This window comes from Xenopus laevis, chromosome 3S (assembly GCF_017654675.1).
Source record: "Xenopus laevis strain J_2021 chromosome 3S, Xenopus_laevis_v10.1, whole genome shotgun sequence".
Taxonomy (NCBI): Eukaryota; Metazoa; Chordata; class Amphibia; order Anura; family Pipidae; genus Xenopus; species Xenopus laevis.
Window position 1 is genome coordinate 78,705,195 of NC_054376.1, and position 144,179 is coordinate 78,849,373.

At 36.5% G+C, this 144,179-nt stretch overlaps 1 protein-coding gene across 5 annotated transcripts; it reads right to left on the reverse strand.

The window, feature by feature from the left end:
* Nucleotides 1–6,739: 6,739 nt before the first annotated feature.
* On the reverse strand, nt 6,740–116,919 carry ptprz1.S (protein tyrosine phosphatase, receptor type Z1 S homeolog). 5 transcript variants are annotated; one of them, XM_041587593.1, is made up of 32 exons: nt 116,626–116,916; nt 87,013–87,078; nt 72,987–73,166; nt 67,621–67,772; nt 66,789–66,884; nt 65,792–65,858; nt 65,383–65,540; nt 63,607–63,757; nt 59,721–59,905; nt 55,742–55,868; nt 53,353–53,399; nt 51,227–52,214; nt 48,776–49,450; nt 45,024–45,038; nt 33,386–33,530; nt 29,089–29,180; nt 23,670–23,755; nt 23,135–23,155; nt 22,254–22,350; nt 20,953–21,035; nt 20,451–20,585; nt 18,661–18,795; nt 16,834–16,991; nt 15,709–15,844; nt 13,868–14,014; nt 13,185–13,278; nt 12,476–12,549; nt 10,942–11,070; nt 10,529–10,675; nt 9,841–9,983; nt 8,868–9,003; nt 6,762–7,566 (listed from the first exon to the last, which is right to left on the reverse strand). In XM_041587593.1, exons 1-32 carry the CDS (start codon nt 116,681–116,683, stop codon nt 7,426–7,428), a joined length of 5,064 nt encoding a protein of 1,687 aa, XP_041443527.1. In that variant the 5' UTR covers nt 116,684–116,916; the 3' UTR covers nt 6,762–7,425.
* Between the last annotated feature and the right edge of the window lie 27,260 nt (nt 116,920–144,179).

Consider the following 144,179-nt stretch of genomic DNA (forward strand, 5'->3'; position numbering starts at 1 on the left):
AACCTACGCTGTATGCTGGCAAATACACCTGAGTTTGTCAGCTAAAATGGGAGACCTAGAATTAATTGCATGCTCTAAAAATTATGATATAATTGGTATCACTGAGACCTGGTGGGATGAAACATGTGACTGGATTGTGAATTTAAATGGTTACACCCTTTTAGGAGGGACAGAGGGATTAAAAAGGGTGGAGGAGTGTGTTTGTATGTAAAGCCTGAATTAAAGCCATGCGCTAAAGAAATAACAATAGCTGGCACTGGTGAGGGTGTAGAATCACTCTGGGTAGAGATTTTGACTGGGCAAAAGGTTACAAAGAGAATTATCATTGGTGTATGCTATAAACCACCTCGTATAAGTGTCGAGTATGAAGCCCAGCTACTCTTGCAGATACAAGCGGCTTCACAGTTGGGTCAAGTTGTTGCTATGGGGGACAATTATCCAGACATTGACTGGGGTAATGGGGTTGCTAAGACAGAAAAAGCTAGTAGGTTTGTAAATATGCTGAATGACAACTTTTTATTCCAGCTCGTTCAAGAACCTACTAGGAATAACTCTCTTTTGGACCTTGTAATAACTAACATTTGTGTGGGTGAGCATTTAGGGAATAGTGATCATAACATGGTCTCCTTTGAGATTCTGCTTTTCATCTCTCTAACTCTGAGCTAGTCAGTGACTTTAAGGGGGGCCACATGGTACATTTCTGTTCAGTGAGTTTGCAATTGATCCTCAGCATTCAGCTCAGATTCAAAAGCCCCCCCCCAAGTCTCTGATTGGTTACTGGCTTTAGCAGGAAGTAGTGTTCTGGATATTATGTCACACATACAGTCACTCCAGCCTTTATACATTACATTTTTGGCTAACTAACTATATTAAAAACATTTTTTATTTTGCACAGCCTATCTATTTACACAGTTTTTATTTTTACACTGAACAATTCCTTTAAGACCTGTGAGTGCGACTTCTTACAACTACTACTACTAAACTACTACTACCATAATTGATGTTGACACCCAGGCAAAATTAACAGTGCTATAGTGAGTGCTGGTTCTCAGTCTTCTATATATCTATGAAATTTTATTGTTATGTCCATAACCTATGTACCTAAAATAGAAAAATCTAAGTGTGAAATTCACATATAAACAAAGTGCGATACATCACTTTTTAAAAGGGGATGTTCACCTTTTTCAAAGTTGTAGAAAACAAATACATTTTATCATTTGAACAATATTTGCAATTTGGTTTAATTTGAAAAAAAGGAACCATTTCAATATGTCTACCTGGGAAGGTATTCATATATAAACCATTAGGTCTTTTCTTTTTGAGAGTTGGGGCCTCCCACGCACTCCATTTAGTAATCTTGCATAATATCAGAGGAAGACGCAGGTAATGCTCACTAGTGCGAATGAATGGGGCATGCACCGTAGAGATTAATACATGCACTTCTTCTGCTCTTCTGGTGTCAGCAGTCCCTTGGCCAGAAAGAAGAGCCCTAAGGATCTATACATTTATTTTTTAAATTAAACCAAATTGCAGATATTACTGAAATGACCAGATATATTTATTTTCCAAAACTCTTAAAAAGGCAAACATCCCTTTAAGGCTAATGGCACACAGGGCTGAGGCTTGGTTTCCTATTCAGGAATCTGAATTCAATTTTATTATTGGATGAGTTCCGGGATGGCCCTGTATGGAATAAAATCACCTTTCGTATGTTGTAGAGAGTGCTATTCTGAGAAAATTTGCATTTGGTCTTTGTTTTTTATGTTTTTTTTTTGATGATTTAGTATGAGATTTCAGCAGCTAACTGGTTCCCAATTGAAAGCTGGAAAGAAGGAGGAAGGGCAAATAATTCAAAAACTATAAATGAAAAATGAAGACCAATTAAAAAGCTGCTAATAATAGACCATTCTATAACATACTAAAAGTTGACGTGAGAGTGATCCACCCCTTTAAACCATTTTCCACAGCTTTATGAATAACCTGCATAGTTAATTGTGAAGTCATGCTGTGGTGATATAGAAATTATTTTTCTGTTTTTCTGTGTCAGCCACTTTTGCTCATTCTTCTTATAATAATCAACCCATATTTCATGTCTGTCTTAATTATGTAAATAATAATTGTATATCTGCCAGGACCCACTGCATACCTGCTTTATGTAGGTTGACCTGCCCTTGATTACATCCCTAGACACAGAGTCCCTGGTCTTTGTATCACTAAACCCCGATGTTCGCAAATTATTTTGCAACTATTAAACCTGAATGGTTAAAATTGCCAGAGATATGTGTAAAGTACAGCAATGACATCTCTTTAAAATTGGACAGACTTTTTATGCAGTGCAACATACTTTGAATGATTGAGTGCCGTTATTTGAATGCTTTATATTAGAAGAATAGAAGGATATTACTAGAAATACATTGTTACCCATATTTAAATGTTTATCCAATACTCAGATTGTTAATACCTGATTAGGGTAATTACATGAGGATCTACAAAAGTGTTTGCTGTGAATTCTGTGCACACACTGTCCCATTACTACTAATTTTAGTACACTTGTGTGTCTATTGCATTATTTTCATACATGACTGTATATTATTGACTTTTCCACTCGACTTCTATATTTCAGTGGTCAGAGAAAATGTACACCATGTGCTTTTAAGTTGCTTCTATTGCGGAAACATCCAAACTAAGCTATTACTTTCATTTTACTTGCTTTTTCATGATTTTAGTAAATTACGCTTTGGTAACAAAAGTACTATCACTTATATTTCTATCTATGCTTAGAGCAAAGGCACTTGCTCCCAATAAATTGTTATTTATGACTTGCTGTTGGCAATGTGATATGGTACCTTCATCCTGGATATGGTGTTCACTTCAGGGTTCCCATAGCAGGTTTCATAAATAATTGTCTAAGTCCATAATTAAATATCTACCCATTTTATCTTTATATATTTTTCCAATTTTCCTATTTAAAGCGGTACTTAACACAATCGCTACCCCTCTGGATTTTGACTTATAAAATGCTGTAGTTATGGAGCTAATCCACCGGTCTTGCATAGAGACTGTATCATGTTGACGCCAGTGAGTTTCCTGTAAAAAGGCTATGTGTGCTTTTTCTCGTTTAAGATAATCCATTACTTTACGTCTCTTAATAGGAGTATTTAGGCCCCCAGTATTCCATGAGATAATTGTAATATTTTCTAGATACTTATCAGATGTCGTTTCTGTATTATTGATTGTAAGAGCCATAGTGGCTTAACCTATACCCTTCTTACAGCGTACATGTATCTCAGTTCTTAGATATTTCCCAGTCTGGCTGTCCCATGAGAATGTATGGAAATACCTTTTGTTTAAAGAAAATTTGTCCTCCAAAAACCATAACATAGTAAACATAACAAGTGAAAACTATGCATAACTCAGAATATTGTGGCAGCATTCTCAGCTGTCACTATGAAGTCACACCCTTGAGCTTGCTATAATTAGTGATGGGTGAATTTATTCGCCAGGCGCGAATTCGCGGCGAATTTTGCGCGATTTGGCGGCCAGTGAATAAATTTGCGAAATTTGCCCGAAAAAAATTTGCCGGTGTCAAAAAATTTTTCGCCCGCGCCGAAAAAAAACGGACGCCAGCGTCAAAAACGCCCGCCAGCATAAAAAAACGGGCGCACCGTTTCGTGAATTTTTTGGCGTTTCACGAATTTCGCGAATTTTCCGGCAAAGCAAAACGGCGCAAATTCGCCCATCACTAGCTTTTAAAGAAAGTTTAACGAGATTAAACAAGTTATCTCAACTGGGTTGGAGATCTTTAGGTGGACCAATCCTGTGAAGTCTCTCAATTTTGAAACTTTGACATTCCTGAGGAAGACCAAGTTTAAGTGGAATTGTTTTAGAAATTAACGTGTTTAATGAGTCATTCTGAAAAGATTGAGGTATGTTTATGAATCTAAGATTGTTCCTCCTAGATCTATTTTTCATGTCATCAAGTTTCAACTTGAGTTCTTATAGCTTATAGCTGTAGAAAAAGATGGGTTATCCTTTGTATGATAAAAGCAGTTGTCACTAAGGTGGTGGTGATGTTAGCTAAGCAATTTCAGTCAACAGGTGTGAAATAATGAACAGTTATTGCCTCAGTGTCCCAGCATCTGAACCAGAGTCGCCATCTTGCCCCTTTTATTTATTAAGATAAATTCTGCCAAAAAGTATGGTTTCCACAGCAACAAATACGCACTTAATGTAATGACCTTCTTGTAAAATCATCACAGAAATGTAAATGGCCAGGAAAAACAAGATATCAAGCTGCTCTATGAGCGGTAGTACATAAGTAGGGCCCACAAGCTTGATTACTAAAATGTTGGGTGCTGAGGTACTTAGTTCCGATGTCGTAGTGAAATCAGCATAGGATGGAGCAGAGACACCTCTAACTACTGAATTAGGTAAGGGTGCGCTTAGCGACAACTCTTATCATGCCTATAACACTACTTGCGATGCCTTTTCTGTAATACCGAAACTAAAATTAGTCCCGCAGGCACGACATCTTAAGATGACGGGTGCTGAGGTAATTTATTAGAAAGCAACAATAGGGTTTGCGTTCGTCCGAGCACCACCAAAGCTGCTTCTCCTCTTCCACTTATCTACTCGCCAGTTCCACTGACCAGTAAGGACAAATTTTGGGAAGTGAACAGGTTTTATATGCTGATTCTAGACCCAAGTAGCAGCAGCTCTAACCCTGCATCTCCATCCCTGCGGGCGCCAAACCGGGACATGTTTTAACTTATTTATTTTCTTCATTTTCCAAAGTCACCCAAAGTTTCCTTGTGAGGCAATTGCGGGTGACTACGGAAAACGAAGCGCTCCGGGTGCCTGCGCCTGGCGACTAATCTCCCCGAATCTGCCCGTTTGGCCAAACCCTTAACATGTGCATTCAGATTTGGTGTTTACGTTAACCTGCACCAGAAGCACTGAAATGTTATATCATATACTGTACATTCTGTTTGGTTGTTACATTACTCAAACTTGAGAACACTCTGCTGAAGAACTAGACATTGTATCTGGCTGTCAATTCCAGGCTATTCAATATCCAAATTTACACATACTGTCTGAACAGATTTAAATTAATCTAAGCTTCTAAAACTAGCCGCACTCTGTATGAGAAAAGCAAAATAAAATATGTAAAGGTCAGTTTGAATAAAAAAAAAACTGTACTGTGACAAGACAGAAGTGTTACACCGAGAATCTTACCTGATACTCCCATTGCTTTATTCTGAGCTGCTGAGGAAAGACCTACCTATCCATCACCTATAGCTGAATACTGCCATCCAGAATAATCCCCCAATTAAATACAGCTGGTGCAGCACTGCACTTGCACTGCTCACAGTAACCAATTGCCAAACTACTCCAATTTACTACCAACTACCAATTTACTCCAGGACTCTGGAATTTATCCTTGGAAAGCCTTCTGAGGAAGCCATCTGGCTCTCTCTTACAATTTAATTCTTCCATTTAAAGAAAACAATTATGCCACAGTATAGGGGAAAATGAGAAGGAGGCCATAAGGCTCAGGCTAAACATAACATTCTTTGCTAAATTGAGGTCTGGTAACCCCACCCCACCAGGGCAACCCTGGGACTCCAAAACCAGGAGTGAATCACCATCACCCTAATGGGCTGGCCAGCTGAAACATCTGAACCTAATAGATTAACCTTAGCTCAGTCTCCCATCCATTAAAATCATAAGGGGTGTAGGGTCCACAAACACCACTAACACTAGACACTTTTCAGGACGGCCCGTAATGCACATGGATGGGGGAACTAGTACTTGCTGCTGGACAAGCAGGCCGGAGCGTACATGGATCAAGGACAAATAAGTGATATCAGACATAGCGATACAGTTTCTACCTGAGTATACTGAGGAATCCATACAAATTAGGTAATGTGCTTGGGGGATAAAATATCTGAAGGACCAAAAGCTCTTTTTTAATGCTTTCCCAATGCTAAAAAATAATTTTTTCTTACAGTAGGATTTAAAAAAATTAAGCAGATGGGCAAAAATATACTAGATTGAGAGTGGGTTGTTTTTAAAGCTTTGGGGAGGATCCTGCTGTTGGAATCAGTGGGGAGGGGCTATAACCAGTAAGCATGACTGTTGGATTGGGAGAGCTTCTATTCATCTTCCCTGTTAACACAGCTGGATAGTAGCCTGCATATAAGCAGAGTTACACTTTATGAAAGGCATGTAAAAGACAAGTCAACTGTGATCAACTGCAAGTTTGTTTAAATTACAGTCATACCAAACAGAGGGAAATAAATTGGTCCCTATGTATACTAGGACTATAGATCTAAATTAGAACAGTGTGGAAAAATACAAGCAGCAAGGTAAAAATCTATAGGAATTAATCTAGCAATTATGTGCAATTTTTTTGCATGCTTGGGGGATTTTGCCTAATTTTTTGATAAATGTTCTCTAACTATGGCAGGATGACTGATATAACCATGTTTTTAATATCTGTAATCTTGTTTGGTAATGGGATCCCTGATCAGATGTTAGATGCTAGACATGATTTCAACTCAAATGGCAGAAATTAATTGTAAACCGATTTAGTTAAGTAAACTTCCACATTTATTGTATAGGGATTTAATATCTCTAACCTTAAAGTTTATACTTCTGGGTGCATTGTGAATGTTGTCAAACTAATCTTACCTCCCTATATAACAGTAAAAAAAACTCATGTATTTACACATAAAAATTAAGATATTTTAAACAGTTTTAATTAAATGCAAGAACACAAATGCTATACATGCATAGATGCAATTCAATAGGTCAGAAATTTTGGTAAAATCAAATAACAAAGGTCATTAATATACCAACGCAGTTACAAATTACTAGAAAACAGACTCTGTAGTAAAATATAAAAATCTACAATTATAAATATAAATTTGGTCCATGGAGTCACTATAACAATATGTACATTATAGGAAGAGTTCGATTAATGTCCCCTATGTCGGCTGTCATTTTTGAAATGTTATAAAGAGAAAAATGTCATTTACATTCCAACAAAATATAGAAAAGTCAAAAGATAGCAAACGCAAGAAATCCTACCAAAGCGCAGTTCATTGTGACATTATAACTTTTCTTCCAAAGCAATAAAAGAAAACACATCTAGAAATATGTTAAAATCTCAACATAATAAACTAATACTGAAAAAACATATGACAATATATTTATAAAAACACTGCAAGTGGTCGTTAGTCTTGACATGACACATAGATTACAAGTTGTCCCCCAAAAGGCACAAGTTATTTACTGTAAAAGTTCAACAGTAACAAATCGGCGAAGGTATGCAAACCGATCACAGCTTCCACAGATTTTCCGATTTTATCGGTTCAGAAAGGCTGGGCAATGAAAATGCCTCTGCCATAAAATGCCACAGAATTATACTAGCGACTCCAAGCTTTCAGCTGTACTACCATCAGGTAGAGGTGCCCCATTAGTGTCCATAAATACCATTGAATCCTCTTCTTGTCGAGTGCTTACAAGACTGAGCATGGCTTTATACAGGAACTGATACTGCTCCTGTAGTATAAAACAAAGCACACACATAAAAACATAAGATTTTAAAAAAACAACCCTATATATGTGTATCTGAAAATAATTTTATGTTATTTGCATGGAATTCAGTAGTAGGTCACTGGCGAAATGATTATAATCACATACCTGATACCCCAGGCTGGTGCTCCTGTAGAAAACTGCCAAAGCCTGGGGTTCTTCTCAGCAAGCACCACAGAGCGTTGCTATTCTTTCTTTTTCAAAACCCCAGGACTGATGCATGCACAGATGATTGGAATAGGCAACTTTTTTGTTAAGTTTGACTTTTGCACATGCACACCCGTACAAAGAAAGAAGAAGCAGGAAGAGGATCGCTCTGTGGTGTTTGCTGAGAAAATCCTAGGCCTGGGACAGTTTTCTGGTAAGGAATCACTGAGGGATGCCTAATAGTGATGAATGAATTTATTCGCCAGTCATGGATTGACGGAGAAATTCCACACTTTGTCACCTGCAAATTTTCTTGCGAAACTGCAAGAAAATTTTTTATTGGCGTCAAAAAAGTCGCCATGACAAAATTGGCACAGAGACAAAAAAATGGCCATTGACATTAATGCATTTGCAATGAGAAAAATTGTCGCGTGCATAAAAAATTGTCATGCGTCAAAAAATGTTGATGCCCCTTGACTTCAATTTCGTGAATTTTTTGCCGAAGCAAAACAGGACAGATTCGCTCATCGCTAGTGCCTGAAATTTGTTTCCCCCAGTGATTGTTGCCTTCCCTTCTGATTTAAAGGAAACTATAAAAACATATTGTATAAAACAGCTCTTATGTAAAACCCTGCTTCACATATATAAACCATTTCTGTCCAGCGGAGTTCACTGCAGCCTTCTTCTCTTCTGTAATCTTCGGAATGAGACAAGAAACGCATGCGAAGTTGGAGCAATTTTATGTCTCGCGACAACTGTGAACAAGCTAAAAATGCAAAATTTGCCAAATCGCCGGTCTCATTCTGAAGATTACCGAAGCGGCTGAAGATGGCACCCATGAACTCTGCTGGACAGAATCTGCACGGAGGGGTAAGTAAAGAGTTAGGGGCATTTGCCTGGGGGGGGGGCAGCTAGGCTGGGGGGGAGGGGAGTCTATGTAGGGTAGGGTTATTTTTTATTAGGGGTTTGTTTGTCCTTTAAGTATTCATTTTAGGGGTATCAATCCTAACAACTGTCCCCAGTGGATCAAAATGCATAGGAGTATGAAGGAATAAAGATTGGTAGTTTTTTACATATTGTAGCCCTGAAAGTACATGTTCCTAAGGAAATAGTTTACTTACAATATCTGTGAAAATTCCTGGTCTCATCAGATTAATCATTTTAGCCACCTGGTAAACGTCTACCGCGTTTTCCTGTTCCAGCTGATGCATGAGGCTATATAAAGCACAAAATGTCCCTGCTGTCACGCCTCCATATCTGAAATGATATAACAATCCAGTAAATAAGTAGAAATTAAAAAAAATGTGCATACTGTAGTGCAGGTATTGGAGCTTTGGTACCAGATCTGGAATTTGTAAAGAACTGGAGCACAATGCTCAAATCTGTTTTAGTGTACAACTCGCCAAATATATACGTATGTTATAAGATTATGTACTTTCCTAATCCATTGCAGGGCAGCAATTGGCTGTAACAGTGTAGAGAGAAGCTGTAAACGTTAAACTATAGCCCATTTTAGGAATCATCTTGCATAATGTCAGTCTTACACTCTGGAGCACCAGATTACTATAAGGAGCCTAATTCATTATCAGTAACATTAACCTTTACAGCTGGGTCAAATAATTCTTAGAACAAATGACCCCAATGTATATAGAATGAAAGGAGTGGAGAAGGAGAAATAGCTGTTCTGTGGACAGTGAAAGCATGCCATTATAATAAATAATAGTTCAGGCATGAGATCTATTATCCAGAAAGCCCAAGACCTGAAGACTTTACTGTACTTAATTTGAATCATAATCCCTTAAACCTACTAAACAAATGGAAATACTGAATAAGATCAGTATGATTGGTTTGTCACAACAATGGATTTATGCAGCTAAGTTAGGATCAAGTATAAGAAGGAGTCTGTTTTATTATTACAAAAAAAAAAGAGGTAAAATAAAGTGTAATTATTTGCTAAAATAATTTGGAGATTTCTGGATATCCGGTTTCGGGTAGATGTTTGTGTCAGTATATTTGGGAAATAATAGGAACAGTGAAAGTTAAGTAATAGACAAATATTGTGATAGCAGTCCAACTAAACAGTTTAATTCTTACTCATCATGTACAATAATTGTCCCATTCTTATTTGCTGCCTCTTCTTTGATCAGATTTATAAGCTCAAATGTTTTGCTCATAGGGCTATCTGGATTTGGCCATTTTGGACACTGGAAATGTCTCACTTCAAGAACATAGTCGTCCTAGTTAGAAAAAAAGAGACTGCAATGTTACACCAACACAAATAACTAAGACTTATATATATAATACATATCATTATAGATTTGCAAATCCCTAAATAGAGTGAGCTCTAATACATCTTTTAGGCAAAAGCAGCCCCCCTATAAGATATATTGGATCATTCATCTGACACCCAACTGCTGCAAGAAACAGATGCTGAGAGAGGAATAATGAAGATAAACTTGACTATTTCAGAAACGGTACAGAATATTTAATTGATTGTATTCAGAAAATTACTTATTTCAGTATGCTAAAGCTATATAACATTTTCATTTTCGTGATAGTTCCCCTTTAAATTACATGAACATTTATGAAGATTTCACATTCAAAGTTCCCAATTTTCCACATTTTATAAGGAAATCTACTACTTGCACACAAATCTGTACAGAAATGCAGGACATAGTGCTTTACAGCATTGCTCATATCTGGGTAATTCAAATCTCATAGCAGCTGATTGTTTGTTGAATTGCCTCAGTCTCTGTTGCTTAATATAATGACATGGAATTACCTGTGTGGCTTCTAAAATAAAATCTTGGATTATCATTTCTTCTTCATTTGAGAGACACACGTGATCTTCTCCAACCAAGGTGACTGTAAAAGTGTCACACACAATAGGCTGGTCTTTATTTGGCCAGTAGACAAATTCATCTTCAGCCTACAAATAATGTTACAGAAAATCAAAATAGATTAATTAGCAGTTACTCAATATTTTAATATATGCACAGCTTCATTTTAAACGGTACAGAAAAAAAGACTAAATTTCTCCTTTCCAAATGCAGATATGGAAATGTGTTTTTTTTTAACCATTTTTATTGCTTTTGGATCATTCTGCACATTGCCTGACCAGTGAGGCTGCATAGGAATAAGGTAAAGCAGGTGTTTGTTATATGCTGAGTTTCTGCTAGTAGATACAATTCTTACCATATTCTGCATACCCGGAAGCATTACAATAAACTGGGAATTGTGGTCCCACATCATTCTCCAGAAATCTTTTATTGTGTGAAGCAAAGGATGTTGTGTGATTATAAATTGATTGCTTTCATGATAACCCTACAAACATAGAATATGTACATGAAATATATTGCACAGGCAGGCACTCAACAAAGCATTACTTTTATACTAAGTTTTTTTAATATATATATATATATATATATATATATATATATATATATATATATATATATATATATATATTTATATATATATATATATATATACATACTAACTTAATACTAAGTTCTTAGTATGCAAAACAAAATTTCTTATATTTTATATTTATTGTCATAAATCTGCAAAAGGGAGAGAATCAGGTGTGTATTTATTTAACTCAAATGTAATCAGGCCTATTGTAGACATACATTATCTTTTCAGATATCAGCCATCAGCTAACAATGTATTATTATATACATTATATATATATTACAGATATAAGGGAAATTCAGTTTATATAATTGGTGTTCGGTGCAAGTATGATACAATTCAGACTGACCAATAATGGAGGCAAAAAAACTAAAAAGCAGAGAGACAAAAAGAAAAAAAAAAAAAGATAAGCAGCGAGACAAAATTGCTGTACACAGAAGCAATAGAAAACACACAAAGGAGCAACATAAATGATTTCACGAAAATACCATCAACATTTTTATTTTAGTATTGACTGAACTTGCTTTTCAAGCTGATTTCCTTTGTATGGCACCCTTACATATAAACATATTTCTCCCTCGACACAGAACAATTGGCTCATTTCCCATCTGGTATGCCCTGAGATGGATGTTTTATATTAGTGCATATAATAGACAAGCTTGCATTTTTGATTGTGAATTGGTTTTTTTAGGATGTCACATGAAATTTTATTTTTTGTGTATATTCCTCCTCTCTGTGTTATTATGGATAAAAAGAAACAATGAAAAGATTTGAATTCATTTTCCTTTATAAAGACAGTGATTTCATTATATATGTATTATTAACATTCCCACTGTCATTTATATAAACAGAACAGAAACATACATAAAAGCAGAATTCCAATGCTCTGGTAGATCTGTATATGATCACTGAATGAACAGTTCATTTACTTTGCATTGTTAATGTCACTGTCATTTCTGAAGCCACATCTAGACCTGCTATTTCGATTATTTTTTTACTAAGTTATGCCAAGTGGATGTTATGTATACATTACAAATCATTTTTCTACGTTGCCAGGATTCCAGTATTATGACCTTCAATAAGCACTTCATATAAAGGGATATAATTATTCCTAACTTGAATAATAAAAAAAAAACATCGGTAAATTCCGAAGAATTGTTACATCAATTAGAAAGCAGCAGTGATCGTGTATCAAGGTTGTACAATGTCCTTCAAAAATTAAGCATTGGGTTATTTGATTCTCTGCCTTTTTGTCAAAATTATCTGGAAAACAAGATAAATCAGTCTTAATTTTCAAAACTGAAATTTGTCTTACCATTACATATGATGCATTAATGTAATCTGTTCCTTCTCCTGCCAAAGAGGAAAGGCCTACTCTTGATCTTTCAACTATAATTATATAAGAGAAATATAATGTTAGACTCCTTTTCAATATTTTCAGCTTGGCATAAAAATTACAAACACAAAATAAATCTACCATCTTTCCTACCATTAACCACTTTATACTGGCATTGCTATGGCTTTGTCTGCTGGGCAAAAGGCTGTATGGACTTCTCATTCTGATGAGGCTGCAAGCCACACACGCATTTTATGGAATGTGAGTAAAGCTCCTTCTGATTCTGTTTCAGGATCTGTTCATCCTGGATTCCATAGCACTGCAGACCTTAAATTCAATAGCTTCATTTTACCCTTGTTCTTTTCATCCTGGATATGAATATTCAGTGTGTATAATCCATCTATCTGGTATCCATATCATATGCATCTATCTATTTATCCATCTATCATCTATCTATCTCTCTCTCTCTCTCTCTCTCTCTCTCTCTCTCTCTCTCTCTCTCTATCTATCTCTATCTATCTATCTATCGTCTGTGTATATATATATCTCTGTATCTATACCTATGTATCTATTTCTATACCATTATACTGTATGCTATCCACATAATTGAATGTATACACTGAGAATAAATGAACATATTGTTTCTAAAAAGGCCTATAAATATATCCAAAGCAAAAACACAGAATACCTGGAATGACAGATGAAGTTCTGTTTTTGTCTTTGTTTTGTGGTTTTAATGCCGTTGAGTAATCGCACTGTAATAAGTTTGGCTCGCTTAATAACTGGAAGGACAAAAAGAAAAATCTTATACTTTTTTAATAACACAACACACATTTCCAAATGATTAAATATAATAAATATATATATTAAATATAGGAATTTTTCAATAACACAAAAAAGTAAATAAATGATTACAAATATGGCCTTCTGTTTCCCATATTAGACCATTAATATTAGACTAGTGTATCCTCAGCTTCATAAAATTGCTCCCAACTCCTCTGCTTTCAAGGGTTAAAGCATACAAGGATTTCTCCAGTATGATTTTCTCTCAGAACACCTTCCACTAATGAGCAGGAATGTGTCTCTCTTTTTTTTTCCATTTAGTCGGCATGAATGGAGAGTTATTGTGTACCCTGTGCCATTTTAACAGAATTCTGCCTATTATCTTGTTAAAGTACACATTACAATGTCCAGCACAGCATATATGATTAGTCCTTTTTACAAAGTTCAAGGCAAAAGCCATGGTAAAGATATATTATATAGTATATCTACAAGTTCATTTGCCCTCAAGTCAAATTTTCAGTCAGAAATAAAAGAATGAAAAAGTGCTATTGATTTGAGCGCTATTTGTTTGAATAGAATTTGGTTTACCTTGAACTGTGTCTCTAGTCTTGATTTTCCAGATGGGCCCGTTGTTAGGAGAGTATTAACATAGCCATGAATATGAGTCTCAGGGACCGCTGTCTCTCTGCTAAGAATAGCCTCCACCAAAGCATCATGGATGAAGATGTACTGCTCCTGGATGACAGCAACAATGTCTTTGTGTTTTTAAAATCCATTAATACATTACATTACTCAGCGCTTCTTAGCACGCCAATACCACTATTATTGGCTTGAATAGGAAATGTTTGTCTTAGGTGATAGCGACCTAGTCTTGGGTTGTACACAAAGGGGCACATTTACTAAGGGTCGAATTTTGAAGTGCTAAAACTTCGAAATTCGACCATCGAATTGAAAAAATTCGATAGTCAAAAAAAAAAATTTTGATAAAATTTAGCAGTTTTCTATCGAATTAAAATCGTTCGATCGATCGTAGAAATCTTTCGAAACAAGCGGTTCGAACGATTTAATTAATTGATCGAACGATGTTTTTAAAAAAAACAAAAAACCTTTAAAAACATAGCCAAATGTTGGCTATAGGTTCTAAGAGGTCCCCATAAGCTAACATAGCAATTCGGCAGGTTTAAGGTGGCGAAGTGTCAAAGTCGAAGTTTTTTAAAGAGACTTCGATTTTTGAAAGGTCGAATATTCAAAGTTTTTCCAATTCGAATCGAAGTCGAATTTGGCCTATTCGATGGTTGAAGTACCCAAAAATTACTTTGAAATTCAAGATTTTTGAATTCGAAAATTCACTTCGAACCTTAGTAAAATTGTCCTAAAGACTGGAATTACAGTATGCACTCAGTGGATGATAGGGACAGGTTAAAGGGCACTTCTTTAAATGGATCCTAAAAACCTAGGATCTAACATATCCTTCACTTATGCCTGTGTTTTAATCAACAAATTATCAAAATTGGGAAAATATTTTTTAAAAATTGAATGGAGTACTGAAAATGTTTTCTACAACAACTTTCCTATCTGCTTGTATTCCTAGATGTTTTAATCTGATCACATTTATCCACACTATCCTGGCTGTCTTTCAAGTCCATTATGAACTTACCAATTCAGCATAAATCTAAAATGCTCATAAATCTGTTTCTGTATTTCAAGTTGCTTGTTCATTTTTTACTATGACAGTCTAACAGGTTTACCTACATTGTTATAATATGATCAAGTGATTTGCAGTACAAAATAATCCACTGCTTTTATATTCACTGATTTTTATTAGCACTCAGATAAATGATGTGGGACTGATTGGTGCTGATATGCAGGCAAATATACATATAGGGGGTTATATATTAAAGGTCGAATTTTAGAGCTATGTGATTTTTTTTATAAGCTAATGTCAGGAAGGCTATTAACATCTTCAAATTGTTCAAATTCTTGTTTAGCACCTTTCTATATTTTGATCGAGGGTGGGGTTCTTGTGGACAATTGTTGTTGTTACCACTTGGCTAATTTTCATTTTCATTTGGTTTAATTATAACAGAGTTATTTTGCATGCCCTACATCAGGGGTCCCCAACCTTTTATGAGCTACATTAAAATAGAAAAATGTTAGGGATGCATAAAAAAAAGTACCAGGAGTGACAAAGAAGAGCTTTTGCCTTTTTGGTAGCCCCTGTGAGAACTGGCAGCCTACAGGAGGCTCTGTTTGGCAAACTTGCCTCCAAGCCAGGAATTAAAAAATAAGCACCTGCTTTGAGGTCAATGGGAGCAACATGTTCCTGCTCACAAGCCACTAGTTAAGGATCACTACCCTAGATGGATGTTTTGGTTAAGAGCACAGGAAAAACATCTACATTAAATATATTGAGTGGACTGCATTTTTACCTCGGTTTGAACTAAGTAATTTCTTTGAGAACGTATATGTTTCAGGAAACCAAAAATGTTCACAGTTCCTTCATGGTGAATTTGCTGTAACATGCTGTCGAGTACAATGTATGTACCAGTTCTTCCAACACCAGCACTGCAAAAAAAATACAGATTAACTGAGATTAAGTCATTATTCACTACAGTGTATCCCATTCTCAAATCTGGTACTGGATTTACCATACTTTAAATTCTGCTTCAAACCCTCTACATCAGGAAAAACAGACTGGAAAGCATTATAGGAACCACCAGCATATATTAAGGTTTTTTTCTGTGCAACTTTCATTTTTTACATGGAAAATATCTTTACTTCCCATTTACAGACTGATATTTTAATGCTTCTCCAGTACAGGAATTAATACAAAGACTCAAATGTTTTTCACATTTAGAAAATCTAGCCATTGGTGAACTTGTAAAACAGAACTGAATCCAAAGGCCGAATCGAATCCGAATTTGCATATGCAAATTAGGGGTGGGAAGGGGAAAACAGTTTTTACTTCCTTGTTTTGTGACAAAAAGTCAAGTGATTCCCCTCCCAGCCCCTAATTTGCATATGCAAATTAGGATTTGGATTCAGTTCGGCCTGGCAGAAGGATTCGGCCGAATCCGAATCCTGCTGAAAAAGGCCGAATCCCGAACCGAATCCTGGATTCGGTGCATCCCTATTTATAAGGATATAATTTAAAGGATATTCATGGCCCATGTGTATTATATTAAGTATAAACTACAGTTCATCACATCACTCTTTCAGTGTGTTCACTGTTCAGTTTTATAGTAAGATAACGTGCAGAGATTACTCTATTGGTATGCATATAATTCTATAGGCTACATCAATGTACAGACCTCCATTCCTTTATATAGTTATGGAACTCATCGGTCACTTCCAATATATATTCAGATATCTAACATATTTGACATTAAACAGGCTGCTATAAACACTGTTGCATAATGCTCTAAAACAAACAAAAAAATATGCTGAATATGCCGGCACTATATAAATAATGATAATAATATACCTGTAATAGTAATAACTGCAAATATAACATACAAGGAATTCATATATGAGCTTTGCAATGCAAAACGTACCTGCAGTGCACTACAACAGGACCATTACGCTTTGTAGCAGAGGCTTTTCTTACAAATGTTAGTACTGGAAGCGTATATTCAGGAACCCCCATGTCAGGCCACTGTGTATAGTGATATTGCACCACTGCCCGCTCATTTTGTCTGCCCTTTTGTGATCCCTGTTGGAAATGGTATTAAAATAATTACTGAAATACTATAAATTATTATTTATGCAAACAAATATGAGCAATACAGTCAATAAGCCTTTCTTACTACTGGTACCTCAGCAATTCCAGCACGCACCTATAGTCAGCAATATATAATAATGAAAACTATTTATTTGAATTAAGGGTCACCTAAATATATAACTATAGCTTTCACTGATGATGAATCACAAGTATAAATAATGCACACTTATTTAATAATGGTTTTATTGTAACATATAAAGGTTCATGAGCTCAACTCACTTATAGTGAATGCATGCATTCCATTCATGCACCCCTAATAAACAGCCCTTTTCTGCATTAGACTTCTCTCAAAAGCTGGTAATGGGAAAGAGACAGAAAGAAAAAATAGGAATCAAATGACAAAAAAGAAACAGAAAAGAGAAAGCAATTATATAAAAAAGAACAAAAAAAGAGTGGGAAAAATATAAGGGAAAAATAAACTGAACAGTAAAAAAAGAAGAGAAATAACAATATAGACCAAAAAAAATCCACGTCTGGTAGTATTACTACAAATAGTTCATTTATAGAAACAGATGCTCTCAGAAACATGTTTACAAAAACAAACCTTTCAAGAGACTTTCACACAAAGTAAAAAACTTCCTGCAAGGTCTGAAGCACTTGCACTGGAAGCAAAATGCATCAGTTGTGGCGAGAGCATAGTGAACCTGCTGTGAGCTAGAATGTGAGTGCTTTAGATTGTAAAAATGGTGGGCATTTAAGCAGTAATCCTTTTTCTTAGCTTCTTTTTGCAGGAGTTGGGTGTCATATATTCATTGACAAGTTAGATCCAATATTTCTTATAGGGGAGCTCCTTCTGCCTAGAAGATGTATTAGAGCTCACTCTATTAAAGTCACCAGACATCATATGTCTCTTTACATGCAGGATTTGTGTAAAAGGCAGTTATTTAGATTTTGTTTGCGCTGGAATCAGTTATGCGAGTGAGCTCTAATACATCTGCTAGCAAAGGAAGCCCCACCTATAAGATCTATTAGATCTAACTATCAATGACTATGTGACACCCAACTGCTGCATGAAGAGAGCATTACAATAAACAGATACTGAGAGAGGGATAGTGAACATAAACTTGATTATTTCAGAAACGGTACAGAATTATTTTAATTGATTGTATTTGGAAAGTTTCTTATTTCAGTATGATGAAGCTTATATTCAATTTTTAATTTTCGCGATAGTTCCCCTTAAAGGGGGGGGCCCTGGGACATAACTGTTCAGTGAGTTTTTCATTTGATCCTTAGCATGCAGCTCAGATTTAAAAGCAAACAGTTATGACCTATGTTCCCCCCCTCAAGTCACTGATTGGTTACTGCCTGGTAACCAATTAGTGGAAACCAAGGGGCAAATTTACTAAAGGGCGATAATGTATACATTACATTTTTGGCTAACTAACTATATTAGAATTTTTTTTTTTTTTTTGCACAGCCTAGTTTTTATCCAGTTTTTATTTTTACACTGAACAATACCTCTATGTTTACTGGCTGGCACAGAGCTAAATGGGATGTTTCCTCTATTTTCACCTCAAAGCATTTCAACTTCTATACTCTACAAAATCCTTTGTTATATGTTTTTTTATCTTTACATAATGTGGTAAGCATTGCTACTAACCTTCTTAATCTTATTGTTTCTCACAGTAAATGTCCGTACAGTGTAATAAGCCAGGACCTTTGTTTCCTTTTGAGTTATCAGATATGCACCATATTCTTCATTGCCATCACTAGGCCAATATTGGTCACATTTTCTCTAATAAATGAAAAATATTAATTTAGTAAATGCATCAATTAATATCATATGCAGATGTAATTTGAATGGAAATGACACCTTATTCTAAACTTTTTGATCTTTACTGTAGTTTTGTGTACTGTACTTTTAATCCTTTCTGTATTCTCATTCGATTTCATCTTCAAGCTTCAGGCATTCCCAAGCCACGTTCAGCTGGCTGACATGCACCAACCCATGCACACTTTCAGGTGCATGCTTGATGGAGGTGCAGGCTAACAGGATTGGGGATGATAAAAGTTGGAAGGATAGAGATTTGTAGAGAGCAGAGTCTAATTTTCAAGTGAACTGGTTTGTTAGTATATGTGAATGGGAAGATGTGTTCTATACTATTAACAGTTTAGAGGGATTTCTGGGTATGTTTTGATGGAGTGTGATTTGTCCTTAGCTAGGTTAATTGAGGAGAATGTATTTTGTCTATATCTGTGATGCCCTGCAGTAACCAGTAAATATAGATCTCCTTCCAATGAAATGTGTACCAGTATTCTTTATTCCATATGGACGGAGCCCTGCTTGAAATTTTTTTTAGGTAGACTGTAAAATTAGCAAAAATCAATAATTCAGCCCAACATAATACGTACCAATCTGCTAATCCATATAAATTACCAGGATCATCTTTTTGCCTCCCCATGGTGAGACATGGTTCTCATCTTGCCTCATTGCACAAACGCCCCTGATCTAATACTACAGTCAATCAGGTTTATTAAGTGGATATGCACACCGCATAGAGTATAAACTCTTCTAAAAATTACCATAAGAAGATAATGTTCCTCATATCTTATAACCTTTTCCTTCACATCATTTATACTCATATATGAATTAGTGTGGCTTTTTTTCCTGCCTAAAATAAAAATATATAAATTGGCCTGTATTTAAAATGTATTTCTAAATTCTGCCCCTATAAGATCAATCTGCACCCTACACAATTGAATTCAGTCTAATTTAGTTGCACCCCAACAAACGGCATAAGCAAAATTCAGTTTAAACTGTCAAAAGTACACAAGGATAACCATTCCCAAAACATGTCCATATTTGTTGCTATGATAACTGTATACTGCATAACATAGTAAATACTGGTGCACATAAAGGTCTTTTGAAATTTGTGCATGTTGTTTTGGAGCTGGGGAGCAAAATGGAAGCATTATATATATCTATTATTCAGGATATATTTAGGGTGTATTTATTATGCTGTTTAAAATTAATTTTGCTAAAAAACGGTGAAAAAGCTGTGTAAAATAAATTGTGAACTTATCAAGGTGTGTGTAAATTTAATGCGCCTGGTTTGACCCCATTTTTTTACATTGCAAAAGTCACTCTAAGAAAAAACGCATAAGAAATTTACACCATTTTTTACACAGCGAACCTGGTGATATATAATGTGTTATCCCTGGATTTTTTTTACAAAGCATGTTATATATGCTTCTAAATGTAATAAGTTACGTCAGTTATTTAATGCCATCATGGTGGAGCTACCATGAAACATGAGAATGAACACAAGAATTGTGCTGTTGTTTAAGAGGAAGGTAATATCAGACACCTATTACAAAACATGAATTTCAAATGGTATATGCAGATAACTCTTCCCATCTATTTTTATTCTAGGCAAAAGTAGAACTTACTCTGCCTTTTTCAACGAGGTTTGTAATCATTACAATGACCTCGACATTATGTTCCCATATCATTCTCCAGAAATCCTCTGCCGTTGATTTTAATGGCCCTTGAGCTGCTATGTAGGCTTTCTGTTTGTTGTAGCCCTGTTTTCAGATAAATTACAAATTATCAGCACAAACATTCATATAATCTTGCGAACAAAGGCAAACCACAGTACACCAAGAAAAGTATAGGCAATGCAAAGAAAATACAGGTAGACAGAGACCCAAATCAAACACTGTCACAGCAATGTTCAATTTACTTCTACATTTTTAATAAAGAGAGCATTTGAAATGAACCATTTTATACAAATTTGCAAAAAAAAATATCATATTTCTTTCCAAAATATCAGATAGTAATGTGCAATTATACAACTTATTTATATGGGTGGCTAGACAAGCATACAATCTCTATGTGTACTTTATTTTTACTATGCAAAATTCAAAAACAATCCTGCAAAAGACTACTTACATCAACAAAATTAGCATTAATATAATCAGTTGTTCTTCCATCCTTCTCTGCAAGCTGTGAGAGTTTAACTCTGCTGTGATCATCTGTAAGAAGAATAGCTATGATAAACCCTCATAGCTATTTGTTTTAGAATATTAAATTGCAAATGCACTAATGGAAGCTTAGCCTGATTCTATCTGTTAAATTAATTCAGCTAATGAAAGACTGCAAAGCCCATCATAAATGTGGTGATAGTCATAAATGTGGTTTTGATACTCAGGAAAGCTATGGAAGTGATTTCTAATTAAAGAGGTGACATTGACAGTACAGAAGAAAGAAGTTTCGCGGGAAATTCTCTAAATTCGTGGCGAAGTGAAACGGGACAAATCATACTTACTTTAAATCATACTATACACTGGCTTTTAAAAGAAGTACAAGTGAAAATGAACAACAAAGGAAGCAATTAAAATGGCATGTCTTAGAACAGTTTAGGATAAGTTGGGATAGGACAGGATTAATTTAGCATGAATTTCTTTGTAAGGAATGGAATGTTGCCCATGGAATCTCAAATTAGTTTGGACCACGCCCAGTAACCCATAGCAGCCAGCCAACAGCATTTCTGGTCACCTGCTTAAAAACGAATATATGACTGGTTGCTACTCTTGATTCCCCAATATTAGTTGCACCATTTATAGCATAATTTGTTGACTGCCCTTTAGTAGCTTTAGCTCTGCTATTAAGAAGAGCAGAACTTGAAAGGGTACTAATTCAGCGAGTGGCCAACACATTTGGGTGTTCTGTTTTTATGTAACAGTTTGAATAGCTGCCGTAACTTTTCTGAAGATATTCCAACTGAACCTGTGGCAATCCCAAATATAAACCCTGCAGACTGCTTTCTGTTATCTACTAAACAGCAAATTTTGTGTCATATTTACATTTTTTTTTTAACTGAGCTTCAGTACACTACATGAAAGTGACTATAATTTTCGAAGACAGAGCAGAGAAGCATTGTGGGAGACATCTCTTGAGCAAAATAGCTGTGAATTGATGTGCCCTTTTGTCTGTAAGAAAGCAACTGCCCCTGTTGCATACTAGAGTTTGCTAGAATCTAGATCATTCTAACTGTGCATCTGATATTTTAGCTAATTATACTTGCAGCTCTGTTTCTGAATGCTTCCTATTAAAACTTTATTCTCACCTACTGCACAAAATATCTAATACATTGATGTTGATTGTGATATAAAGTCACTATTTTTTTATTAATTCCCACTGCACAATTTAGATATACAGTATATAAACACTTCTAAGACACTACAACTTACAGGCAACAATGTTTACATATCTGTTCTTATTCTTGTTGTGTGGGTGGTTGGAGTTTTCAGATGTAATCCCTAAATCAGTTGTACAATTCTGAATCTCCTAGAAAAAATAAAGGCAAAGTTACTAAAGAATACTCATATTTAAAGATCAGCTGAAACATTATTTGTCCTTGCAACAGTATCATCCATTTATAACACCATGAGCAGATTTATCAAAGGTCGAGGTGAATTTTCGAATGAAAATAATTAGAATTTTGAGCTATTTTTTGTGCACTTCGACTAGGGAATAGTCCAAATTCGATTCAAATTTGAAAAAAATTTGAGAAATTTGAATATTGAAATTTATTTTGTACACTCTCTTTAAAAATTTGACTTCGACCATTCACCATCTAAAACCTGCTGAATTGCTGTTTTAGCCTATGGGGGACCTCCTAGAACCTATCTGAAGTCAATTGGTGGAAAAATTGAAGTTTTTTTGGGGGAAAAACTTTGAATCGAATTCAATCAAATGCACTATTACTTTGATTCGTATGATTCGAATTCGGCCGAATACGGACTTCAACTTTCATTTCGGTTGGTCTTTTTGAATTTGAATTTCGAAGTTTTTTCAATTTGAAATTCAACCCTTGATAAATATGCCCCCATGTGTTCTATTATATAAGTATCCATAAATAATTTAAATTAACCTTTGTAAGGACAGCGAGAAAGCACTGTGCATAAATTCAAGAGTGCAGAGGAATGTTCTAAGCATAAAATACCCTTATTCTGAACCATATTTTTAGAATATATTTCCCATTAAATAATTTGCTCACAAAGTATATGGATTAAACTGTCTATAAACTACAATAGCAGCTAAAATAAAAAGGTCAGTGATATATGCTTACCTGGTAGAACTCTTTCAGTTTCTAATGGGGAAGTGAATAAAAAAGCAAAATAAATTTCACAATGTAAACCAATGAGGATGCGGTTTTGAAAGCCTTCAACAAGTTAACATTATGATAGTGAAAAAAAACCACAAAACAAACACAGCAAAATATTCACATAATTATAAAAATCATAAACCATGAAACATAAGATTATGAAAGGACAAATGAGTCTGTATGAAAACATGGTAGGGGTTGTTATCAATTCTTCTCTTCTTGAGGGACAGTCTGATTTAATATGATGCCTATGGTGGAAATGCCCATATAGATATAGCCTGCAATTCAATTGAAATGCAATGCAAGAGACATCTAATATCTCCTTGTCTTTAATCTAAATATGCCCTGTTTTAATCTAAATATAATGTTAGATATTAAAACAATATAGTTTTATACTCATTCCATGGTGAAATACAGCCAGGAAGGCTTATGGGTATGAAACCAGCATAAAACAGACAACACTACTTTTTTCTTCAGTTACTATCAACAGGAACTGTACCTCAAATTCATCAGTAAATCCATTCCTTGAATGCAAATCTTCAACATGTTTAGGGAATTGCTTCAAGGGTACTGCTCCAACATCATCTATGGCATATAAGAAAATATATTTTGTAAATAGAACTGTAATTGGCATTTAGCTATCCTTGAAAATTCATGACAGGCAGAAGATTATTTTTTACAATTTTTTAACAAGGACCCTAATCTGTGTTTTTATATTGGCTGTGTGGCATATTCTATTGTGATAATACTGCTATGGCTTCAATTTTCTTGAATTTTCCAATAATTTGGAGTTGAAGGGCATGCATAGACAAATTTGAAACATTTTGTCCCCTTTCCACAGAGCTACAATATGCCTGGGCAATAAAAAACTAAAAATTGTCCCACATGCCATTATCAGGGAGTCCCATTTATAAAAATGTGTGTAATTGTGGATTTTTTTAAACCACATACAGTATAAACTAATTTTCTCTATAACCCCAAATTTTATCAAAAGATCTGAATGGAAAAAGCATGAACAAAAAAAAAAAGAAACAGAACGATCCGCTAAAAAATATCATAGCCTCCAAAACCCTCTACAAATTCTTTTGGGTAATTACTAGCAAGAATAAATACAGAAAACCTCTATAAGACCGAATGGATTAAAAATGGTACAAGTGGAGTGCCAGTCCCAGTGCCTTATATAGGACTTTGATTGCTTTTACTTACCTACATTTTGTATTCAATTTTTTTGTGGCTTTTTCCCTTTATAAATTTTACATTTTTAGAGATTTAGCGAATTTAATAAAAAACAATTTGGAGAAAAAAATAGAAATTTGAATGTAAGCATATATAGTAGGCCCCACTGAAAGAGGTAGTTAAATACTTCTGTTTCCTGCTGCAGTGACAGTTTAACATGACCCTGTCTCTTTTTTTTTTTCCGGGGAATTTTCGCAGCGGTTTTGTGAATTTATTCGCGGGAATTCGCTGCAAATTCGCATCTGGCGAATAAATTCGCACATCACTAACAATAGGAACTAATTCAAAGAATAACCCTTCTGAGTAAAAACAGTATAAGGAGAACATAAGGAGTAATAAGGATAGTATAAGCAGAACTCAGTTGTACTATCTAAAGCCTGCTTTGACAAACACAATCTCTACTTGGAAAGACCCAAGAGTATTAGAGAGCATAGTATATGCTTACTTTTTGCTATGTTGTTAACTCTTGGTCTGGGCAGGTAAATGTAGGAGGGTAATTATTTTTTTCAATTATTATCTGACGTATATTTTTAACATGACTTTTAAGGGGCCGATTCATGAAGCTCGAGTGAAGGATTCGAAGTAAAAAAACTTCGAATTTCGAAGTGTTTTTTGGGCTACTTCGACCATCGAATGGGCTACTTCGACCTTCGACTACGACTTCGAATCGAAGGATTCGAACTAAAAATCATTCGACTATTCGACCATTCGATAGTCGAAGTACTGCCTCTTTAAAAAAAACTTCGACCCCCTACTTCGGCAGCTAAAAGCTACCGAAGTCAATGTTAGCCTATGGGGAAGGTCCCCATAGGCTTGCCTAAGTTTTTTTGATCGAAGGATATTCCTTCGATCGTTGGATTAAAATCCTTCGAATCGTTCGATTCGAAGGATTTAATCGTTCGATCGAAGGAATAATCCTTCGATCGTTCGATCGCAGCATTTGCGCTAAATCCTTCGACTTCGATATTCGAAGTCGAAGGATTTTAGTTCCTAGTCGAATATCGAGGGTTAATTAACCCTCGATATTCGACTCTTGATGAATCGGCCCCTAACTGTTAATGTTAATTATTAATGTTTCAAAATACAATTACTTAAGCCTTAGGAAATAGTGTAACAGACAAGGAGAGTGCTATTAACTGGAGGCAAGTGATTTAATAAAAGTTGTTTGACTACAATGTTAGTAAGAGTAAGAAAGTTACCTCCCTGACCTCAGGTCATGTCTAAAAATATACTATAAGACCATTTGTAGAATATGCCATACAGAATCCTGAATGGCTCCAACTGCTGAGCAAACTGAGAATCTGTCTGTAGAGACAACTACTAGTACTCTGCTAGTGACAAACATTGCTCAAATGATATTCATGGCATACATAAATAATGAAAATTATTACAATATTATAGAAACTGCTGGACTGCAGATGCAATTAAAGGCAGTATGTACAAATACTAAAAAAATATTTTATTCCTTCACTATATTGCGTTTTTATAAATGCTTTTTGATTTGCATCTGTACTCTTCTTTTACCTTCCATGTTAAGAGTTACAGCTATAGCTAGGCCACATTTATTCACCCCATCTATCAGCTTCACTCTTGTTAGCAAAAATAAATAAATAAGTAACATTAATAATTTCCCTATTTTCCCTATATCCAAAGATACCAGATACTTTATCTGGATCTCCATCAGAACCTATTAAGCCTACTTCTTGCATTTAACTTCTAATATTAGCCATAACTCTTTAAATCAACAGATTTAAATGTGTTACAGTATGTTCTTTGTGTATTTGTTGGATGAAATACAATTTCATTGTATATAGATTAGTGAGCGCATTTTTTGAAAAGGAACTTTTATTTATATCAGCAGATGTTCATCATTTAGACTACCTAATAAATTAAGCTATGGTTAACAAGAATTTGTTGATATGATTTTATCATCCATCTGTTCTTTGTAAAAGATTAGTGAAAAATGAATACTAAAATTGAATTATCTCAGCAGCCTAGAATGGAGAATCCACGTATTTGCACCTTCGTACTTGCAAGACAACATCTGGCAGAAGGTGCATATATTATAATTAGCTGCACATAATGTATTTAAAAATAATAGTCAAGCAAACACAGAAACTGGCTTTCCAACTGAAACAGCAGTATCAAATATGAAAAAAAAAATGTAGAAAAATACTTGCTCATAATAAGGAGAAACAACAAGTGATAGACACTAGGGGGCAGATTTATCAAGGGTCGAATAATAATAATAAACCCTCGAATTCGACCCTCGAAGTAAAATCCTTCGAATTCGAATATCAAATTCGAAGGATTTTAGAGCACATACTTCGATCGAATGATAAAATCCTTCGAATCAAACGGTTTGAACGATTTTAATCGATCGATCAAAGGATTTTTTTGCTGGAGAAGGTCCCCATAGGCTAACATAGAACCTTGGTAGGTTTAAAGTGGCAAAGTATGTAGTCGAAGTATTTTTTAAAGAGACAGTACTTTGACTATTGAATGGTCTAACGATTTTTACTTCGAATCGTTCGAATCATTCGATTTGATCGAATTCGATCGAATTTGACCCATTTGATGATCGAAGTACCCAAAAAAATACTTTAAAATTCGAAAAAAATTTTAATTCGAATCCTTCACTCGAGCTTAGTAAATGTGCCCCTAGATATCTGAAATCAAAGTACCTTAGCTGCAGTTTAATGTTTAACATTAAAAAGGGATAATATAAATACTCATATTCAGTGTTCACAATGCTTGTATATATTAAGCATGGTGAGTAGGTTCTTAGCACTCACTACAAACAAATGTTTATGGTGAAGAAGACTCATTTTCTATCTTTGCCATAATTAAAAAGTACAAGGAGAAATAAATATTTTATTTGTTAGAAATCTCTTGCAGCTTTTGTTTGTAAAAAATCAAAACAAACAATTCTTCAGTCTCAAATATAGTACCACCCTATTATATAGCCACTCCTCTACCCAGCTAGTTATTTTGCAAATTGCTTTTTCAACTACGCATACACAGTGCCTAGGACAACTCCTTTTGACTTCTACATGACCTCTCTAGCTTTTAGATGGCACATTTTTGTTTGTTTTGCTTAATAAATACCAGACATTCACTTTTTTAAAATATAACTCGAATGTGTGAGTTTAGGCACAAAATTTTTTTTTTTAATCGTGGAAAAAAATCTAATTTGATTTTTGATAAATTTGTCACTTGGGGGCTGATTAAAATCTCACCAAGACTACTGCAACCTGAGGCCTCTCAAAATCTTAGACCTCACCTCTACACATTACAATCTATATTAAAGCCTGGTGATATAATCTTTTTGCTTTAGAAAAAACTCGGCCGTCCATTGCTGGGAACATTATCATGGGATCCCGTTAAGATAACTATAACTTGCACAATACTTAACTTTCAAAGTTCTTTTTGAATTACTTGATCTTTTCCACCCTAAACATAAGAGTGAAAACTCGAATAACTATGAATCTCTGTAATTGTTGCTCTTCCATTTGTTTAAGTTACCAACACACTAAGATAGTAAGCTCTGTGAAGCCAGAACCTCCTTCTTCCTGTGTTTCTTAACACTTGTAACTCGAGCTTTGACAAAAACTATTTTGAAAAATGGTCCAAAATACAGTAATGCTGTTCCCCATTGTGTCCTATTTTAAAAACATAATGTAATGTTTTTTTGATGGATTTTCTTTTCATCGGTCATTCAAATATGTAAGCTACAGAATGCCAGGGCCACTTGGTGCAGGGGGGCTGTGTATACTGCCATTTATAGGACGGCATTAACTACTTGCCTGGTTTTCTGTTTTTGCTTCAGACACAAGTACTCCCTAGAGCACATTTTTTGAGCACAATTTTGTGCCCCTTAGCATTGCAGCACTTCACTTGTGGCATTGATAAACTGACTTAGTACATTATTTGATGTAAAGCTAAAGTTCTATGTTTATAGAACAACAATTTAATTGAGGTTTTTATTTTGGTAGCCTTCACATTACAAAAAGACCCCAATATCAAAAATGTTTTGGATAACAAATTCCTATACACACATTCATTTATGGCTCCTAAAAACAAATGGCTAAAAATCATATAGGGGTGTTTTCCATCTAATTAGATTAATGCTAGGTTGGGTTAAATATGCTGACAATCACAAAGTGTTAAGATTTTATTACATAGAATAAACTGTCAACAATAAATAATTATTTGTTTAAATGGAACACTATGGGAAATGGAATTACTGTATTTTGGATTTTACAGGATAATATGTTTTTAGATTACAAATCTTATAACGATGGTGCGTGTCTTCTACCAGCTGCTAGCATCTTGTAAGATAAGAAATACAAGAACTGGACGGACAGTGTCATAACAGGGGCAAAAACTCACATGCTCAGTGGGCTCTGAGCAGCTGTTGAGAAGCTAAGCTTAGGGGTCCCAAATTATCTGTGCTGTCATGTAGTAATTATCTGTATTAATAACTAATCGGTCTTATATTGTGACATTTCTATTCTATGTGTACTGTATATTGTGAGTCAGTCCCTAAGTTCAGTAAGTGACAGTAGCATAGAGCATGTGCAGTGAATCAGCAGAAAAGAAGATGGTGAACTAATGGGGCATATTTGGAGACACAGATCTTTACTGCTAAAGGGCTGTGGTTGTGAAAAACAAAGTTTTACCTGCGACCGGAAATACTGGAATTGGTGGACCGGAAATCACCCTTGATGACGTTTTATCTTCTGGATAAAAATGTGCTGTCTGGAAGCAGTTTCTGAAATAACAAATTTCAGTTGATCTAATTGATAAAAGGTTGGTGCACATAACCACAAACGTAAAACAGCTATTCCCTCCTGCTTTATCTTTTATTACTAATATTCATAAATGCCCACAATATCCTGCAGACTATTCTTGGGCGCTGCAGTCTGTTCAGCTTTGTATAGCATGAATATGTATATGTTTATTTTTAGATTCCTGACAACTCTTCAGAAAAAGAAAAAGTAGCTGATTTCTTAAGAAGCATTTAAAAAACTACCATTTACACTTTGTATTTAATTCTAAGAAAATTCTGCTCCCATTCGGAGTGAACTTTTATAATACTTTTAAGTTTGCCTCTATGACGAAATTCAAAGGAAGTCCCGCCTGATCATTATTCCTACATTTTTCCTAACACAAAACAGAAAACCCAGCAATTTGGGAGCCACAAATCTACTCAACATCTATATGGACTTCATAGTGACAAATGTGTCCCAGATACAAACACCAGGTCTTTTACAGAAAGACAAACTGTAGAATAAATTTCAAATGTCACCCATGTAGGTATAGAGGAATATGGGTAGATAGAGCGGATATAATTAACCAAATGTGAGTTACAGCATAGTAAGGAGTGGGTCCTACATTATTAATGCACTGGATCTCACAGGCTACTAGTTACTTGCTATGCCTCTTACTTAATGGCAAAATGTTTTGGTTTTTTTTGCCAAATATATTAGCATCCATCAGTACATTTAAATAATTAAAATGTTGTATTGAACAAAAGCCTATCTTTCATTCTGCTTAAGAGGTGGATATCCATAAACTAGACACAAATGTGCACATATCATTTAATATACAGCCATTTGAATACCAAGTGCTCTGGGTTACATGAAACATAATATAGGTAAATCCGATGCAGTTTGCCATCTGTTTGGTGTGAAAGGTGAACAAACGGGCTGTCTATGTGCTAAGTGTAAAATAGGTGTACTAATTATCACAATTAGAAAGAATTATGAATGTTAACACCCATCTATCTATAACAGGAAAACATATATTTTTTCATGTAGATTAGCAAATATTAATATGTTGTTAAGAGCATTCCTGTTTTAAAGCACCTATGGAGTTGCAATATATAAAACTTTTGTGCACTGTGAGACATGAATAAAACCAGTCATTTGCAGCAGGGTGGAACTAAAGGGTAGGCCACAAAGGTCACATTTGTAAACTCTAAAAATAAGTCTATGATGGGTAGCGACAGCGAACACAGCATTGTTAGGTGAGTTGGATCACAGCTATAATCAAGAACCTAACATATAAATTTATTTGCAGATACTTTTAACTAATATCTGTTTATAGTGCTTTTGATTATGACCAGTGTCCAGGCAGTAAGTTGTTTTGATTTCTGTCCCTTGAATTTAGGACATAAATGACAACAATCTGTAAAACGTACGGCACCCATATTCACCCAGAATTATACGTCTGGTAACAGACCTACAATTTGTAATTAAACAGAAGTCCTGCACATAGTATAGCAATATGAATGTTTTAGTATAAAGCCAACATCATTTTTTTGCATGTCTTATTGTACTAATATGTCATTATTTCCTTCAAATATTTCCCCGTATGCATTTATAATGGGCATGTTCCTGGCAAGGCGCAGAGCTGTTAAAAGAAGCCGTTTTGTTGCATTATGTTTGTAAACTACTTTGCTGGCTTGTGTCCCAGTGCTTTGCAAACAGATGCCCATTTTGTACTCCATAACTTAATTTCTTGTTTAAGGTTCTAACAGATACAAATGTATATATTGAAAATGCTTGGCAATGGCATGATGTGCCAAACACCACGTATGCTTTTTTTGTTTTTTGCTAGTATCGCTTTATAATAGGTTAAACTTCTATTATCAGCTTGGGTCATATGTATATAAAATAGAGATGGAATAATGTTGGTTCAGTGTAGTTGAGCCATAGACGAAAATAGAAAATAAAAGAATGGCTTCCTTCTGCAGTTTTTGGTGCAATTGCTTGTACTATTCTTTAATATTTACCTGTTTTTTGCCACCACTCTCTAGATGCCTTAACATTTAGAGGCTCATTTATCAAAGTCTGAATTTATCTCAATATTATCTGAAAAAAACACTGACCAAATCCGTACGGGTTTTTTTATCTGTATTTATCAATACATTTTCCCGAAAAATTTTTTGCGGGAAAAGTCTGAATTTTACGCTTTGTTCGGAAATTTCCACCCGAAAACTCCTATTTTTTCAGATTTTTTTTGCCAGAAAACCCCAAAAACTTTGGATTATTGCACAAAACCCAGCGCAGTTCAAAAAAATCTTTAGGACTTCTCCCGTTTGACTTATGTGCAACCTCGGCAGGTCTGAGATGCCGGATTTTCGGATTCTGACTTTTTCCATCCTCGGGTATGGGTATAATAAATTTAGAAAAATTTGTGTTTTTTAAAAATTCAGATTTTATACTAAAAAAACCACACATTTTTTAGATTTTCTGCATTCGGAGTTTAGTAAATAACCCCCTTAGTATGTGAGCAGGTATTTAAAGGGGTAGGTTACCTTTAAATGTACTTCTAATACCATTCTTTGAATACCATCTATGTATATGTATGTCTGCATCATATTAATAGTTTATGTTCACAGCACACTACCCCAGTAATAATAATCTGCCTTTATAATGTCAGTACTGAGTGAGAATCTATAAAACAGAAAATTCTATATATGGGAATCACACAGTATTAATGAAAGATTATTGATAAAGAAGACATTTATTGCTAAGTTCAATTAGATATTTCAGTTTGCAGTGTAAAGCCTTCTGAAAACAGATATATTTACATGCCTCATGCTACACCCATAGCACAGCCTTCATACCAAAAATGAGACTCTCACATGCTGCATTATGGGTGGAGACATGCAGATTACTCCTTTATGCCCTGTGGCCAACTATGCATCCAGAACCGCTGGTTTATAGCACAGATACAGCCTAATAGTAAATAGGCCTATATATCCAAACTTGCAGAAAGCCTGTTTCAATCTTGTTAGATCTCATCAGTAAAGATATTGGAACATGGCTTCTGAATAGGTAGGACTAGCAGTGTAGCAAAGCAGAGAAACCAACCTGGTGAGGGTGAGACAAGGATAAAATGATGTATGTAAATACCTTCTGTTTTCAGAATTCTTTATACTGTATGTCTTGCATTGTAAAGGAATTTTTGGCTCATTTTAGCCCATCTCACCATACTCTAACCTTGTTGGTTTCTCTGTATTTTAGTTTGTGCGTGAAGCTCATTTCATATTTATAGTTTAGTGAATCCAGGTGAATGTAAACCTAATTTATAAATATAGTTGAATGCTAAAGTTAGGACATGCCTTGCTAAATTACACGTTTAGTTTATTTTTGCATTTCTGGTAAGCATTGCGGATGGATGCTGTGTTTATTTATAGCACAATATTTTGCTTCTTAACTTTGCCTTATAAGTATTATCTTTTTACTAGAGATATTTCATTTGGTTGGTTTGTCTTAAAACTAATACAAAACATACCTTTTTCAAATAGTGCATGATAAATAGTAACTTTATTTTGTTGCCATTTTCTATCCTTTATGTTTAATTTTTCTCTCGTTGCCAAAAATTTGCGAAACGTTGAAAAATCACCAAAATGCAATAAAGTCTATGGACGACCCATTGGAGTCTGCGGGCATCATTTTCGTGCAAGACTTTGAGAAAAATAACGCTTATCACTATATATAAGCTTTATAAGCTAGGTCGTCAATCTTCTAAACTGTTAGAATTTGAAATAAATTTCAGCGCATCAAGAGAATTGCCAGCATTTATACAGTTGTGCTTTTACAGACCCTAGTAAAGCTTGGTGGGAGATGCGCTTCTAATTCTGCTACCGAGCCACAAATCAACTAATGCATCAAATGTAATACTTTATAAAGTGCTCTTGTCCAAGCTCTTTTTTTATTTCCAGCCCTTGAACACCTGTTTTATTGTTTTCATGTGAAGCAAACATAATTAAATTTATCCTATATCCTTCAATGAGCTTGAATGATCCACTGATTTTTCATTTGCCCCTGCCATCTTTCATACATTTCTAGTTTATATACGTTTTGTAAAATGTAGGAAACAATTAAAAATACAAGATCATCTTTATATCATCTATATTTCTTCCAGAAATAGAAAATTATCCGTTTGTAAAACTTAAGAACTTACCGCCAATAGATCAGAATACCCACAAGCACCACAAGACAGATAAAGGTCAGGGATGACACGACAACAAGTGGGATTACTGTCTTCTCTTCTGACTCCAAACCTTCTGCTAGACCAACACGAGATTCATGGCTACTATTACTTGCCTCTGTAGTCAGACAAAATGAAAACCATCTATATTTACTTGTACAAGCAAAAGCACTTCATAACACAGCTAATTGCCTAATTACACCCAGCTCTATCAAATGGTAGGAGCATTTTTACTTTGGAAATTGTACTTTCTGTGGCAGTAATTATATTATATTTTGTTTCTACATAATACAAGTGGAAAGTATGGGGGTTAAATGCTTTATTAAAAGCACTGAAAAGGGAGAAAGAGCAATTTGGAGTGGGACAACAAAGCACTTGCATGTATTTATATTACTAATGTTATCTGGTCTTTTGCCAGATAATTTAATGATCCCAATAATAATTGTTGTACAAAGGATTTAATAGCACTATGTCATTTACTGTTATTTATACAGTATATACCTTTATGGCTTAACAATATAAGACCAATAGGTTTGAACTTTTGTAGATTTTTTGTGTGCTATGCCATACAGTATTATTATACTATATCTATTTTTATTTTCCCTTTATATTATGTCAGGTGGAAATATATAAAGTAACAGTTATTGGACATAATTTTCCCATTGCTTCCATTTTCTAGCTTCTATAATAGTATTATGGGCTTACCTTTAATTTCACTTAAAATAAGCCTCAGTTGTTGATAATTGTAGTTCCACAAACTTCTTTACCAGAAGTTTGAAAAGGCTATGGATTAGTGTAACTGTTTTTATGTAATTAAAGTTATGAACAGCAGCAATATGCATTTTAATAACCTTCTCCTCAACACCTCTTTGCATATACCCTTTCAAGACTGCTAGAACTTCCCCTTCTGTAAAATTCTTTTTCACATTCCATCAGATTTTCTCTCAATCTCTTTTTCTTTAAACAATTTCTCTCAATGTATTTTTAGAGAAGACTAACCTTATTCCAACCCAGTCTTCATGTATTTGTATCTCTGCATTATACACTATAAGCCATTGCCACCTGATCTGTGCAATACTCAGTGCCACATCTCTCACTCCTGCTTTTTGCTTAACCCCGTAACATGTCTCATGCCCTAATTTTTAGATTGTAAGCCCTACTGAGCAGGGCCCACTTTACCTCCTATTCCAGTCAGTACTTGTATCTATATGTATCTGTATGTTTGATGTGTAGCCTTTGGATATTAATAATAATAACCATATGTTTCAATCAGAGAAACAAAAGCTACCACCCTTTGTTTTATTATAACAATATCATATTATTTAATATTATTAATATTAAATAACATATTTTCCCTGTTCTTAGAACATTTCAAAGGAATTGGAGTATATTTTAAAGTCTTTCTCTATATCTTTTTGCCTGAATATGGCAATTCCTGCTCATTACATATATCTTTTAATTTTACACACTCTGTATCAATGAGCTGTGTCTCTACTTCTGCTGTTGAGCTGCTAGTCCCTACATCACATGACAGACTTACCAGGGGTTGCAGTTCAATAACAGTTGCAGAGACTAGAGAGATAATGTAGGGATTCTTGTTTGTATCAATATTAAAAAAAAATAACAAAAATATGTATTATATAGTATTGATAGATAACCATATATAAATATGTATCCATTACATATGTTATATATATTTACATATTTATATAATAATATATATAAATATGTAATGGTTACATTCAATATAAAAAAAAACAAATGTACTTAAGGTAGGATATTTAAGTCTTTCATGTAGAGTTTTTTTTTTCCTGACATTTTCACAGTTTTGTAATTAGGTGCTGATTTTTTTAATAGAATACATTCATATGATAATTGTGATATAGAACTAAAATATATTGTATTATGTTGTAATACTGTAAATCTTCTGTACAGTTCATAGGTTTTTATATTTGTTTTTAAGTGCGCATAAACAATTTGTGATTTTGAGTTCTTCCCCCACCAATTCCTGACTAAAATCAGTGATATTAAGCATAAACCATGAGTTTCCATTAAAGACAAAAAAAAAACACCACCATGCCATGCTGCTACAGTTAGATACATTTAGCAATTCAAATATCTGTAATAAATTCAAATATTTAGAGGCAATTCATGCACACATACATGGACCACAAGCGCACTAACACCAAACTATAAATATCTCCCTTTGCAGCAGTTCATGCAGTTCCTATCTTGCCACACAAACCAGAGAGTTGTCTGTGTACTGTGTACAGTCATGGCCTGCAGTTTTCTAATACACATCAATTTGGACATTTGACTTTTTTTATACTGTTCAGGGGAAAGTCGCTGACTTAAACAATGCCAAATTTTTAAAACCGAGCATATATATTCCTGTATAAGATTATATTTTGTTGCTATGTTTCCAAGGTATGGGTATGGATCTGTTATCCAAAAACTCTTTTGCCAGAAAGCTCTGAATTACAGAAAGGCCATCTCCCATAGGATCCATTTTAAGTAAATAATTTAAAAAAAAATTTTCTCTTTTCCTGTAATAATAAAATAGTAGCTTGTACTTGATGGTAACTAGGCTGCAAGAATCCACATTGGTGGCAAACAATCTTATTGCTTTTTTTTAATATTTAAATATTTTTCTTAGCAGCCTTAATGTATGATGATCCAAATAACAGAGGGACTCCTTATCCAGGAAACGCAAGCTCACAAGCATTGCAAATAATAGATCTTATACATTCTGTGGTGCCATTAGCATTAAATATTCTATTTTAGTTCTGTCTAAAACCACATGAAGACTTAAAATGTTGCACAATAAATATGACCCACTTCTGCTATTTGGTATATAAGAATTCAATACATTCAATACAATATACAATTAATACAATTCTGAAAAAAACATTTGCTCCCACAAATAAACGTGTATCTGGTACATTTCCTAAAAGTTGCATGTATGACTGGCATCGCATAAAGAGTACATTATAATGTCCTTCACTTGTTGGAGCTAGCCAGCTCATCTGCACAAGTGTATGTCACTATCCAGTGATTGATAGATTTTCTTTAACGGATAAGTAAACCTTTAAAGTGTCTGAATGTAAAAGTGCTCATGGTACTTTTCTAAGCACTTTTCTAATTTACATTACGGTAATTATTATTTTTTTGTTTCAGAGCTGTTTTATTAACTGCCAACATAATGATTTATTTAACAACAGCTTCACCTGTTCAGTTCCTATAACTATAAAGTCAAGGACAGCCAAAGAGACATCTTTCAGAAGGAAAACAGAGAAGTATTCTGATGTTTCTTTAGTCAAGAGAGAGATCAGAAGCCTTAGATGACCTTTCCCTTCTCCTTCCAAAGCAGAGCATATTCTGAACATTTCTCTGTTTTTGAGTCTGTTTGAGTCTCTCTGAGTCTTTTGTGAAGGTATCCACATATACAGTAGCACTTTATAACACCTGACCAAGGTGCATTCCTTAATATGCATGTGAAGTTGACTGAGTTATATAAATATGTGCCATAAGTTATATAAACATATTCCACATTACTATCTATCCATTGGGTTTAAAAAATATGAACTTGGAACTTTGTTAGAAGGGTGTTAATATATACTGTAACCTAAAGATGTAATTGGATCAATCTCTGTGTATTGCTGTCCACAGTAGTGCACAATACATTTTATCAGAAGTCGTTTTCTTGGTCTATAAATTTGTTCTCTAAAGAGATTAACTTTAACAATCCATTGAGATTAGAAGAAACGGTTTTATTTCAATATGCAAAAAAACTTTATTTTGCAATCAGAGCTATGGAATTGTCAGTCAGGTTAGACTGATACATTAAATAGTTTCAAAAGAGGGTTAAATGGCTTTTAAGAAAGTTATGACATTGCTGGCAAGTTTTTCTAAAATCCCATAAAAAGCAGAAATTGTTTAGAAAATGGGAGTAAATTAATAATTAATAAATCACTTGTTTCCTGACATCATTTTAACCAACATCAATGGATACTATTACTATTTTACTATATATTATATATATAGTTATGCTGCACTTTTCCAGATTGTTCCATAGAGAAGAAATGTAGCTTTCATCATGCTGTACATCGTCTGCTTTAATTTTTTTCTTTACTATATATACTATCCCTTTATCCTTTTAATGAAACACTAATATATATTTGTGTTTATTGGGAACCCAGAGTTTCTGCTCCATATTTTTTTACTGATGTCGCATGATCACCTGGTTTACATACTGCTTCTTCATGATCTTTTATGAATAATAGATAGTTTGGTGCTTCAAATCACATGCTTTCCGTTTAAGTGCAGGTAGCATTTTTTGCACGTGGCTAATTGCTGCCTGTGCAAGAGTTCCACTCAATCATCTGGCAGAAATTCCCTACATAAATTGGTAACTCAGTTTATAACTGCGCTTAGCAAACAAAGTAGTGTAGCGTCTAATTTTGGACAGTTTTCATCTTTATTTTTGGTCTGACAAATCAAATTGCTCTAAAATGGTTGGTGCCCTCCTAATGTATATCAGATTAGATTGTGCTACTTGCTTTATTAAGTATTGCATCTGTTATCTGGAAACCCATTGTCCAGAAAGTTCTAAATTATGGAAAGGCTGTCTACCATAGACTCCATTTTAACCAATGATTCCCTTTTTCTCTGTCTTAATAAAACAGTACCTTGTACTTGATCCAAACTAATATATAATTAATCCTTATTGGAAGCAAAACCAGTCTATTGGGTTCATTTCATGTTTAAATTATTTTCTATTAGACTTAAATTCACAAGCGTTCTGGATAATAGGTCCCATACCTGTAGCACTATGTGTATGCATGTTTGTTTAATGCTAAGATCACACTCAGGCTCCAGTTGTAGTTCTAGGCATCATATATGGAGGTTTATCTAAAATAAATAAAAAGGGACAGGATGCTGAGGACTTGCCAGCTGTTTCTCTATATATATTATCTGCCAATTTTTGTTCTGTTGCCAGGGTTGGACTGGAACCTTGAGGGCCCACAGGGCTGCAAAATGAAGGGGCCTCCTGGCGGTCCCTGGGGGAGGCCCCCTCCCAACCGCTAAACTCCTGCCACGCTCATGCACGAAAAATCGCCGCAAAGCATGCGTGAAAGACGCCACTATGCAGTACAGTAGCTGGTCAGCTCTGGGAGCAAGTCTGGGCTGGCAGGGGCCCACCGGGTTTTTTCCCAGTGTCCCACCTGCCCAGTCCGACCCTGTCTGTTGCCAATGCACAGGTGTGTAACTGTGCCAAATTTTGTAATACAGAGGCTTTACCGTTTATGGGATTCTTATTCTTTTGGAACATTATTCCTGTAGTGCAGATTATTATTCTCTGAGGTCCAGGATAGCTACAGATAGCACACGTTTTCAAATATAATTTCCAAATAACTAATTCCAGAATGAAAAACAAATTGCCTGGTGTGTTAACCCATGCTTGCAATTTGCATTGGAGATAAACAAGTAAGAAGTTGTTAGAGCTCAGCAATGCTGCTGAACACTAACACCCTAAAACACATCTGCATTGATAGATTTGTCAACCTGTTAAAATGTTCCTGACTGTCAGGAAACTGTCAGGAATGTATTTTATATTTGTGCTCTATGGATCCTAAAGGATTTTCAGATGTTCAATGCACCTGAACAAACTTTGTACCTTTCATTAAATATAGAGGTAAATACATACTGTTATTGTGAAAATCCTAAATCCTGAGCTGTTGTTATGGTCTGCAACAGTTGTTGAGTCTGCACTGCAAGTTTTTAGTTTATCCTTTTGCTAACCAGAAAAGCTTTGATTCTGTGGGCCCTGGAATCTGGAGCAGGTGCTGCTGTTAAACAGCACCTGGCACATAAAACTGTCTCCCCTGCCAAAGGTGTGAGTAAACAGAGCCCACATACTGGGGAAAACGAGTATTTTTTGAGAGCACCCTAGTGATTTCTTTACCCTCACACTAGGAGGTATTTCCCAATGCGAGTAATGGGTCACATACACAATGAGGGAGTGCCCCGGCACATTATACACATAAACGAACATAAAGATTGAGCTGGAAACTCTTTGAGGTCCCTTCTGGTGCTGGTTGCTTTTCAACAAAAAAAATCAATAATTATCATTTTGTTGTGTTAGCCCACATCTCCAGTGGGAAAAACTATTTTTATGTGATGGGTGCAGCAACACCTGCTACTGATGCCAGGGCTAAACTGGATCATAGTTTCTCTGGCGAGCAAAAATATAGTCAGTGCTGGGCTGCTTTTTCCACAGATGGTGCAGGCCATGGGCCTTCCAGCATCCACCAGAACTTTATAGCTTACATTGTGGCCATGTTCAATTCAGTAAGCCACTAGATACTTAGCTATTCAAGGATACTGTATACCCCTTAATGGGGGGTATAAAGTATATGTAAAGGGAACCGTCAAATAACCTCAAACTGGAGATTATTTAGCCTGTTTTAAAAAGATCCCCTTTATTGTGCAGTCAATCAAGTCTTCATGGTTTTGCAGACTGACGATATCCACTTGCTATGTTGTAGCATGAAGATGTGATTGTATGCATGAATGCAAAAGGGGTACTGCTGTTGACAGCAGTGTAAGCAGAGGTAAAAAGTACGTTAGGGAGCAGTGCTTGGGAATTAAAATTTGTAATGAAATGATAGTGGCCAAAATATGACATGAAATAATGGCGCTACACTGTGACGTGACCCCGAAACGTTGCACCTGCACTGCATTAAAAAATTGCAAGGGCTTGCCCTGCAGCTAAAAATCCTGTGTGCCAGTGAAAGTCTTTTCTATGGAATTTTGAGGTGGCCGAAGCCTCTATCGTTGTGCACCAGGTGACAAGTACAGGAAGGGTGGTGTTGGTGTGCGGTTAACCGAAATTTCTTCGCTACACTGTGAGTGTCATGAAATGCTAGGGGTTCACCCAACTGTGTTTAACATTTCAATACATTCTGGAGTAGGATATCCTAACCAACCCCTTTGATAAGATATAGAACACAGATGTAGGTGCGTAATCAGAGAACCATAAAGGGTTAAGGCCACATCATATAGCAGTGAGTTACCAAACTAGTTGTATCAAAATCATATTAATTCTTTATCATAGAGTGCTGATATATAAAAAGCAGGAGGAGCACCCAGTCATGTTTAACCTGCTTCTAACATCAAAATAAAACAAATATATATTATATAATATAAAAAAAGCATGAGAAATCCCAAACCCAAAATCTGGATTATGTAGGAATGCAGGTGATTGTGCAGCTATTTCATCTTCCATGATCCAGAAAGAATGAATATTAAGAATGAATATTTTGTTTCAACAAGTCTGGTCCCACGCTCCTACATGATGAGCTATGAACCCTTAAGTCTCTAAGTACCCACCTAACCATATGTGACCTATATCTCACTTAAAGGGGTTATTTTGGATATCCTTCTCCAGAATCTATGGGCAAGCATAGCTGGCTGAATTACATGTGTACTAATAGTACATGTCTTTGTTAGCATACGTACTACATTATATTCTTGGTTGCTCTTTCTCATAGACTTGGGTGCTGAAGTCGTTTGTCTATCATATTTGTTTGAGGAATGTTTGGGAGATCAACAACTTGGATGGTTTTGGTTTACAGTTATACTATATCCTCTGTGTGTTATGGGGGTCACAATGTTTCATATAACACTGGGGTCAAACTGGGGACCGCAATGTGTCTGCCTCAGTTTGCTGAGGGGTAGGAGAGTTCATAACACCTTGCCATGTGATGATTGATAGGTACTCAGACTTATATGAAAATTGAACTTTGATATACTACTCTTATGCAGATCCAGTAGGTAGAATCAGCTCTTCAATATAAATTGTGCAATAATAGTGCAAAGTGTAGGGTAGACTGTCAAGATTGGGTTGTTTTGTCTTAGGGATGCACCGAATCCACTATTTTGGATTCAGCCAAACCCCCGAATCCTTCACAAAAAATTTGTCTGAATACCGAACCAAATCCTAATTTGCATATACAAATTAGGGGTGGGAAGGTGAAAACATTTTTTGTATCCTTGTTTTTTAGACAAATAGCAGGGGACCTTTTTACCCATAAAGAGGATCACTGCACCAGAAGCCACCCCTTTAGACTAGAAGAATGAATTTGTATTTGAAGTAGTGTAGTTGGTTCTTTACATTGAGGACAGTGAGGTTGTGGAATGCACTGCCGGGTGATGTTGTGATGGCTGATTCTGTTAATGCTTCTAAGAGGGACATGGATTATTTCTTGGACAAGCATAATATCATAGCCTATTGTGATAATAAAATCTACAATTAGTATAGATATGGGTATGCACAATTTTTGTGAGTGTATGGAGGGTCAGTGTGTGTATGTATGGACACTGGGTTTCATTTGGAGGGGTTGAACTTGATGGACTTTGTTTTTTTTTTTCAACCTAACTTAACTATGTAACTATTTAACTAATAACATATTTATCCAGTTAAAAAAACACACACACATTTGAGTAGAACTATAATGCATATTGCATAAGTCTCCAACCATTCATTCCTAGCAATAGGAACCTCTGCAACATGCTTCCTAGTGGGGGCTCACCACAATGATATCACAGTCTGAAGCATTTAGTGTAGATGACTTACAGGCCTCTGAAGAAGACAAAACACTTCAGGCTGTGACATCCTCAGTGTGTGCTCCCAAAGAGAAGGTGAGCAGAGGGGGGGGGGGGGGAGCAGTGTCATGAAATGCTGGTGGGCAGACTGTATCATGAAATGATTGGGCTGCTGTGTCATGAAAGGATAGTGGTCAGGTTATGTCATGAAAGACTGTAGTGCCACACTGTAGGAAGCATGACATTCTGGGGCCACAATGTGTCTGTCATGAAATCATGAGGTCAATCCAGAAAGTGGCATAAAATGCTGAGGTCTAGACTATGCCATTAAATGGTGGGGCAGCTTATTACATTTGCTGGGAGGTAGACTGTGCCATGAAATGCTGTGGGCAATATTAGCAAACCAGCTGCTGGCTGAGGTCATTATGTACCTAATGTGTCATTAACAGGTGAGTTGCTGGTGTCACACCGTAAGGTTCATTCATTTCTAAAGGCAACAATGTATCTGTCATTACATGTTGGGGCCCTTCAGACAGTGTTATGACATACTGGGGGCCAAAATGTCACAAAATGATGAAACTGCTGTGTTATGTTGTGGCATCATTCCAACATTCCATATTAAATTCTGTTTAAATGTTTACTTTGCTTATAAAATAGTTGATAATGCTAATGGGAGTGTTGGTGGACATGCGAGTAAGTGGGCGTGACTTATTTTTAATGCGCACCACATACCACCATTATACCTTCTTTTTTTTTTTACCCACTTCAACCCCTGTGTATACTATAGGACATTACACAGTGTGGTTTGTTTTTCAAATGATATCATTGTTAAGGGGTAAAAAAAGATATAGTATATTTTATAAAAATGGTTCATATGAAATCATTTAAGCCCACCCTCTACTGCTGAGTTTGCCCTATGCAGTGCTGCAGATCTGTCAGTTATAAGTCCCAGTGCTTGATAGAATAGTCTGTGCTGATATGTACCCCTTGACCAACACATGGACCGCCCAGACCCTCCACAGAGTTTAGATGGGGATCTAGTTAGGCAGCTGACATTTTGACAGTTGAGCCAAGTTACTTGTAGATTAATGTAATAAAAGTTTGCTGCTGCTCTTGTAAACTATAGCACCAATGAGTAGGTAGCATTTACTGGTCAACTGTTAAAAACAAACATCCAATTAGTTACCATGGGTTTCTAGACCTGAGCAAACTTGAACACAAGGATATTGTGCACTAATGCTGCAAACTCGAGCAACTGCCGGGTGATGTTGTGATGGCTGATTCAGTTAATTCCTTTAAGAATGGCTTGGATGATTTTTTGGACAGACATAATATCAAAGGCTATTGTGATACTAAGCTCTATAGTTAGTATAGGTATGGGTATATAGAATTTAATTAAAAGTAGAGAGGGGTGTATGTATGGATGCTGGGTTTTCATTTGGAGGGGTTGAACTTGATGGACTTTGTCTTTTTTCAACCCAATTTAACTATGTAACTATGTAACCAACCAGCCAAGGGCTTTTGAAGCAAAAACCCAATGTCAAAAAATGAGCCCCAATCAATTTTAATTTCAACAATTTAATTTTACTGCTTCCATTTTCCTACAGGTTTTAAACTTGCCTTTACCTGTCTCCCTGATGCTATTTTTGTCCTGCTATTCTTATTTTACCCTCATCCCTCTGCATCGCTAGTTTTATCATGTCCTTTGGACAGTTACATAACAGCACCTGAGAGCATATCACCAATGGCCAGAACTACTTGCTTGACATATCATTAGTTCTATGTCTATCATTTTTCAAGATGTAACATCTGGCTGTATCAGTTTAGGTGTTTATTTATTCTGTATCAACTGATACTGATATTCTGTATTAACTGAAACTGAGGAGCAGGACTATGAGTTTTAATAGAACATGAAGGGTGCGAATCTGCTTCAGTTTATATAGAGTAGATAAACTTAAATTTTGGATTTTACATGCCTGTGTGAAGGATTGCTCATTGAGTGCCTGCTACTATACAATCGGTTGGTTCCGCTCCCCTATCTCAAGGTCCTGTGCCCCCCTTTCTCTGTGGTGAGTTTCAGGATTACAATTATTATGTTTTGATAAATTCTGGGTCACCTTTAAATGATTGCATTATATAAAGGGTCTGAGTTGATGTTATAAGATACAATATGTATCTCAGCAATAACTGTAGTTTTATTCTCATTAAGTTTGTATGCTATACACATACCCATTAAATTGATTTGAATGGAAACTATTACAATGGTTAAGCTGCCACAATGATGTGTTATTTTCAAACTTGAGGCCATGACTGTTATGGAGCCTTGTGGTTCTTCCTCCACATATTCAACAATAAAGAATATACACAGACTGACTCACTTCTACAGATTAAATGGCTCAGTGCTGATAATTGATAATGGCTGAAACACTGCTCATAACCAGTGGTGTAAGTCTAAGTTACTAGGGCCACAGAAAAATCTATTTAAAGGGATCCTGTCATAGGAAAACATGTTTTTTTCAAAACACATCAGTTAGTGCTACTCCAGCAGAATTTTTTATATTTAATTTTGAAATCTGACATGGGGCTAGACATTTTGTCAATTTTCCAGCTGCCCCCAGTCATGTGACTTTTGAGAAATGGATTTCAGTGCAGAATTCTGATGGAGCAGCACTATTAACGGATTCATTTTGAAAACATTTTTTTTTTCCATGACAGTATCCCTTTAAGTTGAATGGTAAATTGAGCTATTCTACCAAGATTTATTAAAATTGCTCATTAATTTGGGCTTATGGGGCCTTTACATTTCAAGGGCACCCTCTGCAGGGTCTGCTTCCTCTGTAGTTAAGCCCCTGCTAATGACATGAATGTTATTATTGCAGAAAAAAAACAAGCAATCTCCTTAAGTATCTGGCATACGACTCAACACAAACTGATTGCTTGAACATACGATACAGAACATGCAATCAGCACAGATTACAAACAGCAATATACGGTGGAGACCCACCTTGATTAGCAACATCTTCAATTCATCATAAATAGGAAAGGGAATCATTGGACATTCATCAGTGGGGAGAAAAAGCAGATCATAACTTATTTATTTAAGGGTAAGTGTTAATTGTGCATGCAGCCTAACAACATGCATAGGAGTTCCTCGGTGCATGCAGCAGTGTGGAACAAGGACAAGGCTTCAGTGCCCAGGTAAAATCCAAGTTATGTGTTATTATCATCTGAAATCGAATGCACCCAGAAGTCTTAGGAAATAGACTTTACTTTAAGGGATTTTATACACATTTTGAATGGTGTGCTATTATTTTTTGTCACATTAGATATTTACGTTTGATACATCCATGCATCTGTTTACTTTGCCTTAGCTATGCTTATTCCTTCTCCCTTTTACCCTCACTGTTAAATTAGCAACAACACTACAAAACTGCAGTGCAGTAAATTATAATAAGGCTTTGAGATACAGAGGGACTAATTTTGCCTTATTCTTGGTTGCATTGGTTCTGGTAGCATATATTGAACCCCTACAACAAAGCATAACTGGAGAAATAAAAATAATTACGAGTACTTGATATTGTATTTGATACTTTGTATTCTGACTGTTAATTGTCCACATTTCAGTAGACTACATGCCCTTTCTCAAGTATATTTTTGCATTCCAGCATAATTTATTTTATACTTCATATACTGTAGTTAAAGTAAAATAAGGAGAGATTAAGCGGGTTATTTATCAAAATCTAAATTTATCTCATTATTTTCTGACCAAATCCGCACACAGGTTATTTCCCCTTATTTATCAATACATTTTCCCAAAAATTTCCTGTGGGAAAAAAACAAAAAAATTGTGAAAAATTCAAATTTTTCGGATTTCTCAGAAAACTCAGATTTTTGAGAGGTCTGAGATGCCGGATTTTCGGATTTGAACTTTTTCCATCAGAATATAATAAATCCTGAAATTTTCGAGTTTTTGTCATTCAGACTTTAATAAATAACCCCCTAAGTGTTAGCTGATTTTTTTTTTTTTTAGCAAATATTCGTTTACAATATTTAAGTGACAGGAATTGCAAGATATGAATCTCACATGTACTGCTCCATACATGTAGGTATTTTTTATATAAATTCCAAGCCAAACAAAGCTGATTAGCTGAACCAGCAGGAATCTAGATTTCTCACATTTCCTATGTAATGAACTAAATGACAAATAATCGAAGCAATACCTCCTGCAGAGCTCCAGACGTTTGTTTTTGTTCTGAAATAATGATAATATGGAGGGGGTTGACTAACAATTAAGACGATATTTGTTACAAAAGTATAAACCAATGCTTCTTATACATGAAAATAAAAATATATAGATGTAATAGATAGACAACTACTTCATCTATTTAAAAATGTATTACACCCTTATTTGAAAAACAAAACAAATTGTAAATATATACTATAAATATAAATGAATAAATTATTAAATAAAAATATAAATTGTATATCTAAGATTCTGTCACAAGTTTTGTATGCATTTCTACACAATTACTTTTACTTTGTTTGTGGAAAATGCCCTCCGGTGTTTATTTTTAAGTACTGCAACATTTTATTTTTTGTTTCCCTATCCTTTTGTTACATTTCATTTACAAAGTCCATCCATGGAGCTAGAGAGTTCTCAAAACCCCAAAATATTAAAAAAAGTAAAAATAAATATCTAATAATTTTTGATGTCATATGAAGACAACAAGTGACAGAAGAACTAGCTAATGGTTATTCATACTATTTACATGTAAATTTACAAAATAGCCACATATAAATGTGAGAAGTACATTAAAATATGTATTGCACTGCAATATAATTTATACAGCTATACATTGTAATGAAATGTGTTTATAAAACTCAATAAATAAAACCATTAAACGAGACATATAGGATAAATGAAAAAAACACAAATTTTGTAGGCAATTATAAGTAATATATGGTGTTGCTTTTACATGGTGCTAAAAATGTACATTATCTTTAAAAATAGTCCCTTTATTGGAGCTCCCTATAGATGTTCTCTAGTCCCTGTCTATGTTTCAAATGAGGGGTGTGCGTGTCCCTGCCAGAAGTACAGTAGGAGGGGGACAGCCAATTACAGCCCTGTAGTCACACAAGCACAGACAGGCTTACAGTTCCCTATCAGGTCCTGCTAGCTGCTGATTGGTTCCTGTCCTGCAGTGCAGTTAGCTGAGTGCCGCCGGCTCCCCTGCACAGCCTGAGAATTCAGGGAGCAGGAAGTGGAAGGGAAGGGAGGGATTATTAGGGTTTTTGCAGAAATATTCATTAATCAGCCTGAAACACTACTTTTTTTAAGCACAATTCTTCTATATCTAAATGAGTATAATGCACTGGTACATGATTATTTTTTACTCAAAATGCCTCCTTTAAATAATAAAATAAAAAATAATGAAATAAAAAAAAACATTGTTTGGAATAAAATTTGTTTGTAACATCTGATACCTTTAACTCAAAATCATCCCACAGAGATTAATCAGAATCGACCCTAGTGTGTTAGTGTATTGTGTGACTGATAGGGATGTGTTCAGCTGGGGCAGGGACTGATATAACCTGGGTACAATGCCATGGGCTCCATCTCTGCTATTGTTACAAAACACATCTAGAACTAGCAGACCCCAAACATTAATTCTGTAAAATCTAGACTAGGTTGTTGTGCAGCAACAGTTTAATTTATTAGTATGCTAAAGCTCAAAGCTAAGAAAGGCATCTTCATCCCTTTAAAAAAACCTGCAGGGTCATTTCTGATGGGAGCAGTCCCCTAGCCTTATCAGTTCTTTTACATAAATGATAGCAATAATGAGTTGTGTCTAACTTATGAAGTAGCACATAATATAACATCACATATCTGAATGCCTACAAAAGACCTCCATTCAGATTTACAAGATCAAGCTAGTATGGCTTTTATAGCTTACCCATGTGCAATGAAGCCCTTGATGAAATGGTATATTTATTCTGATGGAACAATAAAATATATATATATATATAAATGATATTCTTATTTTTTTTAGCTACCCATGACATTTTTGGTAGTGAGCTGGGTCCTATGCAAAACTCACTTGTTCTAGTATAGTTCAATGCAAAGTGAAAAAAATGCCTTTAATATATAGTAACTAAAAGCAAACAGTATCTATTTCACAAAGTGACCATAGCATGCTGCATGCACCCGTATGTAACAATTGGTTGCATTCTTGTTACATTTTTCAATGCATTTACAGTAGTTGATTAATTGAGAAGCATAGGAAAACAAAGCAGGAAAGACCCCATCGCAAGGGCGAGACATTAACCAGTTTGATTAAAGGAAGCGCAAGCTATGTTAGAAATTAGTTTAGTTTCCATGTTTAATCACCATGTTTATTTTTGAGACATCAGTTACATTGAAAAAAAAATACTATCTAGCTCAAAACAATACTTAATTTAATGCCGTGCAGTCATATGAAATGAAGCAGACTTACCACTGACATGCCTAGTCTGCTGTTTTGAAAAAAAAAAATCATTATTTTTGTATTGTTGTATTCCAAAGGTGCAACAACCCTGGATGACATGAACTCTGTGATTTGATCTTGTCTCAAAACTTTTTTCTATATTCTATAACAATGTGGTAATACTACTATAAAGACCAAAACGAAAAAAAAATTGGAAATGTTTTACAAAAACATGAAATACTTTTGTTGAGAGCATCAAGAAATTGTACCCTTCTGGATATCCACCACTAACCTGCCTCAGACACGTTGACTACTGGTGAGCGTTCACTAGTAACAGATGGGGGTGATGTCATTTCAGATCCAGGAGTTAAATCTGCTTTACCTGGCTGAATTGCAACCTCATAGTCTTTGTCTCTGTCATTATTATCAGAAAAATTGAAATCTGTGGAGGTTTCATTATCACTAAGGCTATCTGATGTACTTGGACCAGAACCACTCTCTTCATCAGTAAGCACAGCCCAGGAGCTTGATTCAGATGTATTTTCCAGAAGGGTATTATGAGTCTGAACATGAGTTTCCAGTGCAGTGAACGGGATGTGCTTCTGTCCAGTGCTGCTCATTGGCATTGTTGTCGATAAATAGCTCCCTCCTTCCATATCAGAATCTATATTGTTGTCTACTGCAGCAGTTGAAAATGCACTTCCTTCTTCAGATTGCTCTGAAAGTTCACTTAAAGTTTGATTCTTCAGCATCACTCTGTGTACAGAACTGCTATCATCAGCTACCACATTTTCTTGGGCTTCTGTATGTGATGTGGAGTATGTGCTGGCTATGATAAAACCATCATCAACTACAGAAGGCCCCATTTTGGTGTCAAAGCTGACAGTAGGTAAGGTATCAGAGGATGTTTGGGATGTAGCTGTTAACATTGTTAATGTGCTAGGACTCTCACTGTTTGGAAAACCAGCTGGAACAGAAACATACACAGTTGGTAAAATAACAGAATTTACAGTTACATCTGTAGATAAGGAATACGTCACGTCCTTATATTTTCTTGAAGCAGCAGGAATGCCATGCGTAGCATAATGAGAGGAAGGCAAATGGTCATTTAAAGTAGTATCTTGTGTTAATGTATTGGTAGGAAGCACTGGGGTTGAAACTGCATGCAAAAAAGTAGGTTCGATATCTAAAGTTTGCTCTGCCTTTTCATTAGCATATGATGTACCAGAATTTACAGTAGCAGACAAATGAGGTGCAACATAATGGCTATGCAAGGCTAACACTGATTGTTGTAACACTGTGGACGCAACAGAATTTGGAGACAAATCATTACCAACAGGGGTTACATATGTAGAATGCAACAAAGACTGAATAGTGGTATCAGAAGGTGTAGGCAACAATGATGAATCAATATTAGAGGAAAAATTATAAGAACGGGGTGCATCATTCAATAGTTCAGCATGGGTCACTTTTGAGGAAACGCTAATATCACCTGAAGACTGTAAAACATTTTGGAAAAATAAATCACTAACTGGTTTATCTGACACTTCATAAAATAATTCCTGAGTTGGAGAGAGTAGCATATTAGAAGAAGAAGAGACAGTTGACACTTCAGGAAGCATAGCTTTCAGCGATATGTCAGCAGAGGTTGTAGGCAAAGTATTTATTTGCTCAACAGGTAGCAGATTTTCAGATGCTGCATTAATATCAGCATCAAGACTCCTTGGAGTGGAAAAGGACAATGGAGGGGTTTCTTGTGATGATTGTTGCACCTTAAATATATATTCCCTGGCATCTGATGAAGAAAGGCCTGCCACTTCTTCATTGCCTGCATGTAAAATCACTGGGCCATAAGCAGATACAGTCTGCAGTCCAGTGTTTGATTTACCTATATTATCACTTTTATTCACTGTCTCGTTTTCTATAAACTCATTTGTCTTAAACACATCCCCAACTGATGAAACAGATGACTGTTCAGTCAAATCATCTGTCCCATAGTTAAAAAACCCACTACCAGAGAAAGTATCAGATCTGTCCTCATTACTTAGTTTGGACTGTGTAGGCTGAAGTGAAATATCTTGGACACTTATTGAACTTGGTCTATACAATACTTCAGTGCCAAGGTATTTAATTATTGAACCCTGGTGCAATATGCCAACAGTATCACGTGCTGAAGAGTCATATGAAACAGCAAAGCTTTCTGAGGAAGCCATATCACTAGACAAAGGAGAGGTAAGTTCAGACACCATGGAAAGTGCATGCAACTTTAATTCAGTGTTGGGAGAATCAAGGTGAGTGATCAATTTTTTAGACTTAAAGGTGTGACCCCCATGATCAAATGTCAATGTCTCAGAAGCACCATAGATAGTCTGATGTGGCTTTACATCAGAATAATATGTGTGGCTTGGCTGAAGTAATGTATTGCTTTCAGTCAAAACCAAAGAATCATGCAAGGAGAGTGTATCTGTTGGAACTTGCGAAAACAATTCAGAGACTGTATACAGATGACGAGACACTTTACTAGCGGAAGCAGCTGAGGAGAATGCAAGCAAAGGTGTGCCATCATAGTAAGACAGGGAAGGTTCAACTGACACATCAACACTGGGAAATACAGGTGTGGCATGCAGGATCAGATCAATATCTGAAGAAGCAGGGGTGGCTTTCAGGAGCTTGGTGTCATAGAGCAGGGGGGTAACAAGAGGAAACACTTCACTAGTGAATGAGGGTTGAAGAGGTATCTCACCATTAGAAACTGGTTGAGTTGTCTGAGACAGTGTTGCCTGAGAGAGTACCTCACTCACAGATGATTCTGAGTCATGATTTCCAAACCCTGCAGAGACAGATTCAAGTAATACTTCTGGAGTGGAAAAAGTGGAATTTGGAACCAGCGGCATCTCTTGCCCAGGAAGTGTAGCTTTGTTCACGTCTTCCAAACTGGAAGCAGTAGCCTGCATCACTGTCGCCCCACTGGAAAACGATGTTGACAATAATTCATCCATAAGAAGATTGATGGAATTAGTTGGATGTTGGCCTTCAGTAACCACATTTGACTTAGAGGTAGAAATTGAAATAGTATATAAATCAAATTCAGTAACTGGGGCTGTGACTTTTGATATGTCCTCACTGGTTGAAGTAAAGGCATCATCTATGTCTGAATCAGGGATGTTTGAGGACACGATATTTCCCTGAGATGTAATCTCTGAAGAATATATTGCTGTAGCAGGAATAGAAACTGTAGAGTGATTGGAAACTGGCTTAGGACTCCTTGTTGGAATAAGAATTCTTCTCTTCCAATTTGTAGTTGTTTGTAGTTCGCTATCAGCGCTGGTTTGCTCATCTTCTTCTGCTATACTTTTAGTAGAGTCGGATATGTTAAGCATCCATATTTCAACTCTGCTTTTAAAATCCTTACTTAAATGAGTTGTAGCTTCAGATACAGACTGTGGCATTACAGCATCTTCCGCAGATTTTCCTGAATAATCAACAGTTGTATCGTGCATTGTTTTGGTTGTAGTTTGTAAAGTGGGATAGAGATAAGCTTTTAAAACATCGCGGTGCTCTTTTAACTTGTCGTCTGCTGTCTTTCCTGTAGTAAGATATGCATTTCCTTCAGAATAGCTTGAAGTGGTTGCTTGCCCTCCTTGCGCTTGTTTTTGGTTTGTATTACTAACAGTGCTTAAACTTTTTCTTGTGCTTTCATTTTCATTTTCCTCTTCTACCTCTTCACTGTCCTACAGAAAATAAAAAGTGGGGAATATGAAAGACCTGTGGCTATGGTCCTCTCTTATGGTTGCTTCCGTCCCTGCTACATTGTCACAAATACATTTCTTGTCACAATTTTCTTTACTAAAATTCAACAAATTTGCAGAAGAGTAAAAATTGGGTAAACACCAATGAAAGTAAGGTTTTCATAACAGGGCTGATAACATTGCCCACAACAGATACCTGCTACAGTACTCATTTAGCCCCATTCATTTTGCACCCCCTTTCTGAAACCCATCTCTCTTATATCTCTGGATGAGAAAACAGAAAGGCGGGCATTACTTGAAACAGTTTAAATAAACAGATTTACTGGTCAATAGATTTCCAAATGCACTGTATAACATTGACTAATATGTGCAGTTTTCATAGTAATACAAAGCGCTGATGGTGGAGCACACCGCAGCTCAGGCTGGTCGCTAGCTCTCGCGAGACTTCGGTAACTCGCCCGAAGATTCCAATAGTAAAAGCAAATAACTGGCGCGCAGACCAATTCAAACTGTGGGTGTGCAGAAAGATCCTACGCATTTCGTGCCCCTATACCAGGCACTTCCTTAGGCCTGAGGAAGTGCCTGGTATAGGGGCATGAAACTTGTAGGATCTTTCTGCACACCCACTGTTTGAATCACACTGTATGTAGAAATAATGCCACATTGATATTACAACTGGCGTCTTCGGCGTGAATTGGTCTGCGCTCCGAATGTGAGTTATTTGCTTTTAATAATGTATGCAGCTACCTGGATGATTCTGGCACTGCATTTTGTAAGAAATATTGGAGGTTATTTACCAAGATGGGCAAATATGCAAGAGCACTAAGAGGCACAAGAGCATGAACAGAGCACTGCCAAATGCAGGTAGCATTGTATTCATGGAAGTAGCTGCAAAACAAAAACCACATATCTGTAGAAATTCCTCAAGGGAGGAATGCAAAGAACATTTAACAACCTGCCTTCCTATTGCTAAATGAGCTCTCTTGGGTATCAGTTACCAAGCGTGGACACAATGCAGGTGAAAAGTGACATCTGCACAACATCTATCTATCTATCTATCTATCTATCTATCTATCTATCTATCTATATGCTTGAATCACTGAAAAATATAACTGAGTACCTGTATGTCTTCTTCAGTTTCTGTGAAATCATTAAATGGATCAGCTCCTACAAAGAGGGAAAATAAACATAGCTTTTTATTTTTATTATTTTTTAAGTAAATAATAAAATGTTTAAGATTTCAAAATGTACATGGCAAGCATGGTATATCATTCATAAACATTTCATGGTTCAGGAGATTTCTGAAATTCATTTTACAGGCATGTTGATAAATTTTGTCTTTATTAATGGCCCTTTATGACATATTATGCTGGTGCTCCATTGATTTGGGCAGCTATCTTTGTTTCCATGTTCATTTGTTTTAACTGACATGATTAGTAAATAAAATGCTAAATGAATTAAAATGAATCTGTTGGGAAAAAAAAGAAAGACATCTTACCTTTTTTTTCACAAATGATGATTGGTTTTCCACTCTTGATAATTGTACTGTATTTTGTTTTAAGTATTCTCATTAAATATTTACCGAAGACTATTTTATCATACGAAAAGGAAATTTTGCAAACTTGCTAAATTTTGTAAACTTCTTTATATATGTGCAATAAATTCCTAACGTATTATTTGTGTACTGTACACAGATTTATGGAGGCAACGTGTGAATAATAGCAGATAGAAAATTAAAGTTTGATGTAATCATCTGTAGAGAGCTGACATTGAAATCAAACAACACTGTAATAGTGTAAATGCATGCTTACTGCAACAGTCACAGTTCTTAATTTGCCATCTTACTTGGCTGCATTTATTGTACGTTTATACATAATTTGAAATAATTGCAATTAGTTAACAGTGTCGCTACCACTTGTTCTATACTGTATACCCCATATTTCGCTATACACTGTGGGGCACATTTACTTAGGGTCGAATATCGAGGGTTAATTAACCCTCGATATTTGACCGTCGAAGTAAGATCCTTCGTCTTCAAATATCAAAGCCGAAGGATTTACCACATTTCCTACGATCAAAGGAAAGATCGTTCGAACGATTAAATCCTTCGAATCGAACAATTCGAAGGATTTTAATCCATCGATCGAACGATTTTCCTTGGATCAGAAAATTGTTAGGAAAGCTTATGGGGACCTTCCCCATAGGCTAACATTGATGTTCGGTAGGTTTTAGGTGGCAAAGTACTTTGTCAAAGTTTTTTTTAAAGAGACAGTACTTCGACTATCGAATAGTCGAACGATTTTTATTTCGAATCGTTCGATTTGAAGTCGTAGTCGAAGTAGCCAATTCAATGGTCGAAGTAGCCAAAAAAAACATTCGAAATTCAAAGTATTTTTTCTTCTATTCCTTCACTCGAGCTAAGTAAATGTGCCCCACTGTGTATGTACTAATCTGCATATCTATATGCCACATGTTATTGTGCACAGCTCCATCATCTTCATCTTGCAAAATTGTGGTACAATCATAAGGTACAAGAAAATGCAAATGTTGTTACATGACACTTAAAAATCATGATGACTAAGAAAAGGCGTTTTAAATAATTATGTACACAAAATGAACAACACATTTACTGTATGTTTCCTTTTATCAGATTCCACTAAATGAAATGATACTACATTAAAAAAAACATACTGTTTAGTATGATATATTAGTATTACAGTACAATGGTATGACACATGTATGACAATTAGATGAGATAATAAAACACAATTCACTTTTGACAAGCCAGACAAAATAATGGTAGACAACATAACATTTCCAATGTAAACATGACATAAGCAGCATGCACAAATGCAATATGTTAAGGTGTGATGGTTACAATGTGATGCATGGTTTAGCCTCAGAAACAAGAAACAAACATATGTCAATATTAGAAAGTAGATGATAATAATGATATTTTCAAGCTATTTTGCAGAGAAACTAATGGCAGTTTTAAATAAAGTCTCAATGCCAAACGAATTAAGAAATATTAGTGTTTTTACCAAAGGTCCTACGCAATAAATAAAAATAAGAACATACATAAATTGACTTGTAATTTACATTGTATGATCTGGACTTCAGTCCAACATACATTTTGTAATTGGAAGCTATCAAAAATACATCAAAGTATATTTCTTTAATTGTGATTTGTAAAATAAAGCATTGGCTAAGGCCTTCACCAAATGTATGACTTTTAAAGGAACAAGAAATGAAACAGGAAATGTATCAGAATGAATGATTTCTAAAAGAAAACTATGCAACCAAATATGCCATTGCATTTTCTATATACGATATATGTGTTGACTTATTCTGCTGATGATGACAACAATAATGATGAGAGGAACGGCACAATTGCACACAAATTGAAATCATTTCTTGTGACACTAACTAGCATATCCAATCAAGCCAAAAAGGTAATGTTTTTAAACACTATATTGTGCTAATATAAAATACTTCTTACAGTCACATACCTTGGGGATCTAGTGTCATGTCAACAATGACTTGATCGCTTCGTTTCCCATAAAGGCCATTTGTGCATATTGCTAGTACTTGAAGAGCATAACTTGTGTTGGGCAGCAAATTGTATATTAAAGCACCCTAAAGGGAGAAAAAAAGTAAAAGCATGGTTACAATGTCTGTGTAGAGCAGAGGTACCTAAAACAGCTTCTCCTCATACTTCAACCTTAAATGAAAGGGCCAACTATGAGGACAGATGGGTGAAGTTGAAGCTGAATGTTATTTATATTTTCAAATACCTGAAGTTCTTATGTGAGCTTGACCAAAATGTTGATGGAGACATGAAAACCTCCATTTACATTTTACAGAACATTTCATTATTGCTATTTAGCAGTTTGTATATCTTGCAACATTCTTAAGCCACATTTATTTCAATATGCCAATGTAGTCCACTAGTGGTCAAGAAATAGGTCATGAGACGGTAAACAGTAAATCAACCTCCACTAGATCACCATTCTGAGTAACCCCCATAATTAATTTTTTGATTTGTCAATGTCATGAGAAGTGTGCATTTAATAATACATTCTGGGTGGATTTGTCAAAGGTTGAATTGTTTTTTCCACTTTTATGAAAACTTAGCCTAATTTTACCCCAAAGTCTATTTTTTCACATTCTGTGAAACTTTTCACAACTTGTTAAAGAAATGTAAATGATCTTCCTCATTTATCAAAATGCTTTCACAATGGGCATCTGGCCCATGCCCCCACCCTAAATGAAAATCTGCCTGTTTTGACTGGTTACTTTTTCAGAACTGAGATAAACTGGCCCTGCATTGTTTACACCTGTAAACCATGTTCACACCCCTAAAGCACTGTACCCTTCACTCCTTCAGACCCGGACTGAAAGTTCCCACATTGTTCACCTGTTCACTCCTCATACAAACCAGCATTGTGTCAATGTATGTAGCACAATATGAACTGTCCATCTGCTCCGATAGCTTTCCCTGTCTCCTGCTCTATTCTGCCTTCCCTATGCTCCCTGTGTGTGCCATAATCTGCCTGCTCTATGCTCCCTGTGTGTGCCATACTCTGCCTGTCCTATGCTCCCTATGTGTGCATATTCTGCTTTCCCTATGCTCCCTGTGTACCATACTCTGTCTGCCCTATGCTACTTGTGTGTGCCATACTCTGCCTGTCCTACTCTGTGTCCTGTGGGAGACCAATCATTGGTATTTTAGGTGTTTTACTACCGTTCATGTGTACATGGTCTTAAAAGTTCTTGAGATAACATGGGTGTGTTTTAAAATAGGGAGCGGCCAACACTGGCTTTCATTATCAGCCCTCCACCATGTAGGTCAGAAAAATTCCGGCCCTCGGTAACACAGAAGTTGTACAGCACTGCTATTGGCCAATAACTTGCAAATCTTCTTAAATCCCATCAGTCAGTAAAGGTGAAAAGAAACCTTTTCATGTTGTTATAATGCAGGAAAATTTTATTTGAATGCAAGTGTAACACCTATTTGGGCCACTCGGGGTTAATTCACCAGCTAGAACACTAGAGCATGGGTTACACGCGACTTACACCCAGGGCAGTGCCTTCGCTAAGTGGAAGTGTTCCCTCTATGGTGTAGTGCAACTACATCCCCCCCAGGCTACTGTGCACACAAAAACAACTTGGGCGCCAGGAGGTTCTTAACAATCAGGAACGGTTTATTATGCCAAAAAGGGCAAATGACCACAGGTTTCAGTACTCACACAGGAGTTGAGGAAAACAGCATATTGAGAGTTCACACAGATCAAAGGCAGGCTCACACAGAGAGTACACAGGCAAATGCAGTACAACCTTTCCCTCCTGGAAGTTGTCAGGAAAGCAGCTTCTACCCTACAGTCCCTCTTCACTGAGGTCCCTGACTGGAGGCAACACACAGAGCCTCTGGGAAGCTACTCCCTTACTGCAAATCCTTGTTGGAGCTTCAGCTGCTCTTTCTCTCTATCCTATCTGCCTTTCTCTCCTAGAGAGACTATGAAAAGTCTGCCCTAGTATATCTGTTCCTCATTCACGGGGTTACCTGGTCCCTGACTTGGACACATGCCTTCTTCTGGGCCTATTGCACTCAGTCCCCCTGAGCACACCCAGCTGGAATCACATCCAGAGGCAAAAGAGGAAGTGGCCACTCCCTGCACACACTATATAGGAGTGAGTCAGAGCAGTGTCATCAAATCTCTCAGCCTATCACTGTAAAGGTTATTTTGTAACAGGGATTCTACCCAATAACCCAAAGAAATGGTGAAAAGATTAACTCTATAGGGCCTGTATCCCTATGGGGCCCTACACAAGTATATGGATAATTCCGACAGCACAATTTGTTTTTATCAGAAAAGGATGACATTTTTTTCTTTCACTGGCTTTTTTGCACTTGACCTTTGATACATGTACCCCTTTGTATTTTGTAAGGTATTTAAGTTACATTTTCCAGATTAAAATGTTAGGTGGGAGGCCCTGTTCCAATAACATTAATGAAACACCATAAAGACACCACATTGGTAAAATAAGGGCACCCCAGTAAGAATTTTATTCTCTTCAAGTGGTAAGGAATAGCAGAATAATGCTTAATGTAAAAAAAAGAGGTATGGGACAGAAGGGGTGGCTGAGCCTTATATAGATCCTTATCTTAGTTCCATGACAGTCCGAAATCTCTCACTAAAATCATATTTCAGTGAAGGGATTAAATCTGCAATTTGTGAATTCTTCTTCTTCACTAATATTTAGCCAGTTTAAAGATGAATCAGCACTATAAAAACAGACTAAAATAAACCCAACATTATGGGTTAACACCACATTAGAGACTGGATTTATACAGAACAAAGTAGAGGAATCCAAAATATATGCCTCTGTTTTTGTGTGCACGGAACACACAAACAAACTCCTGTGAATATGAACACAATCATATAATTAAAGTTAACCATTAACCCTGAAATGCTAAACATAGACATGATATCAGAATTACAAAATATCAATATGGGGAATCCAGTTTTCAGCTTTTCAAATAAGTGCCAATTTGGCAGACTGAACTGACTGCTTTAATCAGCTAGATTGATGACTGTCCAATCCTATCCCTTTAAGAGCAAGCCAATTGTACCACCTGCCACTGGCAACATTTGGAACCTTGAATAAAGGTGGTATATACAGAGCAATGTAGTGGACAGTTTTTAGACTGTCAATGCAATCCCATCAGATCCCTGACAGATTTGTTGGATAACACAAAAAAAATCCTTTGCAACTGTTTGAGCCTTTCCATAATTAAATATATATATATATATATATATATATATATATAGCAAAAAAACGTTTCGGCTTACAAACTCAAGCCGTCCTGAAGACGGCTTGAGTTTGTAACGTTGAAATAAATCTACCAGCTTTTTTTCACTTATCAAGACCTATGTGTGCGGAAGTTTTTTTGCTTTATAGATATGAATTTTTGTTCCAGCACCTAGGCATCACCATGGCTATCTGAGTGCACCTATCTAATTACATGTCTATATATATATATATATATATATATATATATATATATATATATATATATATATATATATATATATATATATATATATATATATATATATATATATTTCTAGTCCTGAAGACGGCTCAAGTGAAAAGCCTAAACGTTGAATAAATATTTTTTCAAGACCTGATTGGTGCGGTCTTTTTATTGTGGCATATATATTGACGTAGTTGGCCAGCTTAAATATATTGCAATATATGGACAAACAATCCCTGTTTTGTTTAAAGGGTAAGGCATTTTTTAGTAGCAGTATGCACAAAATGTCTCTGTCTTAAATATATTGATAATGGGTTGAGTGCAGAGGACTCTTGTATTTGACTATATATATATATATATATATATATATATATATATATATACACACTGTATTGTAAAAATGGCATTATAACAATTATCTTATATTGAAAATTTACAATGCAATTTACCAGGTCTTGATAGCCATCAGTGAGATGTTCATGCTTAGTTTGATCTTCTCCTTCTAAATGTTGATAGAAAACCAGGTATCTCTCTATCACTGCATCATAAACAACCCTGGGTCTCCTCCATGTTATGAGAAGGCTTGTGTTATTCTGTGAATCAGCTCGGACGTCCTCTGGTTCAGAGCTGCAAACTAAGTGAGAAACATACACCGTTATAAGTAGGAAGGAATTGCTAATTAGGCCAAATAATGGGGTTAACTACATAAGAAATATCTTTAGACATAATTATCGTGTGTTGGACGTGAACTTTTTTTGTATACACTTTCAGGGATGTTGTGCATAATAAATATCTGGACACATAATTAGTGGGTTGGACTAGTTATAGTTATTGTGTTTGTATTATAAATGTTATGGATTATATAAAATGACAGAGCTTTAAACTAGCATTCTACAGTAGATGGAAACCCCACAAAATACCAAGGTAGATATATATCAGTCAATCAGGCCTCAATATAAAATGAAAGATTACACAGAAATCCCCTCTAAAGTTATGCTATACCTAGCTTACAAGAATAGTAAGCACAATTATAGTACAGGTATGCGACCTAATATCCAGAATGCTTGGGACCTATATTACTAAGTAACTAAAGGGGAATGTAATATGTTTCGCTAGCGCAAAAAACGTTCGCAAAGATGCTTGCTAATGTTGGGGACATTTTTGACTGATTTACGACGAAATATTTAACAAAACTGCAGAGCTGGTGTTAAAGGTTCGCAATGTCCAATTAAGATTCGCAATGCAATAAAAGCCTAAAGAAGAATTTAATTCGCAAAGTTTTTCTCTTTGTGAATGTTATTACTTTCCCCCCTAAGTAACTAAAAACAATTATAAAGTTAGAGTTAAGAGACTCAGATACAGAAACCAACATAGTCTATGGCTTTATGGTAAGAGTAAAATTTATATTTTTATGAATAAGGTAAGGTGCAGGTATTTGCATTTAAAAAAAAACTCATGGCCCAGCTAACTCATATTGCAGATGCAGAGGTGACACCTAGGAACCTATTTATTATTTTATATTGTAAAAACTAAATTTGCCAAAAATTAAAATGTGTAAAATAAATAGTTTATATATCAAGGTGTTTTATTTTATGCCATGCAAATGCCAGATTTTACACCACTTCAGACCTTTGTAAGTAGGTTCAGGGGAGAAGACATCCTTAGCAAAAACGCTTCTTACAAGGCAAAGCCTGGAGATTATGTCACTGTTTTATACACTGTATAATAAATCTGTCCCTTAGATCTCATTTCCACAGGACTACAATGCCTCTACAATCAATCCTGGCTTTCTGATGTATCAGTAATCCACCCATGCTATAAAAACATTGTAGGACAGAGTGGTTTTTACAATGAATATACCTGTAAGTTTCTTCAGCTACTCTCATATTCATCTGCCCTTGCTTACTTTTGCAAATGCATATACTTGTTGTACCCCATTAGTTTAAAATTGCTAGTCTACATCACTCATATCTCATAGTACAGTATATGCCTCGGACTAGACATCTTTTCTCGCCAACTATCTTCTGTCTGTTAATCCAGAATTGCAGGCACTTATAGTTTATGTGCTTGAAAATAAACCACTTAATGTGACAGGACCAGATCTGCACATGCCAGTTGCCTTTTTGTGTGGTCTTGAGCAAATCTGTGCATTGTATTTGGATTATCAGTAAGAACCTGTATTTCCTTTTAAGTACAAAGGAGCATCTTGGTCAACTGATAAAACTGGTTGTCTACAATTATTATCTTTCTTTGTGCACACAGAGGTGTGTGTCTTAGTATAAGAACAGGCATGGGATATTTTATCTTTAATGCTTGGGACCTGGGGTTTTCCGGAGGAGAGTTTTTTCATTAAATCGGATCACCATACCTTAAGTCTGCTAAAAATCATTTGATCATGTGGAATTATGCAGCTTCTTGCTACCATCAAGTACAAGATACTGTTTTATTATTACAGGGAAAATAAATAATTCTAATTTGCTTCAATGGACTCAGTGGGTGATGGCCCTCCCATAATCCAGAGCTTTCTGGATATCAGGTTTACAGGTAAGAGAGCCCATACCTGAGCATAAAAGCATGGTTTAAAGGGAACATTGAACTAGGGTAAGAATGATCCACGTGGTTATTTGTAAATCTGTAGACATGGTGAATAGCAGATCAATAGCCCCCAGTATAGAGTTAACAGGGCAGGCTTCTGAGAGAGTTACTACGTACCCACCCATCACACATTTTCCTTAAGACATACAACTGTAAAGATCTTCAACAAGGTTTAGTGATATTATTAAGGCAAAAAAACATTATAATATAATATATTTTAATTCAGCAGGAGTCTAGTACAAGTAAACACCGCAAACATTTGTATTTTGTCTGAAATATTTAGGTGCCCTTGATTTATATGATATATTATTATATAATTATAATATGTTGATAACCCAAATTAAATAATAAAAGTTAAATAATAAAAATATTCATTTTACATAACTCAAGACAGTTAACGGTATTACTTAAAATGTACAGAGGTACTGTAAATATCTTGTTCACAGAAGAAAACTATCTTATTTTGACTATGGATAATAAGGTATAATATACTGGCAAATACATGGTAATATTAACTACTATGAACAATAAACGGTACATGGAAAATATAACTTGTTGAAGTTTTCTGTTAAAACACAAGGGGGAGCTATAAACTAAACAACAACAGTCCAATGTTAGTATTAAATAGAAAAGAGTAAAGCAATATACTGATAATGTGTGTGCATTTGTGTACAGTTACTATGCTGATTTAATACAATATAAAAACACTATAGTAAGTGCAGTATGGAAATGAAAAGAAAGATCACCAGTAAATTTTCGCTAGGGACAAACAAACGCCAGCGCATCTTCGCTATGAAATACTCACGCTGCCGAAATAATGCTAGCAAAAAGTCACCAGCGTTCTGTGCCCAAGTTGAAACTTTGCATTTTAGTGAAATACCGTATTTATATTTCATTTGCGCCTGGTCAAGTGGTGCGATGTGTGCGAATCAGTCGCTGCCGACAATTCACCCTTTAGTAAATCTGCCCCTAAGTGGGTAATAACAATCTTGATTTTTCAATTTTCTAGGCGAGGAAAAAAATCAACATTGCAGTAAGGTGTGTTTAAAAGAAATACGTGATTGCCATACAGGCTGTCTTCTAAATAGTCAGAACATAACCATAGGAGCACTCTTGCTTGGCTGCTGGAAGATTCATGGGTGGCCATAGCTAATTGGACACTTGAGATGGAACTGCCCAGTAGCCCCTCCCTTCTCCCCTCTATAGTATAGCAGCACAGCAAGCATGAATGATTAGAGTTTAATTGCAATATATTAAATGGAAGTAGAATTAAGCATAGAGTTAAGATCTTGATATTTAGTTACTCAGTATAATTTCACATTTTATATTACATTGCCCTGTGACTCTAATTCATGGACCATTTTAAGACTGGAACACAAAGCACTGCCCTTATTCCTTTAACACAGATTTACTTCCCATAAATTTGCCAGTAGATATACATAACATTTTCAGTCTTGAACACAGTTCTAACATGTTGCTAAGCAATTTATTCTGAATGACAGATTGTTCCACTCACTAATTTTAAATCCGTGTGTGTTAATACCAGTCCAACCGATTAAAATCATTATGGAGCGTTGTAGTGCAGAATGAATCATAGATTATTTATAGTTAATACTCTTCACAAGAAAGCCATAAATGGTTAGCAAAAGAAGCTGTTTCATACATTTAAGGGATTAGCAAATAATATTTACTTTTTACTGCTAGGTGTATCATTATTAAAGAGAAGAAGCCAAGCATTACCAGGTTCCGGGATCTCCTCTGTGCCAGTATAAGATGAAAATACTTGTCCTGAGAACTCAAACTGCTGGTGTCTATAGTTGTTTTGCAAATAATCCATCACCATGACATACCCAGATTGCTGCATTGTAAGGATCTCACAAAACATTTCCAACTGCAAAAAACACAGTAGGTACAAGTTAAACTCATAGGCCTGTTCATAACAGCCCAAAATCTTTGGCAGGTATGTGACTGTTATCCAGAATTCTGGGGACCTGTGGTTTTCAGCATTATGGATCTTTACAAAATTTGGATGGTCATCACATAAACATTAAATAAACCCTATAGGCTGGTTTTGTTTGTATCAATTACAAGGTTGTATTCTAATATTACAGAGAAAAAACAAAATAATTAAAAAAAAAAAATTCGATTACTTCAAACTGGATTGTACGGGAGATGGTCTTTGCATAATTCTGAGCTTTCCAGATAACAGGTTTCTGGATCCCATAAGCATGTACATGTACCGATGATTACGTATCTCTAGATACGAAACACGTTAGGACCCATTGTTTTAGCAAATTGGAATAAAATCAAGTTTTATCTGCACTCCAGGAGTGCGTGTTCAATTCAGATTGTCGTTTGTATATATTTATGTTCCATTTTCAGCGTTCAGCAAAAACAACAACATCACATGGAAAAGGATAATCTCTATTATACAGTATAGTATTGTACTGTATCGTATAGTATTATAAGCTATATTGAGGGGAATTCACAAAAGTGGAAGAAGCATAAAAACGGAGAAGGACGTTTTTAACGACATTTTCTCCAGACATTTTTAAAATGGAGTAAAACTCAGTGTAACACTTCCACCTGTGTCATCTCTGCATTGTTTCACCCAATCTCCATTCAGTCCACTTTTAAGTGCAGTATTGGGAACTAATTAGCATATTCAGGGAGATTAGCAGCCTATTGTTAGGGTACAACTGTTTTCTGTGCAACCAGAAAAGATATATATATAGATAATCAGGAAGCCGGCACAGCACGTCAAAAAGTCATCGCTGCCTGGGTGCAATATGCCCAAAAATTAAGTAGAGAAGTGAAGAAGCTCGCAATCACAGGACTTATCAAAATCAAAAATGGTGTTTATTTCGATATAAGTAACTAACGTTTCGGCTTGCACTCAAGCCTTTCTCAAAGTGAGAGAAAGGCTTGAGTGCAAGCCAAAACGTTAGTTATAAACATCGAAATAAACACCATTTTTGATTTTGATAAGTCCTGTGAGTGCGAGCTTCTTTACTTCTCTCTCTCTCTCTCTCTCTCTCTCTCTCTCTATATATATATATGTGCATCTGAGAGGCACCTAATGACAGACTGACAGGTTTAGGATGAGCTAAAGACAAATTCAGTAACAATGTTGGTAAAATGTCATTTGAAATGTTGTGTAGAAGACAAAATCTGGAGACTGATAGAGGTTTGTGAATATGGAGGGAAATCTGTAAATTTTATCTCTATTTTTATTTTGTCTTAATATAATATAAGTGAATTCCCTCCATAGAATTGGTTTACAATATTTATGTTTTTTTTTTGGGGGTTAAATATAGTTTAGTTGTTTAAACTGATGTTGGAGTCTAATAAAGTGTGACACACTCAGGGGTAGGGTTGCCACCTTTTCTGGAAAACAATACCGGACTTCCTATATATTTATCTTTTTTCCCTATTAATAACATTGGGAACAGCCATCATTTCTACCGGCCAGGCCGGTAAAATACCCGCCAGGTGGCATCCCTACTCAGGGGTTACCTGGCTTTCTGAAATTGTAACTGTGTCCTTAAACACAATCCATTCCACTGTTTCTGAGCACGGAGGGGTTGTTAGTGAGCCATTATATGTATAATATTTGTCGGTGTAGTCAGGAAGAAGATTTGACAAGAAAAATGGCTCCAATGCAACTTTTGTACCTATAAGAGAAAGCCAAAATAGAATGCAATATCAGTAAGTAGGTCAGTGGATCATATTAATGGGGCAAAGGGAAAGAGAAATGCCATTGACAACTCGGTATATAAGGCTGATGGCACATGAGCACTGGTGTTTTTGGGCTGAAAAGCACAAGTTTCAGGGCTCTTACACATTTCCTGTTCAAGCATTAAAGCCTAACGTGTCAGGCACACAAAAAAAGATCTATTATTAAATAATAAAAGTCTAAACTCACCAAAACGATGTACATTATCTACTCCATCGATGATTGCATTATAACGCACGTTATCTTCCTGGCCAACCTGCAATGCAACATAAACAAATATTGATATTAAGCTGGAAAGCTGCCCACCATGAAAATGTGTGTGTGTGTGTGTGTGTGTGTGTGTGTGTGTGTGTGTGTGTGTGTGTGTGTGTGTGTGTGTGTGTGTGTGTGTGTGTGTGTGTGTGTGTGTGTGTGTGTGTGTGTGTGTGTGTGTGTGTGTGTGTGTGTGTGTGTGTGTGTGTGTGTGTGTGTGTGTGTGTGTGTGTGTGTGTGTGTGTGTGTGTGTGTGTGTGTGTGTGCGCGCACAATATATGCTTGACACTGTATACTGTAAACTTAAATTTGGTCTAAATTATGCTCCTAAGCATGTGTGTCTTGCTTCTTCTAGAATTATTGTCTTCCTTGGTATATGGAAGTGCATCTGGCCATCATCACTCGAAGCAAGCAAATACCAACACTAGGCAAATTCGTCTCTAAAGAGTAAACCAAACAATGAATATCAAATTCGTTATTTTAACTGCAACTGGTTGAACAAAAGCAACTCTGGATTAATATTGCTCATGAAATTTTGATTTGGTGTATATATTAATGCTATGGCTTTATGCCAAAGCTATTGGAGGCACCTCAGAAATGCATTTGTGGTATGTTATTATTTTAATTAGTAAACCTTGTGTATGAAAGGCATCTTTCCTCGTTTGATGCAATATGCAGAAAGAGAACTTTATTTTTTTATCAAAAGCAACAGAATCAAATTCAACACTCTTTACAAGTAAAGCTGTTTAATAATGAAAGGCAGAAATATGATTTGCTAGTGGTAATTAGTATTGGTGCTCGAGGTGCCACACTGGAACTGGTTATTTTAGGTGCATATTAAGTTCTAAATATGGTAAATTAATTGATTTTCAAGTACTGTTCTATTAAACTGCACAAGGGCCTTCACTAGAGACAGCAATATACTATTACTTACCTTAAATAAAATGGACAAAGCTTTTATTTTGCCATTTCCACTTATTGCTTCGTCAATATTTTTAAACTCGTTATGATTAAAGCAGAAGATTTGCATCTGTGAATTGAACAGAAGTGAAGTTTTTATTGACGGAAACTCTCAATCCAACAATAAGAAGACCATACTGCATTTAAATCTACCCCAATTTTGAGAATTTGACCTGAAAAAATCTCTGCAGGATTAGCAAAAAATGTCATTTTTTGTAGTTTTTGGGGTTTCCACATATCAGTATGGAATTAGTCAAACGTAAAACTAAGCAAACTCTTAATAAAAAAAAAAAACGAAACAATCATGATTATCTATGATTATTTTGTATAAATAACACTGGCAAAACTGATTTGCTCATGACTAATTACAACATACTTGTATCCATTTATCTGTTACAAGGTATACAACACAAACAGCGACTTTTTAGATTGAGTCTCCACATAGTAACTAAAAATAGTAGCTAACATGTAGATAGTGTCAGGTGCACTCCATTCACTCAATGGCAGCGTCCAGGGCCGCACACTGACGTCATTGTGCCAGGGAAAATTCTAAATAAAAGGAACGCCAAGACTTGGGTTCAATGCCCGTAAATAGGTCGCACTTATTGCCGTTCCTGAGTGATTTTTTCATTCTTCAGTAACTGATTCCTGGACTTTTGACCCTCTGCATTGTTCTGAATATGTATTCATATTCCAAATTGGGGTCCAAGACTTGACTCAGACCATTCAAATATCTGCAGGGAATGATCAAGTTCTACACATGTACTCAATTTGCTCAAAATCTATAGATATAAAAAAAAATGTACCTCTAAAGGAAACTTCTGGCCTTCTAAGCTGTGTTCGGAACCATCAGCTGTAGCATTGCAGTTTCCCCAATGAAACGTTATTCTGCTTGCTTTGTATTGTGAGTCTAAGGCACCACCACTCAAATAATAATCATTTGTCAAATTGATTTCCACTGAAAAGAAAAGTGTTATTAGTTTTTGGAGTATGAATGGTGGAAAGGTAGATATTACATAAAGCAGTCTTAGTTATGTGGTGAGCAATATCTGTGTGAAAATCAAAGATAGGAATCAATGTCAGCCTGACTTAAAACAAACTGCAGTCTATCCCACCAGCACCATGATAGATATGGGAGCACACCTCCATCTCTCTTACTCTACCTTAAGTACAAATGTAAACAGTACTGCAGCCAGTGCCTTTATGTTCTTACCATTCTTAGAGAAAAACTGACACCTCCATTATCAGGACAATAAAATGCTAACTTGCTGCACCCTAAAGTGAGTTGGGATATGGGACAGAAGGCATTTACATGCTTGTGAAACAATTGGAAATGTGAAGGCAAAGAATGTTTTTGCAAAATACTGCAGATGAGGTAGAACAGAATGTGACATCGTGTAGAATGTTGATGAAATGCTGCCTTCAAGACAGCTGTATTGTTCGCAAATACAATACCTAAAGCATTGCTTGTCAGGATAGACCATGGTATAGTCTTAAAATCTACATTCAAATAATTAGATAATACTGTGCATATTCAATTGTTTCATTTATACTTTACTCTGTTTCCTTTATTTTTCATTTATTAATTAATTAGCACAAGCTTTTTTTGTAGTCTCATAAAGTAATAATTGTGAATCCGAAGATAATGACATTGGCATGATATTACGGTCTAGTTCATGCCAGGAATGCTGAAAATCTTTTCACTGAACTTTGTTTTGGGCACTCAAGCTGAAGATCATATGCAACAATCGAATAAAGTAAGGAGCAACTGAAGAGGGTGGGCATTGCTTCAGTTTTTGTGGCATAATTCAAACGCCATTTGCGATTTGACATATTTAAAAAGCTCTTATAGACATTCACATTGCGCAAAAGAAAATCGCAATTCTGTTTGCACACACTTATTCAGCTTTATAAATGTAACCATGCACAGGGCAATATATATTCACTGTGCGTACCATTTTGTCCTGTGCAAAGTTTATAAATGAGCCCCTTTGTTTGATGAACAATCTGAAAACAAATGAACTGAAAAAAGTGTTTGGAAGGTGAACAACCCCTTTAACCATGCTGCCGTATAACAAAGCTACAGTTAAACAGACGCCTTTGTACCAGCCCCTGTCTGTGAAATTCTTGAAGAAAAATACATTTTTAATTATCCTTGAAATGTATAATGGTCCACCGTTAGCTATGCTTTCCTGCAGTAACTTGTAATTCATTGTGCATCATTTCTATACTATGATGTGGGCAAAGTTAATTAAACAAGATATTTTATTGATGAAAGTTTAAATCTGTGTCACGGTAGAATTAAAAACACTCCCTGCTGTGTAATTGCAGTTTTCATAAAAGGAAGCCTGAGTTATGCTGTTACCAAAATGCTGGGGGCAGCAATTTGCTTTTATATCCTATTCTTTTTTTGCCTCTTAGCAGTTGGAATAAAACAAAAAATAAGTTTATCCAACTTGAACTAAATCAAAAAAGTATTCATATTCTAAATATTCATAAAGAATTGGAAAAATGTATAAGCATGTATCTGTGAACATTACAATATATTAAAATATTTCCCCAAAAATAAATCAGTAATAATTATAGGTCTTAGTCTTAGTCCTCCTGTTCACATTGATGGCAGGGACAAACCTCAGAGAATAGTATAGGTAAGGGCAAGAGATTCAAGGAGGGACATTGTTACTTAGAGGGTGCAGAGCTTGGGAAAGCAATTTTAAAGCATGTCCACTGATTTTCGAATATCGAATATCGAAGTCGAAGGATTTACCGCAAATAGTTTGATCAAACGAAAAATTGTTCGATCGAACGATTTAATCCTTCGAATAGTTTTAATCCATCGATTGAACGATTTTTCTTCACCCCAACAAAACATTAGAAAGCCTATTGCACTTCGGTAGGTTTTAGGTGGCGAAGTAGGGAGTTTTTTTAAAGAGACAGTACTTCGACTATCGAATGGTCGAATAGTCGAACGATTTTTAGTTCGAATCGTTCGATTCGAAGTTGTAGTCAAAGGTCGAAGTAGCCAATTCGATGGTCGAAGTAGCCAAAAAAACATTCGAAATTCAAAGTTTTTTTTCTTCTATTCCTTCACTCGAGCTAAGTAAATGGGCCCCTGTATGTATAAAACCATTATAAATTATTCAGCATCTGCTGTTACATAATTACATCATTAAATTGGGAAGTTGGATTAAAAAAAGACAAGTTCAATAAATTCAACCGCTCCAAAAGGAAACCAGCACACACGCACTCACAATGACACATTGTGAATGAGGCACTGGGCACCAAGATATAGCTGGTGGTCTTCTATAGATGGAACTCTGTAATCTGATTAGAGCATCAGCCTCCTGTGGAGGAAATTACAAATATGGATGTGTATGTGGCTCCACAAAAAGTTGCTATAGGTAGAAACCTTACTTTCAATTCCCACCTCCAGGTCATTAATAAACAAGTTGGAAATAAAAAGTACCTAGTACAGAGCCCTGCAGTACTCCACTAACAACACTGGTCCAATTAGAAAATGTTCCATTTACCACCACTCTTTGTAATCTATCATTCTGACAGTTCTCTATCCAAGTACAAATACTATGTTCCTGGCCAATATTCCTTAATTTAACCATTAACTGTCTGTGTGGTACTGTATCGAAAGCTTTAGCAAAGTCCAAGTAGATTACATCCACTGCCACTGCAAAGTCAAGGTTCCTGCTCACCTCCTCATAAAAGGCAATCACATTTGTTTCGCAAGATTAGTTACGCATAAAACCATGCTGGCACAAACTCATAGTATTATGATTTTCACAGAGTGCAGTATTGGCAGAAGTAAGGCAGTCCTCTCCATCTTACCTAAGGCAGACGCAAAGTACAGGGCCCCAATGCCACCTGTGATTGTCATATCTCCCTAATAAGCAGGGGGATTGAGTGGTTAATCCTATGAGCCTACCTCTGCTTCTCCGTCATGAATACAGGGCTGTTGAATTCCACACCATCAGTCAAAGCTGGGTGCATTTACTGTAAGTCCAGCATCATTAATTCTTAATTCTGCAACTGCATTTAAGTAAATGAGCCTATAGTACTTATGTTTGGTGCTGGTTTAGACCAGTTGAAGTATGTGTGTTTGGGCCAGCTGCAATAAAGGTACAATTTGTGCACTATAAGCAGATACAAATGACTTCCAGGGGACAGGTGCATTGTGTGCATCTGTCTTGGCACTTATATGAGAACAATCAGTAAAAAAAAGTTAAAACTCTCGTATTATAAAATAAGAGAATATTTTTACATTTGAAATTGAAATAGTTCTTTCTAAATTGATTCACACATTTTAATACGATTATTTTTAAGCAATAGAGTTTCCTCTTTATTAAATATGTAATGATCCCATGCACTGGAAATCCAAATCTAGTTATTCAAGGCTTTCAGAGGCTTCTCTAATGCCCTATGTATTTCTGAAGAAACCAAACCTATTTCTGGCATAATTTAGGTTTATTTTAATACTGATGAACAACATTTTTCTAGTTCTTTTTATCTTTTTGACCTATATTATTGTCAACTGTTTAGTTCTAATTTTTCCACAGCCTTTTTCTTTCACAAGCAGTTTGGAGGTATTACTGCCTGTTCTCCTCCCTCCTGTCAGTCTCTCGTAGCTGTTAGTGCCTGCATAGTCTGCATAATGCTGTCTCAAGTGTCATTTTATCCCTTTATGATATGCACTGTCAAATAAGGATTACTGGATTTAGCCTATATCTGAGCACAGTGAGAAGCAGCCTTGCATTTGCATAAATTGAATAAACTTGAAAGAGGTCATTTACAGAGGAAACAAGCACAATCAAATGCCACTCGATCAATCAGATTTCAATATTTATTCAGTATAATTGCTTTTAAACTTTTACAGAATTATTTATATTTCAATATTGTTTTCAGCAGACCATATGTTTCTTAATGCCTGTCGGCCATTCTTGAAGTTAATGCCATGAAATCAAGGAACATTTTGTTTAAGCTATAGGCAGATTTTACAATTTTAACTAATGTTAAACAATGCTTTGTGACATTATAAAAGCAAAGAACGGTAGAAAATTGTATCATGAAATAAAGAATAAATGCCAGATGCAATGATTTAATTATTGTAAGTTTCAAGTGACAAGTGATATGTTTCAAGACTTAAAGAGACAAATCCCAACCTCCCCTGGAGTTCAATGAATAGGATTTATGCAGAACATACATTTTGCCTATTCATTTACACAAGGAAAAATTTAAACAGAGAAAAAGGGAGATTAAAGTTTCTCCATGTTTAGTCTTTGTGAGGTAGAAAATTATATAAAGGACCATGTCACACCATGCAATTCCTCCACCAGCAATTCTATGCCTGGGAGCTAGCTAACTCCATTCTGCTTGTAAATTTATACTTTCAAGTTTCAACAGGCTAATGCCGTGCCTGTTGTATTTGTCTGTGCTGCAGAGATCAGTTCTCCACTCCCAAATGAACTCCTCCAACCCTTCCCTCACCTTGTTCCTTGTGAAGTGATGGATTCTTGAATTTGAAGTCCCTCTGCTTTATATAGTTGGTGGTGCACAGAGTCTGTTGTAAGCACTTATGTCCCAGAATCCATCATTTCACAATAGACAACATAAGGTTGAGGTTTGCATTACATTATAAGCCTAAGAGGGTAGGGGAATTGGTGTTAAAAGTAACATGGCTTCCTTTCAGTCTGTGGTATCTGGTATGTGTAATGTCTAACATATATATATACGTGGCTTATTGTTTATCTTGCTGTTTAAGTAATCTGATTTTTAGTTGTGTTTGCCCAAAGTCATGTGGCACCAACCAAGCAATGAGGAAAATGTATCTGCAAACAGGTATTAACACATTTGGAAAGGGCTTTTAAATGTAAAGTTTAACAATAAAATGTCCATTATACTCAGATTATGATGAATTTAGAAACTGACTGATGACTAAGCATTTCAATTCAACAGAAACATCTATGTTTAAGTAACTTTACAAATGCCAAAATGTTTAAAAGTCTAAATACTGTAGCTATATATTTTGGTCAGAAACGTAGGAACAAATTAAGCATCATCTTGAAATAAATGCGTCATTGCTATATAAATACCAGGAAATTAATTGATTGATTAGATCATTAATGAATTAGTTAATTAATTAATATAGAAAAAAAAGTCTCACCTGTTTTTCCAGTATTTCGAATTAGTGTATATTCCGAGGACTCTTTATCCCAACCCTCAAAATGTAATTTCTTTAAATTTGTGTTTAATTGTGTTAAATCCTCATCAATGTTGATAGGAGATTGTTTGGCACCATTGCATGCTGGGTATTTTTTTGCCCAGTTTTCTTGGTTTAAGGTTTCTGCAAAAAAATATATTTTAGTAATTAATTAAGCTATAATGTTAATTATATTGAGCCTTAAAAGAAAAACATAATCATTTCTAAATCATAAGCAGCCTATATTCAAGTTATGGTGCTTTTCTAAGTCCCAAAAAAACGCGGGCGATTTTTCAGTTTTCAGGCTGATAGGCTGCAAAAGATCGTAAATTTTTTCTGGGGTACCCGGTTTCGCCCCTACATTTCCTAACATATGACACATAAACTATACACTGTGCTCATGTGTAAGGCAATACAACAACTATTTTATTAAGGTTCCCTGGACTTGTGTAGTGTAATGTATTGGCTGCAACATATACATCCATTGAACTTTAACTTCCCGCCGTATGCAAATTAGGCTACGCTAGCGCAACTTCACTTCGATTGTCGCAGTAACGCTAGTGATACTTCGCCAGCGTTCAGCGCCCTGGATGCAACTTTGGATTTTAGTGAATTAGCGGTTTCCCGGCGAATCTACACCTGGCGAAGTGTTTCGATGTGAGCAAAGCCGCCACTGTCGAATTTTCGGATGTTTAATGTGTAAATTTGCCCCATAGACTATAGTTTGCACTAAAGTCCTACAAAATGATAATTTGCAATTAATGTATATATGGGGAGTTACTTAGAATTACATTTTATTTCAGTCAGTTTTTGGGAGAAGGACCCCAAAACTGTTTCAATAGTAATAGAACTTTGGCGTCACTTTATTATGTGGGACACATTGTGATAATGCCTTGCTCCAAAACAAATGCCAGTTTATTTTTTAACACAATCAGTGTCCATTAGTTCTTTTATTAGGGAACAAAATCATACATATGCATTTATTATCAGTGAATGAATTGATAATACTATAAAAAGAATTGATCATGTACATGAATTTCGTGTGCATCTCCACACTTCAAGCTAAATACAGTTTAGACCCACATATTAGAACTCAAGGGTTCATTCAGTGATGTATTTATCATTAAGAATGCAATAGTTTTAAGATACCATGGGTATTTGATGGTCTGGTTTAACATACAGCATCAGACTGGACTGTCCGGGGCCCATATGTTTTTTTCCCAGTGTCCCACTGACCCAATCAGAGCCTGTTCACATAAGTAACTGATATTTTATAAATGCAGACACAATACAGACTGAAAAATACTGTAGACAGTAATGCAATATGGGTTCTCTGTGCTTCCTTTTATAATATATCTATATTAATAAGAGGAAAACGACAGACTTTTAAAATTCTCCCAGCTTGGAAACCTTGCAATAACATTGTAGCAGCATAGCAATTAAACAACAATTTTAATTAATTAAATCTCGAGAACCACCCACTCAAATATTCAAACAGATGACAAGGCTGCAAATCCAATATGATGGTGTAATGCAAAAAGAGTTATGGTTTATAAGCACAGTATCATGCATTTTCAGTACTGTTTATCACAGCAAAGATGATCACTATATGAATAGAAGCATGCAGCAATAGACAAACATACACATTGAATCTATTGGTAGACAGATCTCTCCATGGAACTTGATAAAATACTGCTAACCTCATCGGTTACAAATGACCTTTCTATCACAAAACAAACATTGGGATGTTTACTTATAAATGTTATGTTACAAATGTTATGAAAAAAGTATAATTATTTGTTTTAAAATGGTCACAACATTTATTTTTGTTATTAAATACTGTATTGCTACACTATTATACTTAAAATACTTGCAAATGCCAAAATCGTGGTATAGCCTAAGGTATTACAGTATATAACACACAAAAGGAGTATAGATATAACAATTGTAGTCTCCCAGTGGGACACACTAGCTTTAGAGCATTCTCTTGGATACCCATGTACCCATCATACGGGACCAGAAACTCATCTGGTACACAATTATGGGAAGGCCATCTCCCATAGACTACATTTTAATCAACCAATTAACATTTTTTAATTAACATTAATTTCTGCTTTCTCTGTAATAATAAAAAAATACATTGATCCCAATTAAGATATTGTTAATTCTTATTGGAGGAAAACAATTTTATTGAATTTATGTAAAGGTTAAATGATTTTTAGCAGGATTAAGGTCTGGTGTTTTAAATTATTGAAAATATTCCTTATCCAGAAAACCCTCAGGTCTCAAGAATTCTGGATAACAGACCCCATACCTGTACCAGAAATCATCAGAAACTTGATATCTGGAAACTGTTTAACTTTACCATACTGAAACCCCTGGAAAATAATCTCTAGGTAGCATTTACTGGTCAGCTGTTAAAAAACAAACATCTGATTGGATGCCATGGGTGATTAGACCGGCTTAACACCTCTTGTTACATACATAGATTTTGTCTATATGTATATCTATAATTATGGATTGTACCACTTTCTCCTTCAACATAGGATTTTCACACAAGAGTATAGCTAATGTTGCTCACTTATAACAGCTCAATAAAGGCTATAATTTTCAGTAAATGGGTAGTTTATCAAGTGCAAACCAGTGCAAATAGCCATCAGCCTGTAATTGTACAGTCCACTTGCTGTAAATACTCGGTATGGGTGCTACTGATAATTACTAATAATTTGCTTTTAGCATAGCCAAGTTTTTACGTTAAATAGACACCCTAAAACTAAATGGCAACGGACGAGGCATGAAATATTGGTTGCATGTTACCTTTTTTCTAAACATACCAAATATATGTCTTTCTTATTTATGTATGGTTTAGTCTAACCCAGAAATAATTTGTCTTTTTTCAACATTGGCAAACATGTATGTATCTGTTTATTAAAATTGCTGTATACTCACTGTGCATTTATCAAGGAAGATAAAGAAGAAGAAAAAGGAAAAATAAGTTTCATATACAGGTATGGGATCAATTATCCAGAAACCCATTATCGAGAAAGCTCCTAATTAGACTCCATGTTATCCAAATAATCCTAATTTTAAAAAAAGTATTTCCTTTTTCTCTGTAATAATAAAGCAGTACTTTGTACTTGAGCCAAACTAATATAATTACTCTTTATTGGAAGGAAAACCAGCCTATGGAATTTATTTAATATTTACATGATTTTCTTGTTGCCTTAAGGTATCAAGATCCAAATTATAGAAAGATATATTATCCTGAAACCCCAGGTCCCAAGCATTCTGGAAAAAAGGTAACATAACTGTACAAGCAAAACCAACATATCTGCATTGCAGAATTTACAGTCACAAACAGAAACAATACTGAACACATTACGTGAAACCATTTATTTTCTTTCACATTCTTTTGCTTGAGGGTTAGACAGAGCTGCTACTAATGTAGTTCACTGACTGTGGAATTTATGTAAAAATCTTGCAAAAGTATGAAGACAGACACAACTACAGGGCTATGGGGACATATTATACAGTTGACTCCTGATTGGCTTTATGATAGTGGTAGAGGTGCTGTTAACATTTCCATGGAAAAACAAACATGTTTGAACAGTGTCCCTGTCTAGAGTGTACACCATACACACATATTAACCACTACAGAACAGTGATTAGGTGTACAATTAAACAGCTCAGTCTTAGCATGTTTGATTGAACCCTTTCAATGGCAGAGGTCTTTGATAATGCCACGCCTGTGTTACCAGTAATCACACGCCAGGGCATAGATCAAAGTGCAAAACTAAAATAGTGATGGCATTATGGTATTTTAGTTACAGCACCCCAACATTTTACAATCACCTTAAAGGGCACCTGTCTTCTGAAGTTGTCTCCACCACCAAAGGTGCCAGCTAATAGAACCTGCACTCTGGTGGGGGAAAGATTAGTTTATTTATTTTAAAATAGTCTTTGTTAAAATATAATAGCATCAGCAAGAGGCAATTTCATTGTAGGATTAGCATCACAAATGCTAGTCAAAAGAATGTAGCAAAAATGTAGTAAATGTATACTATTACTTATATTATGTTTGTGTGTGGAGGCTGCTGGCAAGTTCGCAGACCTTTCTGCTGACATTCTCATAGGCTAATTACTACTGGCTGTTCACCAAAAAGGAACAAATCACACTGTCTGACATTGTATCTAAGTCTGGCTACAAACAGGCAGATCTGGATGTTCAACCCAGTCACATTTTATTTTGCATTGGACAGATTTGTCTAGCCCTTAGGCTGTGAGTTATTAAAATAAGCAGTCTCATTTTCTCAGTATTTTCCTGAGATCCTAATTTTTGCACACCGTTAACACTGAAGATTTTAATACACTGGGATGCTTAAAGGAAAAATACCTGACCTGCTGTATAGCTTTAGGGAAGGAGCTTTGATTGGGTGAAAAAAGAAACTGACAATTTTGAAATTGGTTGACTGCTAAGATAGCAGCCAGGTCTAGGGTGCATTCTGGGTACTGGAGGTAGAAACAAGGTGTAAGGAGGCAAGCAGAATTAAGGAGGGGGAGGTGGGGGAGGTCCAGGCCCCCATTTTCTATCAGCTTGCAGTTGGAAGCATCCTGCTTGTAAGTGTGGCAGAAGGAATGCTTGCCAAGGTTTGGGGATATATGCCCACAAGGGGAGAGTCTTCCATCCCTCTAACCTAGGACTGGAGCCCAAAACTGCACTACATGTTTTTCAGACCTCATGGGTCCTTCCTCTGGTGCAGTTAAAGAACACTTATTAGAGTAAACTTATTTAAAGGAAAACTATACCCCCAAAATGAATACTTAAGCAACAGATAGTTTATATAAAATTGAATGACATATTAAACAATCTTACCAAACTGGAATATATATTTATATAAATATTGCCCTTTTACATCTCTTGCCTTGAACCACCATTTCGTGACTCTATCTGTGCTGCCTCAGAGATCACCTGACCAGAAATACTACAACACTAACTGTAACAGGAAGAAGTGTTGAAGCAAAAGGCAGAACTCTGTCTGTTCATTGGCTCATGTGACCTTACATGTGATTTGTATGTGTACACAGTGAATCTTACGATCTCAGGGGGCGGCCCTTATTTTTTAAAATGGCAATTTTCTATTTATGATTACCCAATGGCACATACTACTAAAAAAGTATATTATTATGATAATGGTTCATTTACATGAAGCAGGGTTTTACACATGAGCTGTTTTACTCAGTATCTTTTAATAGAGACCTACATTGTTTGGGGGGTATAGTTTTCCTTTAAGGCCACCTACCCCCCACACCAAATTATGTGAGAAGAAACAAAATCACAATGCACACTGGCTCTATCTAGTGGCCAGGTGTACTAACAACAAAAATCTTCAGGATACTGCCATAGGTCCATCTTACAAACAGCACATTCATTGATGACATAGTGTATTTTACAATACAATACAAAACATAATCACTCATACCATCTGGCAGTATTCAGTCCTTCAGTCAAAATTTGACCAGGCCTGGGACAACTTTCCCCATTCTCCCCCTTAGACAGCGGCCCAGGGTACAGCTCACATTAAAAATACCCACAGTCTCTAATGTCAAAAGCAGCAGAATTACTGTAACTACTCCTGTACCACTCACACTGCAGCTCTTTGACTGGGTGGGACCATGGATTGTTCTAAGAGAAGTCTCAAAAGAATGTAATTTTCTATTTATGTGTCAATTTAAATAATATAACTGAATGCTTGGATGTGGATGTAATGTAAAGAAAATGTGTTTATTTTCAAAGATCTCATTTTTTTAAATAATGATTTAAAAATATTATATAAGCAGATTTTTATATTATGTTTTCTCTGCTTGCTAATGCTTTCCCAGTATGTGATAGCCTGCCTGGAGCTGAACTGAGGATCTGGTGTTACTGTGCTCTATGTGAGCAGATGGTTAAAGGAATTGTTCAGTGTGAAAATAAAAACTGTATAAATACAGTAGATAGGCTGTGCAAAATAAAAAATGTTTCTGATATAGTTAGTTAGGCAAAAATGTAATGTATAAAGGCTGGAGTGATTGTATGTGTAACATAATAGCCAGAACAGCTTTTCAGCTCTCTTTACACTGACTGGTTACCCTGTTTACCAGGCAGTAACCAATCAGAGACTTGAGGGGGGGCCACATGGGTCATTTCTGTTGCTTTTGAATCTGAGCTGAATGCTGAGGATCAATTGCAAACTCACTGAACAGATATGTATCATGTGGCCCCCCTTCAAGTCGCTGACTAGCTCAGAGTTATAGAGCTGAAAAGCAGGAAGTAGTGTTCTGGCTATTATGTTACACATCCAGTCACTCCAGCCTTTATACATTACATTTTTGGCTAACTAACTATATTAGAAATATTTTTTTATTTTGCACAGCCTATCTATTTACACAGTTTTTATTTTCACACTGAACTGTTCCTTTAAGGTCCTGGATCACTCCTATGGCTATTCTTTGTAACTGCAAGTAAGCATGGCTTGTTTCACCTGTTGCCAATCTATTCACAGGTGATCTGTGTAAGCCATTAGTCTGGCTATAAAACCACCTACTCAGCTCTGACTCATTGCCCAAGATAGGTTTATGTTCCATAGTTCCTAGGTGCGTTATTTTGTCTGATTCTATTTGACCACTGCCTGACCTTGATTCTTGCTGTTCTGCTGCCTGTACTGACCTCTGCCTGTTCTTTGACTATTCTATTGGATCTCATACTGTGCCGCAAATCTGTTGGTTGACCCTGGCCTGTGACCTCGACTACGCTTCTGCTTCCTTATTTGGTACCATATAGTCTGTTTGGTATTGACTTGGCCTGTCCCTTGACCACGCTCCTTGTTCCCCGTCCTTTCTGTATATGTTATAGTTTCCTTGCCTGCCCAGAGCCTCCCCCTTGGTTTTCTCAAGTTAAGTCCTGGCAGCATCTGAGTAATGGAAGGCTCCTCATAAAGCCAAAGGCGGCTGCTATAGGGAGAAGTGTGAGCCGAGACTGGGACCTTGGTGTTTGACTGGGTTTTGGGATACCATATGTTACACAGTATTACCAAGGTTAAAGCATGTATGCCAACTAGGTTTCCATATAATGGAAAATTTTACAGGGCATAAGGAACAGCTTCATTACTAATCAAAAACAGGTTAATAATCAGACAGGAAGTAATTAGAATTTCCTTTCATTCTTATACATAATTACATTAACAAGTATGGGCAGGCCATTAGAATTTCTAATTTGCGACTGTGGTATTCAAAAAAAATTCCAGCTTATTATGAGAAAAGCATATTCTATTAAAAGGATTAATTAATACTTAGAAATCACTTTAAAGAGCTCAGTCTCTCCTTAAAAAGTATACCTTTTTATCTTTTTATAGTGCCAGGTTGATTTGTTTTCAAATATTTTTGTGTTAATTCTTAAATAAATAAAATAAAAAAAACAGATACGAAAACTCGGATACCTCATTATCTTTATAATTGCATTTGCTTTCTTTTAAGGCCAGGACCATCAAGATGATTATGGAAACCAGTCTAATCTCTTGCTTCAGGGCCAAGTTTGCTAACTATGTGATGTCCTGGCTACCTTCGATGCAACAAGCAAGGCTCAAAACTATTCTGCTGCTGTCTGCTGCATAGTCTTATGCAGGGTTCCCCAACCTTTCTTAGATAGGAGCCAAAATTAAATGTAAAAAGAGTTGGGAAGCAACACCGCCATGATAAATTCTAGGGGGTGTCAAATGAGTGCTGCGATTGGCTATTTGGTAGTCTCTGTGTGTATTTTCAGCCTATAGTTGGCTTTGTTTGGCTGTACATCTTGTTTTTATTCAATCAAAACTTGCCACAAAGTCAGGAATCTAAAAATAAGCACCTGCTTTGGGGATACTGGGAGCAACATTCAAGGGGTTGGTGAGCAACCTATTGCTCAAGGACAACTGATTGGGGACCACTGGTCTAATGAATCTCCTACCATCTCATCTGGTTGACAATAGAGACTATAAGCTCAGTATTTGCAGAGTGAAAAGTAACAGCGGCTGTGGGAATGCAGCAAACAGCTGTAATGACTGTAATGTAATGTGTCACTTACTTTGAATCTGTAAGTGTGATTGCATCACAAGCAAAAACTAATCACAAAAATCTGTATAATACTAAAAATATGTGGGTTGAGAGTGTAGTTCCATGAAAAAATGAGATACTGTATTTTGGATACAAGAGACTCTGGGCGGTTATTTGTAATCTATTATTTTCCTCTATGTATAGAAAAAAGAAGTCAGATTTACTGGACCAACTCTGTAAAGGTACTCATTGCTCAGTGAAAACAAGTTGACACAGAATGCGATACTTAAATGTTTAAACAAAAAGCACCAGAGCTAGATTAAATATACACGTAAGTATTTAGAGTGCTCATTTCAGCTTTATCCATGACACTTTTTCTGATTTTCTCACACTCTTTATTCTGGTATGGTACCAATGGATTGGAGCAGGGATTCCCAACCTTTTGAACCTGCGAGCAACATTCAGCAGTAAAAGGAGTTGGGGAGCAACACTAGCATGAAAAATGTTCCTGGGGTGCCAAATAAGTGCTGTGATTGGCCATTTGAAAGCCCCACATGAATTATCAACCTATGGTACATTAAGGCTCTGTTTGGCAGTGCACCTGGTTTTATACCTCCAAAACATGCCTCCAAGCCTTGGCATTCAAAAACAAGCAAATTCCACAACCTCACTGTCCTGACTGTGAAGAACCCCCTACGTTGCTTCAAATGACAGTTATTTTCTTCTAGTCTAAAGGGGTGGCCTCTGGTACGGTGATCCTCTTTATGGGTAAAAAGGTCCCCCTGCCATTTGACTATAATGTCCTCTAATGTACTTGTAAAGTGTAATCATGTGCCTTTTTTCCAGAGAAAACAACCCCAACCTTGACAGTCTACCCTCATAATTTAAGTCTTCCATCCCTCTAACCAATTTAGTTGCATGTCTCTGCACTCTCTCCAGCTCATTTATATTCCTCTTAAGGACTGGAGTCCAAAACTGCACTGCATACTCCAGATGAGGCCTCACCAGGGACCTATAAAGAGGCATAATTATGTTTTCATCCCTTGAGTTAATGCCTTTTTTTATGCAAGACAGAACTTTATTTGCTTTAGTAGCCACAGAATGACACTGCCCAGAATTAGACAACTTGTTATCTACAAAATCCCCAGATCCTTCTCATTTAAGGAAACTCCCAACACACTGCTATTTAGTGTATTATAACTTGCATTTATATTATTTTTGCCAAAGTGCATAACCTTGCATTTATCAACATTGAACCTCATTTTCCAGTTTGCTGCCCAGTTCTCCAACTTAGACAAATCACTCTGCAAAGTAGCTGCATCCTGCATCGAACCTATAGTTCTGCACAATTTAGTATCATCTGCAAAAATAGAAACAGTACTTTCATTGCCCACCTCCAGGTAATTAATAAACAAGTTGAAAAGCAAGGGACCTAGTACAGAGCCCTGCGGTACTCCACTAACAACACTGGACAATTAGAAAATGTTCCATTTACCACCACTTTGTAGTCTATCTTTTAGCCAGTTCTCTATCCAGGTACAAATACTATGTTCCAGGCCAACATTCCTTAATTTAACCAGTAACCTTTTGTGTGGCACTGTATCAAATGCTTTAGCAAAGTCTTAGTAAATCACATACACTGCCATACCAGAATCGAGGTCTCTACTTGCCTTCTCATAGAAAGAAATTAAGTCAGTCTGGCAAGATCTATTAGGCATAAAACCATGCTGGCACAAACTCATAGTATTATGATTTGCTATGAAGTCCAGTATCTTATACTTTATTAACCCTTCGAAAAGCTTTCCTACCACTGACGTCAGACTAACTGGCCTATGGTTTTGAGGCTGAGAACTGGATCATTTTTTGAATAGAGGCACCACATTAGCAATTCGCCAGTCTCTCTGCACTATGCCAGATCTCAATGAATCTTGAAAAATTAAGTAAAAGGGTTTGGCAATCACAGACCTAAACTCGCTAAGTACCCTGGCCTGAAAACCATCTGGCCCCAGACCTTTGATAATCTTAACATGTTCTAGTCTCTTTTGAATTTCCTCATGTGTGAACCATGCATCATTAGTTGTATTACTAGAATTGGTACTATTAAGAAGGAAAACTTCACTTACTGGTTCCTCATTTATGTAGGCAGATGAAAACTATGAGTTCAGAATCTGCGCTTTTATTTTGTTTTCATCAACCAGCTGACCCCCCTCTGATAGTAAGGGTCCCACCCCTTCCTGCTTCATTTTTTACTATTAACATCAATTTTAGCTTGCCTTATAGCTTCTTTGCATGATTTATTGGCCTCTTTGTACCTTATAAATGATTCGGCTGTCCCAGCTAACTTGAAAGCCTTAAAAGCATGTCTTTTCTTACCCACTTGGGATGGGCGAATTTGACACTTTCGTTTCGGCAAAAATTCGGCGTAGGCGAAATGTCACAGGCGCCCATTAAAGTCTATGGACGTCAAAAAAATGTTGTCTTTTTTTTTTGACGCACGCAGCCATACAAGTCTATGGACGTCATTTTTTCGGCGAAAAATTCGCCTATCCCTATTACCCACCTCAATACCAATGCTTCTATTGAACCAAAAAGGTTTTGCTTTGCAATGACGTTCCTTGCTTACAAGTGGAATATACTGACAAGTATATTTATTAAGCAGCATTATAAAGACTTCCCATTTTTGTTCTGTGTTTAACCCTGTGAAAAGCATTTCCCACTTAATATGTTGCAGAGATGCTCTTATACTGTTTGCATGTCTGAAATTTAGTGTTTTAGTTACTCCCTTATAGAATTGCTTCTGCAACAGAATCTCAAAGGAGACCATGTTATGATCACTATTCCCTAAATGCTCACCCACACAAATGTTACAGATGAGTTCAGTATTATTAGTTATTACAAGGTCCAAAAGAGAGTTATTCCTAGTAGGTTCTTGAACGAGCTGGAATAAAAAGTTGTCATTCAGCATATTTACAAACCTACTAGATTTTTCTGTTTTAGCAACCCCATTACTCCAGTCAAAGTCTGGATAATTGAAGTCACCCATAACAACAACCATAACAACAACTTGACTCAGCTGTAAAGCCGCTTGTTCCTGCAAGAGTAGCTGGGCTTCATACTCGACACTTATACAAGGTGGTTTATAGCATACACCAATGATAATTCTCTTTGTAACCTTTTGCCCAGACAAAATCTCTACCCAGAGTGATTCTACACCCTCACCAGTGCCAGCTATTGTTATTTCTTTAGCGCATGGCTTTAATTCAGACTTTACATACAAACACACTCCTCCACCCTTTTTAATCCCTCTGTCCCTCCTAAAAAGGGTGTAACAATTTAAATTTACAATCCATTCACATGTTTCATCCCACCAGGTCTCAGTGATACCAATTATATCATAATTTTTAGAGCATGCAATTAATTCTAGGTCTCCCATTTTACCTGACATTTTTATCTGTGCATTTGTCAGCATATTGCGTAGGTTACTAATTTTACTCTAGAAATTTGCATTACTTAGTGTAGAATTATATGTTAAGTTAGTATTATTCTGTTTTCCTTGTAACAGAGGGACCTCCTTAGCTGGTAAACTGTATGCCCCCCTCACTCCTCCCCCATGACCCCTTACTAATCCCACTGCCCCGTCTACCCTAGCTTCCCCACAATTCTTTATCTCACCCTGTCTTGCCTAGTTTAAACACTCCTCCAACCTCTTAGCCATTCTTTCCCCTAGCACAGCGGACCCCCTTCCATTGAGGTGCAGACCATCACGACTGAACAGGTTGTACCCCAAGGAAAAATCAGCAAAGAGCTCTAGGAACCCAAACCCTTCCTTCCTTCACCAAGACTTGAGCCACGCATTTAGCTCCCTAAACTCCCGCTGTTTTCCTAAACTTGCACGTGCAAAATTTCAGAAAAGATGACATTAGAAGACCTTTCCTTGATCTTAGAGCTTAGATCCCTGAAATCACTTTTTAAGGTCTTCCATCTACCATTTTTTTTGTCATTAGTACCGATATGCACTAAGACAGGTGGGTCATGCCCAGCCCCACCCAATAATGTCATTGAAATATTTACATAGGGATTACGAAGTCAACCTGGCAATGTAAATTCAACATCTGTAGTCTGCAAGCTATTTGAAGATAAAAGGGATAAAATTCAAAGATATGTTCAAAGATATGTTCTGGAGAATGGCAGTCTAAGAAGTTATGAGAATGACTTTATGAGGGATAGATCATGTCAGACAAATGTATTAGCTTGTTATAATGAAGTAAGTGACATCATTTTGGAACTTTGCTGATTTACTAACGGGCACAGGTGTAACTTCGCTAGGGAAAGAGACTGACGCTGGCGCTCACCTGCACTCAATCGCTAGGCGAAGTTGCGCTCTGGCGAAGGGACGTAACTGCGCAAATTCACTAATATGCAGATTTTACTGAACGTTTCCTCTTGCGACAGACTTGCCTTCATCACCTCAGTCCAGGCGAAGTGCAATAGGACTTCCTCAAAATTTAGTTGAAAATGCTGGCGTCTTTTCCTTTTTTCAGGGTGATAGGCTGCAAAAACCGTAAAATTTTTTGGGGGTAGCCGTCTTCCTCCCTACATTTCTTAACATATGGCACATTAACTATATACTGGGCTGATGTGCAGGACATTATAACAACTCTATTTTCTTTTATTAGACTTCCCTGGGCTTGTGTAATGTAGTGTATTTGCTGCAACATATATTCAACTTTAACTTCCTGCCATATGCAAATTAGCCAACGCTAGCGCAACTTTGCCAGCATTCGGCGCCCTGGACGCAACTTCACATGTCAGTGAATTGGCGTTGTCTCAGCAAATTTTCGCCTGACGAAGTGTTGCTCTGCCTGTGATGCCGTCGCTGGCAAATTTTCAGCGCTTAGTAAATTTGCCCCTATATGTATTATCATAAGTACCCCTAGGCTTTCCTCCACAAGGATCTGTATAACTCTTGATGGAATTAATTGGCCTGCATCAACAAACACTGATACATTACTTACTATGCCCTTCCCTAAATCAGCAATGGCCAAATTAAATAAAAATGGACCCAATAACTTAGTTTACACACCATAGGTTAGGTAACATCTACCTCAACCCTGCTTTCCAAGCTTCTACTTACTTCACCATAAGAAACAATTACATTTGTTGGACACAATCAGTTTGACACAATCAGTAATCAGCTTTAGAGAACTTACACGTCATGCCGTTTTGTAGCTTTGCCCGTGGAGTGGCCTACCGCCGATTGGACTCTGCTCCAGCCCTAGTCAGTCACGTTCAATTGAGGAGGGGATGAACGGGAGCCTGACAATCAGTAATCAGCCATACTTATTACTGATATTGCTACTTAGGATACCATTCCCCAGAATATAATTTTAAACATTATCATTTAAGAAACTACCTTGCCCACCATAGGTCAAACTGGATTGTAATTGGCAGGTTTAGATCAAGATCCCATTTAAAATATAACAATTATATCAGCTTTCCTCAAATCAAAATACTATAATTCTGAGAAAAAATTAGAAAATCTGACCTAGCTAATACTGAACTAAGGTTTCTAAGTATATTCTAGTAGACTCTATGGTGAAAAAATAAATGTATATATTCAACTTATGTAGGGTTTGTTTCATTGTAGGCACAAATCACCCAGTTTTTCTATATTTATACTTATTCAGAGAAAGTGAAGTAAAATTGCGCTACACAGGGTAACCTATAGTACTTCCTGTCAATATGTATACGTCAGCTAAATCTGCCATATTGCTGATAGCTCTAGCCAATCTTTAAAATTTTACAAAGACAATATGTTGTTCATTAAAAAAAAAATTAAAGGATGGAGGAAATTTTAAAAGCAAAACAAAATTGAATGTGACAAACACTCTAACAGTAAGACATATGTGAAATGCATTTGTACCTGTGTAAGACCAATCTATTTCTTCAGTTAATTTACGCTGTGGTCTGTAATATGAAAACGGCAAACCTAAAAAAACAGAGAAAAATAAAATGTTAGGCGATATAAGAAAAACACATTGACACTTTTTGTTAACACATTTATTAACTAACTGTGAAAACTTGTTTTATTCTAAATGTTATCTTCACTGCCCAAAACCTCAATTAACATATTATATTAGATGTTAAAAGGCTGGTCATGCACTTTTCTAGACTCTTCTGGTGAGGCTGTATTTTTATTTGATTTGGCCAATAAAGTTTGGGCCAAATATGAAATACAGACACGTAGGGGCACATTTACTAATGGTCGAATATCGAGGGTTAATTAACCCTCGATATTCGACCCTCGAAGTTAAATCCTTTGACTTTGAATATCGAAGTCAAAGGATTTATCGCTGTTCGTTCGATCGAACGAATAATCTTTCAATCGAACGATTAAATCCTTCGAATCAAACGATTAGAAGGATTTTAATCCATCGATCGAATGATTTTCCTTCGATCAGAAATTGGCTAGAAAGCCTATGGGGACCATCCCCATAGGCTAACATTTATGCTCGGTAGGTTTTAGGTGGCGAAGTAGGTGGTCGAAGTTTTTTTTAAAGAGACAGTACTTCGACTAACGAATGGTCGAATGATTTTTAGTTCAAATCGTTCGATTCGAAGGTCGAAGTAGTCGAAAAAATACTTCGAAATTCAAAGTATTTTTTATTCTATTCCTTCACTCAAGCTAAGTAAATGTAGTGTAGAAATGGCTGTAGTATAGACACGTTACAATTTTTATGCATGTAGAGCTATATAGTGCTGCTGTCTTCATTGATTTGTGGAATTTTACCCTGGCAGGGGGTACAGCTTGCACCTGGGCCTGCAAAGAGCCTGTTCCACTTTGGAAGCACCCAAGAATTAAATTTATTCTACTATTAGAATATTTACAGCCAAGGTTAGCTTCTACTAAGCAGTGTATAAAGTTGTTTTGTGCAATGTTTTGTGGTTGCAGGGGAATTGCGATCACCATAGAAAGTTGTTAAGCTTCTCCATTATACAGATGACATTGATGTTATTTGTGAACTTGCTGTGCACTCTGGGCTGCCAGCTCCATCAGTAACGTATGTGCTGTTTATTTATAATACCATGCCCCAGAAACACACAGCCTTATTTTTTTTAAAAAAAATTGCTGCATTAGATATATAAAGCATAGATACATTGGACAGACCTTCAATTTTCTCCTACAGATTTATGGTATAGACAGTTTAGTATATGAATTGAACAGCTTTTAACAGTAGATCCTTGAGGGTAAATCTGTCAGATTGTATTGTTTTAATTAGACAGTTGCTTCCTTTACTCAAAAATAAAGAATAATATACTAAAAAAAAAAAAAAAAACTAAAGCATAACATAAAGGCTAAATTACTTTCAAAATGCCATTCATTATAAAAAACCAAGATTACAAAATGGTTCCATTAAAGCTATAATTCCCTAAATTTGGAGACAAGCATGAATATGAAATACTGTGGTGTGCACAATTTGCCAGTAAGATTCCTATATGATTAAATTGATCGACAGATGAACTGAAATTAACAGTTCAACAGTAAAACCTACTTTACACAAAAGTTTGTGCTTTTTCAAAGGTATAATCTAACAATATCAGTATAAAGTTTTGGTAAACCAACTGAAACTCTAGTCTTGTAAAAAAAGATGATATTCCTGTGGGAGAGTAGCATCTCAAAAAAATAAAATGGGAGACTAAACATAAATGTGGATACGAGAATGTTTTATTACTGCTATTTAGCTATTCAGGTATCAATTTCTTTTATTTACCACTATGTTTGAATGTTGAAACACAAAATGCTGGATCTTTCTTGTGCAAGTGAATACCCCTAGTAAACTATTACATAAAGTAAAGATTTAAGTAGATGCATACATGCTTTTCAATAAAACATTTCCATCTTTCTAGCTAGTTGGAGGAATAGTTTAACTAGTGCCTACTAAATTCAATGAGCCTCTGCCATGTAGAGTTCTGTCTCTTCTTTGTCTCTCTCTTTAGTGCCATGACACAAGAGCGTCTCATTAGTATTTTATGACTTCAGAATCCCAGTGACACATTGCGTTGTTTAAGATATCAAATTTTAGTTTGCTTTAAATATTTAATGACCTATTACAGATCAATAACATAATAGTGCTTTATATTTTCATAGTTAATTTCAATGTGTAAATAAAGAATCCATCTCATAGGACAAAGCCCATTTATATGCTGCCAAAGTAGGCCAGCCAATTAAATAATGAACACTAAACACTAAAGTATTGTATAATGCTCTATCAAATGAATTGTCTATACTCAGAGGGGAATAAAAAACTGAATGGTACTCAATAATGTGCATAATTGAACAGTATAGATTACTCTTATTGTTTGTAAAATAAAAGGACAGTAACAATGAAACTGCAAAACAAATTCCTTTGCAGGTGGAAGAAAATTAGACACCAACCCAGAGTTAGTAAAGCTGGTGAAGTAAACAGAAGCACAAAGTATATGGGACTATAGCACTACTGATATCAGTAAATATGCAGAAAGCTTTGAAAACATTCTTCAGCCTCTATTCTATAACATTTAATCAAATTTCTGTGAATGCTGTGTGTTTCCTTGCATGTGTGTGGAGTGCTGACATTCAGTTTTTGTTACTGGCTCGTATACCTTACCAACCACACCTCAGTACAGTTAAACATACATTTCAAACTACCGATCCTGATGTAAAAAGTAGTTCACACCTGTGTCCCACCCTATATCTCTGAAATTATCTGTAAGTACTCATCAAAGCACTCGCTGTCAGTCAAGTCATTGCAGCCCTTCTCTGGAATTCCCTTTCACATTCCATCAGACTTACTCACTCCCTTTCCATGCCTTTAAAGAATCACTTAAAATACATATGTTTAGAAAACCTTACAAGTATCTAACCTAGAATTCCTTCACTATACACTAAATGCCACTGCCACCTGCAGTACTCAGTGCAACATCTCTATCTTTACTGACTCCTGGTCTTGGCCATTCTCACACCTTGTGTCCCATACTCCCCTTTCAATTGTTGCATACATCTTTCTATTGTACAGCACTGAAAACTATGTTGGTGATATACAAATATGTGTTAACGATAATAATAATACCATCCCTTCAACTAAAACACGGTTTAAAAATCATTGTTAAGATAATATGTATAAAGCTGCATATATTGTGCACAGCCGATCCCATTACTTGCCTTTTAAATTGTAGACAACTAAAGGAACTCATAATTCAAAACTCAAAATGTATACATATTGTATACATTTGCTGTCATGTGGTTATTAAAATGAAATAAAGATCCTGCTGCAGAAAAATCCTTCAGCAACACAAGACTAAACTTGGCTGGCCCAAAGGCATATTTTTAGAGGATTACCTGCATGAAATGTTGTCTAAAAATAAAGCAGGCTGGCAGTCTTATTACAGCCTTGTGAGAAGGAAATATGTGAATTAAAAACAAATAGGTATTTTTCTGTTCTTTTCTCTGAAATTACATAATTAAATGTAACCTAATATCTTTAGAAGTTTCCAGTGATTACTGGGAAAAGAGTAACACTTTTCTAAAATAAAGGATTAGTCTATAGTAGACTAGCTTAATCTGAAATGTTAACACCTTAGTTCCTCCCACAGACTCAAACCAATCCCTTAATTTATTTGTGCCACAATGCATCTATACAAACTGACTTTTAACAGGCATTTAGTAATATGCTTTCATCTTTGTTCAACATACTTAGGGGCAGATTTATCAATGGTCGAATTTCGAAGTGGAAAATACTTCGAAATTCGACCATCGAATAGAATCCTCTGACATTCGAATTGGAAGGATTTTATTCATCATACGATGGTATTCTGATCGTACGATCGTACTCCGATCGTACTTCGAATCGTACGATTCAAACAATTTTACACACGATTTTCCTTTGATGCCAAAAACTTCTCAATATGCTCTGGCAGGTCCCCATAGGCTAACATAGGACTTGGCAGGTTTAAGTTGGCAAGACTGCAGCCTTTATAAGCACATTCTTATAAAAGGGTTGTTTCCAGTTCTCTCTGTAAAAAACCTTGCTACCACAACATTCTTGATACATTTCCATCTTTATCTGCATGTCCACTGCAAATGCAAATTTGCAAATGAAGCCATACACATTTTATATTTCATAGTCTCGTAACAAGACTTTGCATTTTATAGGAAGGGCAAAATGCTATAATTTCACTGATAGTAGACCACAGAGATAATGTCTTGACACCTATGATCAACATACAGGGCTGTTAAAAATGTGTTTAAAGTATTGTATATGAGCTCAGAAGTATTGCTGATAACATACTGGGGGAATCCTATCAGCAGACATTCCTTAAATTTCAGTTCAAAGGCCAAGCAGTCAGATTACTTGGTAGAAGCACAATTGTGATGCTTCAATATACATATATACATCACCTGGAGGCCTATTTAACAACAGTCTCATTTTAGTGGTTTTAGAGGTTTTTTTAAACCACGACTAAACTCCCTTTCTCTAGGTATCAGATTTATTAAGGGTCAAATAGTAAATTCAAATTCGATTTTTTCAATTTTTTTTGGTGTCTATATTCACACATTTAAATTTTAATCCCTCTATTCAAATGTAAATTCGAATGTGAGATTTATCAACCATGGAAACAGTCCTAATTTGAATATTTGCCACCTAAAACCTGCTGAGTTCTTGTACAAGTCAATGGCAGAGGTCCATTTGGAGATGTTAATAGCCTTCCTGACATTCGAGGTTTTTTTTTTCAGAGGAAAACTTGATTAGTACAATTCGAATATGATTAAAATTTTTGGGTTGGGACTATTCAATTGAATATTAGACATTCAATTTTTTTTTAAATAACCTCCCAATCGAATTAAAACTTGGGGGCCCATTTACTTAGCTTGAGTGAAGGAATAAAATAAAAAAAACTTCGAATTTTGAATGATTTTTTTGGCTACTTCGACCATCGAATTGGCTACTTCGACCTTCGACTACGACTTCGAATCTAACTATTCGAACTAAAAATCGTTCGACTATTCGACCATTAATTAATTAACCCTCGATATTCGACCCTATGTAAATCTGCCCCTAAAAATTTATTAGATTAAAAAAAATTCACATAAATTTGACCTTTCATAAATGGGCCTCCAAAACCACAAATGTCATGAACGCTATTAAAAGATCCGAACTGAAAAAGCACAAATGGGAAAAGTCACAGAAAAGTTAACTTCTTCATATTTATAACACGTTTTAGCTGGAGTATTTTTGGATTCAGAATTGTTGCAGTTTTGTCGCATTATAAATCCTGGAAAAGATGCACTTTTTTCGTGACTTTTTCAGATCTTTGGTGTCAAAAAGTCCAACCTTAAAATCATCCCCTTAATGGCATTGTTCAGCCTTATTTTCTGCTTGGCCAATCTGTGATATATTTTCTGCTTGGACATTTAACTGTGTTGTGATCACACTAGGGCAAGAATCAACATAGTTCTTACCAAGGGGAGCACATACACACGCTACGGTTTAAACAATTAAATGTGTAATTCACTTTTCCTTCCTCTTCTGCCGTGTTCTATCTTGCAGTTTAAAATGCTATCTGGTTGATAGAGAGTCATTGATGGCTTTCAATGATTTTCCAAAAATGTATTTGAGTATACTCAGTAAACTCAGACATACTAAGTATGTAAGCTATACACAACCCTTGAATACATCAATGCAAAAACTCAAAGCTTTACAGAAGTGTGAATAAAAGTTGAGCAGCAAACTATAAGCAGAACACATTTCTTAACATTCAACATAATTTTTGCTTTTTCTGAACTAAAAATGAAAAAGCAAGAGTATCAATTTTTAATACATCACCAAGGATTAGATTCTTAAAGCTTTCCTTAAGCTATCTGACAGAACACATTTTGTGGATATATCCGCTCATCTCACTATTCCAAACAGAGCTAACTGGTCATTTCCCCTTCAGTGTTTATAAAAGATGAGCTCTTCATTAGCAAAAAAGACATTATAAAGCCTAGCTTTCCTGGATGTCAATAGCCAAAAATAGCAATCTCCACTTTGGCCATCTACAAGGAACACAGCTATATATGGATAGAAGAAAGCCTACACTTACCAAAAACTACACTAAATAATGTTCTGCCAGCCTTCCCGGTGATTAGAAACATAAAAGCATAAATTAGTAGCATTTTGGTGAAATCTGTACTTTTCAGGTTAGATACCATTTTAGGTTTCTGGTTGGCACTGAGTGAATATTTTAGTTGTTCTAAGGTTCCACTGTCCATCATACAGCTGTATGCTCAGTACATAGGAATAGTAGGCTAAACTCAAATACCCTCAATTACATACTAATCTATTCAAATAAGATACAGACCATTTAATTCAAGATGGAGAAAGGACACAGTCGTTTATTAGCACATTTGATAAACCTATTACTCAACACTTTATCAAACCACTTCATGGTATTAAAGGCAACCTAGCAGATGTATGCCCATGTTTTAGCTGCCTCATTGTATATGCTCCTTGTTTCAGCCTAGTCAAGAACATCATTCAAATCACGTCAACATTATTTCCATAGCTGTGGCAATGAAATATTTTTAAAAATATATTTATTTTTTAAATGTATTTATATTAAATTTAAGGGAGGATGGGTGATTCACCACAAGATGAAGAGGGTGTCTTACTGAGGTATCTATCTGTCTTACTATTTGCCTACTAGTTAATTGTATCAAACCTGGGATAAGATTATGGTTGTCTGACCATTTCAGAGTACAAATATACAATACAATAGCGCAAAAAGTGTTAAGAATTAAAATAATACTGTAAACTGCAATTGTTAATTAGACATTTAATATTTAAATACTGTACTTGGGAAAACATCCAGTAGTGAAATACTTTCATGATGTTTGCTTATATATATATATATATATATATATATATATATATATATATATATATATATATATATATATATATATATACATACATGTATATAAATATATATATATATATCTCAAAGTCAGTATGTCTGCACTGGTCTCCAAACGATCTGTCGAGGTGCCCAGTCAGTTAAGAAAGCATATGGATGGTAAGGACCAGAACTCTCTTGAATATAATTTAAAACATTTTTGTCCAAAAACATGGATAGGCGAATTTAGTCGCCAGGTGAGAATTCATGGCAAATTTCCATTGTTTCGCCACCAGCTAATAAATTGCAAAGTCAAATGTTTTTTTGATGCCGGCGACATTTAAACGGACGCCCATTGAGTTTAATGCGCGTCAAATGTTGCCGGCATCTCATGAGAGAGAGAGTTGTAGGTCCACAGTATGCTGCACTCTATAAAAGCTTCATGCATAAATGAGAACAGATGTTTCAGAAAAACAGTAGCTGCAGAAAATCCACAGAAACCTACAGTTATTTTTGCTTTCTCAAATAATAATTAATGAAATGCTTGCAGAGAAAATATACACATTACCAACTACCAACTAACTTTCAAGTCTGTTTATCCACATTCAGATATGTCAAAGAAAATGTTTACTATTTGTACAATACACGGACTTTAGATAGTTATGATGTTTTTATGCCTGCACATAGAATTCTCATACAGTCTGATGAACTGCACTAATATGTGAGCAACTGTCAAACAAATAAATCCATTTGAAATACTAAATCTTGGCCAGTCTGTTTTGTTACAATATAATTGGGGCGCCAACTTTTTTGGGAAAAAAAGCCTTCCTATATCTGTTGTTCTTTTTTCATATTAATTGGCACCAAGCATTATTGTTACTGTCTAGGATGATAAAATACCATTTATTTGGCATAAAAAAATTAATTGGATATAAAAAAAAATATTTTTGGACATTAAAAAATGCTTTGTTGTTTAAGATATAATCCAAGAAGTGACACAATTCTTCTGTCCTCTATTACAAGTATAATTTAATGTTCCTAAATATATATGATCATATTCTCCTATTTCATATAGTACATTATTCTTAAAATATCTTTTTCATTTATCTAAGGCATTGCTTTTTTTAGCCTTTCTTCAATGCTCACCCACACACTTTCACTGAGATGAAAAACAGTTTCTGATTTATAATGGTTGACAGTATTTTTTTCAACCATACCATAGAAAACCAAACCATAGAAGACATTATTCCTGGTTTTTCTGAATTTAGGAAAGAACATTAATAAAAGTATCTTCTGCCAGGCCAGTGAGTTGTATTACATGTGGGTGTCTACAAATTGCCAGTCATATAAGCAGAATGGTAATAGATAGCATAAAGCAGGTTAAATATATAAGCAAGCATTGATGCCAAGATAAGAGAAATTATGGGAGATAGATCACCTATGATAGAGAGAGTTATGGAAAAAAAAATAGGGACAAAAGCAAAGAGAGGCAGAGAAAGGGGTTGAGATGTATTGAGAGCAATCATGAGACCTGTAGCATATAAAATATATTTGGTTTTGTGTGACAAAGTAAGTGTTGCTCTACCTGAATCCTTCTTTATAATAATAGTATCACACTGTCACTAAAATACTGATCCAAAAGTCTGCTCCTGCAGGCTATGGACAGAACCTATTTACTCTCTACTTTGTTATGCTGGCCTGGAAATAGTGTTAAGAATGGCCCAGTAAAACTGATTACGATATTACTATAATTTCAGAACACAAACATGCAGAGTGCTAGTAATTAAACTAATAGTAAATGATGCTTTAATTGAAATTCAAAAGTAATCAGTAAATACAGTAACATTCAGTATAATAGTGCTTGTTTCTCTCTAGTGGTAATCCTGAATTATTCAATCTCTGCTGCTATCACTGTCCCCTGAACAGGTGCGTCTGGTACTAAAAATAGGGCTTTATAGTCCGTTAACTTATTCTCCTAAACCAAATCAATAAGGGATCTTGCCTTAAAACAAGTAACTGTGCTTTCCCTTCTTGGCATGTACTAGGCCTTCCTAGTTTACCTATGTCTGTAGACTCACCCTCTCTACTCTTATCCTTCAGGTTTCCATTACCTAAATTATATACTTTCAGAGGGTCACATGACCATGCCTGCAAGCCCTTTATGGTTTTCTAAGAATGCATTACAAAACTGGAGATACCATAAGCTCCAGCCCATACATTTAGCTCAGGTAAGCAGGTACATTCTAGTAGATACGTTCCACTACTCCTTTACTCTAAAACATAGAAAGTTGTATTAAAAAAGTCATTTTCAAGTTAAACACAAAACCCAAATTCTCTTTTTAATTAACACATTATACCCATTATAAAGCTATTTAAAAATCATATCATATATTTTCTGCTCTGCCTCAATGCCTTGGGCATAAAGGCAGGGCAGATAATTACTTTCATTTTCCATTCAGCACTTAGATGTCACTGCAGTCTCCACACACCCATTTTCCTTCTCACCATCTAATTGTGTAGCCAGTGCATGGGCATCAGGTCCCCTAAGCTGGCACAAAAACAAGATTTTGGCATGTTGCAAAGCTTGCTTTAATAACAGTGCCCACAAAATGGTGGTTGCCTGCTTGCTGTGATTGTGTAATTCCAAGACTGAAGGAAACACAATTTTAATAATTTAGTTAGTGTAAGTGAAGTTTATTTTGCTTGGTAAACACAATAGAAAATAATTTGCTATGATTTCATAGGGTGACAGGTCCCCTTTAAGTGCAGGCACTTTTTTAACGCGGTTACCCAGTTTAAAAAAGAAGCATAAATAAACATTTGTATATTGTATATGTGACATGCCTCTGTCCATTTATTGGCTGATGTAACGTAGCGTGCATGTGTGTGTCTTTGGCTTGTGTGTGAGCTCCGTGCCTCATAAATTCATAGGGATTTACTGTAGTACTTAAAAAACAGTGTTTCATTTTGATATAATCACGTGTAATCTAATGACAGAGAGTTAGAAAATAAATTCACAGTAATGTTTTATTTACATAAAATATTTTTCATGGGTATTGTTTTTATTTAGTTTAAGTCTTTGTTGTCTCCAGATGCACCTTTGCTTCTAAAGGAATTTTTTTCACCAAGTCTTGTGCTGATGTTATTTGCTGAATATTATTTATTGGAACTGCATTTTTTAAGAGTATAGAGTATATTTAGCTATATTATTGAATGAATATGACCTATTTTTGGTGTCAATATCATTTAAATCATAAAGGCTGTAAAAAATCCCTGCAAAATACAGTAAAATGCACAAATATTTTGTTTTTAGCCATTTAAAAGTTTGGGCTCTCTAGCATAATATGTTCTTATCAGTCATTGTTACAGCATTTAATTTGGGCTAATGCCAGAGTTTTCATTCATACATGTCAGATGCAAATTTTCTGTTGCAAATGTAAGAGTGTGTGTCGGGATCCAGAAGATCTGGCTCAAGCTGAGCCGACATCTCCCCAGGCCTGTGCTTCCACTCCAGCGTTTGTTGCGGTTTCGAGCGCGTGTCCTGATGCGCGCGTGTGTTTGGACGCGGGCGCGCATTTACGTGCGCGCGCGCGTTCCGACGCGGGCGCGCGCTCTGACGCGGGCGCGCATTCACGTGCGCGCGCGCGTTCTGACGCAGGCGCGCGTTCTGACGCCAGCATGCGTCCAGGGGTTAAAAGGTCACTCCGACCTAGGCCCAGTGCGAGGTGATCGTCTTACTGACACTAAGCGTTTATTACTGATGTTATTCTGATTTCGACCACGGCTTGTTACTGACTACTCTTCTGATTGTCCCTGGATTCTGTATTTGCTCGTCTGACTTCGACCTTGGCTTCGCTGACTACTCTTCTGGATTTCCCTCAACTGGTACCTGCTTATTGATCCTTCCCTGTGTATGACCCGGCCTGTTCCTGACTTCGCTTCGTCTCCTGCAGATAAGTGCTAGCCCTTATTACGAACTGTTATTTTGTGGGCTCATCTAGCACTCCTGCTATTCCTTATCTGGGAACGTCCTGTCTCAACCCTCAGGGCGTAACTCAGTGGGAAGCGTGGGGGAGGCTCTTACCTTCGGACTCGCCTCGACTCCTGACAGTATCACCTCACCATGGAGTCCGAAGAACCAGCTCTTTCCCCTTTAGAAATTGTTGCTCAGCAATTAGCTGGTCTTACTCGGGCTGTTCGTGATTTACAAGGGGGCTATCAACAACTACAGACCCAGATGCAAGACATGACTGTTGCTGCCGCTCCTTCTCCTGGCCCCCCAGTGTCGGTTGCTTACCCAGGAGTAGTTTCTTCATCCACACATCCGACGCCCGAGCCAAAGATACCACTCCCTGAACGCTTTTCTGGAGATCGAGCTAAATTCAGGGCTTTTGAAAATGACTGTCGACTTATGTTTTCCTTGAAAAGTCAATCTTATGCTACTGAACAAATCAGGGTGGGAGTGATTATGTCCCTACTATCCGGAGAACCCAAGACTTGGGCCCATCGTCTGTTTGAAACCCAAAGCCCCCTATTGACGAGTGTGGACATATTTTTTTCAGCTATGGCTCAAATATATGACGATCCTAAGAGGTCCGACACTGCTGAAACTATAATCCGGACTCTAAATCAGGGCAAACGCCCAGTTGAAGATTATGTGACTGATTTCCGCACTTATGCCACCGACACCGAGTGGAACGACAAGGCCCTCAGACATCAATTCCGCTTGGGTTTGAGTCCTACTCTGAAGGATGAGTTAGCCAGAGTAGGAATACCTAATTCATTGGAGGCCTTGATCGACCTGTGTGTGCAGATTGATCGTCATTTAAGGGAGAGACGCGCAGAGAGAGCTGCAACACCTTCTTTTGGAGCTTCCTGGGTACTTCCTAAAGCCCCTTTGTCTTCATATGTCCCTGCAACTTCGTCATCCATTTCCTCCCCTGCTTCTATAACAACTGTCCCTGAACCTATGCAGATTGGACTTATGAGAACAGCTATCTCTGCCCAGGAGAGGTCCCGCAGAAGGGAGAACAATTTATGCCTCTACTGCGGTCTGTCTGGCCATTTCTTGAGGAACTGTCCTACCCGACCAGGGGGTAAGCATATTCTTCCGACTTATTTTCCATCCTCATCCTCCTCCTCTCGAGAATTGCCTATGCTCATTGTCCCTATTTCTCTACAGTGGCCCCAAGGGTTCCTAGAGAGTAAAGTCGTCATAGACTCAGGAGCCTGTGGTTGTTTTGTCGATATAGAATTTATTAAAGCTCATAATATTCCGACCCGACCCAAGACTCAACCATTTCTGGTGAGGACAGCAGATGGCTCCCAACTCTCCTCCGGACCAGTGTTGTTAGAGACCACACCACTGATTGTTATCACTGACTCTAATCATGTTGAGACTTTATCTTTTGATGTGGTGTCCTCTCCTCTTTTCCCGTTAATTTTTGGGTTTCCATGGTTGAAATTGCACAATCCTTCAATAAATTGGAGCACTGGGGTACTGCAATTTTCGTCTGTGGCTTGTGTTTCTCATTTCTTCATGCCCAAAACCACTTCTAAAGCATTTGCTTTGTGTTCATCTCAAGATCCTCGTTTACAGGCCATCCCTTCATTTCTTCAGGACTACATAGATGTTTTTGATCAAAAGGGAGCTGACACACTACCTCCTCATCGAATTTATGATTGTCCTATAGATTTGCTTCCAGGGGCTCCAATTCCTTTCGGACGTATCTACCCTCTGTCTGAGCCCGAACTTTCGGTCTTGAAAGATTATATCAACGAGAATGTGGAGAAAGGGTTTATTCGTCCTTCCACCTCACCTGCAGGGGCGGGTATTTTCTTCGTAGAGAAGAAGGATCATTCCTTACGGCCCTGCATTGATTACAGACACTTGAACCAGATCACTGTAAAAAATCGTTACCCGTTACCCCTCATTCCTGAATTATTCCAAAACCTTCGTGGGGCCAAGATTTTTTCTAAATTAGACTTACGAGGGGCGTATAATTTGGTAAGGATTCGGCAAGGAGATGAGTGGAAGACGGCTTTTCGAACCCGTTTTGGACATTATGAGTACCTCGTTATGCCATTTGGTTTATGCAACGCTCCTGCGACTTTTCAGCATTTTGTTAATGATATTTTCCGAGATTTTTTGGATCAATTTTTGATTGTCTATCTAGACGATATTCTAATTTTTTCTTCTTCCAAACAGGACCATGAGATGCAACTAAGGAAGGTTTTTAACCGTCTGCGAACTCATCGTTTATATGCCAAACTGGAGAAATGCGAATTTTGCAAGTCTTCAGTGGAGTTCCTGGGGTTTGTGATCTCTTCTGACGGAGTTTGCATGGACAAGAAGAAGGTGTCCGCTATTCTTGATTGGCCTGTTCCTTCTTCTCGGAAAGCAGTACAAAGTTTCGTCGGGTTTGCGAATTTTTATAGAAAGTTTATTAAGGACTTTTCTAAGATTATTGCACCTATCACTGATTTAACCAGTTCCACTAAGCACTTTCAGTGGACTACACAAGCTCAAGAAGCATTTGATCAATTAAAACATCTGTTTACGTCTGCTGCTGTCTTAAAGCATCCTAACCCTGTTCTGCCTTACATTCTAGAGGTTGATGCATCTGAAACTGCTATTGGTGCTATTTTATCCCAAAGGACCGGCGATAACAACGCTCTTCATCCTGTGGCTTTCTTTTCTAAGAAACTCTCCACCTCAGAGAAGAATTATGATGTTTCTGACCGAGAACTCTTGGCCATTAAAGCAGCATTTGAAGAATGGCGTCATTTGCTGGAAGGAGCATCACACCCGATCATTATTTTTTCAGACCATAAAAATCTGGAGTATTTACGAACCGCCAAACGTCTCAAACCAAGACAAGCCAGGTGGGCATTGTTTTTTTCTCGTTTTAATTTTCATATAACCTATAGGCCGGGCTCTAAGAACAAGAAAGCTGATGTTCTTTCACGGTTACACAGTCAGGAAGAGGAACCTTTTCCCCCGGATACGATTCTTCGTCCCCAGAATTTCTTTCTTCTTCAGAGTGAACTTTTTTCAAAGATCAAGGTGGCATCCTCTTCTTTATCTCCACACGGGGAGTTGCAAGCTTGTGATGGGTTATTTTTTTTGAAAGACAAAGTCTTCATTCCAGAAACACTTCGCTTAGAGACCCTAAAATTTCTTCATGATCACCCATTGGCGGGTCATATGGGATATGTTAAGACTTTAGATCTTGCTCAAAGGTTTTTCTTCTGGCCTCACATGGCTAAGGACTGCAAGGATTATGTATCTTCTTGTGAGACTTGTGCTCGGTTTAAAGATTCACATGTTAAACCCCTGGGGCTGTTACGTCCTTTACCAGTGCCTACTCGATTGTGGGGTTCCATTTCCATGGATTTTATTGTAGAGCTTCCTCCCTCGCAAGGATACAATACAATTTTTGTAATTGTGGATCGACTCTCCAAGATGGCACATTTTGTTCCCCTCTCCGGAGTACCTTCTGCACCTTCTACGGCTGAGGTGTTTATTAAGGAAATCGTCAGACTCCATGGAGTGCCAGACGAGATTGTGTCGGATCGGGGAGTACAGTTCACATCTAAATTCTGGAGGGCATTGTGCAAAGCTTTAAAGATCAAGATGGCTCTTTCCACGGCTTTTCATCCACAATCCAATGGGCAGACAGAGAGCACTAACCAAACGTTGGAACAATATCTACGTTGTTTTTCATCTTTCCTCCAGGACAATTGGAGTGAGCTGTTACCATTGGCTGAGTTCTCCTACAATAATGCCCTTCATTCCTCCATCAAGCAAACTCCTTTTTTCGCTAACTATGGTTTCCATCCGCACGTGCTTCCTAATCTTCCTAAAGGTATAGAGGTGCCCGCGGTTCAAGAAAGACTTTCTTTTCTTCTGGACAATACCCTAAGAATTCAGCAAACAATGGCCCAAGCACAGAGCAACTTCAAGGATTTTGCTGATCGTAAGAGAAGGAAGGGTTCTGAGTTTCGAGTTGGAGACCTGGTGTGGTTGTCTACCCGGCACATCAAACTTCCGTGTCCGTCTAAGAAGCTGGGTCAACGATTTCTGGGCCCCTTTCCCATTATTCGTCGTGTGAATGAGGTAACTTTCAAACTTAAATTACCTGCTACTTACAGAATTCACCCTGTTTTTCATGTAGCCTTATTGAAACCTGTGGTGAAGAACACCTTTTCGGGAAGAGACCACAGTCCTCCAGCTCCAGTAACTATTGAAGGTGTTGAGGAATTCGAAGTGGAGGCCATCTTGGATTCTAGGTACCGGCGAGGTCGTCTTCAATATTTAATCCAATGGAAAGGTTTTCCTCCAGAAGAGAATTCATGGGAACCCGTGAGTAATTTACATGCTCCTCAACTTATTGAGTTGTTTCATAGATCTCATCCTAACAGACCGGCTCCCACATGCACCCGGAGGTTGCATTTTGAGGGGGGGGCAATGTCGGGATCCAGAAGATCTGGCTCAAGCTGAGCCGACATCTCCCCAGGCCTGTGCTTCCACTCCAGCGTTTGTTGCGGTTTCGAGCGCGTGTCCTGATGCGCGCGTGTGTTTGGATGCGGGCGCGCATTTACGTGCGCGCGCGCGTTCCGACGCGGGCGCGCGCTCTGACGCGGGCACGCATTCACGTGCGCGCGTTCTGACGCAGGCGCGCGTTCTGACGCCAGCATGCGTCCAGGGGTTAAAAGGTCACTCCGACCTAGGCCCAGTGCGAGGTGATCGTCTTACTGACACTAAGCGTTTATTACTGATGTTATTCTGATTTCGACCACGGCTTGTTACTGACTACTCTTCTGATTGTCCCTGGATTCTGTATTTGCTCGTCTGACTTCGACCTTGGCTTCGCTGACTACTCTTCTGGATTTCCCTCAACTGGTACCTGCTTATTGATCCTTCCCTGTGTATGACCCGGCCTGTTCCTGACTTCGCTTCGTCTCCTGCAGATAAGTGCTAGCCCTTATTACGAACTGTTATTTTGTGGGCTCATCTAGCACTCCTGCTATTCCTTATCTGGGAACGTCCTGTCTCAACCCTCAGGGCGTAACTCAGTGGGAAGCGTGGGGGAGGCTCTTACCTTCGGACTCGCCTCGACTCCTGACAGTGTGTTTAGAATCACTGTCATACCACATGACCCATATCCTGATTTCCCCTGTAGAACTTGCTGATTCAATCCAGAATTCATTTCCACAGAGATGGAAAGCCCTCTTGACAATACAACTGAAGAACAGTCCAAAACAATGATATTCCTGTCATTCGTCATGGTTGAGGTTCAATTTATAATTTTCTTTTTTCTCCTCAGGTTTATTTTAGTTTTGGCTTGATTACTACATGCCTTGGTATTGATTTATGTTGAAATGCAGCAGCAGTGTTGAATTAATATTTGTGTAATGCTCACCAGTGTCATGGCCCTGAAAAACACATCCTAAAGCCTGACACAGAGAATTCCCTTACATTTATAGTCATCTTGTGTATTAAAACTTTTGACTCAAATTTAACATTTAATCTTTGTAATGCAGGAAAAGAGAATGGAGGACTGACTGTGCATCATGTTTTCTGACTAAGTGCACCTTGTGTGATTCTGCAATATTTCATTGTGCTTGGATAACCTTTTCCAGGCTTTTTCTTTGCCTTTTATTTCCTTTTGTTTTCCCTCCTGTTAAGATTATTATTTGTGACAAAATAAAGAAATAAAGAGTTAATATATATATATATATATATATATATATATATATATATATATATATATATATATATATATATATATATATATATATATTATTCTAGTATTATTTAATTTAAGTTTATAATTCTGTGGTATGGTATGACAATGCAGCTATACCAGTAGATCTTAATGGTATAATTTTACTATGTAGTGAAATGTTGATATCATTTTCCAGTAAACACGATCCTGATTAGTCAGTCCAGCTTTTCCCATTATGATGCATTTTTCTGTTAACTAATATAAACATATGGATAATTCTAAAGGGTTCACAAATCTCTCATAACTTTGTTACTAATTTTAGGGGCAACTATTTGGTGAAAAAAGTGACAATTTCTGCCAATCTCTTTCTGAAATAATTTTTAAAATATCTAATTTTCTACAGTTTCAGTCTTGGTCATTTATTCATATACAGAATTTGGTTAAACTATTACTCAGCAAATTGTGCCTCACAATTTGACGAGATTTTCTAACAATAAATTATACATTCAGATATTCCAACAGTAAAAATGTTTTACACAACCAAATATCAAAACAGATGCATACATTTTTCACCCAGGGTGGAGGGAGTCAAGAAAAGCTATAACCAGAAAAACTTTAAAGCAGCCTTATTCATAGAAACCCCAAAAAACACCAAATAGCAGAATAAAGTGATATGATTTGGCTACCTCTTATCAAGTTGATTAATTATGATATTCACGCATTGTGTATGTCAAGGATTAGGTGGGGGACGCTGTGGAGACTGATAGGGAAAGGGTGAGTCCTTGAGGCAGGAGCTGTATGTACCTAGGGGACACGTAAAGGAAAGGCACAAACAGGTTGATGAGGGCAAAGAGTCAGACTGGATCAGGTGCAGAGCAAAACAGGATGGAGAGGGTGAAGATCAGGACTGGACTAGGCAGGATGAAGAGGGCAACAACTCAGGACAGGAACAGACTGAATGGAGCAGGAGTGGAACAGGAACAGACTGGATGGGACAGGACGGTGTGGGCATAGATCAGATCAAACTGGGGATAGAGTGCAGAAGGAGATTAGAGCAGGAGAGGACTGGAGAGCAGGATAGGACTGGAGAGCAGGATAGCAAGAGAGGACTGGAGAGCAGGATAGCAAGAGCAGAGCGAGATGAGGGGGTACAAGGTACAAGGCAGGGTCAGGAAACAAGAATCAGGAACAGGCAAGGCAAGGTCAGTACAAGGTGAAGTCAGGAAAAGGTACAAGGTAGAATAAGTGAAGGCAAGGTCAGGCTTAGAGTGAGGAACAGAGCAAGATTCAGAATAGCAAGGAAAGCTGGGCAGGGCAAGGTGAAGACAAGGTTAAAGCAAGGAGAGATCAAGGTTTAAAGCTGGACCGGAGCAGAACTGGAAGGGGAAGGTAAAGCAGAACAAGACAAGTTTCAGAGCCAGGCAGGACAAGACAGGGAAGAGTTCAGACAAGACAGGGCAAGGAAAAGAGGCAAGAACTGAAACCCTTAGCTAGGGACAATGCCACACTGCTAGTCTGGGAAACAATGCTCTGCCCAGGTGTATTTGGAGGGCTGACCTTAAATAGAGCAGAGTCAGCCCTGATTGGCTGATTGCAACTAATCAGGCAACAGCTGGGCTTGGGCTGCAGAGGACAAACAGGCTGCAACTGGGCTGGAGAGGCCAATCAGGCTGCAGCTGGGCTGGGGCTGCAGAGGCCAGGTAACATACCGTACAGGCTGCTCACCTGGCCAAATGGTTAAGGTATCGAGCAGCAATACGTGATGGTAAAAACATTAAGCATCTTTTACTGGCATACACATTCTAGTAAAGCTTATTTTAGCTCTTGGCACATTTCTCCCCAATAGCAGGTAATTTAACCTTAAATGTTCAACTAGTTATTAAACTGGTCACATTTTGCTTGTGAGAACTTGATAGTTTTGTGTCAAGTTCTATTTATCTGCAGTTTGTTGTGCCTTGTGGACATATTAGCCTGAATTTGTGAATTTAATAATGCATAAAAGGTGATGATTATGAGAAAGTAAGAATGAATCATGGTGGATCAGTGTGGATCTGGACATGGCTTGAGAGATCTTGGTATAATTTAGAGCTGGGGTGCAGCCAAAATGTCCTGACTTTATATTTGGTATGTTGGTCAGTATTCCTGTAGGAGCTTGTAGACAACTGCATTATAATAAAATGATACGGCCATTTAGTGCCATATTTATATTGTTACCCCATCCAGGAGACAGCTATTACCAGATTTGCAACATCTGAATTGATGGCATACATTTTTCTTTGTTAGCGGCACAAATCTCAGTGCATCAGATTTGGCAACTGGAGCAATTCTGTAGCAGTGATTGTTTTACATTTATCATCAGAAACCATTCCATTAAAATCAATCGTACGCTGTTGCTAACTATTGATCAGCCAGTTTGTCCCAGAACTGGGCCACATTTGTCTTTGTCATGTAAATACAGCATACAGCACTCTGTATAAATATTACTTTTGTTGTTCCCTGACAGGTTGTTGAACTACTGATGGGCAAGAAAAATAAGTAAACCTAGGGAACTTGATTTCAAGACTACAGGGTATATTACATACTTGCTGTTTAGGCTGTGTTTACAGTACCGCAATTGAGCAGTAAATACTGTTTAATTATAGGCCAGTTTTGCTGCTTGTCCTTCAGATGCCTCAACCATGTACTATAGTCTTTCATTTTTAGCCAGTTGTAACTTGATTCTGCCACAAAACATCTCACATAGTGACACTCCATTTGTTGCAAGTAATTCATTTTCGAGCTCGTAGAGCAACTATGTGGACAAAACCACAACTTTCTGGTCCTCTCAATCTAATAAAACATATAATATTAAACAATATATTAATTGTAACTCAAAAAATGTTGTACATCTCATTACATGTAAAAAGTGCTTTCAGCAATATGTTGAACAAACAAGCCGCACTTTAAAAGAAAGGATTAGGGAACACCTAGGTAACATAATGGATTCAAATAGCTCAACTACTGTAGCTAGGCACTTTGCTAATTGTAGTAATGGCTCTCTCTCCTTCTTTTCAGTAATTGGTATAGAAAAAATCCCAGCGCATGTTAGGGCAGAACTCGATGATGCGTTTTGACCTGACACGTCGCAATGCGACTAAACGCATGTGTCCTGTCGTATGGTTTACTGAAAACGGAAGTGAAGGAGAAATCGCATGTTACAAGAACATTGATCTGACTGTGACAGTTGTTACATGTGATTTCTCCTTCCTTCCGTTTTCAGTAAACCATCCGACACGCCGCATGCGTTTAGTTGCATTGCAACGTGTCGGGTCAAAACGCATCATCGAGTCCTGCCCTTAGAGGCGGTAAATAAATTGCTTAAACAAGAAGCTACGTGGATATTCTTCCTAGAAACTAGACAGCCATTTGGCATCAATTTTGAATACAACGTTTCCTGTTTTTTGTAAAAATACTAATCTTTGAAAGTGTATAGTCACCCTATATATATTGTCGTAGAGTGACAAGGAGAAGGAGGAAAAAGGTCACTCTAGCCTTTACTTTCTCCCCAGGGACTGAGAAAGGCTCCAGTAAGTGGGTTATGAAACAGAGAATCAGTGCTCTGTTTAAAGACTTTAGTAGCCAGGGACTCCATTCCACAGATCCAGTCCAGACATTGGAGTTCACCTTCCACAGGAAAGCTGCCCTGTGTAAAGGCTATTTAAAGTTAATTAGAATGGGAGAGTGGGTCTCTCAGGTAGGAGGCAACGTGAGTGAAAGAGTTCTGTGAGTACAGGGGTGAGCCAAACTATTTGTTTGTTGTGCTGGTTGTCCACAAGGGGCCCAGTCTAGTCAGGGACTGCTTCAACATGTGAAGGCAGTGCCCAGTGGGCAAGGTTTTTATTTTATGATTTATGTTTGTTTGCCACAATGATCACCCCTGTGCATAATTGACTGTGTTTGTTTAAAAGTGGGAAAATAAACCTGTGTTTTTCTTGAAGAAGCCTGTGTGTCCCTGTCTTTCTGCTCCTTTGTCCTATGATGCCTGCCCACCATTGACTAATCTCCTCCCCCCCAAAAGTTACATGTGCAAGCTGCCAGTTTGCCATAATATATACTGAACATTTGAACTTTGTCTATGTTATCTAAATCAAAATACAATGCTGCTATTTAACTGCGTTAATAATCTGCAAAAACATACATTTTTAACTATGTAACTGAATTTTTATGTATAAAGTTTTTGATAGACATTCAATTTGTAACCCTAATCTGTAATCATGCTGTAGATTGGCCTATGTTAGAATGCCTATCATTGGCCTATTTCCAATTACCGCCTCCAATATGGACTGGAAGTTAGATACATGCGACTGATTGGTTCTTTTTCATTTAAATATGACTATGTGATACATGTTCATTTAGCCTATGATTATGTGCCCCTATGGCACGAAACGCGTAAGGCCTTTGCTATGATGTTTTTGCTCTAATAAAAATACTTTTTTACTACATCTATTTTTGGAGTGTGATCTGGTTTGTGCCAGCCCATCACTATTTATTATCTTTAAAAAATGCCATCTAATACCTGGTGAGCTTTTTAATTAGTTACAAAAAATCTGACTGTTCATTTAAAAAAATGATGGTGGGGAAAAAAGAAAGCAATTGATGCAAAAAAAAAAAAAACACAAGTGAGAATAAGATCTCCATTGCACATTCTTACAATGATATACCTGAATCAGAGTTATGAATGATAATACATTTTGCTGTGAGGATTCGGGTCCACGTTCTATCCGGCGCAGGTGCGGACGCGTGAATGCGCGCCGGCGCGTGACGCTGGACGCTGGCGACGGGTGCGAAGGCGCCGACGGCGGTCGCTGGCGCAAGGACGCGGACGTGACGTCAGTACGGCGACGCCGGCGAAAAGACGCCAGTTGGCGCCAAACTGACAATATTTAAACCTGGTTCTGATGGAGATGCATTGCCTGGTTATTAGGTTGTTTGACTGAAACCCTAGCGTCTCCATACTCTTGAATTCCTGTTGTTGACCCTTGCCTGTTCCCGGACTACGATTTCTTCTGCCTGTCTCGACTCTTCGGCCTGTCTCATCGATTACGAATCTCGCTGCCTGCCTTTTGACCTCGGACTTCGACTACGACTTTGCCTAATCCTTTTGTACTTCGCTGATCGTCTCATTGGCTACTCTCCACAACCCTGCTCCCTGTTCCACTCCAGGTGGGTAGCGGTTGTGTGAGGCGCTTGTGGGTTCACTATCTACGGCTCCAGCTCCTTCTATGACTGGATTATACTGGTAAACCTGACATTTTGCCCTTAGATAAGAAACTTGCAGATTTGGGGAGAGTTATACTATGTATACAGATATTTTTCCACTAATCTGATGGAAAATATCCTTGACAGAATATTCAATAAAAAATAGATATATTTGCCAGGAAATTCACACTGTTAACTGCCATCTGCCACAAACCAGGCACATTTGCACATACACAGTATTTATCACCCTCATCACTTTGCCTTTTTTTCTCACAACACTTTTGTTAGTTCTCCAGCATTGTCTGATTTTAACCTATGTCCTTTTTTATGAGCACAGAAGTTTTCATTTGGGGAGTCATTAATAACAGAAGGACTAGGCACATAGAAATAGCACATTCCTTCATTGGTTTAGATGGCAGCAAGTTAACATGAGGAAGATGATTTGGGCTACCGGCTTCAGCATAAGATTAAGGGGGTTATTTATTAAAACTCAACTTTTTCTAACTCTGTTTTAAAAAAAAAAAAAAAATCTAACCCAACTCCCATACCTGAATCCCTTTAATTTACCACTAAATTTTCTTCGAAAATAGAATAGGCAAAATAGAGCATCAATTGGAATTGTTCGACATTTCTGAATTGATGCACCGAAAACTCATTTTTTAAAAATATTTGTAAATATTTGATAACGAAACCAATGGCATTTCCTCATCCTCAATACATCCATTTCCTAAATATTTAAGTATATTACCTTCATTTGGTCAACATTTGTTTGGTGCTTTGGAGTGCCTTTGTAAAAAAATTTGTAAATATATGATAACAAAACCAATGGCATTTCCTCAGCCTCAATACATCCATTTCCTAAATATTTTCAGGTAAATTAACTTAGTTGATTTGTTGCCTCTTGAGATGTATAAAGTGCAGGTGACGTCCAACTATGGCAAGAGTCAGAACAAGATAACTAAACTATTTCCAAATCCTTATCCCACCAGTCCAGTGAGAGAAGCAAAGCTTCTCTTATATTAAAGGAATGTTATAAACAAGTGCTATAGTTGTATACATCGATTCACAACTTTTATGGCAGATACATACAAGATGTTAAGTTGTAGTGCCATTCCGTTCATGAATTGTGTCCCCCTCTGACTGTATATTGTTGAATAGATTTTATATAAACAAAAGGGACAAGTTGACCGCACTCAGTAAAAGAAGAAATCAATTGTGAGGCATGGAATTTGTAATCCCATTGTCTTTGAGACATTTGCTATAATAAACTGAATGCTTTCAATAGCACTAGAGTTTAACTGTTTCCCTCCTCAGTGTTTCTGTTGACTTCTTTGTTTGATTCAGTTATCCTCTTCCTTTAGTTGTAGGATTATTGAAGTGAAAACATATTCCTTTCATTGGTGAATATATATTTATTACTGCCACAAAGTGACTGGGTCAAAGATATATGTATGTATGTATGTATTGGTGAAATCATAATAACACATCACAGTAATCTGTACGGATAATTTGAGTGTTCTGCTTACCATGAAAAGAAAAAACTTTAGAAACTTTAGCATCAATTTTTATTTTTTATTTGGGATTATTTCAAATGGACAATTGGTAAAGGGATGGAACTTAACAGAAAGGATGAATGGCCATGGCAGTGCAAGGACATTATTGAGCATTGCCATGGTGGTTTGGCACTGTTCAGTTATAGTTCTCAGTTATAGGCAGTGTTGCAATTATAGTATATATTGTCTGTGCCTAGGGCAGCAACTTTTGGAGGGTAGCCCTCAGGTGCATTTAAGCAGACAGAAAAAAAGCTAGCCAATATACTTACAGTAAGCGTTTTAGCATTGTTAGATCAAAAAAAGTATATATAAGTATATATAAAGTGGGACACCCCACTTTATCAGACTTCTGGGGGCATTAATTATTGGGATATTGTGAGGTACTGTGGCAAGCTATTTGTTGTTGAGGCCTATCTTTGAAATGTGAGAACTCTCTTACAGATCTTAAGTTCAGAAACGTTTCCTCAGTAGTACAAATGTGGGTGCTGTCTCAAAGTCTGCCAAAGTAGTAATGGGATAGGCTAATTTCTATGTCAGAGCAGTCACAGCACAAGTAATAATTGCATAGGTTGCATTCATTTTACAACATACCAGTTGAAGTAAGCCTGCTTAAATAAACAAGTGTTGTGTTTCCTTAGTGGACAAAAGTCCAACGTCTTGCCTTGTGATATGATACTGGTGAAGTCACAGCAGTAAATAAAACAAAACTAGTGTTAAAACAGTTGTGAATTTGTTGATAGAAGCTTTTTGAGCATAACCAAGCATTTTGCATCACTGTATCTCAGACTAACACCATTTTTGTGAATTCCCTCTATTGTGTCAATATTGTGGATTGCTAGGTCCCTTGCCTAGCACCTTCCACAACTTTTGTCACCTAACCTGTTCATTTAAAGGAAGAGTTCACCTTCTTCTTATAATAATAAAGTACATTGTAATTGATCCTTACTAAACTGTATGAAATCATATTTAGTTTTTTTTTTATTTCCTGAAAACGACTCCAACCAAATCCGCACCCATCAATACATGTTTATGAAAATTTCATGTGCAGGAAAAAAATTGAAAAAATCCTAATCATACAAATTTTTCTGATTTGCCACCAAAAACAGCAACTTTTTCGGATTTGATGCCCGAAACCTCCAACTTTTTCAGATTTCATACCTGAAACCACAAAATGTTCTGATTATTGAACGAAACCCAGCGCAGATCAGGATATCAACGGGACATCTGCCTTGACTTCTACATGAACTCAGCAGGTTTTTTGAGCAGACTTGATCCAAATCACAGGAAGATCCCTTATCTGGAAAACCCGACGTCCCAAGCTTCCAGATATTAGATCCTACACCCTTTTTTAAAATTTAGAATATTGCATCAAGCACGGACAAATCAGCCACTATCTTCTGGGCTTTGTGAATTTCTTCCTGTATTTGTTTCTTACTGAAAACATTATGCTTTTTTTAAAAAGAATCAAATATCATATCTTCAGTTAAATCATTACAATAACAGCCGGAAGTATTTCTTCAAAGGAAAAGCCAAATATTTTAAGTTTGTGTCAATGATCTGTTGCAAAACAACTTACTTTGTTTGCAGCTGAATCATCCCTCTTTTCTAACATACAAAGGGAAGGGTGTGTTAAACCTACCTAACAAAGTCTTATATTTGCTTAGCACACTGTATATACATGTCCAGAGATGCTGCACAGTCACTTTAGGGTTTAGTTCTCCTTTAAGATAGTCATACACATACAAGTTCATACAACATTTGGCATGTGTATGGTCTATAACCTTTGAAGCAAACTTTAACAATTTTTTAAAATATAATTACAATTGATCATTTTTCAGGCAGTGCAGAGCACCTCAGGAGAATTGACGTTAGTTCTAGTCTTGTTAAACTTCTGATCATCATTGAGTGTTATGAATTTGTAGTCATGAAATACTTCATTAATTCAGACACCTTGATAACAAGGCTACATAAAACATTATTACTGACCTGTTACTCTCTCCATCTGTTACTGAATTACAACTCTTGCAGGAATTCTCACTGTTATTGCACTATAATTTATAGCACTTTATGTATTACAATTTTGCTGGTATAGCACTTGTAAAAAGAGCTTATGGCAAACCGTAAAATAATATAATATGAGGATGGTAACCAAACTGTATGTGGGCTAGTACTGGTTCACATATTCTAAAACTGAGGGAAATGAAAAGCAATAATCTTTGTATATTTGGCTCAAATACAAACAAATTCCACTCATATGTATTCAACCTCAAAACATATTTCTTCTCCAGATGATTAGTCATTGAACAGACAGGACAGGACAAGTAAGGCTTGTGCTGAAACTTTGTACAGATGGCTTATATAATTGTCTCATATGTGTTTGCAGTGTATAACATTGAATGCCTTCTTAATGTATTTACCAATTGTTAGGTTTCATTTCCGAATATTAAGCAATAGGTTTAGTGAACCTACCAATAGAAAATCATGTTATTTTACTACTGTAACAATGACTTGGGTCAGTCTCTCTAATATGTTCTGACTAAAATAATGCAAGTTTTTAGTACTTATGCAGCAGCTTGTATACAAATGTGAATCGTTTGGGGTGTTCAGACACCACATTCATTTTAACTTTGGTGTGATAGATACAGATAAAACAAGATCCATAGCACTGGCAGAAAACATGTACATGCAACATTACTCTATAGTTTCATATTTATATTTTATTGCCATTGTGACAATTGGATCTAATTTTGTAAACTGTTCAGATTACACTTACAAACAATTTGCACAAGGCCTTAAAATGATCCGTAGAGAAGTAGAATTCAGACTTGGATCAAGACTGCTTTGGAAATTCAGCATTCAATCAGGGCCTACTTAGTTCTAAACAGGGTTACATATATATAAAATGACATATGTCCCTGGTTTACACCCAAAAATGTGTCTGTCTGCTTCTATTACTGTAATCTGCTCCCTTTGCTGAAAATTATGGCACCTTGGCCCCAGGTACATTTTGGTGAGTTACACAACAATAATTGGTTCTATTACTTTTTCCTCATGACGCCACTGTTTCACTTAACAATCTCTTAATCTTGGCCAATTAGACTGCGGATCGCCGCCTTTGGAGAAACGCAGGCCTAGAATCCGCTCCCTCTGCGGAGAATCATCAATAGTCTGGCCCTAGCCTTACATTTAAATGCTGAATGTTTTATTTGAAAGGGCCCTTAGAGTGACTAAAATGCACAATACACTGCACAGCAAACACAACTAAAAGATACACAAACACATTATATGAACACAGGAGGCACACATTTACATTCATGTGCACAAATATGTACACATGCATGGCAGAATGGAAAATTCTTGTTTGTGAGAACAGTACAAGAAGATGACCTTTGCAACAATACATACATGGGCTGTAATTCATTGAATCTGTATTTTTCCACCAGGCAGGACAAGGACTATTCTACCTGCTTCTCATTTTCCTACCAAGCAGCCTGTGATTTTTATGATTTAAGCACAGTAGGAACAGATATGCACAATTTTAAACTGGTACTTTCAACAATCAATAGTATGAACTTGTGATAGCCAGATGAATATGTATTTCTCAATGTCCCACAGAAGAATACAATATCTTGAAAATCAGTAATAGTTAATTGCTTGACTTATAGAAGTGCAAAGAGATGCCATACCTCTGGCTAGCAAGCAGGGTCGGAATGTGCCAGCCCAGACCTGCTATTAGTGCCTGCTATTAGTTCCTGGCCCCCAGTTGCCACCGTGAGAAGAAAATAGGGTAGCCAAGGGGGGCGGGGCCGGGGTGTGGCACGGAGGCCTAAGGTATCTTCACCGCTGGAGTGGGGTGCTCGAGGGGGTTTAAGGGCCTGAAGCAGCAGCAGCCCCGATGGGTCCCAGGCACCTCAGTCCAACCCTGCTAGCCAGGTTTTTAGAATGAAGTCTCCAGCCCATTGTTTGTTGTCACTGCTAGAAAGGCTATAAGGAGCAGTGGCAAATGAGCAGGAGGTTATCTACTTAGGAGCTAAGTCCAGGCCCTACGTACTTCTAATAGAACATAATGGGGAATGCTGCATGGGCCATATGTTTCTCTAAGAACCAAAGGATATAACTTAAACAGTGTGGCTCAGAATGGTTACTGTGATTATATTTTTTCTTATCAAGCAAATGTACATATGCTATTACAGCAACATCTGTTTATTAAATCTTGTAAAAAGTTACAGTTAACATGTTTGCCAACAGCTTGGGGCTCGAGTTAGACAGGCCACAAAAAGGCAGAGCCTTGCTCAGAATAAGTAGGCCACTGGCCAAACACACAGTGAGCGTTTCGGCAGTCGCCAAGACTACAGGGTCTCTTGGATAAGCCATGCAGCTTGTTTGGCCAATTTCTTATTATTCCTGGAGCACTTCCCCTTTTGCTATAATTCTATAGGCCACTGGTTGAGCCCTAGTGCGTATCCCTCCACAGCTGAGAAATCCCTGGATTGATGTCATAATCAGCCAGGTGGATTTACCAACATATATAAATGGAATTGGCTCAATTTCACGCAGCTGTCATGCAGGGGCAAATGTTAGCAAAGGTTCACTGCCATTATATGCCTTTGTGTGTCTAACAGAGGGATCCCAGCATAAATCAGAAAGGTGGAAGCACTGAAATTCAGAAATATGTAAATCCTGGATTTTCAGCCTGCCACCCACTAGGATGTCAGACAGATGAAGGAAGTTTAACAAAGCTTAAAGATTTTTAAAAGGCCATTTTGTAGCCAAGGGCCCTCCACTAGGGATGTTGAGCCAAGAAAATCCCCTGCTGCTGTTCTCTAAAATTGGTCCTGATGCAACTACTTTATATATCAGAGCTTTATTGTTATAGTAGTCTAATATGTGTAACATATGTTTGATACCCAAGACAATATAGCTCAGCAAAGTGAAAACACAACTCAGGTCTTTGTCTGAATAATGGAAGTCGGCAAATTAACAATAAAATGGTAACTATGGTAGCAGAGGAGAACAGTGAAACAAAATCTAATTAACTGCCTCAGCTATGATTGGATAAATAGTGGCACTAGTTTATAATCGAACACAATGATTATCATACAAAGGAAGTTAAAGGCTATCTGGTTCAAGCATTACATGCCATGTGTTTAATGCTATAGGCACCAAAGGGGAGCTGAAAGCTCTTGAGCTTTTGCCAAGCAGATGAATACCCCCTAATGTCCTAGGGTGACACTTGAAAGGTACTTTAGTGAAGTTCATTTCCCTGTAATCTAAACAGATGATGAAAGGCAGCCTTTCTCTTTTGCACCATCTGTCCAACAGGCAGTGTTGGATGAATGATTTTACTGCAAGCAGCTTTGCTTCCCATATGAGTTCATTTACCTGATCTATGGAATCTGGCATTCTCATTTGAGGTCTCTAACATGAAGCATACATCCTCTGTGGGTCATTAGAGACATGATGCACTAGGGAATGTCTCTTCACCATATTATAGAATAAAATAATTAGCATGTCAATGGCTTATTGATTATCCAAGCATGTTATATACCCATCAGCTGCTGGAGGTTGCAACATAGCAACGCATGAAAAAAATAGAATTTCCTATTATGTTCCTGTCTCTTTATTCTGCAAAGCCAGGGCACTGTGTGATAGATGATGTTCTATGTAATAAAGGTCCCTAGCCATTGTGTTAGTGCACCACACAGACAGATACTTTGTACCCCATGTTCTATCATCCTTTGTTTGCCATATAACTGGTCGCCCAGCAGCCTGATGATATGATACGGAATGGAAATGGTGTCAAATAACAAAGTCACACACCCCCATGACCAATAGTGAATGGACATGACAGAGGTGTTTCCTATTTGCCCCATGTAGCTCTCCCATAGGGACTTCTATTGCTAGAGGCTATGGGTGAGCTGACAATCCAGACAAACTCGTTCAGGCGCATAATGATGCGACCATCTAGTGACTTGCCAGCACACAGGAGCAAGTATTGTGTCTCCACAGAAAGTAAAGCAGAGCAAGGGGCTGCCTATTTCATGAAATACCCCCCCCCCCGCCCTGGCTCCTCTTTGTTACCAGGTACTGATCACTTACCCACTTGCCAGACAGAAAAGAGCTGAAGGCACACCAGAAAGCAGCGGGGATTTAACATTTTCCTGCCCTTTCCCGTCCTGTGTTAATCAATAAAAGAGTGTAGTAGTGCTGATCCAGAGGGCACAGAGCTTATTCCTTAGGGAATGGGTCACTTCTAGCAGCATTTCTTCATGGCTACAGCGATTTCTCCTAGGCTCCCTGCTCTCAGCCACTGGCAACAGGGAAAAGAAGCAAAGAAAACGGCTTCCCAGGCAAGCGCTGCCTCAAAGGCAGATTAGACCTGCCTCATCTTCAGAGAGGGTTAACAGGGGCTGAAGCACACGCCTCCCAGCAGCTGATTGGTTCCCTTCTAGAACCTCTCTGCTGCTGCTTTGGGCTCAAACAAAATCCAGACAGAAGGTGATCAGGAATGTTTCTTGCAATATCCAGCATCCACCTTAATCACCTGCATGCAGAAAACTCAGCAGCAATCTTCAGCCTATAAACAAATTCGGAATAAGGATCATGGGAGTTGTAGTTAAGCAATTTAATCTGCTTCTTTCTGTTGTATAGTATGTAAGAAGTTTAATTTGACAATGACCTGCTCTCACATATAAATTAAACATTGTATTGTTTGATCTAAAACTATTATTCCAACATGTATATATTACAACATGGTAATCCTCAGAACAAATGAATAAACATGAGCCTCCAGACATTGTTATCAGCACTGTCTCGGAATTATGGGAGTTGTAGTTCAGAAATGAATGTTACTGTTGTACAGTATCTAAGATGTTTAATTTGACACCTGCACTCACATAAAGGTTTCAGAATACTTAAATTTGTAAAGTTTAATCTACAATGTACAAAGATAATCTAGCATGTATATATTACAGCATGGCACTCAGCACAGCAAATAAACACGAGCCTTCAAACTTTATCAGTTGGGGAGACTGAACATTGAGTTATACTGTATGAGACAAATCATTGCAACATTACTGTAACAATTTCTTGGAACTATATGCTATAAAGAGGTTGAATTTGCTTCCTAACAAAATCTGAAAAAGGAGGCTGCTGGTTATCAAACAAATGCTGGGAACCCCCAGTGCCATAGGCAAGAGACACTGGGAAACGTATTTATTATAATACAGAATATAGGAAGAAAATAATACACAGCAAATATACACAGATAAACTTAAACAATAATTACTATTAGTAGTTGCATTAGTATTATTAACACATATTGCTTAAGCAATATATTCTGCAGTGCTTTACAATAGATGGGCATCATACATAGCACGTACAAAAACTGACATGTATGAAGTAAAGAGGGCCATATCTAGTATAATTTTTAATCTAAATGAAAATAGGTATAAGAAACACGGTGTTGGGGTTGGCAAAATATATGGTGTCATATATATATATATATATAACCCGATCAAATCCGCTCGGGTTTGTTACGCTTATTTATTATAAAATTTTCCCGAAATTTTGCTTTGCAGGAAAAAATCAGAATTTCGTGATTTTTCGGGGTTTTTCATCCGATTTTCATGAATTTCATTTTTTTTGGAAATTTCACCCAAAAAATTCGGGGTATTGCATGAAACTCAGCGCACATCAAAAAATCATTGTGACTTCTCTCATTGACTTATATGCAACCTCGACAGGTCTGAGATGCCGGATTTTCAGATTAGGATTTTTCCATCCACAGGGTTTAATAAATTCCGAAAAAATTTGTTATTTTTTAAAAGTCTGATTTTATAAAAAAAATTAAATAACACAATCCAAAAAGACTTGACTGCTTATTGTCAGACAGTGCTGGGAACCCCCAGTGCTATAGGCAGGGACACTGGGACATTGGAATATAATATAGGAAGAAAATATCGGAAACATACATATTGAAACTTTTTCAGTTATACATAGCCGCTGCATATTGGGTATTGAATACTGACTATACACCAGGCCTAAATGGGTTGAAAGATGTTTTATTTATGCACCCCTGACTTAGCAATTCACATATCTATTCACATACATTATTGTTCTTAAAATCCTGGAATGTAAGGAAGCAACAAATGGGATGTACTTATTTGGATAAATTAGAGGGGGGAGGTGTAACCCACTGAGGGTGTATCTATTCAACAACAAAGGAGAGTCAAGGGACACACATACAAAAAATTAGCACTGCTTAACTTCATCCTGTGTGAACCCCTTTAAATACATTTTACAAAAATTGAGATGTTAATACCACATTTTGGCCAAAATGTCTACTTTTGGTGCAGTTTCAAAGCTAGGGTTGTGTCACTTTTGACACAATGGCATCAGTTCTCTGATTGCAAATATGTAGCCCCTATTGACACAACCCATTGTGGGAACCCTGGAATTATTATTATCAGAAGAGGCAGGGGGAACACATCTGGAGTTTTTGGGAGCAAGTCCATTTAGAGGCAGATTTATCAAAGGTCGAAGTGAAAATTCAAATTAAAAAATTCGAATTTCAAGCTAATTTTTGTGTCCTTTGATTAGGGAATAGTCCAAATTTGATTCAAATTTGAAAATTAGAATATCAAAATTTATCATGTACTGTCTCTCTCTTCAACTTTGACCATTCGCCATCTAAAACCTGCCAAATTGCTGTTTTAACCTATGGGGGACCTCCTAGAACCTACTTGGAGTCAATTGGTCTAAGGTTTTTTTTAGAAAAACTTCCATTCGAATTTGATCAAATACGCTATTACTTCGATACCTCGAAAACTGACATATTCGGCCAAAAAAACTTTGACTTAATTTCGGTTGGTCTTTTTGAATTTAAATTTGAAGTTTTTCAAATTCGAAATTCGACCCTTATAAATATGCCCCTATATAAATAAAATAGAGTCAGTAGGATCACAATTTAGCTATTTTAGAAGGCTGACACTTGCACTTGTGCTCTTTAATGAAGCTTACAGTGTACACAATTTATATGTGCTCTAATTAGCAATGTACTCACTTTGAAAGCTAATAAAAGAGCATATTACATAGATGCTTTGCTTTTGTGCTGACACCCATCCTTCTACTGGCTCAACCAGTATGTGTGAAGCAGTACTCTCCTTATTTATTGTAGGCACAGTTTTATGATACATTAAATAATTTATGGGTAAGAAAATCATGATTCTATCATAATTTTTTGTCACAGATAGTGTAAAGTGTCTTTGTTACTGTCACATCCTGTGCTAATTTGCTGAACTTCTCTACACTGCTTCTAATACTAGGAAACATATCAGTAAAATATGCACAGTGCTGCATTGCCATGGCAGTGTCTATCAGACACTGAATTACCTGATTTATACATTGCTTAACATCTCCTAAATATGTAAATTATTAAACAGTTGCTAGAAAACAGCAGCAAATAATTCTGTTGGAGGAACTAAAAATCCAAAATGCATTGCTGCTCAATTCAATTTGGTGTCATGTCCTCCAACAACCCCCTATATATAAATATGCTCATGAAAAAATGGCTGTGCAGGACTTGTTGATACCACTACAGACAAATGGTAGTGCAACCTAACTAGGAGAAAGGTTATGTCATATTGCACTGTGCTGAGTGGAATGTAACTGTATTTAGCTTTCAGAATCAGATATACTGTATTGAAGGTCTACTTTTTACACCTTTATCAAAGAAATAGCAAATTGCTGCCATGTTGTCGTCATCCCACACTTCTTACTGACAATTATGGTTATTGGCATCATTGTGTGGCTACATATGGGGGTCATCAACGCTTCCCACACTGCCTATGGAACAAGCGTGACACATACTAATGTATTAGAAGAGCTTATTGAGTGGGTGCCCAAAGTATTCAGTTGTCGTGGAAACAGTGAAAATGAGCAGTATAACATTCAATCAGTTAGACAAACACATACAAAGATATTGCAATTCACCCACATAATTCTGGTGTTAATAATGGTCCAAATCAAAGTTACATGCTTTTTGTTGAAAAAAGGCAATTGTCATGAAGTTCAGGCCTTATTTATAGTTCCCTTAGCATCAATGACTGGCATTTGGAAAACGGACAAGAAAATCTAATATATACTACTGCAGAACCTATTCTGTAATTACATATATAACACTTAGGGGCAGATTTACTAAGCTCGAGTGAAGAATTTGAATGAAAAAAGAAAAAAAATTTGAATTTCGAAGTTTTTTTTTCGGGTACTTCGACTATCAAATGGGTCAAATTCGATCGAATTCAATCGAATCAAATGATTTGAATGATTCGAAGTAAAAATCGTTCGACCATTCGATAGTCGAAGTACTGTCTCTTTAAAAAATACTTTGACTTCATACTTCGCCACTTTAAACCTACCGAGCTCCAATGTTAGCCTATTTTTTTGATCGAATAAAAATCCTTCGATCGAACGCTTAAAATCGTTCGATCAAAGCATTTGCGCTAAATCGATAAATTCGATATTCGAAGGATTTTACTTCAAGGGTCAAATTCAAGGGTTTATTAACCCTGGAAATTCAACCCTTGATAAATATGCCCCTACATATTTCTTTTATATATACATAATAAAATAAAAAAATAAAAAAATAAAAATATATATATATATATATATATATATATATATATATATATATATACACACACATTTGATTTTATATTGAAGTAGCTAGCTAGCTATACTACAATATAAGGACAAACAATCTCCGAAGATAATGATATTTTTAATTATATCTTTATTGAGGCCTTTCAAAGCCATCCTAAAGTTCAAATCAATGTCAGAACATCCATCTACAATATGCATGGATGGAGTCTAAAAACATACATAAAAAGAAGAGGAAAACAAAGACGCAAGCAGAGAAATGTGTCACGGGTAGTGCACTAAATGCATTCAAGACATGAATTTAATCTAATTACAAAAGCAAAATCCCAGCTGGTTATAAAGAATTCCAGGGATCAGTTAAATCTAGCTTTTAAATTACCTGGTCACAAAGTAATTGTATTTGGCACGATAATTTATTTATGGCATTATAGGTTTATGAAAATCCATTTGACAATTTTAAATTTGAAATGACAACTTTAAGGATGTATACAGTATATGCATTTTATTAACAATGACATTTTTAACCCAGAATTCCAGTGTCATTTCTGACTCCCACTTAAAGGAAAACTATACCCCCAAAATGAACACTTAAGCAACAGATTCATATCATATTAAGTGGCATATTAAAGAATCTCACCAAACTGGAATATATATTTAAGTAAATATTGCCCTTTTACATCTCTTGCCTTGAACCACCATTTCGTGATGGTCTGTGTGCTGTCTCAGAGATCACCTGACCAGAAATACTTCAACTCTAACTGTAACAGGAAGAAGTGTGGAAGCAAAAGACACAACTCTGTCTGTTAATTGGCTCATGTGACCTAACATGTATGGTATGTTTGTGAGTACAGTGAATCCTACGATCTCAGGGGGCGGCCCTTATTTTTTAAAATGGCAATTTTCTATTTATGATTACCCAATGGCACATACTACTAGAAAAAATTATTATTATGAAAATGGTTTATTTACATGAAGCAGGGTTTTAAATATAAGCTGTTTTATGCAATATCTTTTTATAGAGACCTACATTGTTTGGGGGGTATAGTTTTCCTTTAATATCCTGTGTGCCAATGTGTGTGGATTTGCCAATAGCCAGTCATTTTTTTGCCATGCCATCTATAATGGACCTACTTGCTAAAATTTGGATTTCCTTTTTTTTCCAAAGTGAAGCCTTCTGGAATCAGAAGGTATTTACTTGTCTCATGCCATACACATAGCACTGCCAAAAATTAGAGTTTTGATTCTGCCATAAGGCATCATGGGCGGAGACATGCAAATGTATCTTTGCTATAAACCAGCGGTTCTGGATGCATAGTTGGCCAAAGGGACACAAAGGAGTCATTTGCATGTCTCCGCCCATGATGCTTTATGGGAGAATCAAAACTCTCATTTTTGGTATCTAGGCAGTGCTATGTGTCTGGCATGAGACAAGTAAATACCTTCTGATTCCAGAAGGCATCACTTTGCATATAATTGTTAGCTAAGGGCTTTTTGACTCCATTCAGCCCTTCTCACCATAACCAGATTTGGTTCCCCACTTTTTTTTCACAAATTGTATTTTTCCTTGAGAATGTCCCATTTTTTAATTTCCGTAAAAAAAAACAAATCGACATTTATTAAGTGTAAAAACCACAAAAAACTTTAATACAAATATTCTTCAAGCAAATGCAGTCGAGGTCCCATAGAAGTCAATGAAAGCTGCTCTGATCTTATTGGATCTTTTATTTTTAATGAATCAGACTTTTAGCGGCTTTAATTTTTTTTTCACTTGTGGTTGTCTGAAAATCTAACATTTTTAGAGGTTTTAGAGATATTTGGATATTTTTGTTCAGATCGTTCAGAACTAGTGATGGGCGAATCTGTGGCGTTTCGCTTCACCAGAAAATTATCAAATTTACCAAAATAATTCACGAAACACATTGAAGTCAATGAGCGTCAAAATAATTTTGATGCGTGACAATTTTGTCGCGAGCGACAATTTTTATAGTCAATGGGCGCGTGACAATATTTATGCACGCAACTATTCTGATGCACAACAATTTTTTTTGCTGCAGCGGATTTTTTGCCAGGGAGTTTTCGCCACAGTTTTGGGAATTTATTCGATGGCCACTTCAAGTATTTAAACCAACATCTGTAAAAAAGACGTGCATACGACTTTTATGCGCCTCCACTAGTCAAATTAACTTAAACGTAAGATTACTAGGGAATTTTCGCTATGCACAAACGAACACAAGTTAATCTTCGCTATGAAATGCTCGCACTGAATAAGTATCGCTAGCGAAAAATCGCCAGCGTTCGGCACCCAGGATGCAACCTCACATTTTAGTGAATTAATGTAGTGGTAATGAATATGCGCCTGGCAAAGTGGTGCGAATAGGTCGATGGCAACAATTTGCCCTTTAGTGAATCTTCCCCATAGAGTTTAATCATGATTTCAAAAAGCTCTACTACCATAAAAATTTGACCTTAAATAAATAAGCCTCCCATTGTAGTTGAATCTGTTCCAAGTTCACTACCACTAGCACCTCTATTATATTCTGTTTATTTGCCTAGTTGTCTATTTGTTTATCTGTGTTAATATGTCGAGTGTCTAATGGGAAAACTATTAGAAGGCTCAACTGAGGTTCCCCTTTTTTTAATCGTTGTTGCATACATTCTTCACTATCCAATAGGTTCAGAAAACATTCACACATAGACTAGATAATATCATTAGAATAATTTCCTACTACTCACAAAGAGAAGAATTAAACAAATCCAAAGCACAAGACTGGATTTCATTCCAATACTGAGAAACCAGCAAATATCAAAAAAGCTAAGCAGCCTTTCCTATAAAATCAAAGCTAGGATAGATACTTTCATTGATACCAGGGAAAATGGCAAATCACATTTTCCATGTCTGCTCAGCTAGCTTTAGAGAGAACATCTGAACATCATTCTGTGTTTAAATGAAACACTTTAAACTCTGTAAGCGGTCCTGGAACATCTTCCTAGAAATTTTTTATTGATGAAATTCTCAGGAAAGTAGGCTCCTAATAAATGTTTAGTCATTCCTCTGCAGGCTCTACTTTGAAAAGTAAAGGGAAACATGAAATCAAAGTGATGTTAAAAAATATATATATTCACATTTTTATTATGTCTGAGATATAAATGGTTTATCAGTTTTCTTCTTTAACACAACACTTTTTACCTACTGCAAACAAAAATATCAGTGGGAGTTCTCATTAGATTGCTGACTTGTGTTAGATTCAGGTCAGGTATACAGTGCGCTAACATTTTCCCACCTGCCAAGCTGCAAATTGCAGTTGGACGAAAGGCAATCAACTTCTGTGCCATTGCAATAGACCACATTATATTTAATGAGTTCTAAGCAGCACGATAAAAAACATTTTGGGCTGAAGAACTCAAAAATAAAAATAGGGACTTTAGCTTTTAGCTCCACTAGAGTTGAGACTGATGAGGATGATAAGCAATGTAAAGTGCTGCATAAATGTGTTGGTGCCATAAAAATAAAGGATAATAAAATAATTTAAAAACTTTATTTCATTTCTTTTTTTTAATAAAGCATTCATAGCTGTTGTAAACTCATTTAAAAATATCAGCTGTCAATCAAATATTGCCTACCCCGCCTCTATGCCTAGGCAATTACTTTCACTTTCCATTCAGCACTTCCTAGATGTCACCGCTCTCCCCACATTCCCCCAGCTCTCTTAACGATTTAATTGTGTAACCAGGGCATGGTGATGGGCATTGGGTCCCTGTCCCCTGGTGCACAAACAAGATTCTGAGATTATGTAAGGATTGCCTTAATAACAGTGTCCACAAAATGGCTCCTTCCTGGTTGCTATAATTTTGAATTCCCAGACTGATGGAAACAATATTCAAATAATTTACACAGTGTAATTAAAGTTCATTTTGCTTGACTAACATTATAAAATAGGATTTGGAATAATTTTGTTTGGGTGACGGGTCCACTTTAAGGTTACATTTTTTATAAGATCACGCCCTGTTTGGCCTCAACCAGCCAAAAGATTTTTTTGTGCATATTACACCAGAGTGGATTAAGTAGGAGCACTGAGCAGATCTGCTTTTCTCAGCCTGAAAAAATACACAGGCTGACAACAGCCAGAGCCAACAGCTTGTGTGCCCATAGCCTTAAAGTTCTTGTTCATTTTTATGCACAGGGCACAAATCAAGCTCTACACGTACGTTTGACCTTTTTTCTTAAAAGAACAAAGAGTATAACTATAGTAATAATTTAATAAAACGCAAATCATACAAGCCTTAAACAAATACTTGAAAGAAATTGCTTTTCATTCACTCCCTTGTGTTTAATGCATTGTATATTTTAATATGTATATATGTACAGTATAAGCTAATTTCAGAATTATTTTCCAAGATTGTTGTATACATTGGCAAATGAAATGTACTGCATATATCTTGCAGGTTCTTTTACATGTAAAATGGAATAATGAATTCCGTGCCATGTTTTTCAGTGTATATTTTAAAGGATTATTAAGTAACTTAGGTTCTGAATCCCTGCAGGGTAACTATAGCTATGTATGCTCAGCAATGGTGTAATTGGTTATTTTGTTAGGACAGGGCCCCCTTGTGACAAGGGTCCTCCACTGCACCTAAACCTGTGTATCTGAATAACACATGCGTTAAAGAACAGATAGGGTGAAGGAGTGAAGGCCATCTGACCAACTCTACATATCATGCTTAGGATAAACAATAAATACAGTATGTCAGTATACAATATGAACAGTTATATTTTAGGAACAGATTAGAATTGCACAGAGATATTTTTGTATATTAATGACATATGTTTCATATTTGCCTATGTATTCCCATAATTGGATTTTATATGATATATTATATTTTGCATAGCCAAAGGTTTGTTAAGTTCATATCCAATCTATACAGCTGTGGTTATATGTTCAGATATCCCATGAGAGGTACTCCACATCTGCAAATTATTGTTAAACTATGGTTTTCAGAAAATAAAATCCAAATTTAGTGGCAAAATAATCTTTTAGGAGTTATGTAATGTTTAAATGTTTGTAGCAGACTTAAGGTATGGGGATTCAAAAGATTGAAAAGATGCCTTACCCGGGATCCACACCTGGCCCTGGACTGCAAGTATCCATTTCAACATTTTACTTTTGTAGGAAGTGGGAAAAAAAACTTGCAATTTTAGAGTGGGATTGCTAGGCAATCAAATGGGATCTAGATCAGACTAGTAACTTACTATGTTCCTTGAATGTGAATGGCATAGAATAAATAAAGAAAAGATATTTTTCAGTACTGCAAAAGTATTTAGTTGGTATATAGGTCAGGGATTCAACAAGGAAATGCAGTATTCTCAAGAGTAAAAAGCGATTCATGTATCTTTTTTTAAGGGAAGATCTAAAAGTACATATTTAAAGAATAAAATAGTGGCCCACATACACATACCTGGCTTGAATGGAAGCAAAGTCCATGACGTAAAAATAAAATCTGCATAAATGCTGAAATCGAATTCAGAAGGAATAAAGTGTAGATTCAACATAAGTCTTCATTTAGAATATTTTAATTTAACACAGAGAGAAACTGGGATATTCAGCTTGAGTACTTACTCATTTTCAGGAAATGTTGCAATGTACAGGTATGGGACCTGTTATTCAGAATGCTTAGGACCTGGGGTCTTCTGGATAATAATTGCTTCAGCATTAATACACTGGAATTAATCATTAATCCTCTACATTAATTTGCATTCCCCATATGACAGAATGATGTATGACTGCTCAAATCAGTTGAATATACAGTTATGGGATCTGTTATCCAGAATGCTCTGGACCTGGGGCTTTCTGGATAATAGATATTTCTGTAAGATTTACTAGAAAATCATGTATACATTAAATAAATCCAATAAGATGGTTTTCTTCCAATAAAGATTAATTATATCTCAGTTTGGATCAAATACAAGGTAATGTGTTATTATTACAGAAATAACTTTTCAAAATTAGGATTATTTGGATATAATGGATGCTATGGTAGACGGATTGCTCATTCATTTACCTGAACTCAAATTATACCCTTTTTTTTTTGAGCAATTCTGTTGAAATATTATTATTTGTCATATTGTCTACTTTCAAATATCAATACGGTTGAAACAAAAAAATAATATTTGAATAATATTTAATATTACAAACAGAAATAAGACACCCCAAAAAAAGTAGAATGGGCATTGGTTGGTTTAGTGACTAGTTGTCAGTACTGTGGTTAGTAGGGTATGGCTTAGTCAGAAACATTGATCTATCTGCATCCCATACAGTTTACATTCATGTGAGCACAACTACAGTCTAAGAGAGGTAGCACATTAGTAAACTCCTGACTACAGCCCTTCAAAAGCTGTACTGGAAAATCTCCAGCATTTAAATATACAATTTAATTGGGGTTATTCCCTATACAAATTGCCTCTACAAAAGCCTTTTCAATAGGATGCCCACTATCTCCTATTTGTAAAAGCACTGCACTGGGTTCTGGAGGGCTACAACAACTCTTTTGAGCTCAGCTCAATGCTGTGGCACATTCACAAAGACTCTTATAGGACTCTAGATATGATACCTTTCAGACAAGCACTAGATGTAATTTGCTGTTCATGTTAGATCATTGCACTGGGTGAGATGTTGATCTGCCCCTCTTAGTGCCATCACACTAGAGGTTTAGCATTTTGCCTTGTTTGTTGCTATGACCTTTTATATTTTAGTTGATAATGTTATTATTTCTTGTCTATTTTAATGTAAATTGTATTTATGTATTAACAGGGATGCAGTGGGTCAGAATCCAAATCTAGTATAGATTAGTTTAGTTTGTATGTGGGAGCAAAAGATCTAATGCTGGTATTTTCAGTCAAGACCAATTCTATCAAGTTAAAGGAAAACTATACTCCCAAAATTAATACTTAAGTAACAGATAGTTTATATTAAATTAAGTGGCATATTAATATCTCTTGCCTTGAACCAGAGATCACCTGACCAGAAATACTGCAACTCTAAGGGGCATATTTATCAAGAATCAAATTTGTGACTTGTGTGAGGGTTTTTCTACCTCTGATAAGCTCAAATTTCTAATATTTGCCTGTTTATGGAACAATCCGGATGTCAAAAACTTGCATGAAAAAAACCTCTAATGGTCGAGTTCATGTCCATAAAAAAACTCGATCAAATTTATGTTGTGAAAACTCAAATTGATTGAGTTTTCAGATAAAAACCTAATTTTTCCAATTGAATTTTTTTTCCTTATTAACTCACAAACAGTTTTTGAAAATATAACATTTTATTATAGCAAGTTCATGCACAACACATAAAGCTACAATTGGCTTATTCTGTTTTTCATGGGTTTTTCTTGGTATAATTGTATTTTTTTGGTTTACTTTTGACGGAATTAAGGGAATGTTAGTTTGGGCTGGTATATCCATGCTTTTGGAACCGGGGCATATCCCTCTGGCTGTGGTGAAAGATATATGGAAATCAGATGCATGGACTCCCAATTATGCAATGACTTATGGGCTGGTATATCCAGTCAAGACCAGTGCCTTTCCTCCTTTAAATTAAAGCTTAAAGGTGCATTTTTACTCTTCATCTATCAGACCCACTGCTGACATTACAGTTCTCTGACATTCCTGAAGTCATACTGAAATCAAAAAATTAAAAAGTCTTAAAGGGATACTGTCATGGGAAAAAAAAAATTCAAAATGAATCAGTTAATACTGCTGCTCCAGCAGAATTCTGCACTGAAATCCATTTCTCAAAAGAGCAAACAGATTTTTTTATATTCAATTTTGAATTCTGACATGGGGCTAGACATTTTGTCAATTTCCCAGCAGCCCCTGGTCATGTGACTTGTGCCTGCACTTTAGGAGAGAAATGCTTTCTGGCAGGCTGCTGTTTTTCCTTCTCAATGTAACTGAATGTGTCTCAGTGAGACATGGGTTTTTACTATTGAGTGTTGTTCTTAGATCTACCAGGCGGCTGTTATCTTGTGTTAGGGAGCTGCTATCTGGTTACCTTCCCATTGTTCTTTTGTTTGGCTGCTGGGGGGAAAAAAGGGGGGTAATATCACTCCAACTTTCAGTACAGCAGTAAAGAGTGATTGAAGAGCACAAGTCACATGACTTGGGGCAGCTGGGAAATTGACAATGTGTCTAGTCCCATGTCAGATTTCAAAATTGAATATAAAAAAATCAGTTTGCTCTTTTGAGAAATGGATTTAAGTGCAGAATTCTGATGGAGCAGCAGTATTAACTAATACATTTTGAAAAAAAAAATTTCCCCATGACAGTATTCCTTTAACTTGAATGAAACAGCTGCTAAAAGAAAAAGCAGAGAAAAAAGTTGTGCATGAGCAAATCATACTGATTGTAGGAGTCCCTCAGATTACTGAAGCAGAGAACCTTGGTCGTATTGTTACATTTCTCCCTCAGCCACTCTCATCAAAATATAGTTCAGATGTGGTGCAATGAAGAGATTTTACTTAAACAATGCTTCAATAATGATATAAAATGTTATATTCCACAATAAGTTTAGACTTTATGTTCTGACATTATACAGACAATTTTCTGAAATTCTATTTACTGAAGTAATCTATAATAAACTGCTTTTAAGATAATTATAAACCAGGCATGTTGCAGTGTACCCTTGTCCCCTATTTTATATTTAGCATTAGGGAAAGTTAAAGGAGGTAAAGTGTAAAGATAAAAGGAAAGTACACAAAAGTACACATGCCACATACCATACATTTACATGTTCTGTCATGTGAATGAAACACCCCACTCCGATATTAATTTGATAAGTAAAAATTTACATGTGCTATATTCATTTGATAAGTAAAAATATTCTTCTGAACAGGCAATTGCATAGTAACAAGGCAGCTTACTGCTGATCTTTCTCAACATCAAACACTGAACTTGCCTCTATTCATTACTGGGTCCAGTGCCATGACAACAAATGGAATTTTTGTTTAAAAAAAAGACTTTTATACTACTGACATTTTTAATTTGAATAATAGTAGAAAAATATGCAAATTAAAGTGAGTGGAAAATAAGAATCCTATTGTCAGATATTTTATCTGAATCTGAAAACCTCTATTATCTCTGTATCCATACAAGATCTGCTAAGGACTTACTACCAAAATGTAAATGCACAGGCACTTGGTTTTGGGGGAAACAAAATACTGGCCTGCTTTTATTAAAGGGTTACTATCACCAAAATGAAAATTTTGCATGAAGAGAGACAGATTCTGAAAGTGCAATTTGATTATTTCATAAACAGTACATAATATTTAATTATTTCTATTTCAATATGATGATTATATTACATTTATTTTTTAATACTTCCCCTTTAAGAAGCTACTAATAGTTGGAGGCAGATTTATCATATGAGGAAAAAACATATGGGGAAAAAGATCATATTTTTTCCTCCAGTACTACCTTATTAAAGGAAAAAAACCCAACGGAATATTCGCAGAAAAAAATTGTATATAAGCTAGAATCACATTGTTCTATTAATTTTCAGTGAGAATGAAAAACTTAAATGTTTTAAAAAACTCAGAAAATAAAGTTGTTCTATAGAAACTTCTATTACCTCTGTAGAAACTCACCAGCTTTTACATACAGGCAAGGCAATCAATTTCTTCAGATGATAACTATCCATTTCAATTATCTTTTTAAAAATCTAAACATTGGACATGTACAAAAATAAATGACAGGAAATACTCCATCTTATTAAAGCTGTAGTCTGAAAATAAATGGCGGCTGAATTTAGAAAAAGAAAGCTCAGCCAGACATGACAGAATATTGCCTGGATATTGGTTTAATTAATTGCTTGCATTTGGGATCCTTCCATAAACAAAGACATTTTATAGACTCGCTGTTTGCCTCCAGTGAGCCATGTAATGCAACATAAGGTTCTGTTGTGCAGGCTTTGTAGAGAACATAGCATCCCTGGAGATTTACTGTATGCAGACATAATACAGACTTGGGGGGGGGGGGTTGGTTCAGTTTGAAATCAGTGAAATCTTTAGAGTGAACTTACTAGTTTGGAGGGGGAAGACAAGGGCCATGTAATTGTGCCAAAGGTTTAAGCAACTTACTTATAAGCCCTGCATGAAAACTGAACCTAAGAATTATAGGGTAGTGTCTCTTTTCTACCTAGTTTATAAATATATTCATTTGTGTTTTTCTATTTATATTTACCCTATGGCTTAAAAAAAGAATGTTGCTTCTTTAGCTGATTAATCAGAGGCCACAAAGTCATTGATAACCTTTTAACAAGTATGTTGATGAGGATATTTGTTAAATATTGGGCACCAATCATGTTTGAAACTTCAGATAATATCATTATCCCTCCCGGGACTTGAAATGAGCTTACATGTTGTGGACCTTTATCACCTTGCATGTACATTGGACTAATGATGGACATTTTTCTACCCTATGGATGTGCTTTGGGTTTTATTTTTGGTGCAATTATTAATAATTTGGATGATTTGTAGCAAGTTTAGGCAATGGTCCATGATAAGTTAACATCAATTATGTTAATTTGCCAATCACTGGGTGGTACTCAGCCTACGTACTCACTGATTTATATGCTTCACAAAGGGGACTTACCCAGAAATGTTGCACTTCAGCAATAAATTTAACAAGGGCTAGTCCCTGCTTGTAATTGCATTGAGTGCAAGTGAATTATTCTTACCATTTTGAATTTTTTTATAGTCATGTTTTTTAGGATTTGCTTGGTAGCATAGTTGTTTATTCGTTCTACTGTTCTGATCCCTCCTAATGATCACTATGAGTCATGCAATCTGCAGACTGCAGGCTCAGAATCATAAAGCCAGATGGCTTAATAAACGTATCTCTGCTTTCAGCCTACATTCAAAGCCATGGGCCCTGTCTTGTTAAAAGCGACTAAGAAAAAATATTTTAAATGTAGTTACATTCCTTAGAGTAGACATAAATACATTAATGCATTGCATGATTGATATTATAAACCAGGTTTAAAGGAGAACTAAACCCCCTTTCTAATAAAAACCCCTACCCCCTACCTTCCATATTCCACCCCCCTGCTCCCCCCCCCGCAAGGAGTTAACACAAGTAAATACCCCTAAAATGGTAATTACCCCTTGTTGCAGAGTCAGTGCAGAGGAGCTCACGGGGGCCATCTTTTGCCACTTTGGTAATCTCAGTAATTTGTTAGAAAGGAGGTTTAGTTCTCCTTTAATGCAACCAAATGATTCCATAAGACAATAATTTTACACCATGAAAAACATACAATACAACCATACAGCTTATGCAGGTAACATGTCTGCCCCACCCCCCACACAATACAACAAACCACTTTTTTCTGGTGCCAATGCATCAACTTTACTTAATTTTCAAACATTCTTTGATATTTTGTCATGGTGCCAAGAGATTGGCAAATTATGTTCTTCTTTCAGCCTAAAAACTATAGGTCTGTTAGTTTGACATCAGGTTTGGAGGCATTAATATGGCATAAAGTTTTATATATGTAAGTGTATTGATAGGTCTTTATATGCATGTGTATATAAATGCACACTGGGGGTCTTTGTATGGGTGGAACTCCATAGACCTCTGTCTTATTTCAGGCCAAATTAACTATGTAACTATGTATGTAACTATGTAACATAATACAGATACAGAGCCATGACCATCTTTGATAAATGATCAGCACTGTATACAGTATTTGTAATATAATGCCAGATTTGCATTAGCATTGCATTGGATGACTTTGGGTACCTACACAATGTGGTTAACAATCTTTTTCACTCTTGGACACAGACTTACTTTGCTTTTGAAGCAAAGTGATGCTACAAGAAGCTGGTGTATGAACCTATTTACTCCATAAGGCCTGTTGTGCCTTGCTTAATTATTTCCCCACTAACTCAAAAATTCATTAGTATTGACATAGCTTGTTTGACTTGGCCTGTCAAATCTGTCTGTAGACTTGATGTTGTTTAAGATTTGTCTGTAGACTTTGGGTGATCTTATATTTTGAAGCTCACAAGCGGGTTTTCCTGTGGGCTATTTGACTTCATTCATCCAGTCTTATGCCCTTCTTTCTGGTGATCACTCTTCTGGCTGCTACTTCCTGCACCCAGATATGATCCAGCAGATATGAAGAAAACAGGGTGGATGGCTAGCAACTGTGGTGGTTTTGACAAACCCCCAAGAGGTAAAACAGTAATATGACATATTTACTATAGCATAAGAAGGATGACCTTGGTCTATATATTGTTTTATATAGACCAAAACAATATATAGACCAAGGTCATCCTTCTTATGTCTTGGTTTTTTTCCTTGTTTGTTCATTTGTTAGTTTCTGCAATCTATTGCCAGATGTATACACTATCCTATAATTATATAGAAGCTGAAGGAAAAATGTACTTTCCTAGCATAACTTCTTCAATACTAAGAAACACAAAGTCCATCATAAATGTACATAAAATTAAAGCTTTATTGCAAATAAACATGTGTTTGGATTGCATTCAAAGAGCACAAAACATGTGAATATGTGAATATGCATGTCGTTCATGGAAAGTCTATGCTAAATATGTCATATTTTTCCTACAGCTTCTATATAATTATAGGCTAGTAAATACATCTGGCAATAGAGTTCAGAAACTAACAAATGAACAAACAAGGGAAAAAAACAAGACATAAGGACGACCTTGGTATATATATTTTTTTATGTGTATTAAAAAAAGTGTATGCATTTTTCTAAGATAAAAGACACTGCATCTGTGTAATGTTTCCAATTTTACCATTGCATTCACTGCTGTATCTGCTTTCCAGGTGTATTTGTGCCTTTGAAGTGCACTGCACTTAAACTATCACAGATTTCCAATGTGTTCAGATCATACTCAAAGTAGATAGTAAGTGCAGATGTTTATTTCTCACCTTTAGTCTATATAACGGGTGAAAATGTGGCCTAGCTAGTACTCATATTTAAAATATTTCCCTTCATCATGAAATATCACTCACTGCATTACTGAGACCCACAATGCGATGCAAAATATAGCATTTAGATAACATTTAATCATTTACTAACACAGGAAGCCAACCACAGGACATGAGTTAGCTAAATCAAAAATAACTATTGGGAGGCACTGCTATATACAGCACAGAAATACTATAATGTGCATAATGGTCACTTTATCATGGTCAACATGCTGAAAATTGTAAACACAGGTTCTACAAAGTTATTGACTGATAATTTGACATCCAGGTTGTTACTGGCTGCAAAAGTACAGTGTGGTCTGTGCCCTATGCAACTACTATCCAACACTACAGAAGCACAGTAACCTTTGAGAAAAAGGCCCTTGTGGTTGAGGATTATTCCTTGAGCTGCTGTCTAAGGGCACATGGGGATGATTCCAAGCAACTCATAGATGGGAGGGCAACAGCTCAAAATCCGCCTACCTTCCACACAAGTCACTTCAATAGCAGTTGTCTAAAATTCCTGGGGCACTTTCGTATAGGCAAAGCTAACTCTAAAACACAGCAGTTGCCCTTCACTCAGTTCCAAGAACCAATTTAAAGTCACCATCTACAAATGGCAATATAAAAAATTATTCATTTTATAAATAAATAAAACCATGCCATTCTCATACAAAAACTGTATACGGGACTACGTTATGATCATCCAAATAGAAAATTATGTTGTTGGCTTAAAGGGGAAGAAAAATAAATATTGTGAACTTTTAAACATGCATGGGCATTTTAACCACAGAACATGCAAGGCATTATGGTAACTGGGGTCTTGCCTGGTGAAAAGATGGACTTTGCTACATTTCAAGAGTGAGGAGTGAGCGTAGAGAATAGAAAGGGCCAGATACACTACACTTCCAAACAACGTTAACAAATATTAAACGTGTTTAACAAATGTATGCTGTAGAGTTGCATTTTCTTAATTAAAAAATGTCATGTTTTGCCATTGCAATACATTCAAACTGATACAGTAATTTTGAAGAGGGCCATACACACAATGGTTTATCATCTATTAAATCCATGTTCATTAAATGTATGCATTAATCTGTGCTGGTAGGTGTAGCACCCTCAAATATTCCCATGCACAATACTTCATGCTTATGTTCTGTGATTGCTTAAGAGTCACTGTAAATATACTCCCAGTGATTAAATCCCACATTTTGTTTTTTATAATAATGCACTTTTAATGATAGTCTATAAGAATATACCCAAGAAGCCCAATGCCACTGTCTACTGATGCTTTCAGTTGATACCCATATTATTGTTTCCTTATAGGAAGTTGCTATAATGCTAGGTTGAGTTAAATGCTGAGTCTACAGTTCTCTGCATTATAGTCTGCTATACATTCTAGGCTGGTTGGGGTTGAAAGTGATGCTCAATGCCCTGTTTTAGGCCCTGTTTTATGCCCTGCTTTATGTTGGATTATATTGTTTATTTTCTTTACATTTGTATAATGCATGCCACCAGAATTTGTCTTGGAACCAGAATGAGAACTTGTTTGGGATTTTTATGGTGGCAAAGGGAAAACTACTTATCCACTGAAACGGCAAGTTTTGGCAATTTAAATACATATGAACAGAAATGATGAAAAGACATTGCAACCAAAAAATACTATCAAGACAATACTCTAAATAAGTACATTCCTGGATATTTGTGCAAATATTGCCTTTTCTTCTCAATATTTGAATATATACTTTATACTAAATATAGATGGGGTAAAATCAGGTACAATAGTAGTATTAGTTCTCTCTTCACATAAACTGTCTGATCTTTTGATCAGCGGTCATTATACAAAGTACAACAGCGTCTTTAGCAGTCCTTGTTTTTAGACATTAAACACCATCCCCACTCAAAGAGGACTACTAAAGACGAGAGGCAAGAGGCATTTCCAGTATGTCATGGAAGGGACAATCTAATCCTCTTTGCTGATGCATCAGATCTGGCAGTTTTGCTCTATAAATCAAAAGGTGTCACACAAAAATTGCCTTTTCTTCCATTTTTATTCAACTCCTGAAATGTGACCAGTGTGCACAAAGACATTTCAGCCCACTTCAGACACAAATATCCACAGAAGGGTAAGCACTTTGATTTGTTGTATGGTTTCCGCTTACTATTCCCCCCTCCCTTTAAAGCAGAGCCTTTAGTGCGGTACATTCAGAAAGCCTTACAAAACAAAGCATTCGGTTTTTGGTCAGCAACAGACTCATCTTTGTTCACATAGCCCTCTTAAGGAAAGAAGGCCAATTGTATGCAGGTTTCTATGGTCTGTAGTACAAAGGAATGTATCTGTATGCAAGCAAACTGCCAGCCTCACACTGCTTCATGAGATCATATTTTCTTAAAATAAGCAGATTCAGACTTTTAAAAATGTAAATTGTTTAATATGAGGGGCTTTATTCCATCAGACATATGTTTACATTCATTCATGGTCTGTTGATTGGATCAATGAAAAAGGCAGCAATAATAGCAGTAATAGAAACATATCTGACTGCCTTGCTTCAACTGCAATCTAGACTGCAGAAGTCTCTCGTTTATTCTACAGGACTGAGGCTCAAATGTTACTGTCTGATATTTCTATAGTACTGTGTATAATTCAATTGTGTTTTTTATAGAGCAGACAAACAGTACATACAGTGTTGCTGGTTTGTAGCCTATACAGTTCACATTGAAAATATGAGCAGCATCTCATATTTGCAAGCATTTAATGCTGTTAGCCTTATTGGTTGCTGGTGTGACACCGGCAAAACATGTTGTGAAGCAGAGGCACTTGCCTGGGGTAAAACTATTTTTGGAAAACGGAAGCAGCAATTCCAAAATATATTGTCAAGCTGGATAGTCAGATGACTCCAGACCAATAGGCACCTCAATCTAGCTATAGGCTTTCCTGAGATTTGGTACACGAAGCGCAGCAGTGGAGAGAGGCCGGAGGGCAGAATAGCAAAGTACAGGGACTAGGCAGAAGGGTAGTCAAATGATATTGGGTCAAGACTGAAAGAAAACAAACACCAAAAATGATAACAGTACTTACAAATGTTTTGGATATAGTAAAATCATAGACATCTACTCCTACCAAACTTAAATGTGCCTTTATAGCATAGCTGTCCTTGACCTCCCTAGATCTATATAGACTGGGTCGTGGTGACACCCAAGATGCCAAAATGTCTTCAATAGATTTATCTCAATAAATCTATTATTATCATAGCCTGTTCCGGAAAAGCATCCCCGGTTAAGTATATGGACCTGAGTCAAAGCAACTAGACCACTAGGATCCTTTTACCAAAGCAGGAGGGTGTCCAGTTGGGGCATGTAGTAGTGTGTTAGGTGTAATTGGTTTCCAATACTAATTGGTTTCAACTCTTCCTTCATTGACCCATAAGCACTATATCTTGAAAAGGCATTTGTATTGGATTAGTCTCTGATGTACTCTGCATGTTCTATTACAATTCTATTACAAAAGACTTAAGCTGGCCATAGGCAGATATAGCCTTATGTCTGACGAACGATCACGCGTTGCAATCTCAAGACCTAGAATTAACCATTTGGATTAATATAGTGTCAAAAAGAAAATCAGACAATGTTGTGGCCATTAATTCAGAGACAGCAATCGTACGAAAGTTATGTCTGACAAATAGTAGTGACATTCACCCATTGATATCATCAGATAGGTAATACATGCAGAGTTGTTAGCCAAAAGAAATCTTCTAACCTGTCTGATCGACTAAACAACCAAATGCAATGGAACGAAAAATGTCAGGATGATCCACACACAGTCTGAAAATTACAAATTTGTACGACCTTATCCTTGCGTCTATGGTCAGCTTAAATGGACAACACATTTTTTTCCCACATGCCCTCACAATCATCAACCTATCTGTAAAATGTAACAATTCTAGATCTATAGGGGTTTCCATCTAGAAAGACTTGGAGCAGCTCCCATCAACCCATAGATAAATTGTTGTACGTGTAAAATGTATTCTCTCTATTCCGAGCCAAAGTGTGGTTAATGGATGAATTTAGACCTCTAACATTCATTGAAAACCACTTATATTAGGGCTTCCATTCCACATTCTTAAACTTAAAGGATAACTGAATATTTCAATACCAATTGATTTTTTGGGTTTAGATTCACTTTTAAAATACTTTTTATGACATTACTCCAATAGTGTGGAATCATGTATTCACTGGAAGTGTTATGACATGATAAAAGAAATTGGATGATTTGGGTTTCTACTTATTTTCAGTTATAGTATAGTTCTAGTTATACATTTCTGTTGAATGGAAAGGAGCACAATAATAGTTAAACAAGAGTAACAATATCCAATCTCCGATACCAGGACATATTATTTTTAATAACAGTGATAATATATTTTTTAATTTTTAAAAATTAGTGGTGAGCACAACTTTCCCTTGTTTGTTATAGTTATACAGGAACAGTGACCAGCTCCATGTTGTAGCTCCCACCCTTCCCAGCTATAGTCAGGTGATCCCACTGGTGTCTAATAAAAGGGCAGCCAAGTTTGGGAGTTTTACTTTGAAAGCAGCTAGTAAGTTGCAGGTAAAACTTAGTCCCTTTGTAAAATGTATAATTAAGCAATCAAATTCTTAATGAATCAGATGAAAATTGAGCGTAGGACTGGCCAGATATGGGATGACTTTGACGTAGTTGGCCAGCTTAAATATATTGCAATATATGGACAAACAATCCCTGTTTTGTTTAAAGGGTAAGTCATTTTTAGTAGCAGTATGCACATGCAAATGTCTCTGTCTTAAACATATTGATAATGGGTTGAGTGCAGAGGACCTCTTGTATTTGTCTATATGTATTTTTGTGGTCACAGCCTCATTGCACCCCCGCCTAATGTTTTTAAAAATTAGTGGTGAGCATTAAGTCCTTTACTGAAACTGAATCATATAAATGTTTAAATGATTCAGTAAAGGACTTCTAACAACCTTTATACCGTGAGTGCTTCCTTTTATTTTTGGACTTTATATTGAATTGGGTTAACACCCGGCGAAATGATCAAACGGCGGAGGTGAGTGCCGGCAACCAATGGCTTTACATATATATATATATATATATATATATATATATATATATATATATATATATATATATATATATATATATATATATATATATATATGTAACTGGTAAATTATATGGCACATCATAACAGAAACAAATTGTTCTTAACACATCGTGCAAAAGGGTATTTAAAATTCCACAGCTCCAGCTGCTTGCTGCCTTAGTTAATTAGCTGACACTTCAATTTAGTTCCACAGTTCCAGGTTGCACCCTAAGTAAAGGTAGAGCCTACACCTGGAGAAAAATATTGCTGTCAAGGTACACATTAGTCTGTCCATGGGTGTGCAAGAAATTTAATTATTTTGCTTAAAACAATGACTTACTGTGAATCCAGACACCTGTAGTGGATTAAGCACTGTATAATTAAGTGATTATATGTGCAGAATCATTGCATCACCAGTTTCATACAGTACTCTTATGCCTTTGTTCTCCTTTTCTGGACTTCTGATTCACAAATTTATAATAATAAATAACATTTCTATTACAATGTAGAATGTACAATACATAGCAAACACACTTGTTGCAGTGTTGGGTGCATGCTGAGTTCCCACTGCCAGAGAATGCATTCAATGTAGTAAATGCAATCCAGCAGCACACAAACTAGTGAAAAGCAGTGTTTCTATTGTGCCAAAGACAGACAATGTTTTGGATTTACCAACAGCCCTCACATTCAGTGTAACAATCATCTTTAAATACTTGCAAAGGGGATGGACTTCTATAGGGTCATAGTGATCCAGGTGGACTACCACTCCCACTAATAAATCAAATATATTCACATTGCTAATATTTATAATTTTTATTTAGAAATAATTAATTTAGGTTACCCCAGCCTGTGACTGAGTGATATAATACAGTAAATGACTACAATTGTCATGTATAATCAATGCTCTTGTCACAAAACGAGGAAAATTCATATATTCTATTATTCCTGCAAGCTTCGGTGCTGCTAGTTTTGCTTTCAAAGTTTAAGTCCTGATACAGCGGCCATGGTATTGGATTGGCTGCTTGGTGAATACAAAACCTCCTATCCAATTCTGCATGGATGTATTGGGACTTAAACTTGAGGGTAAAACCACTATATCGATGCCTATCTATTCCTTTATATTCTCTTGTATGTATTTGGTCACTGTGCTAAAGTACCGCATAAACCGGATATGCTATTAAGATCATTGCAAAAAATTCATAATGAGCATTGACTTAACCCCAGACATGTCACTAAGACTGGTCCAAAAATGTATTCTAGGAATTGCATTAATCCCAATAGATGCCAATAAGATCACTGCAGAAAATGTATAGAGATAATTGCATTTACGCCAGTAATATCACTGCAAAAATGTAATAAGCATTATGTTAATCCTTAGGGCCCCAAAACTGTTAGTACTGTTGCAGTGTGCAGACACTATGTGGCAGATTCACTAAACGGCGTAAAAGTCGCCAGCAACCAATTTGCACCGATCGCTCGGACAACGCTAATTCACTAAAATGTGGAGTTTCATTGTGGTCGCCTGAATGCTGGCGACTTTTTGCTATCATTACTTTGGCAATGCGAGCAATTCAAAGCGAAGATGCGTTAGCGTTCATTTCTGTCTAGCGTGAATTCACTAGAGGTCTTGCGTTTAGGTTAATTTGCATACAGCGGGAAATTTAAAGTTGAATGGACGTCTTTATGTTATATTATGCAGCAAATACATTACATTTCCACAGTTAATTACACATGTCCAGGGAACCTTAATAAAAACAATAGAGTTATAATGCCCTACACATGAGCCCACTGTATATTTAATGTTCCATATGTAGGGGGGAAACCGGTTACCCAAAACAAAAAAATTTTAGGACTTTTGCAGGCTATCACTCTGAAAAAGGGAAAGACGCCAGCGTTTTTTGAACTTTGATGCTTTTTCCACTCACAGAATATGATGCAAGTAACGGGAGATTGAGGAAGATCTATGTACTCCAGTGCACTTGCCTGGTCTGAGCTGGCGAAGGCAAGTCTGGCGATAAGTAAGATCCGCATTTTAGTGAATTTGCAGAGTAACTTCCATTTGCCAGAGCGACTTGTTGTCTGGCGATAAAGTGCAAATGCGCGACAGCTCCTATCTCTTTCGCTAGCGAATTGGTGCCTGCGTCTGTTTTAAATTGCAGATGTCCCTGCGGGCGGTAACACTGGCGAATTGTCTCCATCATTTGCCACTTCGCCCTTTAGTAAATCTGCCCTTATCCTCAGATCTTTCTCTTTTAAAGACCAAAGTTTGACCCCATTTTTTTGTTTTACACTATTCTGTTCACTATTCCCCATTTGCTTTAAACTTTCACATCCCTTTTGCTTTCTCTTTTTACCTCCCTCCCCTTCATCTTGCTCCCCACTGTTTTTTTCCATCAGCATATGATTCACTTTATAGTCTATGTTCTATGCACTTCAGTGCTTCCCCAATTATTCATACAGCAATTAGCTAAGACGACTCACTGGACTTTGTTGAGACATATGCTGCATGTTCAGTCTTTGTTAATAGTAGTTAATTGCTAGCATTATATGCTCTGAAAGTCTGTAACATTAAAGACAATGAAAAACAAATAAGTGAATGTTATAAGAGGGAAGTAGGGCTAAAATGGGAGATGAATCAAACAGTTTGTTCTTTCTTGGATCTGTTTAAAACTGGTTTAAAACTGTCTGGGTTGTGAAACTCAAACCCACCTCTGATGTCACAGCCCCACACCATATTTCCCAAACACGCCCCCACAAATCATGACCCTGGCTGCACATTTCTCCAATCTGCCCCATGTCATTACTGCTTCATCTGGGGCCCACCAGGGCTGCCACCTTAGGGGCCCCCCACCACATCCACAATATCCTCTTGGGAAATCTGAACCATATCCCTACCTCCCGCATGCACAGAAATACTCGCTACTTTTTGCTGGATCAAGGTTGGGGCCCACAGGTACCGCCAGGGAGCAGACATGGCCCAGTGCATCCTGTTTGCCAAGGCCAAAAGTAGCAGCAGCTCACTCTTATGAAAGTGAGTGAAGCGAGTTCCTTAGGGACAAAAAAGAGCAGAGAAAATATCAAGATACTGCCCTGTGGTTTGTCGAAATTCTTTATACATTGCACTGCCTAAAATCTGCAAAAGGTACTACTCACTATCCTTGTAAGATTATGTTGTAGCTAAGAGATTGTAAAGGAGAATACATTTAGAATTAATTGCACATTATATGGGTACGTGACATCTTGCGTTATTCAGTGTGTTGTGATGATGTTGTAGCATGCCTTAAAACATTAATCTTTGCAAAAAAATCCAGTAGCACACATTTTATCATTTATCAAGCCCAGGGGGACCTGAAACGTTGCCTTTGTACATGTGCTTTTGGGCTGCATAAAAAAGATTTTCCAATAACGCAACTTTAATTGGTGTGTAACTGGATTTTTTTGCACCAGGCACTCATATTTGAGTGTGATATTGCCTGGGGTTTTAGCCCTCCGCTTTTATGTATCCATCAACATTAATCTTGGCTAGCTTGGAACCCTCCATAGAGAGTTACTGCACAGGTGAGTTCATAGATTTAGTATATGTAAGGATTTACCTTAACAATTCACTTGCTAGCAGAAAGCTTTAGAATTTACTAGTCGGCAATTTACCAAGCATAACTGCAAGTTATCTTGGGTAATGATAGGGGGATTAGGCAAGATTGCACAGGATTCACTGGCTTTATCCTAGTTGATATAACAGATGTTGTATAACTAATGCGGCACGAGGGAAACAAATGCAGCACACTTAAAAACTCTTTAACAGAATAAGCCCATTTCTTTTTGTTTTTAACTGAAAAGTTAGCCATTTAGGAAAATATCTATTTTGATATGATTTTGAAGCATTGTTGAATGTTAACAAAGTGTCAGCTGAATTTTTCAATACAGACAATGCAATAAAATAACTCAGCAATCATGATTTTTTTTACACACCGTGTAAAACTATGTTTTAAAACACTGTTTGGTTCAGTGAGCAGAATATTAATGAGACAATTTAAAAAATATGTTGGACACAGTAGAAATCCTATTTACAAGTAAATGGAGGGTCAGGTAATGAGCTACAGTACTAGCATATTTTGGGGATTAAATGTACTGATTATGTATAAATATTTTTTCACATATTTTACATTTGAATTATGTAATAATCTCTCTAATGCTTTATTTACCAGTAGATCCTTCCACTGACACGTTGGCACCCATTTCGTTTAGAAGAAAGGAGGTTGTGCAAGAGAGCACATTCAAAACTTCTCGTTCCCTGCACGATCCCTTAGGCTAAACATGGTTAGAAACAGCCCCACATACTGCCCTTCAAATCTTAGCAGAGGGGTGATCTTTTCCATGTATTGCAGCCTGCGGAAAAGTAAAATTATGAATTTTGACACCGACATCAACTTAGTGTGTCTACACACAGGCTGATGTCAATGCAGAGGATGGGATATGCCTGCAAGTGTTATGTGGATTTAGGGCAAGGTCACACGTTTGCATTTTTAAAAACGTGTGGATGAGGGTAAATACGCCAATGAAACCACACATGCATGATAATATGCATTTTAGCATGTAGTTTTCTTTCCCCAAAATGCATTTCTGTTTTTTTCTCATTCCCCATAATTCCACTCAGAAGAATTTTAGTAAAGTTTTGAGGAAAAAAAGCCAGGTGGAAAACAATTTACATGCAGAATGTAGCCATACTGCTTGTCAATACGCAACATAATTACGTCACCAGCATACAACGACGTAAATACATATATGTGAAATCCATCTCGCAAGAATTTGGCCGCCATGTTGAAAATACACAGCGTATTTCAGCAAAGTGTATTTCCAAACCTGCAGATCCCATAGAGTTCAAT

Coding starts and splice junctions, on each gene's coding strand:
- ptprz1.S (XM_041587592.1), bottom strand. CDS start 116,683: ATGTTAAATCCCCGCTGCTTTCTGGTGTGCCTTCAGCTCTTTTCTGTC. Junction 53,400..55,741: donor CATGACACTAGATCCCCAAG/GTATGTGACTGT, acceptor CCCTCTTTGTAG/GAGCTGATCCATTTAATGAT. Junction 16,992..18,660: donor GAAACAATAAGATTAAGAAG/GTTAGTAGCAAT, acceptor CATTTCCAACAG/GGATCACAAAAGGGCAGACA.